A 134,865-nucleotide genomic window follows, 5' to 3' on the forward strand; every position below is an offset into this window, starting at 1 on the left:
TAAATCTTAATTGAAATTTAAAAATGAGAACTTTGTAAATAGACAGCATAATATTTCTGATATTTACTGACCTTGGCAGTAAAATGAGAAATTGCTTTGCTGTCATTTACGTTGACCAGTTCACCTACAGTTACAAATGCAGCCAATTTCGCATTTAAGTTGCATTTTCCTGTGGAAAAGCATATATATTTTGTGCCATGAAGTTATTAAATTTTATGAATATTTAACCAAATTGAACCAAAAATGTTTATGAAAAAATAATCAATTTTAGGCTGTTGTTGTAGTTTGAGCTCGGTGTAGATTCTCAACCAGAATATTGGTATTCTATTTGTAACTCGTTATTTTGGTGCGGCTGGATTTTTGTTGTAATTGTTTGGTACATTTGATTTGCCTGGAAAAGAATAATGATAGAAATAACTGATTGTCAAAGTAATAACTTGGGAATCTTCCATTTTACTCATTTAATAATATATTTAAGAAATTGGCGTCGGTTTGGCTGGCTTTGGAATATCTTTCATATTTTTTGGAGTGTTGTTTTTTTTTGATAAAGGCCTTTTGGCTATTGGAAATGTGAGTTGATGGCAATTTCATTTTGCTTGCTATTTTAAAGCACAATTATTTCTGCTACATTTCGATAAATTCTTAGATTGAAAATGTTAATATAGACAATGTTGCTATTAAAAATTTATGCTAATTTTTGAGTTAATAATAAGATACTTTTTAACATCATATGTTAAAATTTTAGTAATTATTAAAGCAAATGGAAATCATTGATTTGCACAGTTGTGGTATAAATGTAATGCTGTGTTGTAGATTTTGTTTATTTCTGGACTAACTTTTGTTATTGGAATTGAAAGAACTGGGCGATTCTTTTTCCAATCTCACAAGATCAAAGGCACAGTATTTTTTTTCTCTGGTATTGTCATCGTGCTTTTTGGATGGCCAGTAGTTGGTATGCTTGTAGAATCGTATGGATTTTTCTCCCTCTTCGGGTAATTTGATTTTTTGGTTTAATTTTCATATTACCTTCTATATTGCATTTGTTTGCAGAGGCTTCATTCCAACTGCTGTCAATTTCCTTAGGCGAATACCGATAATTGGTACAATTTTGAATCTTCCCGGAATAAGACAGGTACTTCCTCGGAATGAAATTTGAGTTCACATTATATGGCAATAAAAATTCACTTTTCAATGCATGTGATTGTGAAAAACTTATGTAGCAGGCATGTTAGATAATCTTTGAATGGACTATTGGAAATTTTTTACTCTTTATATATCGACTAGTATATGTTGTGCAAGAGTTTTGCTCGTGTATTTATAATTTGAATTTGAATATTTCATATTTAGGCATGCAAAATGCACTAATATGGTTATGTTGAAATGAATAAAATGCAATAAACATTAGATTTATTGAAAGCGTGGTAGTTAATTTTTTGTTTTACTAATTCAACGTAAGAATGTGAAGTTTTTGCCAAAACAGTTGCTACATAAGAGCATTATTATTCCCATAAATTAATCTGTTCTCATTGGTTTGCAAGCAAAATTATCTGCAATAATTATAAAAAATTTAAAATTCAGTTTTAATGTGATCATGTGTTTTTTAGATTTTCGATAAATTTGCACCTGAGTCGAAGTCTATGGTGTAGAAGTTCGACAAATATTTCAAAAAATTGAATGTCTGTTACCGGTATTCTTCTGTCAATTTTCGTTGAAGATCACTTTTGATTTGCTTGTTATTTTATTTTAACGATTTAGATGCTCAAATTGAATAAAATATTGTTATTGTTTTGTTACACTGAGAATTTGAATAAGATGGGTCAATAAAGTAGGAAATAAATTTGCATTTTAACTTATCGAAATTTTGGTAGATAAATTTTTTAATGTAATGAAAATATCGATTTAGTAATACTTTTTTTGATTTTTATATAAATTTTATATATGAATATATGGGAGTATTGCATCAGCGTCCTCGTTGTGTAGTGGTTATCACATCTGCTTAACACGCAGAAGGTCCCTGGTTCGAGCCCAGGCGAGGACAGGCTTTTCAACGTTGATATTACATTTTCACTGTTTTTTAGCATAACTATCAACGGGCTGCTATTTAATATTTTTGCAGTTCTTATCACATACTGATTTCATAAATCTGTAAATGTCTGTTATGTGTGTAAAAAATAAAAATTTTTACAAATATGCATCATAGAACGGTTTCTTGACAAACTCATTATGTATGTAAAAATATTATGTAACAAATTGTCACATTTATAATTGTAGCTGCGTTTTTGTTAGAAAACAGTTTATCGAACATTCATACCAGTGCATTGGAAATTATTCTATTTATCCCTGAACATGAAATAAATAATGTTATTTTAAAAAAGAAATATTTGAATATTATTGCATTCAAAAAGAGTTGTTCTAAAATATGTATAATAAAAGTTAAAGTAATAGTGATGTTTAGCGATATTTGCATAATTTAAGTTTATAATAAATAAATTGATGTAAATTTATTAAATTATCAATGAAAAAAAATTATTTATGATTAAATTTAAAAAAAGCCATTTTTATCAGATGAGTATGTGCAATTTGTGATGTTTTAAGAAAATACAACAGTTTTTCAACGATTTTGATGTGATATGAGCAACGCTATTGGTGGTGAAATTTTTTTAGTAAAATTGAAACAAGCTAATCACAATAGTTATTAGTCTGCTGTTTGCTTCAATAGCAGCTGTGATTATGCAAAATTGTTGCACAATCTTATTCGTTTTGCTTACTGAGCAATAAAATGTTCGAAAAATTTTAAAAATGTAAAAATGTAAAAAAACTTGTAAACAACGAATTTCATATTAGGCTGTTTAGCATTTTTGATTATTTTGAGCACTTCTTTGGCAACGTTATTCAATTTTATTTGATACTTTAATTTTTATTTTGTTTGGCTTTTCATGCAAAGTTAAGGCAGGTATGATACTGGGGTACTGTATGGAAGCATTTTTTCGACCAATTTCTTGTTAGTTATAGTTTGATTGCATGCCTATGAGAGTAATTTCATCAGTAGAATGAAATAATTCAGTGGTGGCAAAAACTTGCTTTTATTGAAGTAATCAAACATTATTTAAATTATTTTCGTTTTCTAATTATTTTCAAGTACTACTGCCATTAAGTTTTTTGTTTCTTAAATGCGTCATTAAGCCAATATTCCAGTCTGATTGTGCATCTTTAAATATACATAAATTTTTTTTATTGTTTTGTAAATGGTAAGCTTTACATTCCAAGTTTTCACAAAATTGCACGTTCTGAAATCTTGAAGTTGTTTAATTGAAATAAAAAAAATATCCCAATTTGTTACTTAAATAGTGTAAAACTATTTGATTTTTAAACCAGCTTTGTTAAACATTTTAAGTTAAATTGCTTTAATATTTAAAGTTAAAATAATGGATGCACAAAATATTTTCCCCGTTATTCAAGAAATATACGTTGAAATGAATTTATATTAGTTGTTAGTATTTTTTATTTTTTCACTAGGCGTCAATTCGAATATTATTTCAATGTCAACAAATTTAAATATTGAAATTCGAAAAGTGTTCAGTGGATGGCCATTGGTTTTGAACTGTCAAAGCAACGGTGCCAACCAGGACAAAAAATCCGTTTGCTGGTGGTTTCAACAAAATAATCACACATATTTAATACCATCGAATAATGCTACACTAGCAGTAATGGAAAAAGCCAATTTAACACTTTTGACAGTATCGCCTGAAATTTCAGGGTATCATTTCATTTGCGGCTACCAGAAAAGAGCGTTGAGACGATTTGAAATTAAAGTGATGCTTTGCAATGACGATGATCCTTGCAACGGGCGTGGCAATTGTTTAACCTATCAAAATGATAAAATTGCACCCATAGTCTATTGTAAATGCAAAGATAAATATTTTGGCACTTTTTGCACTGAACATATTCCAATTGAATCATTTGTCAAGATGACTATAGTTGGCTGTTTAATTGCAATTTTTCTTCTTGCAACCGCTGCATATGCTCTTTTGAGGACAAGAAGCAAACGTATGTTGCAAAAGAAATCAAAGAAAAAAATTAAAAAATTCTCAAAAAAAGAAAACATCTTTTGAAATAAAGTAATCTATAATATTTGCATGGTATAGCTCTAAATATGATATAGAAAAATTTTCTTGTTAATATTTTCTTGCTTAATTTTGTTAATCAGATAAATTTATAAGTATTTGTGCTCAAATTGTCTAATAACAATTCCTCATTTTGAATACCACCACAAGTCCACAGTGCTCGTTAAAAATGTCATTCAATGTCTAAAATAATTATTATATTTATGACTGCGCAGTACAGTCAAATGTATCTTCATTCATTTCTATTTATGGAGCGCGTTATAGATTACAATTTAGGGCTTCATTTTATTAATCGTATAAATTGGATAGTACATATGTATATATATATTTTTTTGAAATTTATATTATGAAATGTACTTTATTAAATGTAGTAGTTTTAAAATGAATTTTTCTTGAGCAAATGTAATTTCAAAGATATGCCGAAATTGCAATTATACTAGTGCGTTTTAATTAACTGTTGACCATTTCACATAATAATGAGTCGCAAAGCATTTCAAATATCAAAGCAGAAGCATTTCAGCTTTAGTTTGTTTATAAAGTCAACAGATTAATTTTTCAACGAATAGCAGTCAATTATAATGGTTGCTTGTAGAAAGGATTAGTGTTAAATTTTCAACATACAAAAGTAAATTAAGATTATCGGATAATTTCTCTTACATTTTTAGTAAGAAAATAAGTGCATATACTTAATTAATTAGTTACTTATTGAACTTTTGGATTGTTAAAATTGCTTTTTTAAATAAATAATAAAAAAGTTTTATTTTTGCGTTATTGCTATTCATATATGTTGGAAATGGAAAGTTCATTGATTAACAATTAAGTGAAATTTACGTCAAACCAAATACCCTTAATTAGATGCATTTCTGCATCACAAAACACAAACCGAATTATGACCATTTGACCTGCTTTGCATCAACGAAAATATTATTCAAAGGGTGGGGCAGACAAGATTTATTGAAGTGGGGCAGTTAAGTTGTAAAATATTTCAATACGATTTAAATCTTGAGAATTTAATTCAAATAATAATGCAAAATATTTTTTACAGAAAGCATTGAATAGCATTTTATACGCATTCCATTGTAATGTAATTGAGTGCAATGTCTGCTGTTTAGAGTTAAATTGCTCATGTTGCTAATGGCTTTTAAGCGTATTCAATTTGAAAATATTTTATTATTTCAATCAGGAAAAAAGTGAAATTTTAAAAGTCAACTTCTGTCTATACACTCACCTATGTTTGATGTACAAAATGTAATTAAATTAAATAATTTGTAACAGATGACCATGCAGAACAACTGATGATAATTTTTTATAATATACCTCGTGTGTCTGTTGTTTTTCAAAAAATGAGCAAATCACTATTTTTTCTGTCAAATACAGTAATTTTTGATTGAATATATTTTTCTTTATATAAGCTTTGAATAGAGAGCTTTTATACCAATTGAAGACATTAAAACACGTAATAAATTTTGATCATGTTCAATTCAGAGGGTAGCTTCCTGCCCCTTTTTTGTCAACTGGATGCAAATAACCGTATCATACAACGAAAGCGTGTAACATCATCCGGTAATAGCGTACAGGACAATAATAGATGTGCTTTTACAATAACATGTATTAATATTACATGTACAATAATTTTTTTTGTCAATTTCAATATTAATGCTGTGTATTTCAATTTTGGCTGAAACTTCTGGTAATTTATTTTGTGCTTTTGTGTTTCATAAAATGCTATTTTTAAAATTAAATGTTCATTATTGCAATTAAATAGATCATTTTTATAACTTGCTGATATGATTAGTGAGTACTAATGACTTTATGAAAGAAGCAGATTAGGAATAGATGCAGGTAAAATAAAGTTTATTTCAGTATATTATTCAACTCATTTTATCTTTCTTGATAAAATGAAGTAAATTAACTTGCATAATCTATCTATATACATATGTAGATTTGCAAAATATTTTACAGCACAAACATTATAATTTAATGTGCAGCGATAAATAAATAAATAATAAATTCGGGTTGTTTTTACGTTAAAGAATTATAAATTGAATTAGTTCAAAAAATTCATTCTAAACTGACAAATAAGTGAATGGTTTTTATTCATTTAAATTAAGATAAGCATCAGTTTTAAAGCGTAATATATTTTCACGGTTGAACAATAATAATATTTGAATGATGATATTTCAACAAATTTATGACGTACTGGATTTGAAATTTTGCAATAGTTTAGAATACTCTTGATAGCAGCTATTTTATTTGTGTATGAAAATAAAAAATTCATATCTGTAAGCATGAACAAAAAAAATTTTTCGATTTAAATATATCTACTCACTACTACTCAAACTGTTTGCTCATTTGACCAGTTAATAAAATCAATCTTATTGGTACTAGTACAGTGTTATTACACGTTTGTATATATATGCAATAAGAATATGAATGCAATAACAAAATTATAAATTTTTTGATTCCACCTGATGATGAATAAACGAATAAAATAAATAACTAGTAAATGATGTGAATAAATTTTTAAAATCCATACTTCAATTCTTCTTTTCTGAAAAAAATATGTTCCAAAGCATAGAAGTTGTTGGATGTAAAATAATTTAACGATTGTGATAATTTTTAATAATTTAATATTATTGCTTTATTTATTGTGGAAATTACTAATGCAAAAGTAACTGCATCAGTTTCAAAAGCTTTTCAAATTATTAGCCTGAACTGCATTTCCATTATTAAATAAATTATTACTGCAATTGTGCAAAAGATATACTTTGAATAGGAACTGTTGACACATGTTTCTGAGCTAACAATTATGAAAAGTAAGTAAAAATTTTCAATTTATTCAAGTTAATCATTATTTTAATTGTCTTTGAAGAATTTTGTGGTGAAGTTTATTTCACTTACGCCAACACAACTGACCTACATGTGGAACATTTAAGCGATGTGCATTTTCACCAATTGCATCATCTAAAAAAATTTTGTGTAATTTTTCTATTGAAAAATTTCCACGCATTATCCACCCAAATAGCTAGTACGTACTTTTAATATTTATGTTTTACATGAAATTATGAATATTTAGAGGAAATATTAATCTGATATATTATTTAATTTTTCATTGTCATTTTTTTCATATGTTTTTAAAGAAGTTACCTATGATAAAGCGGGTAGTATAACCGCTTAGCATAAGTATGTAAATTCATTGGCATTTGTTTCAATTTATTTGTTATTATCAACTGCAAGCAAAAATTTAACATTTATCATCTTTTTTTCGAAATATATTAATTTTGAATTGAAAAAATTTTGATGAACAAATTTAATAATAATATTTTGCTTTACATAAATTTTTTTCTGACTTATTCTGAAAATCATAATTTACTAAGAAAATAAAATTTTAATGAAATAATAAATTTCATGAAAATCAGTGTTGCTTTAAAAATCACGTGGTTGTAAATAAAGATATCAGAACAATAAACTACGATCAAATGCTTCATATATTGTATATGATACATATTTTCCAAATAAACATAGATATATATATGCAAAATAATAAGTTATAAAAGAAACTAAAAGCAGTTCTTTGTATTGTATAAGCAATTCAAATCGGTCTTTTGAATGTATTTGGGGTTAAAATGAAAATCTATAAAATTTCTTGTTTCATAAAAATTTCAAGGAGAATAATTATCATTAATGGTGACGCTGTAATGGAAAACATGATTCAATATTTCACATTTGAGCATCATCTATTCTGCTTAAGTCGTGCAAATTCAAACTGATCACAAACTAGTAATTCGAGTTATATTGTCTCGATAGCTTTAATTTGTTAGAAAATTTCGTCTGAGGGCAGTGGAAAAATGATATGCATTCTTATATAATAGCCATCATGAAAATGAAGAAACAGGTTTGCTTACAAAGCAGCTACTGCTCTTCATGGCTTTATACTTTAAAAAATTTTATTTTTAATAATTTTACAAGTAGAAAAATTTATCTTCATTTTTCAGTTGCTTATTCAAAGGAACAATCAGATGCTTTTTGAAATTACATTTTTGCCTGATGTTTTACTTTCGATTTTTGTTTTCATCTTAAATTCTCATTTGTGCACTTTAACGGAGTTTCTCACGTTGAAACAATATTAATATGTGATCCAATTAAAATGAAAAAACTTTTCATCTTATATAATATTTATATTTCAAATATTATTAAAGTGCAAGATCTCTTTACAAAGAACACTGTTAAGTTTGTGTTTATACGTGGCATGTGCTCAATAATTAATTAATTAAATTTTATTCATTTACCACACTGAATTATTTGAATGACATATTTTTTCATTTGAAATTTCCTAAATTATGCGCATAATAATTATAAAATTTTCCATAAACAAAAACTGGTTGCACCAATTTTGATGCTTCGCCAAGAATATACTGTTCATCATAATAAAAAAAGAAATAAATAGATTTTTTATTGCACAATCGAGATATGCTTTACAGTATATACTGTACATTTAAACTTTATAAACTGACGACATCAAAAACAACAACAAAATTTTTAAATAAAGTTATTTTCCAATTTTATTTGTCAGCAGTTATTCAGGGCTTTTTGATGATGCAATCATTTGCACTGATTACAATCTCATATGATAAGAAAAATGCTGTTATTGCACAAAACAGTTGATATTTTTTTTGTTTTTACTTTAAAGTAAACATAATTGAAAATATATTTACGCTTACACTTTACTGTTTACTTGCTGATGCAAGCTATTGATATCCTGACAAGTTCAGTAGCTATTCAAATATATTAGTGAAAAGATTCTTCCGCTTTCGTTTCTTGCTCTTCTCTATACACTAATATTTCGCGGGTGTGAGTATAATTATTAAATATATTTGCATAAAAATGATAAAGATTTACATGCATACATACATGCATATATAATATATATCATTTGAATATGCACGTTTCTTCAGGAGACATAATTAATTGATGCTTTATTGCAATATCAAACAAGTTTTGTTTTTTCATAATCATATTATTTTTATTGTATTTTTTGGAAATTGCGCTATATTCCCTTTTCAAAATATTTTTTATATTAAACAAAATGTACAACATACAATTAACAAATATTTTTGCTTTACACGCTTTAGTACATAATATCACATTGCATTTTAGAAGTTTATCTTTGTCAATAAAAATGTAAACAATGTTTACAAAATATGAATTTCCTATAAAACTACTGTTTATTGCATAAAATATACCCAAATTTATGCATTTAATATTCATTTTAAACTAATGTGAATATTTATTTGTGTATTTGACGTTAATTTTTTAAAATAAATTTTTAAGTTCATATGTTTATATAATAAATCAAATTATATAATACAGTGTGCAAACTTATTCAGTCTGTTTAAGGTTGTTTAATTCTAATTTTCAATTTTCATTTAAATTTTTGCTCAACATGATTAATAAGTTTATTTTTATACGATGAAGCTGCAGCTTTTTGTCGTATTTTTTAAAAATAAGTTGCAGTTATTATTGATACTCGATCAAGCTGAATCATAATTGCTACGTCAAGTTGAAAAAAGAGTATTATTGTTCATTTCAAAAAAATTGTTTTGTTTTATTTGTCATCTTTGATCATCATTAATGAATTTCTGAATTATTTTACTTTTCAAATTCTATAATTCAAGTAATTATTATTAATTTCTATCATGGCAGCTAATGACGTCATCATAAAATTAGCTTTCACAGGTGACAGACGGAAGGTATTTTATCTAGATCAGAAAGACGCATCAAATGCACAAAATTATGTGAATGAGGTTACGACTTGAATTTTATTTTGTTTTATTTTTTTAATTCAGTGTGTAATAACTTACTTAATAGTCGTCAATTATTCAATTCATGTTCGAATTATATATCTAAACAGCTACATAATAGTGTCGATTACATTTCATTATTGTGATGAAATACAGTGAACATGCAAAAATAGAATGTTTACAAATATGCTTTGAAAATAAATTTTAATAATAATTTTTAAAATACAATTACTCATTAAATATTAATAAAAAACAAAACAAAACAAAAGCATAAGCAGAAGTAAGCGGAGTGTCAAATAGAGAGAGCTTTTTGGCGGACAAGAGCAGAGAATGACATCAACCGATGCTGTGATGAAAAGCTAAGCGGAAAGGGTTTCGACGTGTGCATTGTTGAATTAACCAGTTTCGTACCGTTTGAAGGAGCATTGAAAATTTCTGTATAAAATTAATTTTTTCGCAAAAATTCACATATTATCAAAAATGCTGAAAGTATCTGCTACAGTTTTTGACAATCTTCTTTTTTAAGCTTTCAAAGAAATTTTTCAATTCTTAAAATGTTTTTTCATGACATACGTCACTTATCAAGGTAACTACTCTCCGAATTGCTTAAATTTAATAAATATGATGATTAATTATAAATTTAATCAGTTTCAATTTTACACAGCATAACAAGCAAACACAACATGTATACTTACTTATTCATATCCAGCAATGCAAATCATGCTTTTAAATAAATGTGCTAATTCAGCATAAATTTATTACTTTGTTTTTTTTCAAAATTATTTTTTATCAACTAATTAGTACTGAAAATGATTTGGATTCAGATTTGTGATTTAAGTGATGTAGAGAAAGTTTGATAAAGCAGTAATAATAATAGCCTGATTTTTTTCTCCACAAGGTGGTGCAGGCACGTAAGGAGTAATAAAAAAAATAAAAAAATAAAATTTCTTTTCGTTTGTAACAGAGGTAAATTGGAAAAAAAATTTACAATTTCTCAGTTGGCATAATTTTCCGCTCTAATATGCAAATATTTGAATAACTTACTCTGCTGGTAGTTGTTATTTGTTAGATGAAATTTAAAATGCTTAATTTTAACAAAATGAAGCATGTAATAATAATAATAATAGTAGTAGTAGTAGTAGTGCTTTGTAATGAATTCAAATTGTTTAATAATCTGACTCATGATTGTATGTATAATTGTAGCAAAGCTCCATATGTTGCATTACAGAAGATGTTCTTCGAGAAATGTAATTTTCTTCTTTTTGATATTGTTTCAGATAATTTAATTTGTGAATGAAACGTCACTGAAAGAGAGAAAAAGAAATGGCAAAAAATGATGAAAAGCTTTTCAACATGAGCTCATTGGACAGCAATGGCGCCATTGGAGAAAAAGTGTTGGAAGTGGATTCGAAGTTTAAACACCAAGAAGATAGTTTGATCAGTTCGCTGAAGCGCTATCCCAGGAGTGTATTTTTTTGCTTGGTGAATGAATTTGCCGAACGATTTTCATTTTACGGCATGCGAGCCGTGCTGATTCTTCTACTGACCAATGTCTATTTGTTGCAAGATTCGACGGCCAAGTTGATTTTCCACGCCTTCATAAGTTTGGCATACTTGAGCCCGCTGTTCGGTTCCATCATTGCGGACGGCTTTTTGGGACGGTACAAATTGATCTTGTACATGTCGTTGTTATATTTGTTGGGGCAAATTTTGCTCACCGTGGGATCCGTGACGTCAGTGATGCAGTCGGCCAGTCAACCTGTCGTATATTTCAGTTTGATTATCATAGCGATCGCTACTGGTGGTATTAAGCCGTGCGTTTCTTCATTCGCGGCCGATCAATTTCCGGCCGACATGGTTCGAGAACGATCGCAATTTTTCTCATTTTTCTACATGAGCATCAACTTGGGCAGTTTTTTGTCATTCATCATAACCCCCTATTTGAGGGGCCAAGTTAGCTGCGATGGACGTGAGACGTGTTTTCCATTAGCTTTTGGAATTCCGGCATTTTGCATGGGCTTGGCGACGGTAATATTTCTAGCCGGTCGATCTCATTATTACCACGCTCCGGTGAATGGAACTGTGCTGCTTCAAGTGTTCAAATGCGTCGGTCATGCGGTGAAAAGACGATTTGCCAGAAAATCCACCAACCAACCGCCACTGCCCCACTGGATGGACTACGCAAGTCCCAAATACAGTGATCAGTTGATTGAAAATGTAAAGCACATTTTTCGAATGTCAGTTCTATTCATACCGGCCGTGATGTTTTCCACCCTGTACGACCAGACAGGCTCCACTTGGATATTGCAGGCAAGTCGAATGAACGGGCGAGTTGGTCATTTGACAATATTACCGGATCAGATGTCCACGGTGAATCCTTTGTTCATTATAACGTTGGTTCCTCTGTTCGAGGGTTTCCTATATCCGGCACTGGTGAAACGGGGCTATTTCCAACGGCCGTTGACCAGAATGACGTGCGGAGTTGTGCTCATGACTATCACTTTTGCCTTGTCCGGTGTGTTGCAAATTGTCATTTCACGGAATCTGATCACCCAGCCCGACTTGAACACGAGGCGAATTGTTCTGCACAACGACGATCCTTGCACGCTGGGGTACAGATCCAATTCGACTTCAGGATTGTTGCTTCCAAACGACGTCGCCACTTTCGACATCCCCTGCACCGAATCGATCACATTCCAAAGGATCAACTGTTCAACTTCGGTTCCAAGTGTGGAACAGTTGCAACCAGGAGCTGATCAGGAGGAAAAGCTTTGTGTGCCCAGTGATGGAGTGTTTGTCAATTTTTGGCCGGAAACTGTGATCCGATTCAATTATGCAATTTATTCAGTCAAACAAGTCGACAACAGTATGACTCGGTTCTATGTTCTCGTCGACGATACGGTTTCGTTGTCCGAAAATGCGACTCTAATATTCCACGAAGATGGTACTGTACGTGGTCGGTTGAAAATACGCTCCAACAGACATGCAAATTTCATCGATCTGAAACCGAACATTCTCAGCAGCAACATCCTGTTGGTCAGTTTGCAAAATTGTCCACTGGGCCAATCTTGCAAAGAGATTTTTCTCAGCACCACCGAACTGGCCATGGGCGGTTCCAAAATGGTGCTGGTGAACGCAAAGCTGAAATCGAAAGTGCTCGACATTGTGCCCAGTTACGGGATGTCGATTCTGTGGCAAGTGCCCCAGTGGTTTCTGGTAACAGTTTCGGAAATATTTTTCCAAATCTCAGGTTTAGAATTCGCCTACGCCGAAGCGGACGAGAGCATGAAATCTGTAATGTCTGCTTTTTGGTTGATGACCATATTTTTTGGCAATCTGATCGTCATGCTTATTTCCGGAACCCATTTGATCACGGATCTGGTTGTCGAAACGTTTGTTTACGCCGCTTTGATGGCACTTTGTACAATTCTATTTGTATTTCTTTCCCGTCGCTACAAACCTCGTTCGATTAATATATGATTAAAAATGAAAAAAAAGTATCACCACCACTGTTCATTCAACTTTACTCACAACATCGTATTTCACCTTTGAAACGATTGATCAATCAATCAATCATTCGCCTTTTTAATATTATCGGTTGTTTTGCATATATAAAAACTGCAATTCATACGTACGTCACACGGAGTCGTTACAGCATCTGCTTATAGTAAGTACATCGGTTCCAATGAAAGTTCGAATATATGGAACAAAACTTGTTGAAAAGTTTAATAAAATGTTCCCACTGATCATAATTATAGCTTCTTGGTAATGATATGATTAATGTTAATGATAATGAAATCATTACTTCAAAAACACACTGCTTCGATCATATAATTTGCATCGTGTTCTACGAACTGGTCCATGATTTGTACACTGTTGGTGATGCTTCTGTTACAGTTCTCGTTGGTGAATCCAAACTTCTGAATTACCATTATCAGTGCACAGCTCTTAGAATTCTTGAACATATTGCTCAGGAAATTCTCGTGCTACTGTAACATTTCAACTAGACGTTTCACCACTGTGTTACGTATGTTATGAAGGTTAGTTTGTTTTTAAAATTAAAAAATTTTTACAACCAGCAGAGTTGGTTGGATTGATAAATTTGCAAAGTGAACTTGAAAAAAACTAGGCTTGCAGAACTTATAGTTCATCCTACATCACAATGATAATTATAATCAATAAAGTACGTGAACAACATTTGAATAAATATTCCAAACAAATTTTCTTGTATGAATTCTGACTTTCTTCAATGGAACCAATATACTCTAGTTTTGCTTAGTCGGCCAAGAATTTTGCCTCACTTTCCTACTGGTTGTTAGAAGTCGAGTTTTCATTGCATGCTCATGGTTCACTGATTGAAAAATTATTCAATTTTGATTACGCAACATTACTACGAACAAGCATCCAGTGAAAAGTTACGTCATTAGCACCCAATGACAAGTCGACTTCCAACAACCAATAAGAAGTGGGGCAAAAAAAATCCTGACCAAGAAGACTAAAACCTTTTTTCAAATTTCAAAAAACATCAAAATTTGCATTCAACAAAATGGTCTGATTTACTATAATTGTAAAATTTTAAACAACGTTTAGTCGTTTACAAAAAAAAAGAATCACTTTATTTCCAAACACAAAAATGTGTAGTGTGTTCAATAACAGAAGAAAAAAAAGTCAATTTGACAAAAAAAATTAAAGCAAAAGATTAAAAAAAAAACTCAGGCACGTATGATCGACATTCTTACAGAACAAACGCAAGTCAGGCAAAAGAAAAGTGAGAAAAAAAATGAAAAAGAAGCAATGATGAGCAAAAAAACAGCACCAAATGAAAATGAACATAAAAACGAAGAAAAAAAACACATTGGAGAATTCCCGTCTCATTCACCAAAATATTAATGAAAATAAATAATTTAGAAGAAAAAGTAGACATTGTATGTCAGGAGGAGAAAAAAAATGTTTCTCGACAAATTATGAAGAAAAAAAAAATATATACACATATTCATTATTGTAATTATAGAGAAGAATTAGTAGTGGTGATCAATTGTCATCGAAGATGTACATAGTAATAAAAAGAAAAACAAAAAACAGACGTGTAGATTAAAAACAAAAAAGAGAAAAAGATAAAGCAACAAAAAAAGCCGTATATAGAAGAGAAAGAGACCAGTGGTTGTGGACCTGAAAAAGAAATAAAGTATAAAAATAACTTCATGAGAACATAACGGTGTATTCTCATTTTAATACCGGTAAGATAATAATAATAATAATAATAATAATAATAATAGTGATAATTAACCACTGGAGTAAAGAAATTGAGATTCAAAAAAAAATTTTTTGTTTTCAAATGAATATAGTGACAGGAATATAAAGAAAAAAAAATAAATATATATATAATACATGCGCATACCAGTAAGAATAATTAAAACAAAGAATGAAGAAGCATGCAAAGAAGAAATTAAAACAAAACAGAAGAGAAGAATAGTAGAATGAATGTTTTTGTTGGTTAAAATGAATAAATATTTTTGCTAAGACGATAGTAGTAGTAGTAGTAGTAGTAGTAGTAGTAGTGGTGGTGGTGGTGGTGGTTGTAATTGTTGTTGTTGTTGAACATGCAAAATTGTTTTCCATCCTTCCTTTGTCCACGCTCCCAATAATCAAAATCCGTACAAATACTGTAGTCGTTCCAACATGGGCGAAGGGAATTTGCCCACGCAATCCTGCCAGGCCGCCTCGCCCATCTGCTGTCTGAACGCGTACAGTATGCTGCAGACGAGCGCTTTCAGTTCGGTTTTGGGCGACGACCACGACGCGAACGCGTCGCACAAATAGGCAAAGTGGGGAACGACCGCGTCGGGATTGACAATCACCATACGACAAAGGCCGCAAAAGGCGGATTCTTTTTCTTCGTTGTCGCGCAAATTGCGCATCGACAAACACCACGGCAACAAAATTTCCGACAACTGCGGTGCCACTTCGGTCGAACAGTGGACACCGAATCGGCCTACTGTAATCGCGGCATTTTCGAGCAACGTTTTCGACGTGTGGGGGCGGTTCAAAATCGCCACCAGAGGGCGACACAACGTGCGCGCGTGGGGCAACAACGATTCGCCCATTTTCATCGCCAGCTCGCCCAGCGCCCAGATCGCGTTGTTACAGACCGACACTTGGTGCGGTTCCAAATTGCGTCCCAGAACGGTCAAAAAGTACATGACGTGCGGTTCGACAAGTGGCCAGCAGGTGCGCGCCAAATCGCCGACCAACGCGAACGAACTCTGTCTCACTTCGGACGACTGGTCGAGCGACGTCCGCTTGACCAATTCGACCAAATTGTAATGGGCGACCAGACTGATGAGCTGCTGGCCGAGCGTTTCGACCATGCCGCTGAGCAAGTCCAACGACGCGATCACGAAATCCTGGCCGCCGACTTCGACACCCTGGGTCGACGGGACCGAGACGATGTTGTCGGATCCCGATCCAGAGCCGGAGCCGAGCATCAAATCGGCCGTTGCCGTTTCGACGTTGCAACTGATCAAGTGGACACAGCGCGAAAATACCGACGTGGAATAGGGGAGAAAATTGTCCTGCAACGCGACCACCACGCTGGCCATGCATTCCAACAGCGAATAGCGTTCCCGTTCGGTGTCGTCGGTGCGGTTCCATTTGGCCATCAGGGGCGGCATCAGCGCGTCGACCAGCTCCGGTTTGGCGAGACAAGTGCCGATCGATTCGGCCAGCGTGCCGACCGCGTCGTACAGTATGAGCAAATTTTTCGCCTGGTATTTTTCGAACGCGGCGCACAACGTCTGCACCACTTCGTTCAAATATGGGACCAGTTCGAAATTCGCCTCCTCTTCCAGCGTGGCGAACGCGCTGCACGCCGCCTCCTGGACTCGCTTGTTCACGTCCAACAGCCGACCCAACAGTTCTTTGAGCAACTGTTCGAAATGGCGTTCGTTCGGAAATTGCAATATCCAATGACCATAACGACTCAACGTCCAACAAGTGATCGACCTGACCAACGCTTTCGAATCGTTCAAACAACCGATCAAATAGGGGACCAGAGTGGGCAAGTGGGGTGCCATGCCGTTCGCGCAGCCTTCGGCCACGGCGCCCAACGCCAATATGGCCGCCTCTTTGACCAGCCAGTCCTGTTGGAACAGATCGCCGTCCAAAATTGGCAACAAATGCGGAAGCAGCTCGTCTCTGAACACGTTCGACAGCACGTCCAACGTTGCCGCGGATCCTTTGCGTACGTTCCATTCTGACGACGCGTCGACCGAAAAATCGCATCCACTGACGCTATCGTCGTCGTCGTCGTCATCGTTGTTGTTGTGGTCATTTGCATCCACGTTACTGCTGTGAATATTATTAATTCCATCGTCCACGTTGGACATGGAATTCGCATCTTGTTGTTGTTGTTGTGGCTTGGACCGACGAAATCTCGGCTGAATATCTTCGGTACGGTCTGGGATTAGTTCGTCGCATTCCAAGTCGGCTTTCATGTTGCGCAAATCTTGTTCCGAATAGCGCATCCGTCGCACAAGAACAGGAATCAATTCCGCCAAATAAGGCCTGACCACTTCGCGGCAATTGGCCGGCTCTTCGGCCAGCGTGAGCCAAAATTCGCACGCCTCCAGGGCGGTGTGTTCGACCGAATCGCTGGTCCTGTGCAGTATGTAGCGGGCCACGGTGGGCATGTAGTTGGTCAGCTTGTTGAAGTACAAATTGCAAAGCAACGACAACGCCTGACACAGGCAATCGTGAATGGACTGTTCCGAATCGTTCATGCAGTTGAACAGGCGAGCCAGAAAACGGTCGTCGATGAAGTGGTCCAAAAATGGACTCCGTATGCCGAGGAAAAAGTTCACCGACTGCAAGCACATCAGGCGAACTTTCACGTTCTGGTGCAACAGCAGCCCCACCAGAGCCGGCATCAAGGTGCGCAGCGCGTATTCGCGGTCCTCGACCTGGTAGAAGGCGCTGTCTTCGCATATTTTCTGCACCACACTGAACGCGCCGACCACGACCTGATCCTGGTCGCTGTGGAGCTGGTCGAGCAATTTGACCACAAGATCCGGCCAAGCGTGTATACTCTCCTGACTCAGGATGCTCGCAATGACCACGTCGACCGTAGTGCGAACCATTTGGTTGCTTTCGCCCAACGCGTGCACGCATTCGGCTTTCACGTAGCGTTTCGCCTCGTCGGTGTAAGTCGACCAAGCGGCGTGGATATTGTTTTTTAATATCAGACCGCCCAACGAGCGGGTCACCTGCTGCTCGTCGGTCATTCTGGTCAACACGTACAACAAATAATAGGAAAACGTCGGAATCTTCTTCAACTCTTCCAACTTCTTCTGAACTTCTCGCTGGACGGCATTGTCGCTGATCTGAGACTGCTTCAGCAATTCCAACACTTGGGCCAGTTCGTCGGCTTGAGGTTGAAACTCTGCCGCGCTCATTTCCACAGCCATTGTTTGTTGTTAGCAAAAATATGCTGAAAGTTAAACTTATTTTTTTTTCAATAATAATATTCTTAGTAGAAGAAAAAAATATATATATATTCATTTATTATTTAAACATATGATATTCAAACTTCAAATCGAAGTGATCAAACAAAATTTTTTTTTGGCATTTTCAAAAATCGTATTAGTTATTTGATAAACAAGGACATCTGAAAACATATTTTTAACAACTAGAAAATTCAATGACAACAAAATGACCTTGAAAACAATTACAAAATTTTTTTCGACAAAATACAACCTACTACTTCCTATTTTACAATTCAACTTGGATATTAAAATTTCAAAACGCATTAAAATGTTTCAACATCAATTATATGCACAACAATCAATACATTCATCTTAATGGTTGTCAAATTACCACAAAAAAGTATTTTAAAAAGTACACTTTGACAAATTTTCAAATTTGGTTGTTTAAAACAACCTTTCCAAAGAATTCAAAATTTATCTGCCAAGTTCATATTTTCTTATGTTAAAATTTACTATTAATAAGATGGAAAACTTCGAATCGTTCACTACTGAAAAAAATTTTCTTTTTTATTAAACTAGCTATACAATTAAAATATGGTTAAAAGAACTGCAAATCACTAAAAATTCAACAAGCCATGCATGAGAACTGTAATGCAAACAAACTGAACATGTGTTAAATAAATAAAAGCTGTGATGAACAGAAAGTAGGTGTTTGACAAATAAACTTGACAGCCAGTAAATGTAACATTATTAGTCATTTCCTGCTCTGTCCCATTTAAATGAAATTAAAAAAGAAATTTAAAATATTTCAATCTACTGTCGTCGCATCACACTGCTTAAATTATAAAAAAATAATTACAGAATAACAATTGATAAAGATAGTAGAGCAACTAAGTGATAACTTTCATGGACAGCTAATTGTTGAACCGTTTCGTGAACATAAATTCGAAAAAGTGCACAGTGATAAAAACAATTTAATAATAACACATTTCAAAAAAGCTATGCAGATGTAATTTTAAAACTATATTAGTAAATTTTATTAGCAAAAGTTCAAAAGTAATACAGCTTACGAAGAATAATCGAAACCAAAGATACACGCAAACTAAAGGCAGGCTTGCAAAAAATCAATTTTTTAAATATAAACACAGTTGCCGAACTAACAAAATTTCAGAAATTAAAAAACAAAAGTCATTGAATACGTATGTGCTCTAATTTAAATTATAAAAATCCCCAGAAGCACAAAGTTTGCAACAATAACTAGGGAAACAACAACAAAAGTAATATTGCAACAATGATATTCGTGCAATTATTTTTTCTCCAAGATAAAAATGTTATTCAAATAGCCAACTTAAAACTGTCAGTTGATTAACAGCTTAAAAATATCATAATAATAAATTAAAATGATTCTGAAAATAACAAAATATTACTAAATTCTATGAACTGAAACGCCAACAGATCATGAGAAAATCAGCAGAAACACAATACATTGGGGGAAAACGGCAACAACTCACAAATTTCTTACTTCAAACTGTATTATTTGATGTTTTATTACTTATTATTCAAAACCAGTTCAGCCTCAAAATAACTTACAACCAGAAACTGACAAAACCAAACTTAAAGTTTACTCCACAATGAGACATACAGTAAAGTAATCTTGTTTTCAAGTTCAAATAATATATACTGTAGTTTATACGTAAGATTATTCTAAAACAGTGGAATAAATATGAAAATTGTTATAATGTTTTATAACCTCACATTGAAATGTTTTATAAATTTCAAATAAAATTATAAATTACAAATGCTGCAGTCAATGCTACAAGCTAATTTCTGACTTTGCTTATTAAGATAGATAGGTCAAATTACAATGATAAACAGTAGACATTTGAAATGAAACAGTATTTTTAAAACAACATATTAAGTAAATTCACAATGCTTTAGCTAAGAATTCTTTTCTATTTTTAATATTTCGTACATTTCACCATGAAATACTGCATGTTACTTATTACTTTTTGATGAAAATGTTAAAAATTTTTTTAGAACTTACATTTGAAAAGTTTATATTTCTGACGAAAACTGTTGCAAATTTTAATGTGAAGAAGTTTTTATTGGTCCATATTGTGAACGTCACGTAAAGTTTAACTCAATCTCATTTTATACCGTTAAGTACATTGTAGGATACTTTTTAAAATACACCATAATATGCAATTTTATAATAAGATTTTACATAAATATGGTTTAAAACGTAGAATATGAAATATTATCAGATATAATCTTTGTGAATTTCTGTTCTGCCTTCAAAATTTCTAGGCGGTAACATACTAAAATGAAAATGAACTAAAAATGTGAATCTTGAGCCACAAGAATCTAACTCAAACTTTTTTCAAAGAATGAATTCGGCGACATTTTTTATACTATGAAGAAGTTGCAAGTGCATTTTCAATTTATAAGTGAAATGTCCATGTTTTCAAACTCAAAAAATCATTGCTGGGAACACATGGCAACAGCAATAAATACAAGAAACGTAATTAAAAATTGTGAAATCAGTAGCAGTTATTAGCAGAAGCGCACTTTTTAATAAGCAAACAGCTTGACTGTAACAATATAATTTTTGTATATATCAGTCACTTCAATAGTGGAATTTTATTTTTTCATTGTTGAGAGTTGCAGAAACAGTGAAACAACTATAATACGATTAGGTCCCGTCAGTTCAGCATTATAAAGCTACAGTTAACAGAACAACCTATTTTTGTTTTTCACAATATTTTAATGTGGCAATATCAATCTATTGTTTAAAGAACATTTTTGGTAAATATTTCATTATAAAAATTATTACATTAATAAATAGTAATAAGATAATACAAAATTCAATAATTTACTAGTTATTAAAGAAACATTTTAAGGAAAACCCAATTATCTGTTTAAAATTTTAATTATACCTGCATTTTAATTTGCGCAAATTGAAAAATTACGAATTAAATTTCAGGTAACAGAAATTAAAAATATTTAATCTTTCAATTACCACATTTTCTCAGGCAATAAGTCAGATGATTTACTTTTATGTGATGATTTATTTTATTTAGACATGCATTGGTAGCATTTAAACCTGTAAATTTTATTATTAAATTACAGTAACATTTTACTATATGTATTATGCAAGCTGAAATTTTTTTTAATAATGAAAATGAACAATAAAAAATTTAATTTTTTATATTAAATTTATACAGTTCTTGTGATTTTTTAATCAACAAACAAATACCGTTGTACTGCAAACTTTTCGACATATTACAACGCCCACTACAGAACAGCTGCATGCTTATTACGTTGGTATGTTGCAGATCAGTCATTCTTTATTTTCAGCGTTATATCTTAATCGAAATTTGTAAACTACAATTACCGTTCACTGCTATGGATTTATAAAGTTATGAAATAGCAAATTCATCTTATCACTTATTTTATCACAGTTATATTATAAATATTAAGATTAAATTTTAAAAATTTAATTTCAGAATTGTAATTGAACCTGTAATTTAAATCAAATGAGAAATTAAAGCAAATTATAATAGTGTAATTTTTTTCGTAAAACTGCTTAAATTGTATGGCAAATAACACTCGGATGTCACTGCTTACCATTGATTGTGCGATGTCCAGAATTATTTAATTTGAATTTTTATCATATAGTTGTGTACGTATATTATAAGTTATGTATAATATCTTTGTTTGCGATTATTATTTTTGATTTTTAATTTAGCTAAAATATTCGAACCTGCATGTCTGAATATGATTTTTCCTCTGTAAGTCTCTAATATTGATAGCTGTTAGTTTAGGTGGCGTAAATTGTACGTTGAGTAGTGAGAATTATTCATCTGTGGGTAAAGAAAGATCAAATCCGACAATCCGAAATTGAATTTTCTTTTACAGTAGTCAATGATTTGTTATTTTCTTGTATTTATTTAATTATATTGTTTTAGTTTCTGATTTATCATTGACCGACGCCTTTACATCAGCCGACAAGTCCGTATTATCTTGCTGCTGTTTTTTTTATAACTGGTGGTTATTCATGTGTGACAAAGCAGAGGTATTAACAACAATACTTTTTTTATTATTATCTCTTCCCTGATTTGCCATCTTTCACTAACGGGTGATTTGTTTCTGACAGGGTTTTACTTATTTTTGTCTTCTTTTGTTGCAATTTGCAACGCTTGAAATTTAGTTTCATCGTTGTAATTTATGTCTTCCCATCATTACTGTAGTTTATTAAAACATCAACGATGAGTAAAAATGACGAAAAGAAAGTAGGCAGGGGAAAGTGTAGTGATTAAAGTGAGAATTTTTAATGGATCAATTTAGAGTATCCATGATACTGATTTGAATGATTTGCCTGACGATGATTACCATTCTTTGCTGGTAGCGGCTAGTCAGCCTAATTATCGCAAAAAGGCGTCCGCTGCATTAGGCGATATTCCTAACGGAAGTAATTCCTGTTCACTTTCTGAAGCAGCGCGAAACATTTTGAATGATTTGCAAGTAAAAGCCAATGAAGATCAGCAGCGCACCGATCGTTTAACTGGTAGGCTAAACATTATTTCTGTGAATTCTGTATTCCTATTTTTAATGTTTCTCTCCTAGAAGTGAAGTTTGCAAAGTTTATGATTTCCGACTTTGGGGATCTTGGTTTTGCGGTACGTGAACATATCATATGCAATTTCATATGTACAGACTAGATTTGTCGACTGTTTTAGAATACTGATTATTTGCTTCAGAAGTCAAAATCGACAGATAAGGTAAAAAATGAGTTTTGTATCAATACAATTAATAGTGTAATGTTTTTCAAATTGGAATGATAGGGACATCTTGCTTGTTTTATATTGCACATATTTTGCTTGAAATTTACAAACTTTTGGTAATGTTTAGTTTGAAATGTTTTAGTCAAATTTAACTAAAGTCATAATTATTTAGAATTATAAATTACAAGTTGTCATTTAACATAAATCACTTTTTATGACATTTCATTTTATAATATGTTTTCTATTTTATATAATAAAGTTGACAATTTCAAATTCAAAAGAATTTGTAATTTGAGTTGATTTTGCTGGAGAAGGAATTGATTTTCCAAAGTACGAAGCTAATTAAGATTAGCCATGCATTTAATCAGTGTGCAGTAGTATTATAAATTAAGTGAAATAGTTTGGTGAAATTTTTGCATAGGATAGGTGATGAAATTAAATTTCATGAAACTAACGAATTTGTATTTTCATTGAATTGTCTTGTGTATGCAATTTTATGATAGATTTTGATTAGAAATTTATTTTTTATTTTTCATTTATAAATAAATGAATTATTGATATGAATTTACATATAATAATTTTTTTTGAAATTTCGCGTATGTATACTGTATTTTAACCTGACAATTTGTATTATGGTACAGTATACCGTTTCATTTGTTCATTACGTCGATTGCGTGGTTATTTGCGCGAACACGATTACCCAATTGACCTGCTTGCTCTGTTGGCCTTTGCGCTGCAGTTGTTGTCGATGTTGGCTCCAGTGCCCGAGCACCATTTGTATCGCTGACATTTGTCGCGTGCCAAAAGTTTCGTTTTTTCCGTTCCTCCGGGGCAGCGGCATGTTTGAAGCGAACGTGGCCAGCACGTTTTGACTTTCTTTAGAAAAAATTTTCCCCACTCACTTTGTTGAACTGTTGACTTGTACTTAATTTTCTGTTGATTTCATCAATTGATCGTTCGATTTTTATTTCTTTGCATGACAATTTGACGCCGGTATTGTTTGCACCAAAATTTTGTGTCGTCATTTGAACAAAATTGCTGTCCACAGTTGCATGTCGAATGAAGCATGACTATATGGAAATTTCATTTTCGTTTTCACCTTCTTTCATTTCTGTTATATTCTTTTAGAATTTACATTTTTCAACTACAAAAACTGTCATGACTGATAAACTGCCGCTTTCGACCGAAAATTCGTCGTCGTCTGCTTCATCGAGAATGACAACTGCTGATCAATCTAGAGCAGAAAATTCGGTCAGATGCGTGTTTGAAACGGGTTCGCTTTTTGATGTCTCGTTGAAAAATGCTTTAAGGTAAACATTGTAACTGTGATTTCTTTTTTTTGCTATCTATGCTGTGTTTTGTTTTCTTTCTTTGTTAGTTTTTGTTTTAATCATTTTCAATGTTGCTTATAGCAATGCAATAGACGAGTAGTGGGTGATTGATTGATTGATTATATATATATATATATATATGTTTTTTTTGTTGTTTTTAGATTGAACCCTGATGCGATACAAAAAGGATTGGTGAATTGTGATACTCTTTCTGCGTTATCGTCAATGGCAGCAAAGATAAATGAAAAGAAACCTGAACCGAAAAAGTCGAGTTGCAATTCTTATTTCAATGGTAAATTTTTTTCGCATTTACATGAAACGAACTTTTATTTTTATTAAGGAACTTGCTTTAAGTGGGAGGGTTTTTTTGGGTGATGTAGTGTGTTATTGTTAAAATTTCACAATTCTTAGAAGAAAATAATTTGTCTAAGAAGATTTCCCTCTTTTCATTGAATAAATAAAGAAAAAAAATGCTTTTCAGTTGTGTTAAAGAGTTTAGTTTAATTATTTTTGTTTTGTTTTGTAGATGATTTGTTCTTTTCGAAAATTAATCCAGCGTGGATTCCTCAACATGAAAAAACCGATGCGAATTCCGTCGCCAGAGTTCATCATCAATTGTTGTACCGTCGTCGAAATAAATACGGCAAGGAAGATTTCAGTTGTGTAGTGAATCATTGCGCCGACAGTAAGGATACGGATTTGCTGGATGATCTGGTTAACGTTATTGGAGAAGAAAAAGTGACAACCGTGCAGTCGCGTCGTAACAAGCACAACAAGAAGCGCAACGAGAAATTAATTCACAGCGACGACGAAAGCGCCAAAGCGGGTATGCCGAAATTGTCGACTCGGGCGAAGTCTGAAAATTCCATTCCGGAAACTAACAAGAAGGAAAAGAAAGATAAAAAGCACAACAACAACAACAACAACAACAACAACAACAATAGTAATCAGAAAGTGACGAGTAATGCTGTTCAAGAGCAACAGCAGCAGCAGCAGCAGGTTGTAAAAGTTGAAGAGGAAGAAGAAGAAGCGACAGCAACAGCCACAGCACCAGCAGCAGCAGCTATTGTTAATTCAGTGCCAGCCGATGCTGTTGCAGAAAACAAAGAGAAGAGTTGTTGGTCAGATTTAATGGAAGAGTGCGCCGATGCGGACGAAGAGGAAGGCGCTTTCTTGCCAGTTGTGAATCGTCGATTTCGTCGCGGTAGACAGGCGAACAAAGCGGCTAATTTGGAAAAAGCGACGCGGTCGAAAACGCCGCCCATGCTGGCGCCGGTTGACCGGGCGGCAGAGGATTGGAACCGTCGTCGTCGTGGCTCCTACGAGCACGTCGGTCGTGATGGTGAATTGCACAACAACTGCCGCACCTATCGGGTCCAGAATCGTCAAAATACCGCCGGCACTTTTCGTGGTCAGGGTAGATGGAACGGGCGATCTAGGCGTGGTGGCGGTGAGCACGGTGGTGGACCAGGCGGAAGCTGGACAAGCCGAGCTCCGCCGGCTCACGCGGTATCTTTGCAATCGTCGCGGGAATCTTCACCGACGAAAAACGGTGCGGCTACATGTTCTAGTCGAAATCAGTCGACCGCATCAGCACCGGCTTTGAACACAGCTCTGATCAACGCTGGCAAAAATAATAATAACAGCGGCAGCAATAATAATAATAATAATAATAATAATAATGGCAATATTTCCGGCGGTTGGAAAACTGCCCGGCCTGTTTGCGAATCTCTCTGCTTGGAAACGAGCAACAGTAGCAGAGGATCGACCGGGCAAGTTTGTTCGTACGCAGCCATAACGTCGGGACGTCGTCCGACGGGCAGACGACCAATGGGAGCGACCAAAGATGTTCCAGAGACGGTCGCTGAATCTTCGGTCGCGTGCCAGCAGCAACAGCAACAACAACAACAGCAACAGAGAACCATTGACACTGGTGCAGTGTGTTCTAGCAGTTCAACAGGTCGGGCAAATTCACTTCCGGCTTCTGGCAATAAAGCGCCTCTCAATTTGGCTGCTTTTCCACCGTTGGGGCCAGCCGTCAGCAGCGGTTGTCATGTGCAGCAACAATCTTCGCATGCGGTCGTCGGTCACATGCCAGCAACAACACTGGCCAGTAGTAATAACGTTGTGCAAGCGAATTTGGTCACGGCAGGAACTAGGAACAACAACTACCAGCGAAGAAGTATTATTTATATTAATGTTGTTGTTGTTGTTGATCACAACATATATTTTGTTGTCTAACTTTTGCTTTTTTTTAAAGCATTGTTGTCGTCAGAAGAACAGTCGAATAATGAGAGGAGAAGATTTGCACTTGTTCATATTCGAGTTGATCCTTCGAAATTATCGCCAACAGCACGATTTGCCATGAAAAGTAAACATTTGTTTTATTTCACTTATTTCATTAATTAATTTTTTAAAATGCTGTATGGAATATTGAAAGAAATATTATTTGTAATGCAAATTTTTGTTTTTAGTGTGGAATGTGTTCGTGGATAACTGCGATAAAGGTAAACTGTCGCGGATGAACAAACGATTTTATAAATTATATAGAAAGATGTCATTTTTTTATCATTTAGATACTGTCGTTGTGATGGATTGATGATCCGTGAATTCTCTGACCATCTTTTGCAATGTTGGAACGTGAATTCTTTTTTTTCTGCGAAGCTTTTTTTTCTTTTCTCATTTCTTCTCTCTGTTAACCAAAAAATATTCATTATTGTTTTTTTTGCTTGTTAAAAAATTTGCGGGGTCAAAATTGTTCAGCAACACGTCTCTCAACTGTGCAATTGTTACGCTGTGTGTTTTTTCTATTCTTTGTTTAAAAACGCTTCCCTGTCCATCCTGTGAGTAGGAAATTCAGACAGAGATGGTCATCATTAATTATTTAGATATAAAATTTTGTTTCTCATCATTTTTTCCTTCCCTTTTCGTTTTTCTTCAAATTGTCTGCGGACTGCTTGTGTTCGATCTAAATTGGGAATATAATCGTCATCATCAATCATACTTGGATGGAATTGTTGGTGCGCTTGATGCCCAGTCGGTCGGTATATTGATGTTCGTTCCATACAGTTGTACTTTTTTTTTCTTCCTTCTTTTATCATTATTGTCAATTATCGTGGTTTGTTGATTGAGTGATTTATTTTCTCTTTACAAGTGAATATGTTTTTTTCATCCAGTGGATGGATGGATGGTTGGATATTCTTCTTTCTTTTACGCTCTTTCAGCAACGTCTCATATTATCCCCCCAAAAATGCGGTTTTCCTTATTATTTTTTGTTTTCATTGCTTTTGATTATTTTGATGCTTTTTTTCTTCATCGATTGCGCACAAATCATACGCATACATTGTTTGTTACTTGTGCTGTGTAAAATGAGGAATGGTGCCTTTTTATTGGCCTTTATATATTATATATTTATATGCATACATATATCTATTTATTTTCTTGATCAGAACAGTTATTATTTTCATTGTTTTTACGATGGCTAAAATTGTGTGATGCAGTAAGTCTGTGTGCATGGTGGATTTTTTATGTGCTTTCTCATCAATTTACATGTACTTGTGAAAAGAATTTATTTTTCTGTAAATTGTGTATGTCAAGCAAAGATTTGAAGTAAAAATTATGCATCAATAATGCCGTGAAAATAATTTCTTCTGTTGTTTGTTGTACTGCAAATTTGGTCGATACATTGTCCAAACTGGTGTGTGTTGTGTGAAATTTAAATTTTGTTTGTTTGTTTGTTTGTTTTTGTGAAGGTGATTTTGTAAGTTTAGTTTTTGTCTATTGAGGACTGAGATAGAGCATGGCGTTGAAATTGGATAAGGTGCAGTCGATGTTTGAAGAGTATATGGAAACTGGCCAGTGGGAAAGTGCCCTGTTCTGGTGCGAACGTATCCTGCACCTGCATCCGAATTCAGCTTTGTACACGTTCCGCTTCGTCCAATGTATGCAGTTGGCCGGCTTCCATCGCCGAGCTTACAGTTACATCGAACGTAAGAAGCTTTTCGAACAGCACGAATTGTTCCTCTACTTGGCCATGCAGTGTTTGCCGGGCGACGACTACTGCGACGAATTGTTGCAACTGGCCGGCAATGCTGCCGCCAACGCCGGTGTCGGTATCAGTGGCAATAACATCAACAACAACAGTAATAATAACGATGATGACAACAAGGATGGTGATGATTTGTCGCAGGCTGTTTGCACGGAAGTGGTCACGTTGGACGGTATAGAAGATTTGGATGCCATCGCGGTTCGTTGGAAAGTGAAAGGGAAAATTTTATTGTTGAAAGGTTGGTCACAGTGGAGGAGGCGTTTTTTTTCTGTCTGCCTTTGCTTGCTTGTTGAATTCTATTGTTCAATTATTCATTCAAAACAATTCAAGGTAAAGCGTTGGAAAGAACCGGCGCTTGCGAACAAGCGGTCGCCGCTTACGTGGAATGCTTGAAGCAGGATATTTTCTGCGCCGAAGCGGCCGAGCATTTGTTTGGAAAAAGCCTAATCAGCGAACAGCAGAAGAGAACAGTGCTCGAAGAGTTGCAGTCGCAGATCGGTTCGCAGGGTCTGTTGCCGCCGGATCTGCTCCATTACTATTATTTCACCGTTTCTGAGAACGGCTACAGCGCCGAACTGTCGAAAAGGATCCTTTCGGCTTGGCCCCAGCTGGAGAACAACGTCGAAATTCTGCTGCCCAGGGCCAGACGCTTGTACACGGTCGGCTTGTTCGACGAAGCTTGCCGTCTGACCAAGCTGCTTCTCGACCAGGACCGCTACAACAGCAAAGTGTTGCAGTTGCACGTCTGCGTACTGGTCGAATTGCAACAGGCGAACGATCTGTTCGTCGTCGCCCACAGTTTGGGCACGGACGTGCCGTCGGATCCGGTCAGCTGGTACGCCATGGCCTGCTACAGTCACGTCAAGGGCAGTTACGACAGCGCCAAACGCTACTTTCGCAAGGCGACCGCCCTGGAGCCGCGCTACGGCCTGGCTTGGATCGGCCACGGCCGCAGTTGCGCCGCCGACCACGAGCACGACCAGGCGATGTCGTGCTACGTCCGCGCCAGCGACTGCATGCCCGGCGACCCGTTGCCGTTGCTCTGCATCAGCTCCGAATACAGTCTGATCAGCAACTACACCCTGGCCGAACGGTACTCGACCCAGGCGGTGGCGCTGGCGCCGGACGAGCCCGACTCTCTGCACGAGATGGGCGTGCTGATGTTCCGCATGGAACGCCACGACGACGCGCGCCACTACATGACCCAGGCATTGCGCGAACTGCGGGCCCGCCTCCAAGAACTGGACGTCAACAGCGCCGTGCCGAACAACTTGCCCGTCCGCTTCGAGGCGCTGCTGAACAACCTCGGCCACCTGTACCGGCGCGTCGACCAACCGGAACGGGCGTTGAAATACCACCAGCTGGCGCTGTCGTTGCAGCCGCAGCGCGCCGACACGCACGCGTCGACGGGCATGGCGTTGGCGTCGTTGAACCGTCCGTCGCAGGCGTTTCAATTTTTGAAACAAGCGCTCACGTTGGACCCGTGCAACGAGCCGGCGACGGTTCTCATACCGGAAATTATGGCCCAACTCTGCGCGGACATACCGATTCGACCGGTCACGGTTGCCGATGACCACGACGACCACGACCACGACCACGACCACGACGACCACGACCACGACGATGATGACGAAGACAACGACGTCCACATGGCCGAGACGAGCGACGACGAGCTGATAATCCAAGGTCAGCAACGGGACAGCACCGAAGCGGAAACGGATTCGGCTGGTGGAACGAACTCGACATGATTTTTATTTTATATCGCATTGAAAAGTAATAAGATCATCGATTTAATCGCATTTTCAAAAATGATTCAATAAATAATAAATCAATCCACGCACGCAGATACAACAACACACATATATGTTGTATACGTCAAATTTGTTCTTCTTCACGCCTTTCGTGTTGCACAGTCCTTGCACAACTGCTGCAAGGCCAGTTTCAACTGACAATTGGGAAAGTCGTTCAAACATCGTACCGCTTGATCAGCAAATTGTTCAATCAACTGTCTGGTGCGAAAAATGCCGTCACTTTCGTTCAACACCAATTCCATGCAACGACTGACGTCTGTCGGCCTGGAAAATTTACGCCTAATCATCTTCACAATTTCCAACTTCTGTTCAACAATACAGACGACGGATGTAGTAAAACAATTTTCATCAAAAAAAAAAACATTGTGAAGCACACACACATACACAGATATTGAAGAAAGCAGATATAGAGAATACTGAGAAAATTATTCAAATTTTACCTGACCAGCGGCAAATAGAACCGGGGCAGTGACGATACCCAGTTGAAGATCCACTCGGGACGGTTTGCCCAGTGTTGTTGAATCGACTGAACAAAAATCCAACAAATCGTCGACCAGTTGAAACATCAAACCGAAATTTCGACCAAACTGATAAACATTTTTCACGCAAAGTTCCGAACAATTTGCCAGCACGGCTGCCTGGAAAAGAGGAAAAATTTAAATATTCCAACAACAACCATCCACTGTTCACTGCTCACAGCTTTCAAAGAATTGCTGAACAAGCTGCCGGTCTTTTTGTAACACTTTGTCAAATATTCACTGAACAATCTGCTCTCGTCCGATCCACTTTCCATTTGAATCAACTCCCCTTTGACAAGATCGTCGAGAATCTATTCAGTATTATTATTTAATTATCCAATAACAAACACACACACATACTTTCGATACAATGCTGATCACTTCAGCGTTGTTAATTGATGTCAACAGAATGGTCGCTTTGGCCAGAATAATATCACCGAAAAAAGTTGCCTGAAAAAATGACAATTCATTTTTTTACCATCAAATATTAATTAATACAAATAAATGTCTGTGAACGTTTATAGTTCGAGAATAGAAGAGAAATATTCAAGAACTGAACTTCGTTCATATAATAATTCACTATTGCGCATTTGTACTTCTTTTTTGTCAAAAATACAAACAAGACTATCATCAATGCGCAGCTAACTGTGAAACAATATTTTTTTTCCAAAAAAAAAGCGATCAAATTCTTACAGTTTTATATCCGTGCGTCGCGTTCACCGTTGGTATGTTGCGACGACGATCCGAATCGTCGACCACATCGTCATGCACCAAAGAAGCGGTGTGAATCATTTCCGCGATCATTGCAATCTTGTACTGAGCATCGGTTATACAACTAAAATAGATCAAACATTTATTTGCCCGACTAGAAATCATACATACAAGTTAAGGAAGAAAATGAAAAGTATATTCACGTAGAGTTGGTCTGATTTTTCAAAGCATTGCATAAGCCGGACATAAGTAAAACTAATATAGGTCGTATCATTTTTCCACCCGTAGAAAATGTACGAAACAACAAACTGTTCACTTCCTTGTTTGATGACGTCGCGCAAAACTGAAAAATGAAATAAATAATCCCTCTTCTCTTTTCAATATTTTGCTTTACATCATAAATATCCGCTTGAAGATGTCTGATTTTATCAACAATTTGATTGGGCAGTAGTTTGTGGAAGTGCAAGCGTTCAGAAGTATTATTAGCCGACTGAAATGTGTGGCAGTGATGCGAAGAATTTCTCAACGGCAACGTGAAGTTCAAATCTGAAAACCAAATGAACGTCAAAAACATCAAACCAAACAATGCTACAAAAATTTACCTCTGTGGAAACGGAACAAATTCCGCACACAACTTCGAAGGACACAACTATTCGGAATTTCAAACCACATGATCAAAGGAGAAAAGCTTCTCTCTGCCTTGTCGTCTCAAGCCATATATTTCTTTTTTTACGACTACGGGTAAAACTCAACGAAGCGTACGTTCAGCAGTGAAAATTATCAAATCAAATTAATCATTTTTACTAATCTGTCTGTTAATAAATGGCGAGAAAACTGCAAACACCCAATCAAAGAAAGACAAATTTTCAATGACGCTTGGAATAGAATAATCTGATTTTCAAGATCAATTTTACAAAAATAAAACATCACAATTTCAGTTGAAGCGAAATAAACAATACGAGGTAAATGATTTAAAAATTTATTTACTACAATTATTTGTAACAACTTATTTGAAACAAGCGATTTATGAATCACGATCCACTGAAAGACCTGGAAAATAAATTTAGTTTTTGAAGCCGACCTATTATGGTATGGCCATATTTTTTATTACTATTTTCGTCTGTTTTATTGTTCACATTTTTGTTTCTATTGATGATTTACAACCTGAAAAGTGTTAAGTTGACCGTCAGCATTTTGCGCTCAACTTAAAATGCAACAAGTAAAACGAAAAGTTGTTCAATTTTTATATATTTATTTTAACTTTATCGACCAATAGAATAAACTCAAATAACTGAAACATATCAGACGGAGCACCTGAAACGTTTATATAAGAGACCCATAAAAGTGCAATCACTTTTCAGAACTTTATTGCATTTTAGTTGAATAAAAGCAGCTTAACCATTAAATTAATGCACTGTTCAATTCAAAAGCAATTTTTGTGCAATATAAAACCGAAGTGACTGCCTTTTGAAATTCATCATTTTACAATGCACAAATTTCGCATGTTATTTGATTTTATTAAGCTACAAAACATACTTTTTAAAATGTGAAATTCGTGATTTTATCATTTAACTTTGAAATTCATGCACTCATATGCATGCGTTTCTCGACTCTAATTATTTATATTTGCACTTCAAATGTTCACGAAATATTATTTCTTGCATTACATACAGTAACCTACAGTAATTCCGTTGTTTCCTTTTTGAAGGAATTTGTAGTTGTTGGTATTGTTTTGATGATTTCATTGAAATATGTTGCCGTTGTTTTTTACATATTTTAAGATAGTTGCATCATTTGTTAACGCAAATGTGGATAGACGTTTATTTATCGCTGTTTAGAGCGTTCAGTTCTGTTAGTAGAAATGAGTAGCGCCGAATCGAAAATTGAATCGCACAAAAATTTATCGAAATTGTCTCGGGGAGAAGTTAAATGTGAAACAGAATGTCGACTAGAACAATGCTATTATAAATTGACGTTGGATTTTCACAAATTTACTTGCGATGAGATCGACGCGCATACGATTGGCGCAGTCGGTTGCGATACTGTTGAAGAATTGTCGCTCGGTCTTTTGTTTGGTATATTGATCGAACCGGATCGTGCGGTTGGTTATTTTCGTAATTTGATCACCCTCAATCAAGATGGTATGCCCTGCGTTATCAATTCGTTGTTGCCGTTAATTGGCGAGACATTTAACAAATGCACTGAATCGGTTAGGAAGCAAATTGTTTGGTTGTTTCGAGAGCTTGCAAAAATGAATTGCCAAGGAGCGGACACTGTTTGTCAGCTTTTGTTGCGCCAATGCAGTACCGGTGATTTGAGTTGCAAAAATGTGTGGCTAGCTGAATCGCTTGTTGACGTTTTTACGGCACAATTTTCCTGGCTGGAGAAGAATCCCTCAGTGATTGGATTTGTAATATACAAATTTCTCCGTCTGATCCGGGATCACCAGGCGGATGCGCATCGCGCATTGCTCGAAAAAGAGACCAACCTCTGCGTGAAGTTGCTTCGTGATCACATGCTTCAGTGCGCGGTCGTTGGTCGTGATTTGGTTCGTCTTTTGATTTCGGTCGGTGGTTTTGCACCATTCAAGTTGATTTTTCAAGAAATGATAACAAATCCAAGTTGTTTCGGTAGTTCGTTTGGCGGCTTGCAGCAGCTTCTTCAACAACGCACGTCGCGTCGCTTTCACGCCAGTTTGATAACTTGTGATTTGGAGAACAAATTGAAATTAATGCTCAGCCAAGTTCGAATGAATGACTGCCAACAATTTCTTCCCTGGTTGGATGCTCATTATTTCGCAAAGCCCGAACAAGCATCCCTGAGGCAGGACGTGATTCGATTCATCTGCACATGCATCTATCCAACTAACGAAGTGATCAATTCGACAATAATCCAGCGATGGTATTTCATTTCTCAGTTGATATCCACATGCCCGGTTCCATTGGAAACGATATTCTGCAAATTAGCATTGTATTACGATTGGCTGTTTTTCAATCCCGATTCGGAAAGCGTGATGCTGTTGGAGCCGGCGATTTTGATGGCGCGCAACTTTCTCCCCTCACAACCTGAACAAGCGTTCAGCATTTTGGAATTTCTCGCTCTCACTGCGTACGAATTTTACCCGCCCATGCGGGATCAGATGCTCGCCTGTGTTCGCGGTTCGTTCAGAAAAATCCTTTCGGACAACGTGCTGCCGTCGATGGACGTGTTCTTTGCCTTGCCAAATTGGGATGAGAAAGCGAAACAGAAAGTGTGGAATATTTGTCACGACGACGACGACGACGACATCCCGACGTCGGTAAAATCACACAATACAGAAACCCAACTGACTGGTGTCGATGAACACGACGGAATGGAGTCTACCGAAAGCAGCAAACAGTGCAGTTCGGAGGAGGACTGGGAAGCGGACAAGTTGAACCATCTGCTTGGTGAGCTGGATCCGAAATTGCGCGTTTGTGTGAAAAAGCTGAGCGAGGTGAAAAACGAAAGCAGCAGCTCTTGCAAAGCGATGGTCGACTTGTTGATGGCGATGTTCCAGTTGGAAAAATTCGACCAAGAGCAGGCGACTTCGCTGGCCGGATGTCTGTGTATGCTTTTCAAGATGTTTTTTGCTCATCGTCTGTTGCCGGATAATTTATCCAACTTTGAACAGCAGCAGCTGTTGCAGCAACAGCATCAGCAGCAGCAAGATTGTTCGGATGATAATTTAAATGAACCGTTGTTCATGATTTTTCGCAATCTCTGTCTGACACCCGAAGATGATCCGTCGAGAAAGCCGTTGCTGCTGCTGTTGGCCAAGATGTACGAAAAGCAGCAACGTCTGGGTTATTTCTTTTTGTACTTTCTCCAGTACAACGGTTCTACTATAAAAAGTAAAACCATGACTCCGTACAAGGATTTGGCGAAATTGGTCGGCAACAGTTTGGACGAGATGTTGGAGCAAGATTTGAAAATGTGCGCCCGGGACGATTACCGCCTGTTTTTCCTGCTGTTGCCGCACGTCTACAAAGCTTGTCCTGAAGTGTCGCTGCGGTCGACGGAAATTATCCACCTCGTCGCCGCTTATTTCGACGGTGTCATATTGTACGATTTTTTGGTCCAAATGAACGAACTGGAGCTGCAACTGTTTCGCAAAGATACGTTCCCGTCGGTGCTTCAGGCGAGCCTCGAATGGTCGACCATGGAGCAGATGTGCTTTTGGAATCTGGTCAGCGCCGACGGGGTTCCAATCGAGTGGATTCAGCATACGATACCGAAATTGGAATATCCCAAGCACGTCGAAGCGATGATCAACATCTGCTTGATGCTGGGCCAGCTGAAACGCGAGCCGGGCAAAGTGCTCGTGCGTCAACTGCTTTCGTCCACTGAGCATCGGTTCGCGGTGAACGGCTTGAAAAAGCTGATGGTCGAATATGAAAATCGCACCGCCGACCTGGTCGCCCAGATCTTGTGCAGCACGGTCGCCGATGCCGGCGCCAAGGCGAAACGTCACCAGCCCAAGGCCCCATCCCAGGAGCAAATTCTTGCCCATTTGGATCACTTCCGTTGCAGTACGAGCAGTTGCGATTCGTTTTTCTCCAAAGAGCCGATCCAAGCCGCATTGAACACCGTCAGGGCGCGTTGTTCGCAAGCGTTGAGGGCCCAGTTCAGCGATTTGTTCAGCATATCCGAAATTTTGGACAGCGTTCGAGACGGTCGATCGTTGCGCCGGCGTTCTGTCCCCGCATCCAGGGCTAAAGTGAACGACAGCAGCGACGACGATGCTGGATCTTATGTTTCGGCCAAAAATGCGAAAAAGCGTGCAAAACAGTCGATTGTCTTTTCTGATAGTGAATGAATAATGGTGAATTTCTTCTTTCACGTCTTCTCACCATTCTCTTCTTTTTTTTCTGCGCTTCTTATGCTTCTTAAATTCTCTTTTTATCTGTTCGTTTGAAATTTTGTTGTGGAAAGTTGAAAAGTAAGTTATATGAAAATGATTATTATATTAAATTCATAGAATATGTGTAAAAAGTTTATTCTACATGAAATAGTCTAGAAAAGAAAAAAAATGTCAAATGACATGACCATTTTCGAAAAAGTTGCAATTATTTGTTGAATTAATTCATTTATTGGAAAGCAATTCGATTGATATTGTTAACGATGCAGGCTGAGAAAATGTTAATGAAAAAAATGGATCTCCATTGACGATTTGATTTGTAATTTACCAATTGTATAAAAGCATCGGCAAAAGTTTTGCAAGTAGTATGTATGTATGATGTATGATCTATGATGATGTAGTTTTGATTCTACTGTAAACTGCTCAAAGTTTTGTACTGTAGACAATTTCACATTGAAAAATGTTCGAATTGGTGATTTTGCAAAAAATTTCCATTTTTGGAATACTGTAAAAATGAGCTAAACAAAACTGTAATCGATCTTTTAAAGAGAAACAAAAATGCGCACTTTAAAGCTGGCGAACAAACAATTTTAAAGTAATTTGTTTAAAGTGAAAGTTATGCTGTTAGAAAATTGCAGTTTAATTGGGTATTCTGTTCATTTTTGAGCACCTTGTTGTTTTCGGTGAAAAATGTCTGGTAAAAGGCAATACGATGAAACAGTGTTCAGCAGAATCGAGCCGTCACCCAAATCGAAAAAAGAATCCAAAAAGGAAAGTGATATGACAAAAAGAGGCAAGCCGCAACAAGCTGGTGGAATTGATAAGAAAAAGCAGAATAAAGTTAGTGGAATACCACAGTTGGACAGATCGAAGATGGGAAAACCGAGAACAATGGGAATAGGTGAAGAAGCTGGAAGGGGAAAATCGTCTTTGCCATCGGTAAGTTCAATGAATATGAAAGCAAAATCGAAAAAACGATCCAAAAAGGGAAGGGCAACGAATCCTGATGCGGCATATGAAACGATGTACAGTGTAATTGATATGAATGTAACTCAACGAGTCAAAGGGACTACAATGGCCGCAGGCCCAGTTAAAAAATCTGAACAGAGAAAACAGGCGCAACTGCTGGTCGAAGCGAGTAAAATTGTCGAAGAAACTTTAGAAGAATCACCTACAACTGGGCGAATAATATTCTTAGCTCGTCATGGTGAACAAATGAATAATGTCTTTCCAAATTGGGTCCATGAAACATTTTCAAATTTTGGATTGTACAAACCTACCGATTTGAACATGCCGTTGTCATTGGTTCCCCGCCAAAATGGACCCGTGGATTTTCTGGATGATCCACCTTTAACTGAAATGGGCTACGTTACTTCTCAAATGATCGGACGTGGAGCAAAATTGAGTAATGTTCATTTTGATGCAATTTATTGCAGCCCAGCTTTACGCTGCATTCACAGTGCGCATGGTATTTTGAAAGCTTTTCCCAAATCAGAAATGCAAATTCGTATTGAACCGGGATTGTTTGAATACATGGGCATGAACAGGGATTCCAAGCTCAATTTTGTATCTGGTGAAGAAATTAGCATTCAAGGTTATGAAATTGATTTGGAATACACTCCGATGATTACTGCTGAAACTATAAGTGAACAATATAGAAATGAAAATATAGATGATTTTTATCAGCGAATATCTGATGTGATTGAATCAATTTTACAAGCACATGACAGCCCTCCATGTAACATTCTCATCATTGGTCATGCTCTTACACTTGATGCTGGCAGTCGTTATCTGGCTCGTAAAAATGGAAATTTTCCTACTGAAGACCAAATTAATAATATGAATACATATTTTCCATACAGTGCTATTGTCGCAATGGAAGAGCTGGAGGATGAAGGAAAATGGCAACTGATGCAATCTGCTATGCCATCAATTTCTTCTATGGACTTTTCTAACCGCATTGATTTTAACTTTTTCAATCGTGAATAGGCGCGTCGTTTTGTAAATTTACTCTTTTTAAAAAATTTTAACAATATCATTTTTCATTTTTGTCAAATTTTATTCAAGTAACAATTTCAAATATATTTATATGAAAATAGATTAATATTTCATGGACAAAAATGTTCAACAAATAAGCCTAATGCGTACTACTATTATTTAGAGCATTATCGTGCACTTTTGGTCATATTATTTCTTATTATTAAATTTATTTAGTATTAAAATTATTTTTATCATTAGTAATTTGTTATGTCATGATTAAAATATTATAATCTTGAGCGCTATTCACTGCGCTTATTTAACCCTTTTCAGTTCAATGTTCTTATTTGAGAGCAGAACAATTTTGGCACATCTATTTATTTTTTTCATTAGTGGCTGTAACACTCAATTCACATTGATATGTTCCGCTGAACGCGTTCTGTGGTTTGATGTATTCTACGTTCAGATATAATAGAACAGTGGGAAAACAGACATTGTGTAATGTTGCTATTTTTTAACATTTTGAGTTACTCTAACATTTTATTTATGAAATAATTAAGATGCATTATCATCAGCCGGGATCATAAAATTTTAGCATGAACAAAATTGGTATTGGTCTCTTTCTTAGCATGCTTGAACTGAATGTTGCTAGAATTTGAATGCACCCAACTCAGAATGTTGGACATTTCTGTGATTAAAGCAATTTTGTACAGAAACTTTGATTTGCAATGCACTAAACTACTGACGGATATTTGTGAAGCATCTTACTAAAATTTGTTTTTAATTCATTTTGATAGTTATGGTTCCTTCGTCAGTTGCTATGGTTAATTCAGAAACAGAGTTAAAAGTGTCAGATATTGTAGCTAGTATACTTCGGTTCCACATTAGGTTTTTCATTTTGCTAGGTTCGCTGACTGAGAACGGTCATATATATTGCAGAGATTTTTTAACACTGGAAAATGCATTGCACTACATTTAGTCATTCCAATAAGAGCTACAAGCAGGTGTTTAAATCTGCCAGTTGAAGAAGCCAGCCATAATAAAGATAGAAATATGACAAATGAAGAGCGTACTGATAAAAATTCATTGGATTAAGTGATCCCCAAAGATGTATGCGGTGAAGTTGACACGTATGTTAGACACGAAAGCGCTGTTGACGATTTGAAAATCAGTACAGACGTACCTAATTGTCTCACTCAAATGTCACCACAACTGGTGTCCTTGCTTCCTATCCCATTATTCCATCTGTTTTTTCCTAAAGACAATTTGAGCATTTCACTTGAATGACAATGCAATATGCTTTGCAGAAAGGAAGAAGCATTGCTGCTACTACAGAGGACTTCATGCCGATTTTTGATCTCTTATTGTTGAGTGGATATCATACCGTCCTGAATGAGAATTTATTTTGGAGCTCAGCTAAAGATGTACTCCATTTTCAGAGAAAGAGCTGAAGTTAACGGGTCGAAGCGCTTTCGACTTTAGATCTGGCGCTGAAAACAGAATTATTGCAGTCGGTTGGTTTGGCAACAGACGCCCTACCACTGTACGTCTACGCATCTTGGTGTCAAATCCAAATCTGAAAGGATGTCAGGCAGTGAAAAGTAATCGACGTTATCATACCAAACATTGTAAAAAATTACAACATAAATATGGGCGGTATAGACTTGGCAACATCCTCGTTGCTCTATTCCGTGTCGACCGTAAAAGTCAAAAATGGACTCATCGTATCCTTTTGCCAATAATTAGCAACGCCATTACAAATGCCTGGCAACTGTATAAGCATCACAGCAAATTAGTACATTGAACAACCACAGCCACAATGGATCTTTTAACTTTTACTTGCCAAGTCAGCGAGTCCCTATGCCTTGTACATGAAACCATTACAACTACCAGAGGCTTTTCTCGTGAGCCTACTGCTAACTCAGCATTACCATCAACAAGTCGACTAAAAAGAAGACTAAAAGCGTATCATTCGACGTGGCAATGCATCAAACTGACCACTGATCAGAAATCAATGAAACCTGACGAAGATGCTGACAATGTTCCAAATTAGCCACCTGTGTAGGCAAAAAATGTGAAGTTTATCTATGCTTAAGCAGCAACAGAAGCTGTTTCATTAAATTCCATAACTAATAATTTTTCATAGATATATAAACAAAAAAATCAAACGTTTAAACACACATTAAATTTGGTTCAAAAACCGTAGTTGCTGATCAGGCCGAGTGTATCATCTCTGATATAGCTCTGAAAATGGCAATAATATTAGCGCGGCTTCAGTTTCTTTTACCGTTTTCATATAGACATCAGATCATGTTAAAATTATAAAATTAAAAAAAATTGATCATCAGGAAAAAATGCCTCTCTGAAAGGGTGAAAGAACTGAAATTATGGAGATCTTCTACTTTTGTTTTAGCATATTTTCCCATATGTAAAATTTTTTGTTTTTGCCAACATCATCTTATGGAGTTAAAAATTAAATTTAATCATTAATCAATTATTTAATTAATTAGTAATGAAAAAATTATAATTAAAAAATTAAATTTTACAAATAAGCATTTTAAATCAATATTATCGATGTGAGCCACAATTTCTACGGCTGCATTCAGCATTAAAACAAATAAAGCAATAATGAAAAAAACGCTGCTCAAAGTGAAAAAGTTGAACAAATGTCAGTAGCAATTCAAATTATTTTTTGCCTAGAAAATTTGCTCAGTAATAATTTAGATTTAGCATTTGCCTGCTGAATTTGTGCTTCATTTTTTATTTAATCTTGTTTTAAATTCTTTAAACTTGAAGAAACTGAACCGTTTTTCAAATTGATGGTGACTTTCAATAATATTAACATTTCAAAATATGCTTTTAAAAATGCCATTAATCAATTTAATTTGGTCTACTGTTGTAAACTTTGTTTTTTACTTCCTAACAACAATACATTATATGATGTCAAATCAGTTAGTCAATTTATAATATTTAAAAATTATTTATTTATTAAAAGTTGAACCATAAGAAAATTAAATTCAAAAGTTCAAACGAATATTGATAAGTAGCAGTCAGTCAAGTATTCAATTTTTAAAATTATTATCCACGAATCCACTCAAGTCTAAGAATTGCCGACGCATCTTCCTGCAATACAAACCGAAGCAGGTTTTTCATTTACACAATGTGAACCATCTCTTCTCTTCAGCAGCTTCCCTTCCTCAGTATAAAAACGGCAATAATCTTGAAGATATTCAGGCTTAATTGAAAGTGATTCATTAATAAAAGATTGCCATTCGTTTTTCATGCAGTTAGCGTAAACGTTCAAACTTATTTTGAAAGGAATTGCCATTTCACATATTTTGCTTTTGTGAGATGGAACAGGATTTTCACAAGTGAAAAGATGTAGTCTCACTGGCTTAGTATCTAGACAATCAACAGTGAATTTGTCATCATCCGGACCAATGTGTTTCACCACTTCATCTAAAAACGTTTCATTATATGTTGATCATTTTAAACTTCCAACTTATTCATTTTTAAATAGTAAAAATTAATTTTTAACAGACAAGGTTAAGAAGAAATTAGTGCAATTTTTAAAATTAAATTAAAACTGTGAATTATACTGATGAAACGTACCTATCGATGTATCAGATCCTCTGACCATCAGGCATGCATTTTCATTTTTTTCTATCAGTGCTGATTGTGTATGTTCTTTACTCAAAAAATATTCTTTAACTCTAATATCGTCAGTTTCTACGCATTTTCCATTGTAACACCAGCCTGTCTCAGAGCAAGGTATTCCGTTCGGTGGTATCAAGAACAATTTTCGATTATAAGTTACCGCGTTCATATCTATATCAGTAAGATCAACCACCGTACTAAATCCCTCGCATACCATTAAAGTACAGTCAGTCACGTATTTTTCATACGATGTAAAGCAGTGACCATTTATACTTTGATTCAGGCATACTTCTACGATGTCAGGCAACTTCATTTCAGGTTCAAGAGAGTACGAAACTGTGTTATCAGGGGGAACTGTTATCCATTGACTATCATGATTGTACATCTTGAACAGTCCAAAAGCAGTTATGGCACACAATATTGCTATGAAAATGACGATGTACACTTTGTAAAAGAAAGTCGTTTGGTTTGCAGCTGCCAACTGGTTCACCTCTGGTTGAATACCCAGTGATGGTCTAATTGGTTGGAACAGTTCTTTTTTCCTCAAAATTGATTCCATTTCCAACAGACTTTCTAAAAGTGTTCAAATCATCATTCTCTTTTTCCTTATCAATTTTCAAAGAAATTCTGTTTCAACAAAGTATATTAGCTGAGCTTTAATTATAAATAGTTTAAGCTAAAAATATTAATTTTATAATGAAACTAGCACATATAAATCAATCAAGATCTTAAAAAGTTATTTTTCATTTATTATTCATTCAATTAAGTTAAAAGCTTACCAAATTTCGTATGCTTACCACTGCGAAAACTGTAGCTATACTATGCTGTATCCTAAGCAAATGGCATTTGTATTACTTTCGAAAGTTCATTAAAGTTACTTTAAAAGAAAAAATTGTACTTTAAAGTGTGTTTAAAATAATTAGTTGTTTAAATAAATAACTTTTTCGTCAATTTATTTGCAAGCACAATATCTCTAAACGAAATTTTACCTGATTTGAAATATAATTTTATTAATTAAACGGTAAACGGATGGTGAGTGAGATGTTTTTTTTCATTTAATCTTCACAATTGCTGTTGCAAAATTTAGTAACAATATGCATAAATGCATTTGAAAATAATGATAAGCATAAGAAGAAAGAATAAATAAGATACAGTTAAAGACGTTAGTTTCCTTGATTGTAGTCATAGCTGACGTTTGCCCCTTTGGATAAATCTGCTTAAGTTAATTTATTATCTTATTTTTCTTTGCCTATTTTATACATTTATTCAAAATGTTCAGGATCACGTTTAATTTAATTTTACCTGCAAAAAGGTTTTGCACTGCACAAAATAGAAACTGATTGCTGACAATCGCAATGCTTTCAATTTTGAAAAAACTCCATAAAAGTTATATACAGTATATAATTTTATAACATTTTCCAGAATCTGCATCTGCATAAATTGACAAACAATATTCACGTGTTTTCTTTCCATCAAATGTATGCGATTTACATTTTTCATTCATTTATTTCAATAATTTGACGCAACTGTTCATCTGATTTGCATATGGCTATTCGCATTTCATGATTTTTTAATCGAAGTCTGGCAATTTCATTTTCAACACTGACAAGTTCCTTTTCCAATTCTACCTTGGCGAGATCTTCTCCATTGAGCATTGAAAAAAACACATTTTTGCTTTTGTTAACTTCTTTGCTGTAGAAGGTCCAATCGTTTGCTAGCTGTTGTATGTTTTCCAAAAGCAAGTCCAGAATCCTAGCCGCCGGTTGAGCACTTCTCGCGCAATTCTGTATCTGTTCCAACAAACTTGCTATTTCTTGCTTGAATGTTTCCATCTGATTTGCATCTATCAGTAGAACATCCGGCTTTTTGTAAGTGTTGTAGGTTTCAATTTCATTTTCAAATTTCTGCTTCGTTTCTAAAATATTTCTCACTAGTTGGCCGCCATTTTCGAGAAATACTTCTTCTTCAACTTTGTCATCCGCATTGTCAGCAATAGCCCACAAATTTTCAACATCGGCCTGTGATTTATCAGGTGAATTAAAATCCGCAGCTTCTGAATTCAAATTCGGTTCGTATTTTTCCGCTGATGAAGGAGGTAACTTTGAAGCCAGTCGTGGTGGTGGTGCACGAGCTGTGCTCGGCCTGCTCATCAGAGCTCTGCTGGAAGGCCTTTCAACGTGCTCTGAATTCTGCATCTCTTCTTCTGCCGTTGTTTGTTCTTTTACAGGAGGAATTGCCACAGTATCATTTGCATCGTCTGACTTCAACTGTGAATTCTGATCTACCGAAATATTTTGCATATTTAATTTTTCTTCATTTTCAGGCGAAGCTAACAATTTCATCTGACTTTCCCTTGATAATTTCCCCGCTGAAACATGATCTTCCTGGTATGCATCTGATTTTCTACGTTCGTGAATAGCTGCTTTCAACGCGGCGTCGTTTTCTTTATTACGAATTGTATTCTTGCTTTTCACTTTCGAACTTTGATTAACATTTTTCACATCTTTAACTGAACTTTTCGCTTTTGCTCCATCTTCCGGAAGAAGCTTACTTTTTCTCCTTTCAAATTTTTCATGCTGATTTTCTGCATTCCCAGCTTCTTTCGTCTGTACTGAACGTTGATTTGCCCTTCTGTCAACTTTTCTGCTTGAATATTCTGTAGCTGCTTCGGCCAAGGCTTGCAAAAGTTCATTGGTTCGATCCGATTCCAGTCCGGCTACAATTTTGTTCGGTTTTGCTTGGATCTTTCTACCAAGGCTTTTCTCCACAGCTGAGATGAGTTTGTTTAAAAATTGAATTTTAAATTCTTTGCTCACAGGTCCGGCTTTTTCTAATTCATCATCAGTAAACAAATCTCTCATGAAGCCCGTAGACCGCACAACGGCAGTAGTTATACAACGCAAATAAGAAAATGGTGGACGCATGAGCAGCTTCTCTGTCAACTGCGGCTTTTCCACCAACGGAGCGAGCATTTTGATTGTTCGATGAGTAAAATTATCTTGCTTTGCCATTATTGCCAACTTCAATGACCATAAATCAGAACTATCAATAATAACAGCAATTATTATTATCATTTAAAGTTGGCTAAAATAGATTCAGAAAAAGAATTTTGTTTTAAAAAACATACCTGCAATAAAACAACTGGTAATAATTATATTGGAATTTTTTATTGCTGGTGTTCAGATTGAACGTTTACTTTGAAATATTTTTCATTTCCTACACATTTCGTGTATTTCTACACGAGCGACAAGACCGTTTCCATGACACATGGTGTAAACAAATTTACTTAAACATTTATTGATTATGACATTTTATTGAAAATTAAGTTTGATAGAAAAAGCAATATTGTAAGCTTATGCACTTAGCTCATTTCATCACAAATCCTTACTTTCGATTTATTCAGTTTTTTAGTGACTCTAAGCGAGCGTTTAACCTATTTTTAGATTATATTGATTGAACTTTCAAACCGCCTACCTCTCGATTCTGCTTATTTTCAAATTTCTTTCTGTTTATATAGCAAAGCATTCATTTTTAATAACCAAACAGATTTATACAAGGTAAAAAAACATTTCATCAAATCTAAGCAAACACTCTTTTCCTCAGCTTTACCTTCTCAACTTCACCAGTGAAATGATTTATGCTGTTTGCATTGCAAAAGCAAAAACAGTTTGCAGTTGTAGTGCTGGCTATTTGGCATGTTAATCTGCATTATTTATTTTATATTTATTGAGCTGTCATAATTATGGTAAATTTAAATTATTTAATTTAATATATGCATATCGATGTAGAAGTTTGTGAGCGCATAACCAGTATCTACTAACATAACGTAATATAACTAAATTCAAAAATAATAAAAATAGAACTATTTATATTTACAAAACAATTAAAAATAGTATTTTAAAGTTTATGAAAAAGCCAAGTTATTCAAAAGCAGTTTGCGTGAAACGGAAGTTCTCAATTACGCCTTTATTTTTAAATTTTTTAATGCAGGATATATAAAAAAATTGTTTAAAAACAATATTTTAATATTTTTATTTACTTTTTTATATTTTGGTTATTTCTGAAATCTTGTCGTTTCCTTATTTTTTAAACAATTACTTGCAAATCAATATACTTTTGTAGATTACAGTAGCGGGAAAATATATTTAATGTTTAAAATGAATATGGGTGACTTAAAAGGTAACATAATATAAATAATTTTTTGTTTTAAAATGTAATATTTAGATGAAAGTTTGGATATATTAGTGGATTTGCTTAATACTAATATTGATGAAGAATTTGATGACAATCGCTGTTCATTGCCAGATGTGTTATTAACCGAGGATACCGAAAGAAATGAAAACGATATTGATTTGGATAAATTTTTGCGTATGCTGGCTTTTCAGGTGTTTTAAAATTTGTACAAATTTTAAATTATTTTATTTTAGGTGAACTAGAGAATGAATTGGAATCAGATCCTTTTGACATATCATCTGAACTTCAAGGTGGAAATTGCGATGGAAATGAAAATTCGCTTTCTACTTTATCTGAAGATGATTTAAATGGTTTTTGTTGATATTTTAATTGAGATTTCAATTTAATTCATTTAATTGATATTTTAGCAAAAGCGCGAGATATTTTTCGAGAATTGCAAAGGCGGAAGCTGCGACGTTTAAATTACTCTGTCGGTTCAGGTGTGCAGCGAGAAAAAGCAGGTATTTATTTTTTATATCTTATTTGTATATGAATTTGCTTTAAATATAAAATTACTTTTGTTTTTATTGACATTTATTTATTTCCATGTATTATTTCAGTGCATTCTGTTCTTTGCGAAAATTTTGATTTCACAAAACCCACCTCTATGAAGGTCAAAAATTCATCAGTTGTTCATTCTGGTGACACGAGCAGCAGTGAGGATGAAGCTAAACGAGATCCAGAAGCTTGCGGACACAATTGGCTTAGTGATGAAGGTCGATTGATTAAATATCAACTTGCCGAAATGGAATCTTATCAAATGAACCGTCCAAAATCAAAAGGTATAATTATTGCATAATAATAACTTTGACTGATATTGAGAAATCATTTCTTATTTACAAAATATTTCTCTTTTAAATTGTAGCAGATAATTATAAGTATCAGCCATCAAGCAGTGCGAGTAGAATTTCTTCGAAGTCATCTGTTTTAGATCCTTTTTTTGGAATAAAAATCAAGTAATCAAAGATAGTTGTTTGTATGGTGTTTGTTTTCTTAGCAGAAAATGTTATTTCTTTTTTGTTACAGGAATGCAAAAATGTCATTGGCTACGTTTACTCATATAATAGGAAGTCGTCCTAAATTTCAATTAGTAGCAATAAACAATTCAAAGCGTATTGATTGGTCTAATTGGGTAACAATGGCGGTGATTGTGGACAAAACTGATCAAAGAAAAAGCAGTCAAGTAATTATATGTTAATATGGTGATTTTTACTTAATAACGCATTTTATAGGGAAACCTGTATATGATATGGAAACTGTGCGATTTAATTGACTGTCAGCGAATTGTTTCAGCCTTTCTTTTTGGCAGTTGTTTGAAAGATCATTGGAAGCTTCCAGTTGGTACAGTAGTTGCACTATTCAATGCTAGTCTTTTCAACAGCGATACCTCTGTACAGGCCGTATATTTATTGTCTATGCTTATTGCTTATTTATTTTCAATCTGTTCAGAAAGATATCACACTGAAGTTGGAAACTGCTGGCAAAGTGCTTGAATTGGGCTATTCCGAAGATTTTGGAATATGTAAAAGCAAACAAAATAAAACAGGAAATCCATGTAACAATGTTATCAACAAGTATGTTTTATTATCTTTAGAAAATAAGCATATTTAAAATGTTCGCGTTTAGGAAAAGTTTATTCAATTTTGTTTGACATTTAGATCTAAAAGTGAGTATTGTGATTTTCACGTACTGAATGTAAGCAGACAGTTTACTTCAAAGCGAAGCGAATTTTACACTCCCAGTGGTCATCCGCGTTTGAAAAAGGACAGCAAATTACTGCCTCCTAAAGATTGTTCTAACCTAAAAAAATCCAAGCCTTCTTCATCAGAAAGGTTTCATTTTGAAGCATAAATTTTGCTTGTCATAAATCATAAATAAAATATACCTATATACACATATGTCTTTTTTTTGTTTTAGAAAATTAATTGTCGACGAATTATCTGCTGCTAAACTTTGTCAAGAGTTGAAAATGCAGAATGCTTTGAACAGCCTGAAGAGTTTACCTTCTACTGTTAAAGCAAAGTCATCTTCATATAAGATAATGGAAAAAGATGATGAATTTGCATTACTGAATTTGTTGAAAAAGCACGAAATAGTTGATCAAACGGTTTCGGTGATTCACGACGAAAATAAGCTGCCATTGAAAGCAGCAAATGCTTCTGAAAAAAACAAATGGAAATTGAGTTGTAAAGAATTTTTGAAAGCTTACGAACCGACGACGGTGAAGGCTCCTGTTCCATTGCCAAAAATTGGTAAAGGTACCACCAGCAGTGGTTGCATAAATTTGGAAGATGCCAAAATGAAACTGACCAAAGTGATCCAACATGATTATTATTATTATTATTATTATATTTTGCTCATAATTTTTTTTTTAATTTTAGCAAAAAGCAATAGAAATTGTACGATCGGCTGGAGGAATTAAAAAGCAAGATCCAAATCGTCCAACTTCAGGTTATTGCATTTTGGAAAAACGTTCAGCTGAAACAACTGCCAACATTAGTGAGATATTGATTTTGTTGCTTTTTTATTTTTTTATATTTAATATTTTTCTAGAGGATAATGCAACTGTTAGCAAACGTTCACGTCTTGGTGAGAAGAATTTTACAATCGACGAAATGCGTCAATTGTTGAAGCAAAAGTCCAGATTTGAAAATGAACTGCGCAATGTTAGTGCAAAATTGTTATTATTACTATTGTATGAATATATTAATGTTGAAAATATTTAGGATGAAGCTGAAAAAGAAGCAAAATATTTTGAAATTATGGAAGTGAAAGAAAAATTTGATCGACATGCTGAACAAGTATTCGAGCTGAAAAATTGTCAAGTAGTTTCTTGTAAAACGGTGAGTAATATGTGCCATGCTTATTATTATTATTATAAAAAGTCAAAATAGAACTAAGAATAATTATTATTAAAATTTCAGTGTAACTATACTTGGCATTCTCAGTCTGATTTGTGCAAAAGTCAACGGCATGAGATTTTGAGGCATACTGCAACGAAACGCTTCTTTCGATGTTTAAATTGCAAAAAGCGTACAATTTCTTATTCTCTTTATCCATCTCGTCCATGCCATCAGTGCAGGTCGAGAAATTTTGAACGAGTTGCAATGAAGCAGGTGATTTTTTTACTAAATATTTTTTTTGCTATGTATATATATATTTTTTTTAATTTAGGAAAGAAGAGGTCCAAAATTACCGGCTGAAGAACTTAAAATTCGTGGAGAAGAGCTTCCTTTTGTAAATAGTTAAAAGTGAATAAACTCATCTAAGATAATATCGCTCGTTATTATAATTATTGATCACATGAATTGGTTGTTCAATGAAATGATGCATGTTTCCTAAAGATTGTCGTTATTATTTTTCAATATGAAATTGTAGAAATGCATTTTTATATGAGCTTATTTATTTTGCGGAAATCAAAAGTTTCAATTTTTGTTTTGTTTTATTCAAAATTATCTTATTACGACAACAGTGATTTTATTTACAAAAAATAATTTTTTCAACTGAGCTAAGATAGTACAATTTGCATTAAAAACTGGCGATATATCGTCTTCTGGTTGGCTATATTTTGCGATATTTCTTGTACAGTGTTGAATGGTTTGAATATTGTTTTGTAAAACTGAAATATTCAGTTTATCTCTCATTGTAATTCACTGTACATATGAAATTTTAATTTATGTATGCATGTTGCACCATTTGGATCATTTTTTAAATATTGCTTTTACAGCTGATTTTGTACGACGTTCAGAGTTAATCAGTAATACGTTATGGACAATTTTATGACAAAATCCATCCTTCTATTGCACAAGGACATCAATAATTGCTTTGTCATTGATCACATCCATGCTAGGAGAAAGAGACAAAAAGAGGAAATTTTTGCTATTCCACAGGTCAGAGTAACCTTGTTCATTGAAGCTCTCTGTTTATCAAACAGAAAGAGCGGATATATTTTGTTTACATAGAGATTTATAATTCGATACTGACAACTCTTCATACTGTATATATATTTTTTAATATTGAATTTTATTGTTTTTTCTATTTACGAAAGATAATTACAAATAAACGGAAATATAATGCTCAATTAATTGAAAAAATTTTATTTTATTGTGAAAATCCAAAAGACATTTATTCATCTGAAAATAATTGGTCTTTGCAATGAAGTTTGTTGATATGTAGAAGAAAAATGCAAAGTAGTGAATGCACTTTTTGCATTTTCACTTCTTCATGTTAATTTTTGTCATTTTGAAATGAAATTACTAGCTTATAAAAAAGTGAACTGGAATATTTTCTATGCAGAGCAATTTTCCATAGCTGGAAATCAAATGATACAAAACTCAATTTACAATGGAAACGAATTTTCTTCTCCTTCTTTCTACAGTATTTTTCTCAAAGTTAAGAGTAAATAGATAATTGCATTTTTTTTGCCTTTTTATTCACATGTTGTTGTGCTGATTGATAGCTGTGAGAAGAATTTGATTGGGTCGAACGGTATTGTGTATATGGATGGAAAACGAGGATCAGAGAAATTGCAAAAAATGCAAATTGAATATTTCTTATCGTCTGCATCGGGCAATTATGTCCATCAAAGAGGGCAATTATGTTCCTTCGGCTTCAGACTGCAGTGCTATCCCATTTGTGTGACATTTTATTGTCAAGCTCTTTTTGTGCTGCTCACCACAGTCCAATAGCAAGCAGATGCGCTGCACATTGGCAGTTTTGCAACTGGCAATAAAATAATAAAAAAGTCTGAGAAACTCTAGCTATAACTGAATGCATGCTAATCAAATAGAAATAGGCACATTATCCAGACTAAATATATTGAATTTTATTTTTAAAAAAGCAAAAGCTGCAAAACTGTATTTTAATTCTTTCACTTTCAACAACATCAGCGTAAGTGAATTTAAATAAATCACACAAATGATATATTTTATTAGAAAATATGTTTCAAAAAACAAGATTTAATAACCGCTAATTAAAAATATTATTTATACTGCACTAAAAACGATTATTTATTCGAATAATTTTTGTGTAGCAAAAATATTTCATAAAAAAACAACATTTCTTTTTTTCTTAAATTTCCAAATTCTGATAACAATGATGAATGAGTTCAATGCACTCAATCAGAGATGTTCAGATTGTTTTTCATATATATATATATAAGTTGCTTACTTTGTATTGTTTGCCACTATATCTTTGTGCATTAATTTTGCAAAATGCATGCAAAAATTATATATTACAATTGTTTTGCTGTTTTGTGGAAAAATAAAAACGATAAATTGAATTTAAAGTTGTACTGGTGATGATGAAATTTTAACAGACGACCTGTGCTAATAAGTTATAAGCGGCAAGGTCGATGATGAAATGAAATTTCCTGTCCCTTTTGACCTCTGCTGAGCCAGGAAAAACGTGGTGGCTCTTTGCATGATTGCTTTATTCCACCAGTTCACCTTGAATTTATTGCACTTCTGTATTTAAACAAAGTCCCACGACGATGTGTAATTTTTCACAACATTCAGTCTGCTGACAAGAGAATATTTTTCACTTTTAGAAACCGCTGCTTTCATTTCACCGAAGAAGGTGTTGCACAACATACAAGCACTGCCAGCTTTATGAAGTCCGCTAACTTTACTCGGCTTCTTGCATTGCTAATTCTCCTCTGCCAGATCATCTTCTGCTCAGCGGATGTAGATGGTAATTTTATAACTTTTGTACATTTTGTACCTTTTAGTGTACAATATTAACCCTGAATTAATTATATAATTTAATCGTATTAATCAATATACCATGCATTTTTGTCTAATAAAAATGATTTTTATACAATAATTCATTGTTCTTCGTAAGGTGAAATTTGTGATGCTTATACACTATTTATAAATGCATCTACATTTTGAAGGACGCTGTTCAAATTTCATTTCTTCATACATCCAAACATTTATATCATATTTTCACTGAAATGTTCAATTAAATTTATAAATTGCATAACATCGAACTGGTTCATGCAATACTTTCATTTTTACATTACAAATTTTTTAATGTCATCATTATGATTTGTTGCATTACTTGTTAAATGAATACTTGTTTTACAATTAGAAGAATTATTCCATTGCACATGATTGCAAAATGTATTTTCAAATTTCAAATGCCAATATTTAACATTTTTCAGTTTATTTCATTTATAATTTTTGTCAGATACTCATTCAAGTGTTTTTGGTATTTTCAACAATAATTTTCAAGATATTTTTAAAATTGAATTACAATTCAGTGCATTACATGAAAATGCATCAACTTTATTTTTAGATCAAGCATGCTAATACAAGTGCAAAATTTTCGAATACAAAAATCACTTGTCTGCCCTACTTTAAGTTTATTAGCTTTAGTTTTTTTGTATATTTTTAATGAAACGAGTCACTTGAATTCATAATTTTCTGAGAAATGCCCTTCAAAAATTATTTTATACAAATTAATAATATTTATAAAATATACATCTGAATGCAATTTTTATCATGTAAAAATTCAAATTGCTACTTGTTTTTGTCTGCTTTCCATTTCTATACACTTTTTGCAAATTTTATTATTTCAACAATATTGTACTCTGTGAATTTATAATATGTGCATATTACATGAAGAATAAAATTTTTAGCCCTCCATAGGCTGTGTGCATGATACTGGTTTAAGATGTCTTATTGGAATGACTTCTCATGAACTTTCACTTGCCAATGACCTTTAACAACGCCCTATCCAGTTCATTTCTGCCTTTTTATGGTTTATAAAACATCTTGTAAAGTCATTGCCTCTTTTTAATTTTGAACCTCAAAATCTGAAGATGCATGCAGCCTCACATAAATTAAAATTACTACAACAGCGCAAAAACTAAATCATCTTCAATCAGTTTATTATAAATTAAGTAGATCAAAGGTATATATAAATTAATATTTGCATTTATTGTTCTTATTCTTACCTCTTATATAATTGTAAAATAGAAGATTTTTCTCATTCATTTAAATGAAAATATTTTTATGCATTGAAGAAGTCTTGTGCGCTTTCTCAAATATATTTCCTTTTAATAATTTTCACATTTCATACTAAAAAAATTATGCCAAAAAAATTCATATTTGAATTTAATTTTTGAAGAATGCCTATTTATTTGTTTTATCTCTTTTTACATTTTTTGTTCTAATTTTGCACTGACATAAATAGAATATTTTGCTTTTTTTCTATTTAGGAATTAGACTACGACGACGCCGTCATGATCAGTCACCAAATCTTGGTGCTCCAATGCACATTGATCTCAATATAACAGTTCCTTTCATTTTCAAGCCCCGCCTTTATCCATATGGAGAAGGAACTGGCGATAATGAATTATCTTTATGGACATCTGTTCAAGGATATGTATTACAAAATGAAATCTCATACTGGGGAGAAAGCTTTGCATCAGTTTATGTAAAATTTACAAATAAAACCTTAATAATGAATGAATTAAAATTTATGCTAACTTTGTTCTGTAGATATCTAAAGATGGAGTAATTGGATTTTCACCCAATTTTGCCGAAAGCAAGCCCACTGCTTTCCCTTCTGGTGAAAAGGTATTGGCTATTTTTTGGACACCATCAAGCTTAGGTGACATTGGGAAAGTATACTTTCGTGAAACCACAGGTAAATGCTACACTTCTGTAGTTCTCCTTTGCAAAATAATGCAAGCGAAAGCCCTATTAATTGCATAACAATAAATGGTAATGTAAAACAAGCTATATTTCATTATGTAGAATATTTTATTTTATACTGCTTTGAATGACTTATTTCATTTCCTAAAATATTTCAACAGTTCTAAATTTAATGAGATGAAGTCTTACGGAACTTCAAAATTCATTTATATTTACTACTGCATCAAACTGATATTGAATTTCAGATCCACAAATACTATCTCTTGCTGCAAGTGAAGTTCAACTGCAATACAATTACGACAGTAGCTTTACACCATCATCAGTATTTATCGTTACATGGGAAAACTTAGCACCCCCTATGGCATCTAATGATCTCCCAGATTCTGTAAGAATTTTTTAATTATTTCAGAGATGTTTTATTAATTTTTATATTGGTTCAGCATCGAAACTTATTTCAAGCAGCGCTGATCATGAGTGAAAATGGTTCATTTGCACACGTCATTTACAGTAAATTAAAATGGCATGGCAACGCAATTGTAAGAAGCAATATTATAATTTTTCCAACTGAAATTATTAAAAATCATAATTTTTTCTGCAGGTCGGATTCAATAATGGAGACGGCATTGAACATCTCACTCTTCCATGGTCAGGAAGCTCAGACGTGCTCAAAGTAGGAGCAGAAAGCGACATAGGCATTCCAGGGGAATGGATGTTCAAATTGGACGAATCGTCTGGAGTCCATTTATGTGGCAAAGGTTACAAAGGAATTGATTGCACACGGAGTAATATTTTTCATTCTTATATTTCTTTTCTTGATTCAGAATAATCAATTACAAAATTACCAAAGTATGAAAATATCAAAACTGCTCATTATTTAACTTCCCAGTTAGACGTTTTCTATTGAAATTCATTACTTGCTGCAAAACTACTATCATAGAAAAAAAACATCGTGCATTGACCAAAATTTTCTTTATAAAATTATATATACATTTTTATAGCCTGCTCTAAAAATGAATTCTCCTACGACTGTCATCGGAAGTGTCACTGTGAGAATGGTATACTGTGCAATGAAATTACAGGAATTTGTCCAACTACACGTTGTGAAAAGGGTTGGACAAATGCGCCTACTTGTGACGAAGGTAAGTTTGAATTTTTTCAAATTTAATTTACAATAACTATCTGAAATTGAGCCCACGTTGAAAACGACTTTTTAATTTTAGACATAGACGAGTGCGCAATGCAAACTAAGCTCTGCAACACTCAAGCACAGCCTGATTGCGTAAACACTCCAGGATCATATAATTGTACATGCCTTGTTGGTTATGATGCAGTCACAAATACTTGCAGTGGTTTGTTTCACAATAGTAAGAAAACAAAATTTATTGATTAATAAATAATTGAACTGCAGGCGCTTCAACGGGATTGTCACATGTGCCTGAACAAACAAATTCTGACCAATCTCAGCTTACAAATGCCATGCTGTCTGCTTTTAAACCCATGGTACAAGCCGATGTGATCCTGAAGCCACAGAAAACATCAGAATTTGTGCTTAATCCTTTCATGCCAGCTCCTCTCAGAGGTTTCTTTGAGGAAACAAAAATTTTAACTGCCCAAAGAGAAGATCTATCTGGAACTGGACCGAACTTTTGGTCCCTCACTTCATCAAACCGACCTCAAGGAAAGCCAGTACAAGTGACATGTAGATTAAGTTGCACTGAAAATTCCAAATGTCAGTTTGTGAATGACACAGAAAAGTGTGTTTGCAATAAAGGATGGACTGGGGATGGCGTGTACTGTGTTGGTAAGTGCTCTTTACGTGTGTGTATGTAAATTTAATTCACCATTTAATGAAATTTTATTAAATGTATTTTAGATGTAAATGAATGCTTGACGGAAAATTTATGTCCTTCCAATTCCAAATGCTTGAACACAATTGGCAGTTATGACTGTATCTGTGAAAAAGGCTTTCGATTTAACGGACAGGATTGCATTGGTAAGCTATTAAGCAGGTTTCAGCACGCGATAAAACTAAATTTACACACTGACGTAATGTTCAGAAAAATGCAGTGACTTTAGGTGCAAATTTCATTTTCATTACTTTAAATTATGAATAATGTTAGGAAAAAATTCCTATTTGAAAATTTCAAACATGCACACGCTTTATTATTTGAAGATATTGACGAGTGTGCTGAAGGAACGGCTATATGCCAAGGTGGTGCTGCGTCCACTTGTATCAACACTAATGGTTCTTACGAATGTCACTGCAAAACAGGTTTCAACGGAAATCCAAACAGTCCTGCGGGATGTATTGACATAAATGAATGTCTGATTCCAAAATTTTACTGTGGTCCAAATGCAGAATGTGAAAACTCAGTTGGTAGTTACATGTGTCGATGTTTACCTGGATATTTGCCAAAACAAGATGGAATCGGTTGTGAAGGTAACATTACGCTGTCAATAAATAGTAGACATGTTTGAATTTTGTAAATTCCAATTTAGATATCGACGAATGTGAAAATCATCCATGCAGCGCAAAGGCAACTTGTATCAACAGTCCAGGTTCGTTCGCATGCAGATGTGATGCAACCTATTACGGAGATGGATTTCACTGTGAAAGTAAGTAACATTCACACGTTCTTTTGGAAATAGACAGTACATTCAAAATTAATTTCACCTTTTTGCAGAATCGCGACTTTTCCCATACAGTAGAGCTCAGTCAGACAGCATATTCAATTACAACCAAGGATCAGTATTTATAAATTTGAAACGCCTGGTGCGTATTTTGGGATACAATTATGACAAAATGAGAGTAAGCGATGTTGTCATTCATCATTTTCCATTCGTTACCCTCATTTCATGCTACTTTTTGTGCAGGTTTTTACAACAGGTATGATTGCTTTTGGCAATCCACCTTCAGTTAATAATATTGATAGAATGTACGCTTCATCAATAATGCCGTTCCATTATGATCTCGGTTTTGACAAAAATGGAACAGTTTACGTTGAACAAGTGGTCAGCGGCCCTTTATTAAAAGAATTGGCTGATTTTGTCAGAGAATCTTATAACCTGAAAGTAAATCCAGCCAATTACGCAATCGTCGTTACTTACGAACGAATTGTAAGTTGCAGTAAGAATTGTAAAAGCAAAAACTAATAAGCCGCCTTGCATTGTAATTTTTCATTTTCAGGATGATACATTAACATATCAGGCTGTTTTGGCAAGCTTCGATTATCAAACATTTGCCATTTTTATTTATGATTCTGTCATTCCCGTAGCAGCGCAGGTGAGTCAGTAGTAACACAGATGATAAGAATAATCGAAATTTGCATGTGCAGTTTGCTCAAATTATAATTAATCAAATTGTATGCACAGAAAACAAAATAATTCACCCATTCTACATGTCATATTTGTCAGTTGAAGAAAAGTAAACAATTTGTAGATGGGAGTTAAAAATAACGGCAACGACAAGATCGGCACCATGTTACCGTTCAGAGGAGATGATATTTTTAATTTGGTTAATAAATCAAACATTGGCATTCCTGGAAAGTGGATGTTCCGCATTGAAGATATGGAGGTAGAACCGTGTCGTCAGGGTTATGAAGAGCCTCCGTTCTGTTCGAAAGGTGACATTGGCTTTAATCATAAAATCATCTGCACCAATCATAAGAATCATAGTACTTCTTCAGATGTGGATGAATGCAAAGCTGAACAGCCACCGTGTCACAAAGACGCCATCTGTGTAAATACACCAGGCTCGTATTTGTGCAAGTGCAAGCACGGATTTACTGGCAATGGTGCAAATTGCTTTGGTAAATTTTGAAAATCACTCTGTATTCAATCAACAGTTATTATTGAAAAAATTTCATACAGTGTATTTTTATTTGGATAAAAAATAATTCATTTTTACAGAAATAAATCCCTGCTATGCATCCACTGGATCTGTCTGTGGACAGAATGCTGAATGCTATGTTCCCAATTTCAAAGGTGGAAAACCTGAATGCGTATGCAAGGAAGGTTTCGTAGGCGATGGGTTTTCCTGCTTTCCAAGTATGAACAAAACAACCACTGAACTACGGTTACAATGAATTGTGTACAAAAAAAATTACCCTATTCCAGTGCCTGCGACGAATGAAGTGACAGTGGAAGTTGAAACTGAAAGTCCAAAAATTGAACAGACAACAACATCGGTGCAAACTTCAACTAGCACAACAGAATATCCGATGACAATTCGTCTTCGCAGCCGAAGACCTATCACTTTCGGTCCTCCTACACCGGTCACGTCGTACAACAGTGAACAGGCAAGCACGAGAGAAATTAGCCAATCACATACGCCAACCTCAGTGCAAATTCGACCACTACAAAAAGAACCTCGAACAAACACCCAAACCGAAGATCCCAACTTTCCACCAAGTTCTGCATCGATTTCACCGGAAGAAATTCACTCGTTGAGTTCAGGTATTTGTTAACTTAATTTCAATTTCATCTTTTCATAAAATTCCAACTCTACTTTTATTTCAGCGACTGAAAAATCAGAAAACAACTCAATTACAAAACGTACGCATTGGTGAAAAAAAAATCCATTCAAAAAAAATGTTCGTATTACAAGGTTTATTTCAGTTCTGATAGTAGTCGTACCGGCTGTACTAAGCGTTATTTGGCTCGGTCTTCTCGTGGTGCTGATGGCAGTTTGCATAAAAAAGAAGCATGTCATTTTTATTTAACAAAAACAAATTCATCCAACAATCCTCACTCATGTGGTGATTTTCTTTTGTAGAAGAAGAAAACGTATGGAATCCATTTATCAACAGACGACAACTGGGGGATTTTACAACGAAAAGGCAAATTCTTCAGGATCTAGCAGTGTGTATGAAATTTACGGGTCGAACACTGGATACTATCAACCAGCATTTTCACCAACCGCACATTCAACGTTGTATTCAACGGTAAAATCAATTTAAAACCATTATTCATTTCTTGAAAATATGCCAGAAAGAAAAATGGAAACATAATTCAATCAATATACTATCAAATTAAATTAATTAATTACGCACAAAATTAATTTATTTTATTACAACAGATTTAAAATGTTATCCAATCTAATGTTGCAAAAAGGAAAACTTTACAAATATATTTTCTTATAGAATTCTGCATTTTATTCCATTCCTGGATATCAACATGGCCGTTATTGAAAAGTGAGCAAGTTTAACAAAATCCAATCAGCATAGTATTGTGTGATTTGATCACTTCAAAGTAGATGTCATAGAATTTCAATCACAGTTTTTGAACAACAAACGTAGTAGTTTGTACGTATGAAATGTTGCTGCACTTATTTCAGTTTCTCCAGCTGTGAAACAAAAAATTTATACTATTAATTGTTATAAATAAAATATTGTACAATTGTAAAATGAAATTTACATTTTCAACACTTTATCCTTCCCTCCGCTGACAACACGATCGCCCCTCGGACTCCAATCCACGGCGTAAACCTAAAAATAAAATAAATCCAATCTGTACATTGTAAGTAATACAGAAAAATGAACTGGGAAATAAAATAAACCGCATCGGCATGGCCGGGCAGATCGACAATCAACTTTCGAGCACTGATATCCCAAAGTTTCAGCGTAGAATCAGCAGAACCGCTGACCAGCAGTCGACTGTCAGAAGACCATGAAATTTGAAAAACTGATTGCACATGGCCTCTCAAAGTGTGCAAAAATCTTAAAATGTCAAATTCAAAATAGAAACTTTTTCTAATAATAGATTTCCAAATAATACATAAATATGAATAATATATGACTTAAAAAATAAGATCACTGAAAACAAAACAGCTTACTTGCCAGTTTTACCACACCAGATTTTAATCGAATGGTCAAAAGATGCGGACGCGATAATTCGGCCGTCCGGACTGAACAGTACTTGATTAATTAATTGTTGGTGACCTGTCATTCTTGCTAAAGGCTTCTTGCTCGTTGATGGCGACCAGAGAAACAAAGTAAAGTCATCCGAACCAGAAACCAACATCTCCGGTTCATTTCGCTAGAAGATACTAATTGTAACAGTGGGGAGTTTCAAATTACACGAAAATAATGTACTGTAAATTTTTTATAACGATTCAAAGCGATATTTTTCAATTCCTGAGGATCAGTAACAGGCAAAGTGGTTCCATCATTTCGAGAATCCTTCGGATCAAAAGCGCCGGTTCGCAGTACGTAATCAGTGTTCAACGCAATCGTATTCACCCAATGTCCATGGCCTTGAAAGGTGCGACAAAGAATGCCCTGAAATGCAAATTCAACTATAAATTTAATCAAATTCAAAAACACAGTCACCGCACTTTATCAACTCTCCACATTTTCAAAGTGCGATCCTGAGAGGCTGAATAAATCAACCCCTCACCTCCCCAACGAATGCACGACACTGAAGCCGTATGGCCACTGAGCACACGCAACGTTTGATTCAAAACCACATCCCAAATTCGGATGTCGTGATCTTTCGACGAACTTGCCAACAAACGTGCCGTTCCTTGTCTACATACAACGCACCAACATGCAAAATACAAATTAGGCAAAATATACAAAGCGAAAGAAAAATAACTTCTTTTTTCACTCACTGATGCAGCGGTTCCCAACAGAGGCAGGTGATCCACAATTTGTGACCTACCAAAGTTTTTCCAATTTGCTTGCCAGTCTCCGGATCCCAAATACATATTTTGCCTTCTTTGCAACCAGATGCTAATCGCTGGCCATCCGGAGACCAAGACAAGCATAGTACCCAATCCGTATGGCCTAGAAAGACAAACAAAAAATATAACTGATGTATATTTTTTTTCAATCCAAAATTGAACATGCCACTGCAAGTGAACTGCGGCAATTCAGTATTCAAATCCCAAAATCGCACTGTTCTATCGCCTGATCCGCTTGCCATATATCTACGACGCGCAAATAATGACTGTTCCAATTGTTCAAAACAAAATTATCCGTTTCCTTAATTATTAAAACTTTAAGAAAATACCTTCCGTCGTGACTGAACAAAGCAGATATGACCGTTTCAGCGTGGCCGGGTAGAGAACTTGTACATCTGGTAACAGTTTGCACTTTGTAAATCGCGTGAGCTTGGTAGCGTATCAATAACACTTGTTCCATGTTGATCTTATTCATGTCGATCGTTTCTTCAAGCGAACTCTCTATTTCAAGATCATGTACAAAGAAGGAATATTTCAACGGTTCTTCATTCTTAAAAAACAAACAAACAAAAAGTAAGCGATAAACAATAAACAGAAATGACTTGTGCTTGTGAAATGGGAAAATAATATTTTGCATGAATAAAATAAATACCTTTCGAAATTCCATATTGCACACAGTTTCCAGCTGCTCGGCCGTAATGTTGAATGGCATGTCATAAACAGTACCCACAGGATTGCCTGATTCGTCTTGAAAACGTATTGCCAATCGTCGAACATCCTTCTCCATTTTCAACAATTAACTAAGCGGTAAAAAACAGAAATACATTTTCAAAATTATTATTCATAAGTGAATAATAGAACTAAAAATAGTGCTTTCATCAAAGAAAAGAAATTCATCGAAAACAACGACATCAATTACAGAAAGCAATTTTGTTGTGTAAAGTTTTATTTCGCTAAAAACAAAAAATGATTAAAATAAAATTTTCATTTCATATCACATAAAAAAGCAACATTATCAACAAAAAAATTTCAAAGTCCGCCTTTGCTGTGCACGAGATAATGGTAACAAGCTTGCAAGGTTGCAAACATGTATTGCATTTCGCCGACGTTGCACAACTGCGGACAAAAGTCTTGCACAAAATTTATCTCTGCCCCGAGGCGTTGAATCTGGGCGCGCACAATAACGTATGTAGTGACCGGCACCAAACTGTCCGCTGTCCAAGCAGCCAACTCTTGTTCAACACAGGCTCCCTGCGATACACACTGCAACAATGGGCAATGGTCATTTTTCAACTTGATTAAGCTTGATCAAATCAATCAATCAATCAAAACTGAATACCTTGTTGATGTGTTCGAATGTTTCGACAATTATTTTCAACTTTGCCGAAGGAAAAAATTCTGAGCTACAATGAACAAATAGACAATTTTTGACCACCATGAAAATGCCAAAAAATTACTGTCATATACCTCAACCTTTGGAAACAATCTATCGCATCGGCGTAGTACTTCTTTCGAGCTGTCGCGCATGCCTAATAAACAAAAAAATTTCCACAAGTAATTCATCTGTGGTTCTCGATTGAACAAAGCATCATTTCCATTATCGATTCATAATATATGATCAGAAAGCTTTGAAAATAAAATACAATCAATTACCAATGGTTTATCCAAGTCTGATGTATCGGTAAAAATGACTGGCCAAAATTGTCTACAAATGATACATATAAAACAGTGAAGCGCAACAAGCAGAACAACAAAACGCATAATAATACTTTTCCACGCCCAAATGATCCAGTAGCATCACATCACTTTTGGAATTCACATAGCGAATGTTCATCCAATATACACGATCCAGTTCTTCGTTCTTTATCACAAACAGGGTAAAAATATTCGGATATACAAGTTCCAAATAACTGTCATAAAGAAATGTATTGTACGTAGTCAAACACCTGAAATAAAAAAAATGAACATAACTGTATGCATATGTATAAATATATGTAATAACTGAATTATTACCACGAAGAAAGTGGTAAGTCGAAATTGAACTCTGAAACAAAGCTTTCCATATCTTGTTCACCGGGCAAGTGAGGGAAAAGCACTCTGCATAGAAAGAGTTGTTCATATGGTTGAAAAATTTGGTAAGAAAAATATAATTTCAATTCAAACTTTATGACAAAATAAAGTCGCTTCAAAAGTGAATGAATCTCTTCAATTGCTTCAACAAGCAACGAACTGTGCACACTGACACCGGAATAGCTAACGTTGAATATATCGCTCAAACCGTTGATCAACCGTCCAAGAGGATGATATTGCAGTTGAAATGCCTGAACAAAATACAACATTCAGAACAATAAAATAAATTATACAGCTATTGCACACAAAATAATCAACCTGAAAGCAATAATTTTTCACCATGTAATAATATTGTTCACCGCATGGCATGCTGTAGTTTGGTATTTTTTCGATAAAATCGGCTGTGCTGAAATACAATTGAACATCCACGATGAAGATTGGCAAAAAAAATTTACAAGCAACAAAAAGCAACTGCACTTTGTACTACTACTAGTAGTCTGCAGTTTTTGCGTGGGGAAATATTTTCGAAATCGTTCGCAAACCACAACCAACGATTGCCAACATTTATCCGTATCTGCTGTAAGCAAAGTATTTTCTGCACAATTCAGCTGATGATAGACATGCGCAAAAATATCATTCCACTTTTGTTCAGCAGGTGGAAAACCACTATTTTCAAAATCATGGACATTATTTTGCCTGTATAAAAGGAAATTTCAAATTTCAATCCAACAACGCTTATCAAATCGATTTACTTGTCTTTTTCAGATTTGATTCCGTCTGACGAGCAGCAACCATTTTTGTAAAAGTTTCCGCTGGAAATTTTCAACTGCTCTTGCAATCTACCCGAAAGAAAACCTTCCAAATAGTCGCCATTTGGAAAATAAATTGACGCCTAAAATGAACAAAAATAAAAGTATCCACAATGCACAAATGAAATAGAAGAAGAATCTTACTTTCCCATTCAAACATTCCACATCGCTGAATTCTCCCTTCGCCATTGTGCCGTCCGTGAGCAGCATCATACCGTTCTTAAAAATACAACAACAAGCTGATAAACAGCAACAGCCGAAATGTCATTCTACTTTGAAGGCTCCTTTTTCAAATACACCTTTATAACATATTCCATCCAAGGTAACCAGTGTACCGAGTCCATGTTTCAAATCATTTTCCCACATGCCGAGATATTTGCTGCCTTAAAAAATCTCTTATTTTTGAAAACCAAGAAAACGTCCCATAATTTTCATATGATCAGAGCTAGTGGATGGAGAATCATAAATCACTTACGACATTCGTCAGAGACGCCGTACCCTTGCCTTTTGTCATTCTGCCAAGCTCCGACGTAAAGGACGCTTCCTTGCCTATGGACGCCGTGACCATGACGAACGTTATTTTCAAAATAGCCCTCATATGACGACCCATCTGAATATCTGATGAAAAATAAAATTTAAAAAAACAGCAACTAAAACGAAACAAAATTCACCAATTAAGTAGAAAGCGGAATTCAAGGCGTAATAATAAATTTAAATTGGCAAATTCAAAAAAGAACTGTCAATTGTCATTTTAATTTGTAAATTATCAGCTTACATTTACAATTAGAACAACAATAATAAACTAAATTTCATTTTAAAAATTATCTTATTCAAATAACAACTTGTACAAGATTATTCTATTGTAGATATGTGGTAATTTTTTTTCAACAATAATATAAACGTACTCTATGAAAACCAAGCCAGATAAGACACCAGCTCTCCATTGACCTTTGTTGAACTGCCATCTTCCATTTTCGCCGACAATTTTATATTCACCATAGCTGAAATATTTAAAAATTTTAAAATAATAAATAATTGCAGTTGGTGAGAAAGAAGAAATTCAAATACACCCACCCATCCATGAGACCATCGCGAAAATGCCCCCCATATACACAGTTGTTTTTAGTTGTCAAATGTCCACTGAAAAATGAGAAAAAAAAACAAATTAGTAGAAAATATGAATATTATTAGTGTTGAATTTTATGTACTTTCCGTGTGGCTTGCCGAGTAACCAAGAGCCGCTGTACACAGCGCCTGGGAATGTTTTGTTTTGGGCAGAAAATTGGTGAGTGCCGCTGCGTATCAACGGCGGTCTGCACAACAGTGGCGTTTCGCTGCAAGGTTTGCTCAGATACAACAATAACGCATTGTTGAATGCTATCACAAATTCTTTCTGAAATAATCAAATCGAATAAAACCATAAACATATGTAAAAATTCGTTTGAAAACTACCGTTCCAGACGGATCACGAAATTTGATCATCAACTCTCCTTCTGGAACAATTACTTTTACCAACAGGCTGCAAACAAATAATAATAACAATAAAAAATAATAATAATGCAAATTAATACTTTGCATCGTCTTGTACATTATGCGTCCAAACCAACGGAAATTTATAATTTTTAAAAGATGATTTCTAAACAAACAAATAAGCAATTTTGAAAACAGAGAACTTGATCATCAATCAATTACAACAGTACTGTAACAACAAGAAACGAGCCGCTGAAAATAGCCAGCAGATAGCAGTGAACAGTGCGTCCATTTTCTGTGACGTCGACAAATTCATTCGGCTCTTGGCCACGTTGAAATTCTTTGACCAAAAATTGCGCTTTTTCATTCATCTCAGCCTATATGAAAAAAATTAAAAAAAACAAATAAACTACAGTAACATATTCTCCAAAAATAAGAATTGTAACTTCACACAAGAAATGATGAATGCGCATGTTTCAGGCGAAATTTCCGCGTGTCCGACGCAATATTTTTGTAAAAGCGAAACACTCGGTCGACGCTTTTCAACATTTTCAACATATTCTTCGTAAATTTATCATCACCGTTGAACTGAAAATGATAAAAATTGCAAATACGTTGCATCCGCGTATAGATATGGTAAAATTATTCTTTTTAAAAAAAAACTATAAAAAGATTTTTCATTTTCAAGTGTTGGAAAATTAATAATTATTAAATTATTATAATGAAAGAATTTTTTTTTTTGAAAACAATATATCACCTGAGCAATGATCAAGTGCAAATCGCTGAACACTGTGAACGGCAGAAAGAAAACGTCTTGCAGAAGGCGACTCTGTTTGTGATGCTCTACCGAGTTCAATTCGCAGAGGTATCGCAATTTCTTTTCCACACTTTCGCTAGAGCAAAACACAGCAAACAAAAAATCTCATCGAATTCACAGATTTAAATTTAAATTTAAATTTAAAAAATTGTACTTCAATTTCAATAAAGAGAATGCATCGCCGGACAGTAGGATCAGATAGTCGGCGTTGAGTTGTTTCAGAAAATTTTGAAACCGCGAGTCGAGCAAAATTTCCAAACTCTTTTCAACGGTCGCTTTCACATCCAACACGAACAAATATTGCTTTATTGACTGAGATTTATTTGCCAATATTAAATGATATCTCCTCAAACCAGTAGCAAAACGTCGAAACAACGATTCATCAAAACGATCTACAAATGTACCTATGAAAAAAAATATTCATTGCTATCAATAATCTAAATTTTCATATTTTTGCAAAAAGAAAACAATACATCTATTTTTCTCACTTTCTTCTCTAATTTCGTTGATCAAATCGACCAGTTGTTTCAAAATTTGAACATGTCGAATCAGGATAAATTGAATTTGATAAAATACATTGCACAAAGCTGCATCCGTATCTTCCAAACACCCGCAAATTATATAATCGTCAGAGCACATCAGCGATGCTGGCCAGCACGTCTACACGAAGCATAACTTTCACTGAAGTCTACAAATACAGTCTAGCTAGCTAGCTAGCTAGCGACGGACAAACCTCTGGAAAGTAAAGCCGTAGTACAGGCGTTCCGTCTTTATCTGATCTGCAATTTAAAACGTGAATAATTTTAAATTTCCAAGCATGTTTTCAACTTAAATTGTACAAATATGACATTTCAACTGTTATATTTGATTTATTTTAATTTCACAACATTTAAAAACTAAATAAATAAATCCTTTATCATAAAAAAAACAAGCAGAAATAAAAATTATTTTACCTGTCATATCCGCATATGTAGCATTCGGGACGATAATCAATGCCGTTGATGAGAAATGCGGAAAACTTTTCCCCGGCAGCTATGTCGATCACTTTAGCACAGCTTCCTGCCTATAAAATGTCGTTAATTTATTATTATTCTTCATTTATACTGAAAATTGCAATTAACAATTTATTAAACCTTAAACAACATCGGCACTGCAACACGCCTCTGATCAGCTACTTTGATCTGCCTGTTTTCATTCGAGCCCCAAACAAATACCTATAAAATTCGATTCATCATTAACATTTGACAAAATTTCTCTGATCAAAAAAATAAAATATTTTATTTTTACCTCACCACTCGAGGACATTGCAATTGAATGTTCTGCACCAGCAGCTATCTTGACTATACCAAAGGCACTGGACCCACTGATTCTAGTCGGTTCACATCTAACAGTAACAATAATAATTATTATTAATTTATAAATAATAAATGTATAATAAAAACAAACCTCGGTTCAAAATCATTCAAACCAAGTTGGCCAAATTCATTTCCGCCCCAAGTCCAGAGTTCTGCTAGGCAAATATTGCCAGCCAAATTGGACGAGCCGGGTATGATGGATTGCCCTGAAACGCATCCAGCCAGTGCGTTTGAATCGTCCAATGAGATCGTCTGCTCGGACAAGGATGAAGAAGAACTTGACGACGGCATGATCAAATCGAACGATATGAAGGACAATCGACTGCTGCTAGCTTGATGCTGCTGCTTGCTACGGGGAAGCTCGTACAATTCCACCTCGTCCCCTCTGCAGTGGGCATCACTGTAAAGCTTCCGCTGACGTGCCTGAGGCTTTGATCGAGGCTTGCATTCAGGTCGAGGTTCTAAAAAGCATTCTGCATCGTCGGCAAAACTGAGCTTCACCCCCAGCGGGCAACGATCAACAGGCGACGAAGATGGCTCGTCGGTGGACGAGCTTTTCGTGCTTTCCCCGTCGGTCAAGACAGACCGTCGCCCACGCTGACAATGCTCGCAGCTTTCCACAAATGGCAAATTAGACTGAAAGCAGTTCGAGCTGTTTCCCAAAAATGTATATTCATCTAAACCATGCAACTCATCAACGCCTGCAATACATTCAACAAGCGCAACGTGATGCGTTCGGCCAGACGCCACCGACAATACCCGACGGCCAAGAAGACCCAGAACACGGTATGGCAGACATATTGGCTGCCAAGCTGTTGAATCCCCATTTTGAAATGCCGCTCCCCACGCCCACAAAGCTCCATTCCTGTCAACAGCCAACACTTCCGAACCACCTATCGATAACTGCACTATCTGAATGTCATACGGCTCTCTTCTTTCACCATGCATGCAGTAATCATCAGCAGCGTGGATTTCAACCTCAACAAAAACATGATTAACACTCTTATAACAGTCGACTCGGAAAATAAAAATACACACTTATGTAGCAAAATAATTGAATGCAACAATTCAATACTGCTCTGAACATTTTTCAAACATAAAAATCAAAAACTGCAAAACAAAATGATAATAAATAAATCATCCTCCAATAAGTATGCCCATAAACCTATCTATATATTACATGCAATGTGCATAAATAAAGAAAACTTCAGAATTTCTACCTGTTCATAAACGGCATAACTTTATGTAATGTTTCAAAATTCTTAATCTTCAATTTTTTTCATAACAACATGTTCAAAATTATTCCCCAAAATTTAAAATCTTCATAAAAATCACAATTCAATTATTTATAAATTATCACATCATTAATTTTAGACAAGATGAAGAAAACACCTGCCCCAATATTTGCAGAAATCAAAATAAAATATGACCAGAAATGCATTAAATAATCAAACATTAATATAAATACAAAGAAAAAATACCACAAAAAAGTTTCGCAAATCACCCTTGCATTAAGCTTACTGTAGTTCATGTGAAAATTTTGATAACAAATACAATTGAACGCTAACATGAATTAAACAATTATCAAAAAAATCATCGGAATAAATATCAAACAACAAACACTTACCCTTTCAGGTTTGGCTACATTTTCAGCAATAATTCCACACTGTCCATAATTAGATCTTCCCCACATATAAATATTACCAGCGCTGGTTATCGCACCAAAAGTTTCATAAGCAAATGTTATACTCTGCACACGTAATCCACACATGATAACATTTTGCAAAGGTTCCCGTCTCTTTTCAAAAACACTTCCCTCTTCGTCTGCTAAAACATTTAACGTTGCTTCAGATATTATTCCGTCTTTGACGAAAACAACATTAGCCTCTTTTGCGCAACAGTCACGGCAATATACGGTTAGCTGATCTGGTTGATAAGGTATATCGATGTTCAGACAGGTCAAGGAATGTCCACGGCGGCGAGTCCATAAGCAAGTTTTCATGCTTTATCTCAAAAAAATCGTACAATATATTTCACATATAGATATGGCAATATAACAAACAGCGTGAAGCATTCACAATTTATAGAATATACTGTTTCCAATAATAGACAGAAAAAGCACAATAAATTACGCAACAGAGACGCAAACATGTAATGATTCGCAAAGATTAATAATTCGAATTTACTAAAGTCACACGCAGAATATAAAGTTTTGAAGAAACAGTTACAAAACATTTTCCTTTAGGAAAACGAATATACACAAAATCTAAAAAATTACTATAACAACATTACAGAATGAAATTAATCCGATCCATTGTTTCAGCAGATGAACAAAGTAACAGCACCATCATAAATTCAATAACAAAAAGGACAGATTTAACCATAATAAAAAATCATTATAAGAACACAAAAAATACAAAAAACGACATTCAAGACTGCAAAAAAAAATATTATTAACTCAGTGGACATACAGTAAATTGTGATGTGCACGTTCAATTTCAACAATAACAGACGAAAACTAATTTCGCAATTGCTTTTCAAAAAATTGTAATTTATATAATTACAGTATACCAATTATGTGATTATCTTTTAGTTCAATGATTTTCAATTATACTACGCCGATTCAAGTTATGCTGGAGCCACTGTGTAGCAAATGGCAGGGAGCACTACTATACATTTAATAACCAGCAATCAGGCTCTACTACTGACTCGCGCCATATTCGCCCTTGTGACGAATTGCGCCACTAATATTCATCCTCATTTCGAATTTTGCGTTTCCTATTCGTCCACATTATAATTGAGTTTCTTCTGGTTCTTTATTTCCTTGTAATAGCTGCTGCGCATGCGCAAATATAAGTCCGCACAAATTTTATAGCACTAAGCAAAATGATTATCGGAAAGAAACAGTTTTACTCAACAAATTCACCACGAATGCTCAAGCAGGATCACATACACAGTGATCCAGTACTCTTGTTAGACTCGCTCTTGACTGACTTCTACCAGCAGTACTGCTCTACTGTCCGTTTTCGCAGATTTTTTACAGATTCCCTAGAAAAGTACTTGTCACTGCATTTATATTAAATTCTGGCAAACATTACTGGGTTTTGCTGCAAACTCTGTTTAAATTCAATTCCAGGAATTTAAGCCCTTTAACACACGCTGTAGCTAATATTTGTTTCGTCTAACTTGTATATTACAACAATAGTGTTGAATGTCCATTTAAAATCGGCCATACTACTGTTGTAATTCTTCCATACAGCTAGGACGGAAAATATTTGATAAACGTAAAGCAAGCATTTTCATCTAACGATTAAAAATAATTTCTAATGTAAATATTCTATTTTTAGCACACTGAATATTGTCATAATGATATGATATCCAGCAGTTTTATTTCCTACTTAATTAATTTTACAGAAAAATCGGAAACAAAAATGCATTTCATTTAAGAAATTATAATATTTAAAGCAATATTGATATGAAAAGTGCAGCATATAGAGAATAAATTATAATGATATTTACAGGAAAATAGAAAATTGAGAAAATAACAAGTTTTGTAGCAATTATTCACAAGTAGTTGAGTTATGGAAAAATTTTGCCACATGTATTTTCATCGGCTTAATGTTCTGATTTTGAATTAACGTACTTGTAAAATTTCTTCCACCGCTATAAAATAGATAGTCTTTCTTGGACAAAAGTCTGGTAAAATGGATAGTCTAAAATGGACACCTTTCTTAAACAATATTTATCTTTGATGTTTATATTGCTTTCAATGGTGCATATTACACAATAATGCCAATACATTGTTTGTATAAATAAAAACAGGCAGAATAACGTTTGCTAACAAATAAATGCAACAAGCTGATTTGACCTGTAATCTTACTCACAAAAATAATTCAAAAGCTGTTTGTTACGTTCAAACCTACGCAGTTTGAAATTGTTTTGATAGCTGTTCTATTAATTAAACATAATATTCTTATATAAGTTATAAATTTCATACCTCATTATTCATACCAATATCTTATTATTGGTTTTTTGCAACAACAATGTTCAGCATCACATTAAACTTATTCATTATTGCATTTGTAAGTATCTAAGGAAATTTTGCATTTTACCTTTTGTAACACTATACATCGAAAATGTTAATGCTATTCTGATTGCTTACTTTTCATTGAAAATTTTTAATGAATATGCTTCTCTTTTACTGTATCTTTAGATTGTATCTTTATATATTTCAGTCATGGAAATAATTTTCAGTTATTGCACAATGAGTTTGTTGATTATTAGATTTCAGTTTGAAGAAAGCGTATTATAAAAAAATTGCAATTCAATAAATGCAGTAAATCAATTTAAGAAATTAATTATTCGTTTTAGGTAAATTTTCAATTGTGCACATGTTCTACAGACAATGAGAATGTTGCAATGAAGGAAATGACATTTTCAGTTCCTATTTCCGTGCTACAAAACGAGCGTCAATTCGATGAGAATAAACTGAAAAAATTATTAAAACCCCTTGGAAAATTATACAAAACACCAAGTGATAAAGGTATACCGATTAGTACAACTGAAGCTACTCTGTCGGTTGAGAAGATGATGGTTGAATTGAATCGCTTAATACAAAAAGAATACAGTTTTCTTTATAAGCAGTATCAGAAATTAAAGACCGTCCATCAAGCAGAAAAATGTGACGACACAACAAACGTGTACACCGTAACACTACAGAATACAGACTGTGAATCTAAACCGGTATGAAAAAGATTATTATTTTAAAAAGCAGTTTATATCAAGTATCACCATTCTGTTGAAATACGAGATTAACAACGAGTATACCAAAATGAAAACTATGCATGTATGCATGCATGAAATTTCTTAGCCATGTAAAAGTTATAAATTTGTATCCAAATTATAAATCAATGCATGAGATAAGTATCAACTTTTACAAATTATGTCAAATAGTTTAGATAAAATTGAACGATTACTTTAATATTTGAAAATATTTGACATGAAATTAATCTGTTAAGATTATCGAAGGAAGCCCTGCTACGAATTGCAGTGATGTTGAAAATAAACATCCTCTAAGCTGCAGCATTTTAAGTAAAGTCGCTTCTGCAGAAGAAAAAATTATTGGAGCATACTGCAGTGTACATTTGGAGGTGTGTCATTTGTGACAAATTTCATAAAAATTGATGCCTCTATATATAACACTTTATTAATTTTAAAGCTAATTATTTCTTATTCTGCCCTTACTAAAACAACGCATAAACAAATTCAATTTAGGAATCATTTCCAAAGAAAAAATCTATATGCAAACTGTCCAGATATCCAGGAGAAGAGGTAACATCGGTATTGTCATGAACTACTCAAATAATAAATTAAAGTTTAGAAATTTAAAACATTCGTTCCTGAAGATGTTTCATCTTGGTTTCATGATGCAATTGTATACGTACCAACTGGAAATCGTCCGCAGTCGAAGTAAGTAACTTTTTCAGAAATGCTGCAATACATATGTGAATAATATGCACTTCAACTTTTTACAATACAGCTCAAAGCACAGTAATAATTACCGTGGGCGACAAGGTATTGTTGGTCTTGGAATGCTACCCCATTTGGGCGCAGTTCAAATGAATGTTGTAACTATTTTCAGGTATATGTTTGTATTTAAACTTAGAAATATATAATAACTGCATAGTGAAATTTTTTAATTTTAGGAAAAATGGTAAAACTACTGAGGTTCTATCTCTTATAAATGCAAATGATTCAATAGAAATCCCGAAGGTAGTTACTTATTTACTTATTTGCTTTTGGATAAATCTTTGTAAATTAACAATATTTTGTAAATGGTACTGCATTGTCAAGAGATGACAAAATTATGAAATGTTTAAACATAAACTAAAACTGGATATTTCTGATTATTCATTTCATGATAATTAATATCCATATGTCAAGAGTATAAATCTGTCAGAAATAAGGATCTCATACATTATGAAAATCGAGAAAGAATAAATATGAAATTGATATGCTATTATATTTAACATTACTTCAAATTAGTAACTCTGTTTCTTTAAAGGTTTTTGTTACAAATCCAATTCAGAAGCCATTTGGTGATGAAATAGATCGTATTTTAAGAAAAGCTTTTGATACCATGGAATTAAGCAATTCTGACAAAGAAGATAAACTTCAAAAGCTGTACAATGCAACAATTAGCGTACGTAGAACATAGTACATAGCAAAAGTAGAAGTTTTCAATTGCTTTTTATAGACTAAAGTTAAACACAGAGCAACACCGTATGATACGGACGATGCTTACGTAATAACTGAAGTAGCCGGAGTGTTCGATGAAAACAAAGAGCACATTGGCAGCATTGATAAATTTCCCAGTGATGGAAACATTCAGATTGGTTGGAAGGAGGCTGATAAATCGGCACTACGTTTAAAGCGCTTTGCAAAGCCCCCAAAAGGGTTTTTCCAACATGTTTTTTCAGAACTACAGTTGTTGTTCTAAATCCGGCAGAAATTATAGCTTCATTAAGCAATCTGTCTATCAGAAAAGTTTTCAAACTGTTTCGATTTGCATATTAAAATTTTTTCTTTATTTATATTGTAATTCATTTTATAATATAAAATTTCAATTTAACTGAAACAAAGCATCTTATCTCTTGAAATGTTTGTATAATAATAATTCCAATGCAAAGATGTGATTGTTTAATTGAAAAGGAACTTCTTTGAAATTAATAGCATTGGCGCCAGTTCTTTCAGAATCCCAATGATTCTAATACATTTTACAAAAGCTTTCTTTGTCATGTGTGATGTGATATATTACAATCGCATTGCGTTATTATTCAAAATGAAGAGTGAATGAAAAGCATTTACAAAATTTTACGTTGCAAAAATAATATTGCTTTAGAACAGAAAATTCAAAATCAGACATTGTCGTCTCCAGAATGTGCCACTAATATAATTGTATGTGGTTGCCATGTAAAATGGCAATGAGAATTTTGATAGCAATCGATTTCAGTGTAAAACTTTTTATTGGACAGATGGAAGAACATGATAAGAGAAGTTAAGAAAAAGAGAGGAATACAAGGGTAACAAAATGTACAGAACGGAAAAGCAGAAACACTTGACTATTTCTTAAGAATGTATATATTTAGTGATTTATATACGAGGCGGATGCATTGCTAGAGGATACTGTGAACCGCCATGACATTGATCAATATCTCAAAATTATGTGACAATGAAAAATTTGATTAATTTTACAAGTGTCATTTATGAAGCGCCACCTTTCCACAATCCATTGTCTTTCACTTCGTCATCTTTCTGCTGTTCCCGTTTACGGAATGTCTCGTTTTGCATACTGCATTTCATTATGGCAGAAGAGAAATTTCCAAAACCGTTACTGTATCAAAATTATGCTCTGTTTTCTGTGAATGAAGCATCCTAACCATTTCAGCTTTTTAAAGCTTTATCCCTCACCAAAACATACTGCAAGCATGCAGGATTTTGCGATGAGCAACACACAACGAGAAAAACAACAGCATGTAGAACATTCTTGGAGCAGAAATTGCCATCCTAGCAACAAGCTTTGCATTTTGAGGGAATTCCTGTGAATGCTGAACTATTTTATGAAGAATATATTCACTCCTGCAAATGTTTTCAACGATACGCAAATTCAGGTGTGCAAACTTGCAAATTTAGCGAAGCGTTAATATCAATAAATCAGTAGTGCAAAAGCAGCTTTGATAACTTTTTCCGGCATGCATTTTTGACCAATCAGAATGATCTCCAATCAGAAACCATAGTCTTTGTTAACATTGATTTTTGTATCTCGATTTTATATTTTTAAAAGAGAGTTTCTTCCCTTGTGAATTCAATAAATCTATATCTAGAAATTATAATAAATAAATATACAAATTAATTACTGAAAATAAAATAAACACAAAGCGCAAATAAATTTAAACGACTTACTTGATTTATCCCAATTACAGTATGTCTTAAAAATTCCAATTTCTAGTAATTATTGTTTAAATTTCAAATGAAGCAATGCTAATTTTAGCGATGTTTTATATTATTTTATTACATAAATGATTTTGATAGCATGTTTTTGAGTTGAGTATGAGTATGAGTATGAGATGTGTTTCTTTTCGGGTAGTTGCAATATTACTTTTTATTGTAGGTTATATTTATTTTATTATGAGTTGCAATGATTGTTTCAAAATGCAACTAGAAGAGATTACTGTTTTACGAAGCATGTTTCGTGAGCCCGAAGAACTGACATTTGATAACGTTGGAAATTTGAATAAATTGGAAGCTTTCGTCATAAATGAAACAGCATTACTTGAAGATACATCGCTGGAATCCGTTTCGTTTTCTCTTAAATTGAAGGTAAGCTTTTAATGATAATAATAATGAGAATAATGTATGTGCTGCTTTATTTTATCAAAGTACACTTAATTATGCGACTCTTTCTGATTTTTTTGCATGAGTGTTGATGATTGATTGCGTGAGTTTTAGACTCTGTGTGACAAATTCCATTGTATAATGCAATTGGAATTTTTGAATGAATGATATTTTTTGCATTTTTATTTTACGAAAATTCTGACAAGCTTTTGATTTGCTGAATTTAAAGTTTTTAATGGTTTGAATTAGAATTTTAATGCATTTGCGTAAGTTGAATAAGTTGTTATGCTGTGCAGATTGAGTTAATTGTATTAAAGGTTGAATTGTGAATTATGTGCAATATATAATTGTGTGGTTGTGTTTGCTCCGAATTTTAGGAAATTTGATTTTTCATATAATTATTTTATCGTCAAATAGATAAGAATTGTGTTAGGTGCGAAGAAAATTTCAGTTGTAATGGAACGTTCTGCTGGATATTTTGAAATAAATTATAAAGTTTATTGGGAAACAGTAAAGTTCGATTACTTTTGAATGATTTTTGCGGCATACTTTTTGTGAATATGAAAATAATTCATTTTTAATTTTGAATGTAAATTTTTTTGAAACAAAATTCTTCACGTTTTTCTTATTTTCTTTCTTTGGATGAAGTTGGCCATTTCGTTGATTATTCTTTTCATACAAATTGTCAGTTGCATGTTTTTCAGTTTAATTATTTGTTATGACGTGAAATTGTGAACGTACATTATTTCTTTATTTTTTGCTTCCTTAGTTTTTGTTTGCATTTTTTAAAAAATTATTGACAACAGAGTTGTAGTAGACTTGCGGCGTAATCGTATTACATTTTATTATAGACGATTAGGTTCTACAACTAACTGTCATCTTTCGCGGCTAGATCTGAATTTCACAAAAGCTTTCTTTTCGTATATGATAATCTCGAGTATATTTTATTAAATATACAATCAAACACAGGCAAAGTACGAGCGAAAAAATGATCACAGCAACTATTCTTTACCACGAACTGAAATGCAATTTAACTTGTTATCTGTTGTTTTGTTTTGCTTGATATTGTTTGTTTAGCCACAAAAAGAAACAGCAACAGTTGTGATAAATCAATCAAAATATTGGCAGAGTAAACAAGCTGTTGCAGCTGGAATTTAGGTCAGATAAGATTCGAATGTCTAATATTATCATTTGAAGCGTAGGATTCTACATCCTCCCGCCCCCGGATGGACGAATGTCCATCAGTTCGGCACCGCTGGCTCTATCAAGTGTAATTTTGCTGTGGGGCGCTTTGTAAAGCCAATCGATGTTCTCAGTTTTGCTGTTCTAGCTATTCCATCTTTTCCAGGGTAGAGTTCAATGATTTTTCCAAGTTTCCATTTGTTCATTGGAACGTTGCATTCCTCAATTAAAACAATATCTCCCACTTGTGGCGCTTCGTTGCTATAAGGCCATTTTTGAAATTTATTCAATGCCACAATGTACTCTGCTTTCCAACGCTTCCACCATAATGCAATCAGTCGATGATGATAACTCCAAACTTTTCGTAGCCCTGAAGTAGTTGTACCTTTCGGGACCCATTCTTCATCTTCTGGATTTACTTAGGGTAGATCCATGAAGTTCGTACCTGTCGAAAAATGATAAGGGGTCAGTACTTCCGGGTCTTTCGGATCTTCGCTCAGGCACGTCAACGGGCGTGCCTTGATTCTTGCTTCGATGTCGTAAAGAATCGTACTGAGTCCTTCCTCGTCTACTAGAGCCTTTTGCAGTACTTTATGCAGGGAGTTCTTTATGGATCGAATTAGCCTTTCCCAATATCCGCCCATCCATGGCGCTCTTTCTGTAATGAATTTCCACTGTATTCTATGGGCGAACAGTTCATTTTCTAGGCAATCAGTCATTTTCTTATCCGACAGTAGTTGTAATTCCTGGTCCAACTGCTTGAAGGAGCGAAAATTATCAGATTGCAGGATTCGAGGTTTGCCACGTCGGGCTTTTAATCGACGTATCGCTTCCATCACTCTGACTACTGTCATGTCTGATACAACTTCCAGGTGTACTGCTCGGGTGGTCATGCAGGTAAATATGAGGATATAACTCTTTTTTACCGTTTTTCCGCTGCGGGTGAGCAGAGGGCCAGCTAAATCGAGACCAGTGTTCTTAAATGGTCGAGTTGGTTGAATCCGATCTGCTGGTAGCGGTGCCATTTTCAAGACAAAAGGTTTCGAGCCGACACGTCTACAGCAAAGGCATTTTTTAATCATTCCTTTTACGTTTCTTCCGCCTCGTAATATCCAAAAGCGTTGTCGTAACATTGTCAACGCTGTTTCGATTCCGCTATGCAGTTGTCTTAGATGACATCGTCTAATTATCGCTCTCGTGAGGGGATGTTTGTCCGGTAATATGAGTGGATGTTTGGTCATTTCCGGCCAGGTTGAATTTTGCAGTCGTCCATTTATTCTTATTAACCCATTTTCATCTAAAAACGGATCCAGATGAATCAGTTGGCTGTTCGATGTTATTCTTTTCCCATTCAATAGTTGTTGGATTTCATTTGCAAAACATTCCCATTGAGCCTGTCGAATCCAGTAATTCTCTGCAATTTGCAATTCAGTTAAAGTCAGAGGTCCCAATCGGCGATTGGATTCTGGGTATCTGCAGTTTTCCAAGAAACGTCTGCAATAAGCAGTGACGCGTATCAACTTTTCGAAATCTTCAAATCTTTCTGGAGTTAATTTGATATCTTCTTCTACGTTGATCAAAACTGTTACAGATGGTGGGTAGTATTCATCGATTTTGAGATTGATCGATGGATAATCTTTGCTTTCAAAATTGCAATCTTTATCTTCCACGGAGGCCCATGCCACCAAAGAGGTTGTGAAGTCAATTGTTTCACAGTCGATCCACGGCTTAAGAGATCTGCAGAATTATTCTTAATGGGACAATGTCTCCATAGAACTGGATTGGTCAACTGCCGTATGATTTCAACTCTATTTTGTCTTTTGCCACAAAAAGAAACAACAACAGTTGTTGTTATAAATCAATCAAAATATCGGCAGAGTAAACAAGCTGTTGCAGCTGGAATTTAGGTCAGGTAACATTCGAATATCTAAAAATATCACTCGAAGCGTAGGATTCTACAAGAGTAAATTCTTTTTCTTTTATTGTTTTTATCATTTGAAGAGAAAAAGAAAGGATTTTCAAGTGTGAATTTGAATACGTATGTGAAGTGAAAAAGGAAAAAATAGAATACACATGTTCGCATATGTTAAAAACGATAGGAAGAGAATTATAGAGGCCTCAGTACGGCATGTTCCTGAGTGCCCTGACATACTGTAATAAATTTTTGCACTTGACGGGAACAGAACCAAAGATCAGAGCTGCTCTTTCGGGAAACGCTTTATTCGATCAGGAATAAGGTACGCAAACGACAATGCTAACAAGAGAAAAAGAGTACACAGACAATCCTCAGCTCTCCGATCGCACCTCCAAATCCAGGTCACGCACACCACACCACTTTCTCCTACGGTAGATCGCCGATACTCAAGTTCTAGAAATTCGGTAATGTCGCCATGATACGATCGTGCGTCATTCCAGGACGGCCCATCATAACACACATACAGTATCCCTGATATTTGAAATTGTTGTGATTCCATCATCATTGATCCTAATATGATACCTACGCGCGCTATCGCTCTCTTTCTCTCTTTTTCTCTCTTCAGCTTGTATCTGATCGTCGTCATCCACGACATTTGGTGACCCGTAAGTGCTACCTACCATGATGCCATCACGTCGTTCATGAATGACGCCGGGCATCCTTCGAGCAACGCAGTCTCAACCACCCTGACGATTCCAACCTTCAACACGGTCGACCCAGAACTGTGGTTCTTGGGTCTCGATTTATTTTTTCAACGTCAGCATATCGTTGACGAAGTCGACGAACTTCACATGGCGCTCACCGCGATGCCTGACGAAGCGGTAGCGGAGTTCCGAGATTTTCTGCCGAACGCCTTAAACCTACCGGACCCGTTCACGACTTTTAAGCAGCTATGCCTGAAGCGCACGGCGCAAACGAAAGACCAGCGCATTCTGCAAGCGCTGACGAATGAGGAACTCAACGACGGCAAGCCGTCGCAGTTCCTACGCCGGTTACAACGGCTCCTCGGCGGAGATTCAGACGACATCGTCGGATCGTTATTCCTCAGCAGATTTCCGCTACCCATTCGCACGGCCTTCGTACCTTTCCAAGATCGGCCGTTGACGGAACGGGCAGAGCTGGCGGACCAAATAGCAGCACTCCAACCCACGACAGTCATCAACGCCGTTGTGGTAAATTTTAACGCTTGGCGAGAACAAAAATCAAAATTCAGGGCCGATTTTCCGGGAAACGTTTTTATTCGTTCAGGACTAAGATTCGCACACAATAACGCTATCAACAGAAGAAAACACACGCACTCTACAGAGCCGTCAGATCGCACACACCAAAAATCCGGGGTCACGCGCACACCAACACTTCCTCCTACGGTAGATGGCCGACACTCAAGTTCTAGCATTCCGGTGACGTCGCCATGACGCAATCTTGCGTCATCCCAAAACGGCCCATCACAACACACTCCCCCCTGATATCCTAATCACAACACAGGCGCGCGGTAGGCCTGCGAATTCTCGTCGAGCGCCTGGGTCCGACAGAGGCGGGCTCCGGTGCTGGTTCTGCAGACTGATCCGCATCCGCGGCGTCTCGCGGGCGAAGGTGGATGATCATCTCTTCTTCTTCGTCGGCGGTGTGCTCAGAGAAGTCGCTTGCAGCGCTCACGGACGGCATTCTGCGCCGAAGGTCTCTGACGTGTCGCGGCATCCCGTCGACCTCCACTGCCTGGTCAGAAACAACGCCAGTTACGGTGCCTTTTTGGTGTCGGGTGTCACATCTGGCTCCGGGCGGCCTCACCCATACCGAGTCGCCGACAGCGAATCGTCCGTTCTTTTCTTCAGGTTCTTTCGTTGCTCGGTCCACACCCCGCACCCTAACGGCGTATGCATGCACGACGTTAGCTGGGGCCGTCCACGGGTTGTGGCCGTCTCGCGGCGTAACGTTGTACAAGTACACCGCCTTTTCCACCATGCAATTCTTTCTCGCAGCGATGACCTTCACGCTTCGATGGCATCTCTCCGCTATGCCATTGCCGGACGGCGCGTAGGCACATCGGTACCGCACTCGGACTCCCCACCGGGCGATGAACTCCGTAAAGATCCCTCCTCGGAAAGCGGTGTCGTTGTCCGTTAGCAGTTCTTCCGGGGCCCCCCGTTCGCAGAACACCGCCTCCAGCTGCTCAGTGACGTTCGCACTACAATGAACTCTCAGACGTCGCCAGACAGCAAACCGCGACGATCTGCAGTCGATGAGGGTCAGGTACGGTCGGCCTCTGACATGGGTGATGTCCATTCCAACCCTTTGCCATACCTCCTCAACCTCGAGACTTCCTCGTTTCCACTTCCCAGGCGCCGGATCCAGCGACTTGCATGGCTCACAGCCGCTGATCACCTGTCGCACCTGGCGCTTGGATACTGTCGGATCCGTCCGCCTCGCGAAGTACAACGTTCGTCTTATTCCCGGGTGGCCCATGGCATGATGGACATCCGCGATCATTCGCTCCACGCCCAGAACCGCGGTCGCCGCACAGACGAGCGCCGGTCCAGCTGTGGGTGGCTTCAGCCAACGCCGCGGCACGCGGGTTAATTCGTCTGCCTTGTTGCACGCGGACTTCACAAGGTCGACTTCCAGCTCCAATCCAAACTCCTCCACCAGCGATAGTATCATGCCCACCCTTCTTCGGATCAACATCTCACCTGACGCTTTCGTCTTCTGCCTGACTTTTCCGGAGAGGCCGTCCGACACCCATCGATGCACTGTCGCAGAGTCTGTCATCAATCGAATTCTCCTCATCTGCCAGCTAAGGGCCAGATTGAGGCCTTTGATGACGGCATCCAGCTCAGCCATGTTTATGTGTTGGACGTCATCCGGGCGCAGCCACGCCGCGTCTTCCACGATCGAGCCGCCGACTTCCAGCGCTACGCCGATTGCCAGCGAGCTGGCGTCTACCCAAATTTTGGCTTCCTTCGCCGAAACGTCCCATCTCCCGCGCGCAGGGTCACGCTTCTTCACCGCCAACGCGGTCTCCTGGTTCAGCTCTCTCAGCTCGTCTCCGTCGATCACCTCATCCCAGCTAGTTGTGGCGTCGTTAGCCTTTCTTTTGATGTACGCCGCCGCTATTCTCAACCATCCGCAGACCGGGAAGTGGCTAACCAGCTTTCCGCAGTACGAAAACACAGAGCGACAGGTCAACACGTCTGGCACCCCGCCCACGTTGTTGTCTCGCCTCCACATCAGCTTCCCTCGCTCCCCCCAGACCTTCAGTCCAAGGAGGCGGGCTCCGTCAGCGGCACGCTCGTGGGTTTTGCACGTCAGCCCATAGTGCGCCAGGTGTCGCTTCACGCGGTCCACGGCGACGACGCTTTCGTTCACCAGGATGTCGTCGATGTACGCCGAGGTTCTTTTCCTGACATCCGGATCCCGGGAGAGCACGCAGTTCAGCACGGCTTTCATCACCAATGGTGCGACATTCAGGCCGAATCCCAGTCGGGTCAGGCAGTAACGCTTGCCTTTGAAGACCACCGTCTGATATGGCCACAGGGATTTGTCGATACGGATCTGCAGGTAGGCCTTTTTCAGGTCGATCAGGGCCACGTTGACCCCCTGTCTGCGCCACTCGCGCAGCTTTTGGCTGCACACGTCCGCGTCGGCCGTATGGCTCTCAATGTGGGCGTTCAGCTTCTGGAAGTCCATCACGGGCCTGACCTTCTTCTTGTTTCGCTGGATCACTGCCATCAGTGGCAGCAACCCTTTGGGAGGGCCGTGTTCGCTCTCGTCGTACGGCACGAGCCACCCGTCTTTGATCCACTTCCTGAGCTCGTCTTCATACACGCCACGAGCAACGTTCGCCGGCGGGTACTCTTCTACTGTATTTCGCAGGACGCCGGGCTCCCCGGCGTCTGACCATTTCCACGCGGCGGTCAATGAGCGCGTGGAGGGACAGTATGTCGCTGTGAAATCTTTTTCACGGATACTGATCCCGGCTTCGGCGGCCGCGCAGACTCCCGGGTCGTCCAGTCCAAACCGCACACATCGTCCGCCGGTCACCGTCACGCCGCCGAGCGCCGCTATGCCGTTCATGCCGAGTATGAGGTCGTAGCCGAGTGGCTTCGATCAGACCACTATCACTTCAACCTGGATTGGACCTTTCCCATGGGGCCTTAGCTGCACGACGCCGGTGCCCTCGCACCCCATTGCTCGACCACACATCGTGGTGATGGCGACGTCCTCTTTTCGCCAGCTTCGGCAACACGAGGCATGGGCCACACACACTGAGCACCCCGTGTCCACCAGCACGCGGCGTCGTATGCCACCGACGTTCATATGGACGGCGGGCAGCGCCTCGGTCAGTGGTCGCGGGGACAGAAGGCTGGCGCTGATGCCTCCGTCCCGAGCTCGTTTCCCTGATGGGAAGCGGTGCTGGCGACGCCCCGACGGCGTCCACGTCGGTTGCGAGTCAGCGGGTTCTGCGTACCCGGGTCGCCACCCTGTCTTCGAGCCAGACAATCTCTGGCGAAATGGTTCGGTCCGCCGCACTCGAAGCACCTTTGTCCGGGCGGCACTGTTGGACTCCGCACTCCGGGCCCCCGGGTGCTCAAGCATGCGTTCGGCGCGTCCACGGGTCGTTCATCGGTGATTATGGCTCGGGCGCGGATAAGAATCTGGCTGAGCCCGAGATCCTCCATTCGCGATCCCGCCCTAAGCAGCTGGCGGACGTTCTCTGGCAGGCCGGCGACGAAGGCGCACGCCAGGGCCTTCTCGGAAACCCCACCAAATAACGTCGCTAGCCTCCTCAGCTCCGCCAGGAACACATCAGGCGACTCGTCGGGACCCAGCTTTCTCGAGACGAACTGATCGTAGGCCACGAAGGGGTCAGCCGCAAAGGCGGCCAGCAACGCTTCCTTGACCTTGTCAACGCTTGACCTTTCCTGGGCGTTCAGCTGCAGGTACACGGCGAATCCACCGCCCGTCAGACGTAGCGGGATCACACTGGCCACATCACTAATGTCACGGAGCTTGCACACCAGCTCCACCTTCTCCAGCCACTCCACCACTGATTGTTGGGGTGATCCGTCGAACTCAGGGATCAACCGCAAGTCAAGCGACTTGTCAACTCCATTTCCGCTACCCATGGCCGCGATAGCTTGTGGTAAATTTTAACGCTTGGTGAGAACAAAAATCAAAGTTCAGGGCCGATTTTCCGGGAAACGTTTTTATTCGTTCAGGACTAAGATTCGCACACAATAACGCTATCAACAGAAGAAAACACACACGCACACACTACAGAGCCGTCAGATCGCACACACCAAAAATCCGGGGTCACGCGCACACCAACACTTCCTCCTACGGTAGATTGCCGACATTCAAGTTCTAGCACTCCGGTGACGTCGCCATGACGCAATCTTGCGTCATCCCAAAACGGCCCATCACAACACAGCCGTCAACTCAGACAACGGCAGCTTCGAAAGCCGCTTGGAACGCTTCGAATCGCTATTCGAGAAATTCCTACAATGCCGCGACCAGCCGACAGATGACCACCGCCATCCAAGAAGCAGTCGCTCACCGACGACTCATCGACGCCGCTGGTTATCCCCAACCCGATCAGGCCAGCGCTCTCCATCACTGAGCAACCAAGACCAGTGGCCACCAACGTGCTTCTATCACCGCCGTTTCGGTGACCGAGCCCAAAAGTGCGCCCCACCCTGTTCGTGGGGAAACGACACCGGCGCACGACGCTAACGGCCACCGGGATTTTAATACATCAAACTTAAAGCTTAACTACATTTTAATTGATAATTTTAATTGATACCGGCGCGGCGGTAAGCTTGCTACCGGCCACCGGATCACAAAAACAACCGGTAAGCGCAACCGGCGTCCAATAAACCAATACTGCAAGCAATTAACGGAACCCCGGTCAGCCATCTCAGCAAGAAAACAATCGCCGTCCAGTTAGCCAACCTCCCAGCTTTGACCTGGACGTTCTTCGTCGCCGAAGTGGGAGTTGCCATCATCGGCACTGATTTTCTACACATCACGCCATAACGGTCGACATCTAACATTCAAGACTCACAATGGCATGCAACAACGCCCACACATTACCAATCAATGGCGCACTCGTCACTGAGTCCACCGACAAATACCAGTCGCTGCTTACGCATTTTTATCCACATCAGGACGCCACACAAGCCACAGTATAGCAGTTGGAACCGAACATCGTCTCGCACGCAATAGAAACAACTGGACAACCCGTCCAGTGCAAGCCCTGACGGTTACCGCCACACAAGCTACAGGTAGCCAAGGAACACTTCAACGACCTATTATGGCGAGGTATAATACGGCCGTCGAACAGCTGCTGGGCGTCACCACTGCACATGGTACCCAAGCAACAAACCGCACAGTGGCCACCGTGCGGTGACTACCGCGCCCTCAACCGCTGCACAACGCCGGACCGGTACCCACTGCCACATTTAGCCGGTTTCGCACACAACCTGCACGGTAAGCACATATTCTCAAAACTTGACTTAGCACACGCCTACTACCAGATTCTGATGCGGCCCCAAGACATAGCGAAGACCGCGATCACAACACCCTTCGGCCTTTTCGAGTTCCTCAAGATGCTCTTCGGCCTGCGCAACGCGGCCCAGAGTTTCCAACGGTTCACCGACACCGTCACCAGAGGCATCGAGGACTGCTTTGTCTACGTCGACGACATCTTGCTAGCGCGTCAGAAAAGGAACACCTTGTTCTCTTGAAGAAAATGCTGCAGCGCCTCAAAGCGCATGGCATCCAGGTGAACAAGGACAAATACATTCTGGCCGTCCGTCGCTCCATTTTCTGGGCCACACCGTCGATGCTAACGGCATTCGACCTCTTCCGGACAAAGTCCAAGCAGTCAAGGCCTTCCCGGCACCCAAAACCGGACGTGAAATCCGCTGATTCCTCGGCATGGTAAATTTCTACAGGCGTTTCCTCCCACACATCACGACCACACTAGCCCCCCTGGACGCCATTGCATCGGCCGCAGCTTCGATGAAGATCACCCTGACACATGACCAACTGCAAGCATTCAGTGCCGCCAAAGACGCCTTAACCAACGCCACGATGCTGCACCACCCCCAACCGACAGCGGATTACGCCCTCATGGTAGACGCGTCCGACCACGCAATCGGCGCAGTACTCCAGCAGCCCGCGAAAAACTCTTGGCGGCAGCTCGCATTCTTTTCAAAGCGCCTGACCGCAACACAGAAGTACATGTACCTGAGTTCCCTGACGTACAGTATCCCCGATATTTGAATTTGTTGTGATTCCATCATCATTGATCCTAATACGATACCTACGCGCGCAATCGCTCTTTTTCTCTCCTCACCTTGTCTCTGGTCGTCGTCATCCACGACAAGAATGAATATTGTTGATGGAGAGAGCTCACCACGCTCAAATCGAGCGTATCTTCTGTGAAAGCAGTTGCTGACAAGGAAGACCTGCAGCCAGCCGTTGAGGTCACAGAGGCAGCAGTCGCCACGGTGATGACGCGGAATGAAGTTGCAGAAGAACTGGCGGAAGTGGTGCGGCAGTTGAAGGAGCTGCTGATGACGGACATCCCTGTGGCTGCGAAGAGAGCACCTTCCCAACAGCGACGCCGGCGGAAGAAGAAAGACCGCAGAGCGTGTTGGACATGTGGAAGACACATCAGTAGAGACTGCCAAGCTTCACCCTGTGATGAGCGAACGTCCAAGGTAAGCAATACTGATTGAACCTTCCCCGTTGTTGTCATACGATACCCTGAGATTGAAACCCCGATTGTGGAGGGCTCCGTGGGAAGTGTGCGATGCAACATGCTCGTGGATACTGGGTCCGCGGTAACCCTAGCAGACGAAAAATTCATGCGGGGCTTGAAGACCCTGTGGGACGTCCCGAAACCCGCGATTCCGCTGTAAACCGCAAGCGGGGACGAATTGCAGGTCACGAATGCGTGTGTCACCGAGATCACACTTGGGGGATCGGTGATCGTTCAGCACACCGTTTTGTGGATAAAGGGGCTTTCTCATAAGATTCTGCTTGGATGTGACTTCACGAGGTACCATGGGTGCACCCCAGACCCAACGGCAGGCTGTCTAAGGATGCAGCAGGGGTCATTCCGTTTGGGAAGTCCCATGCTGTTGCCTAGTTAGAGCGGAATCCCCGAGGCTTGATCGTACGGCCCACAGCCGGGTGAGGAAAGCAATGGAGAAAATGGTTGCCAGCGAGTAGGAGACGAGTGGTAGCCACCGATCAACGCTAGAGGCGATCCTGAGAGAGTTCGCAGACGTGCTGTCCATGTCAGATGAGGACCTCGGGCAGACGAGTGTGATACGTTACACCATTCACACCGGCGACGCCAAGCCAGTGATGGGTTCCCCAAGGCGGATCGCCCACCACCAGCGAACGCAGGTGGAATCCCTGCTGAACAAAATGTTGAGGCGAGACGTCGTGGAGCTGTCGAGCAGCCCCTGTGCGTCCCTTATTGTCCTCGTGAAGAAGGAGGATGGGTCGTGCCGGTTTTGTGTCGACTACCGGCTGTTGAACAATGTAACCCGGAAGGACGCCCACCCGCTCCCTCGGATCGACGACACGTTGCATGCGTTGGCATTTACGCAGTGGTTTTCGACCCTTGGTCTTGGCAAGCGGCTACTGGCAGGTGGAGGGGGAGAAAGAGGACCGACAGAAGACGGCCTTCTCCACCCCTTATGGCCTGTACCAGTTCAAAGTGATGCCTTTTGGACTGTTCAACGCGCCGGCCACCTTTCAGAGACTCAAGGAGACGGTCCTGAGAGTCCTGGTAGGGTCCAAGTGCCTGGTACACCTCGACGACGTCATCGTACTCAGCAGTTCTGCCGAAGAGCATACGGCCCGACTGCGCGGGGTGCTTCATCTCAGGGATGTGGGCCTGAATGTGAAGACAGAGAAATGCCGGCTCATGAAGAGGAAGGTGGCATTCTTGGGCCATATCATATCAGAGAAAGGCATTTCCACGGACCCAAACAAAACTTCCACCATGCGGGAGTGGCCGACACCGACTTGTGTAACGGAGTTGCGGCAGTTCCTGGGGCTGGCGTCGTACTACCGCAAGTTCGTCAACGGCTTTGTGAACATCGCCGCCCCGTTACACCGGCTGTTGGAAAAAGGGGCTGATTGGGACTGGTCAAAAGCCTGTCAGTACGCCTTCGAAGCGCTGAAAAACCACCTTACATCGGCGCGCATCCTCACCTACCCTGACTTCCATGGTTAGTTCACTGTCGATGTGGAGACGGCCTTGGGGCGGTCCTGAGCCAGAGTGAAGGGAAAACGGAAAGAGTTGTGGCGTACGCAAGTCGCACGCTGACCAAAGCGGAGCGTTGGTATATTGCGCGACTCAGAAAGAAATGCTCTGCTTGGTATGGGCTCTGCGCGAGTTCCGGCCATATATTTATGACCAGCGATTCCTGGTGCGCACGGACCATAGTTGCCTGCACTGGTTGAGGAATTTTAAAGAACCAGAGGGGCAGGTTGCCTGGTGGCTGGAGAGTCTAGCAGAGCTGGATTTCAAAGTGGAACACCGAGCCGGACGCCTACACGGCAACGCCGCCGCACTATCTCGCGCCAGTTGTTCACAGTGCGAACAACTTGTGGGGGGCAGTGCATGCGCAGTCCAAGCTGCAAAACTCTGACCTGAAGACGCGGCCCAGGGCTTCAGAGAACAGTTGTTGGCCGCCCAGCAGGCACATCCAGAGATCCGACTACTGCGGCAGTGGTTGTTTGGTCCGAGCTGGCTGGTGGACTGCCCCCCCCCGGAGTGTAGCCGCGACATGCACGTGCTGTGGCAGCAGCGTCTCAGTTGGCTGGAGGAGGATAGCCTCATCTGGCAATTTCGCCACGGACTCACTGCTGAGGATGGGCTTAAGTGATGGTGCCGCGAAACCTCAGGAATGAAGTCATGCAATCCATGCACGATAGTCGGTACGCAGGTCAACTAGTTGAGCATCAGACTTTGGCACGAGTGAGTAGCCGATTCTACTTGCCCGGAATGAGCGGCGACGTGCAGGCATGCTGCCGCACATACATGCAGTGTGCGATGAGGAACGCCCTGACGAAGAACAACCGTGCGCCATTGCAGGTCATCACCGCGGGATTCCTCCTGCAGCGATTCGGCGTGGACGTCCTGGGACCGCTGGAAACGTCCTCGTTTTGGAATCAGTACGTCCTGGTCCTGACGGATGGCTTCATCAAGTGGACGGCCGCATTCCCCCTCACCAACATTTAAGCTGGTACCGTGGCCAAGATGTTGGTCGAGAAGTACATCGCGTACTTTAGCGCCCCTGACTACCTGCACAGCCATCAATGTCGCTCATTTGAAGCGTCGTTGATGATGGAGATGAGCCGCTTGTTCTGCATCAGGAAGACACGATCCTCTCGTACCATCCGCAAGGGAATGGACAAGCGGAGAGTTTCAACAGAACGCTCCTCGATATGCTGTCCATCATGGTCCGTGAAAACCCGCACCAGTGGGACCTCATGTTGCCGTTTGTCATGCTGGCGTACAACAGCAGCGTTCACGAGAGCACGGGGGTGACACCTGCGATCGCCATGTTCGGCCGAGAGCTGGGGCTGCCGTTGGACGTGCAGATTGAAAACCCGCCGGAGCAAGAAACCCAAGGGCTGCCGGAATACATCCGGAAAACCCGGGAGCGCATCGACCGTGTGTACGAACTCGTGATGGATCACCTGAAAACGCAGCAGCGTCTACAGAAGTGCCTGCACGACCGCCATGCAAATGAGACGCACTTCAGCAAGAACGACCGCGTGTGATTGGCAGTATCAAGAAGACGGAAGCCATACCAAGAAGGTTCTGATAATTTTGCACTTAATTGCAGCATTTTGAAGTAAATGCAAAAGGCATTAATGCAGAATGAAACATTTCTCCAAAAGATGTTAAAAATTCTCTCACTAATGAAATAGAGAAGCGAAATGATAAATTCACAGTATTTTGCATGCGCGTGTATAATATAGTAAAAGATGAATTTTTGAACATGCAATAAACAAACGATGTTTAGCTTTTCAATACTGTAATAGGATTTTGCCAGATTGAAGACGACTCCACTACTTGAACAGTTTTACATTTGTTTTGTTTGATATATTTCAAGATCATCGACAGAGTTGAGAGGCATGAATTATTTATATTGATTGTAAAACTGTAATCTGCGTGGGGCAAAATTAAGCCATGCACTAATCAATTAGCTTAAAATTCAATGCAGGGTCAGTCAGCTTGACGTGATAGCAGTGTTAAATAATGAATGATGGGATTGTATTACATAGATTAGCTACGACAAAGCTGCCTAAACTAAACGATTTCCATCACCTGAAACTTCAGTGCTGTCAAGTGGGATAAATGGAATCTTGAGAAATGGAAAATAAGCTTTTGATTCTAGAAAAATATATTATTAATACATTTTATGCAGCTTTTTTATTGGTTTTAGTTTTCCCATCTTGAGGATGCTAAGAAGAAATTGTTTTTCTCTGCTCTGGCATTGAAGCACAGAAAAGAACATAAAAATCAACATTCTCTAACATTAACAAACTCTTTAATATGTGCAAAATTTGAAAAAAACGTTTGTTTATTTGTTTGCTTTCTTTTTATAAAGTACAATTACATTTGTGTGATGGGGAATAAGTGCTTTCATGAGCTTTTTTAAATCCAATTATAGCCAATTGCAAAAACAAATAGTGTTAAACATTTGAATTTAAAATCTTATTCTGAATTTCAGTCCAATTTCTCAATATTATTATAGTGGATCGTTTGCAATAATAATTATTATTTGATATTTAATTTTCCATGAAGCAGCAGTACTTAAAGTTGCACAATAACATCTTTGTACAATGCTAATAATTATCACTGAATGTTACATTAGTTGCAACACCTTTTGTTGTTGTTGATGAACTATTCTGCTGAGCGTATATTGAAGATAGGATGATAACAAGTTCAGTGGAAAAGAAAATTACTTTCATTAATAATCTTCTTTTGAGATTCGCAATAATACATAAATTCTTTTGAAGTATAATTTCCAAAGTTAGCAAACTACAGAAATATTCATTATTTGTACTATTTGGTAGTTGTTTTACATATGCAGTGTTGAATTTCTCTCGATGTGCACGTTCAATTTCATCAATAACAGTCGAAAACTAATTTCGCAATTGCTTTTCAAAAAATTGTAATTTATTTAATTACAGTATACCAATTATGTGATTATCTTTTAGTTCAATGATTTTCAATTATACTACGCCGATTCAAGTTATGCTGGAGTCACTAATATTCATCCTCATTTCGAATTTTGCGTTTCCTATTCGTCCACATTATAATTGAGTTTCTTCTGGTTCTTTATTTCCTTGTAATAGCTGCTGCGCATGCGCAAATATAAGTCCGCACAAATTTTATAGCACTAAGCAAAATGATTATCGGAAAGAAACAGTTTTACTCAACAAATTCACCACGAATGCTCAAGCAGGATCACATACACAGTGATCCAGTACTCTTGTTAGACTCGCTCTTGACTGACTTCTACCAGCTGTACTGCTCTACTGTCCATTTTCGCAGATTTTTTACAGATTCCTTAGAAAAGTACTTGTCACTGCATTTATATTAAATTCTGGCAAACATTACTGGGTTTTGCTGCAAACTCTGTTTAAATTCAATTCCAGGAATTTAAGCCCTTTAACACACGCTGTAGCTAATGTTTGTTTTGTCTAACTTGCATTTTACAACAATAAGGTTGAATGTCCATTTGAAATCGGCGATACTACTGTTGTAATTCTTCCATACAGCTAGGACGGAAAATATTTGATAAACGTAAAGCAAGCATTTTCATCTAACGATTAAAAATAATTTCTAATGTAAGCATTCTATTTTTAGCACACTGAATATTGTCATAATGATATGATATCCAGAAGTTTTATTTCCTACTTAATTAATTTTACAGAAAAGTCGGAAACAAAAATGCATTTCATTTAACAAATTATAATATTTAAAGCAATATTGATATGAAAAGTGCAGCATATAGAGAATAAATTATAATGATATTTACAGGAAAATAGAAAATTGAGAAAATAACAAGTTTTGTAGCAATTATTCACAAGTAGTTGAGTTATGGAAAAATTTTGCCACATGTATTTTCATCGGCTTAATGTTCTGATTTTGAACTAACGTACTTGTAAAATTTCTTGCACCGCTATAAAATAGATAGTCTTTCTTGGACAAAAGTCTGGTAAAATGGATAGTCTAAAATGGACACCTTTCTTAAACAATATTTATCTTTGATGTTTATATTGCTTTCAATGGTGCATATTACACAATAATGCCAATACATTGTTTGTATAAATAAAAACAGGCAGAATAACGTTTGCTAACAAATAAATGCAACAAGCTGATTTGACCTGTAATCTTACTCACAAAAATAATTCAAAAGCTGTTTGTTACGTTCAAACCTACGCAGTTTGAAATTGTTTTGATAGCTGTTCTATTAATTAAACATAATATTCTTATATAAGTTATAAATTTCATACCTCATTATTCATACCAATATCTTATTATTGGTTTTTTGCAACAACAATGTTCAGCATCACATTAAACTTATTCATTATTGCATTTGTAAGTATCTAAGGAAATTTTGCATTTTACCTTTTGTAACACTATACATCGAAAATGTTAATGCTATTCTGATTGCTTACTTTTCATTGAAAATTTTTAATGAATATGCTTCTCTTTTACTGTATCTTTAGATTGTATCTTTATATATTTCAGTCATGGAAATAATTTTCAGTTATTGCACAATGAGTTTGTTGATTATTAGATTTCAGTTTGAAGAAAGCGTATTATAAAAAAATTGCAATTCAATAAATGCAGTAAATCAATTTAAGAAATTAATTATTCGTTTTAGGTAAATTTTCAATTGTGCACATGTTCTACAGACAATGAGAATGTTGCAATGAAGGAAATGACATTTTCAGTTCCTATTTCCGTGCTACAAAACGAGCGTCAATTCGATGAGAATAAACTGAAAAAATTATTAAAACCCCTTGGAAAATTATACAAAACACCAAGTGATAAAGGTATACCGATTAGTAGAACTGAAGCTACTCTGTCGGTTGAGAAGATGATGGTTGAATTGAATCGCTTAATACAAAAAGAATACAGTTTTCTTTATAAGCAGTATCAGAAATTAAAAACCGTCCAACAAGCAGAAAAATGTGACGACACAACAAACGTGTACACCGTAACACTGCAGAATACAGACTGTGAATCTAAACCGGTATGAAAAAGATTATTATTTTAAAAAGCAGTTTATATCAAATATAACCATTCTGTTGAAATACGGGATTAACAACTGGTATACCGAAATGAAAACTATGCATGTATGCATGCATGAAATTTCTTAGCCATGTAAAAGTTATAAATTTGTATCCAAATTATAAATCAATGCATGAGATAAGTATCAACTTTTACAAATTATGCCAAATAGTCTAGATAAAAATTGAACGATTGATTACTTTAATATTTGAAAATATTTGACATGAAATAAATCTGTTAAGATTATCGAAGGAAGCCCTGCTACGAATTGCAGTGATGTTGAAAATAAACATCCTCTAAGCTGCAGCATTTTAAGTAAAGTCGCTTCTGCAGAAGAAAAAATTATTGGAGCATACTGCAGTGTACATTTGGAGGTGTGTCATTTGTGACAAATTTCATAAAAATTGATGCCTCTATATATAACACTTTATTAATTTTAAAGCTAATTATTTCTTATTCTGCCCTTACTAAAACAACGCATAAACAAATTCAATTTAGGAATCATTTCCAAAGAAAAAATCTATATGCAAACTGTCCAGATATCCAGGAGAAGAGGTAACATCGGTATTGTCATGAACTACTCAAATAATAAATTAAAGTTTAGAAATTTAAAACATTCGTTCCTGAAGATGTTTCATCTTGGTTTCATGATGCAATTCTATACGTACCAACTGGAAATCGTCCGCAGTCGAAGTAAGTAACTTTTTCAGAAATGCTGCAATACATATGTGAATAATATGCACTTCAACTTTTTACAATACAGCTCAAAGCACAGTAATAATTACCGTGGGCGACAAGGTATTGCTGGTCTTGGAATGCTACCCCATTTGGGCGCAGTTCAAATGAATGTTGTAACTATTTTCAGGTATATGTTTGTATTTAAACTTATAAATATATAATAACTGCTTAGTGAAATTTTTTAATTTTAGGAAAAATGGTAAAACTACTGAGGTTCTATCTCTTATAAATGCAAATGATTCAATAGAAATCCCGAAGGTAGTTACTTATTTACTTATTTGCTTTTGGATAAATCTTTGTAAATTAACAATATTTTATAAATGATACTGCATTGTCAAGAGATGACAAAATTATGAAATGTTTATGCATAAACTAAAACTGGATATTTCTGATTATTCATTTCATGATAATTAATAGCCATATATCAAGAGTATAAATCTGTCAGAAATAAGGATCTCATACATTATGAAAATCCAGAAAGAATAAATATGAAATTGATATGCTAATATATTAAACATTACTTCAAATTAGTAACTCTGTTTTTTTAAAGGTTTTTGTTACAAATCCAATTCAGAAGCCATTTGGTGATGAAATAGATCGTATTTTAAGAAAAGCTTTTGATACCATGGAATTAAGCAATTCTGACAAAGAAGATAAACTTCAAAAGCTGTACAATGCAACAATTAGCGTACGTAGAACATAGTACATAGCAAAAGTAGAAGTTTTCAATTGCTTTTTATAGACTAAAGTTAAACACAGAGCAACACCGTATGATACGGACGATGCTTACGTAATAACTGAAGTAGCCGGAGTGTTCGATGAAAACAAAGAGCACATTGGCAGCATTGATAAATTTCCCAGTGATGGAAACCTTCAGATTGGTTGGAAGGAGGCTGATAAATCGGCACTACGTTTAAAGCGCTTTGCAAAGCCCCCAAAAGGGTTTTTCCAACATGTTTTTTCAGAACTACAGTTGTTGTTCTAAATCCGGCAGAAATTATAGCTTCATTAAGCAATCTGTCTATCAGAAAAGTTTTCAAACTGTTTCGATTTGCATATTAAAATTTTTTCTTTATTTATATTGTAATTCATTTTATAATATAAAATTTCAATTTAACTGAAACAAAGCATCTTATCTCTTGAAATGTTTGTATAATAATAATTCCATTGCAAAGATGTGATTGTTTAATTGAAAAGGAACTTCTTTGAAATTAATAGCATTGGCGCCAGTTCTTTCAGAATCCCAATGATTCTAATACATTTTACAAAAGCTTCCTTTGTCATGTGTGATGTGATATATTACAATCGCATTGCGTTATTATTCAAAATGAAGAGTGAATGAAAAGCATTTACAAAATTTTACGTTGCGAAAATAATATTGCTTTAGAACAGAAAATTCAAAATCAGACCCTGTCGTCTCCAGAATGTGCCACTAATATAATTGTATGTGGTTGCCGTGTAAAATGGCAATGAGAATTTTGATAGCAATCGATTTCAGTGTAAAACTTTTTATTGCACAGATGGAAGAACATGATAAGAGAAGTTAAGAAAAACACAGAAATACAAGGGCAACAAAATGTACAGAACGGAAAAGCAGAAACACTTGACTATTTCTTAAGAATGTATATATTTAGTGATTTATATACGAGGCGGATGCATTGCTAGAGGATACTGTGAACCGCCATGACATTGATCAATATCTCAAAATTATGTGACAATGAAAAATTTGATTAATTTTACAAGTGTCATTTATGAAGCGCCACCTTTCCACAATCCATTGTCTTTCACTTCGTCATCTTTCTGCTGTTCCCGTTTACGGAATGTCTCGTTTTGCATACTGCATTTCATTATGGCAGAAGAGAAATTTCCAAAACCGTTACTGTATCAAAATTATGCTCTGTTTTCTGTGAATGAAGCATCCTAACCATTTCAGCTTTTTAAAGCTTTATCACTCACCAAAACATACTGCAAGCATGCAGGATTTTGCGATGAGCAACACACAACGAGAAAAACAACAGCATGTAGAACATTCTTGGAGCAGAAATTGCCATCCTAGCAACAAGCTTTGCATTTTGAGGGAATTCCTGTGAATGCTGAACTATTTTATGAAGAATATATTCTCTCCTGCAAATGTTTTCAACGATACGCAAATTCAGGTGTGCAAACTTGCAAATTTAGCGAAGCGTTAATATCAATAAATCAGTAGTGCAAAAGCAGCTTTGATAACTTTTTCCGGCATGCATTTTTGACCAATCAGAATGATCTCCAATCAGAAACCATAGTCTTTGTTAACATTGATTTTTGTATCTCGATTTTATATTTTTAAAAGAGAGTTTCTTCCCTTGTGAATTCAATAAATTTTTATGTAGAAATTATAAGAAAAAAAATATATAATTTATAACTGAAAATAAAAAAACACAAAGCGCAAATAAATTTAAACAATTTACTTGATTTATCCCAATTACAGTATGTCTTAAAAATTCCAATTTCTAGTAATCATTGTTTAAATTTCAAATGAAGCAATGCTAAGTTTAGCGATGTTTTATATTATTTTATTACATAAATGAAATAAATATTGAGTATGAGATGTGTTTCTTTTCGGGAAGTTTGCAATATTACTTTTTATTGTAGGTTATATTTATTTTATTATGAGTTGCAAGGATTGTTTCAAAATGCAACTAGAAGAGATTACTGTTTTACGAAGCATGTTTCGTGAGCCCGAAGAACTGACATTTGATAACATTGAAAATTTGAATAAATTGGAAGCTTTTGTCGTAAATGAAACAGCATTACTTGAAGATACGTCGCTGGAATCCGTTTCGTTTTCTCTTAAATTGAAGGTAAGCTTTTAATGAGAATAATGTATGTGCTGGTTTATTTTATCAAACTACACTTAATTATGCGACTCTTTCTGATTTTTTTGCATGAGTGTTGATGATTGATTGCGTGAGTTTTAGACTCTGTGTGATAAATTCCATTGTATAATGCAATTGGAATTTTTGAATGAATGATATTTTTTGCATTTTTATTTTACGAAAATTCTGACAAGCTTTTGATTTGCTGAATTTAAAGTATTTAATAGTTTGAATTAGAATTTTAATGCATTTGCATAAGTTGAATAAGTTGTTATGCTGTGCAGATTGAGTTAATTGTATTAAAGGTTGAATTGTGAATTATTTGCAATATATAATTGTGTGGTAGTGTTTTCTCCGAATTTTAGGAAATTTGATTTTTCATATAATTATTTTATCGTCAAATAGATAAGAATTGTGTTAGGTGTGAAAAATATTTCAATTGTAATGGAACGTTCTGCTGGATATTTTGAAATAAATAATAAAGTTTATTATGAAACGGTAAAGTTCGATTACTTTTAAATGTTTTTTGCGGCATACTTTTTGTGAATATGAAAATAATTCATTTTTAGTTTTAATAAAAATTAATCACGTTTTTTTTATTTCTCTTCTTTGGATGGAGTTGGCTATTTCCTCGATTATTCTTTTCATACAAATTGTCAGTTGCATGTTTTTCAGCTCAATTATTTGTGATGACGTGAAAGTGTGAACGTGCATTATTTCTCTGTTTTTTGCTTCCTTAGTTTTTGTTTGCATTTTTTTAAAAAATTATTGACAAGAGAGTAAATTTTTTTATTTCATTGTTTTTATCATTTGAAGAGAAAGAGATTTGATTTTCAAGTTTGAATTTGAATACTTATGTGAAGTGAAAAAGAATAAAAATACAATGCACATGTTTGCATATATTTTGAAAAGATAGGAAGAGAATAAATATTGATGATGGGATAATTTTGAAATTAATTTCAGAATGAAACGAACTGTACGTTGGTTTTATCCTTTGAACTTCCTTTCACGTATCCTCTTTGTCAGCCGCCACTTGTGGTGATTGGATGCTCATCGTTGGATTGTCACAAGTTGGATGCGTTGAATGTACAACTTCGTCAGTACATCTCTTCCAAATTTGCTCAAGCTCCATTTTTGTACGACATTGCACAGTGGATATGTGAAACGAAAATTCCCACCGATGATGTGGCACCAATTGGTGAGGGGTCGGATGTTTTAGAAACAAGCGAACAGCCGAACGAATCGAAAGTATTTTGCCGCTATTGGATTTACAGTCATCACATTTATAATAAAGTGAAAAGGAGAGGGATGCTAGAATTGGCTAAACAGTTGGATTTGACAGGTTTCTGTTTGCCCGGCAAGCCGGGCGTGGTTTGCGTGGAAGGCGATCGGCGGGATTGTATCCAATTCTGGAAAGAGGTACGCAAATGGACATGGAAGAAAATTTCACTCAAACACGTAGAAGAGGAGGAGGATTCGAATTTGTTTGTGCGAAAATTTGGAACTTTTGAAGAATTGAATTTTGCAACTCAGCCAGGCAGTCGACACATGGACTTTGGGTTGCTTTATAAATTCATGGTTGATCACGGCTGCGGGGATATGTTCATTTTCTGCTTTGGCATGCAAGGACGAGACTCCAATTTATAGCTGTACCTCCACACACACACACACACACATATATATATATGCCCTTTCTAATTTTTCACTGCAGTTGCTGACGGGTATCCGTTTAATAAGATTCTTTTCAGGCTTGCTGCATGCATCATTTTCATGAGCATGTTGTGCGTTTTCAATGATTGATTGGACAACATTGTTCTTGTTTGAATAGCCTACCATGTGTTTGTGCGTGTGTGTGCTTAGCTGATGCTTGGCTAGTAATCATTTTCAACATTTCATTTTTAACTACACAGCAACTAATTGATGACATGACTTCACACGACAAATTCACTCTGAAACCCGCCTTTTAGTGTTGTTGTCGCTTTTTACCGCTTCCGCTCCAACAAGCGAGCATCATGTCAGCTGTGAACAAATTTTCTCATTTCTGACCACACCAAACAATCCGCATCCTCATCAGCATGGAAGGTGAGTAAGCGTTGTTGTCTATATTTCCTGTTGCCTTTTTTATCCATTCCATTTTCACTGATTTTCCTCTCCATAACGCTCTTTTATATTTCTACTTGGGTCGCTTCTCATTGCTTCATTGCTCAACAACATCTTTCAACTCTTCTTCCACAAACCCAACAACAACACTCGCAGATACACTCTTACAAACAAATGACACAGCTTATTTTTCATACTTTTCTGCTTGTCAAATGAATAAGCGAATATCAATGAAAAATTATAATAATAATAATAAAGTGAAATTATTACAACACCGTCCAGGTTTTTTTTGGTTCTTAAACAATAATCTTTATTCTACGTAAACGAAATGTATGTTGCTTGATTTTGTTTGTATGATTTGCTTTCTTCTTTTTTTATATTCTATTTCTTTAGCATTTGTTGTTTTCACTGTTTGTGGCATGCAAATATTATATGAACTTGAATCAACATGTGATAAGCAGCTGTGAACTTTCAACATCAGTTGTATAAAATTAATTCAATTTCTTTTTAAATTCATTTTACAGGGTTATGAAAATTTTCTTCAAAATTCCAGGTTTGTATTTGTTTTTATTTGCATATTTATTTATTTATTTACTTGATCATGTTATAAATCACTTTTTTTTCAATAATTCACCATGCTTGATTTGATGAAATTTGCATTTTTTTCTCAAAATTCAACTCAAATATTTCCATCAAACAGTGTGTATTCAACTTTATTACTAACAACGAACAAGTGGACCGACCAGTCAGTATTTGTAATTCGATATATATAATTTCATTAGGGAATATTTTATTTTTTCTACATATTGAATATAGGAAATGGTTTTTCGATTGTGGAAAATTGATACGTAATTATTATGCGTTGAATCGACCGAAGGGGATAATCTTTTCGTCGTGAACCTTTGAAAAAGATTGATGTATTTATTGTTCGTTGTTTGGAAGTTTTGTGTTCTTCTTGACAACCGAATTGTGCCGTGCTGAAATTTTATACATTTAAATCCAATTAAATAATCCGGCTAGCTGTTCGTTCGTTATAATTTACTGTGGCTAATCGCTGTGAGCTTAATTATTGCCCAGAGCAAGAATTTGACGAGCATTTAGTTGACAAAAGTAAATTTTTAATTGTGTAAATTTAAGTAAATTGTCCTCTTCATTTCGATTCGGTTATTTCAACGTTAACAAAAATTAATGCAAACGACGGGGGAAAGCCATTAATACAAATGTTTAGCAGAAATTGATTTAAGCTGATGCATTGCTAAAGTGCTAATAACAAAAAGAATTCTCTCGTAACCTCTGAAAATTAGCATTAAGCATTATCGCACGCCAGCCTGTACTTGTTCAAAGCTGATTGTTTTCTTTAAAACAACCAAAAAAAATATGAGCAAATGCTGAAGGTGCTATGCGATAAGATTCATGCCAACATTGTGTGTTTAAAATAACATTTTTTAAATCGAAGATTTTAGAAGAATTTGGAAAATTTCAACATCCATTTACTTTTGAAGCTGTGCACAACATTTTGATCAAAGCGGTGATATGAGATTAGTCAGGGTGGAATTTATTCCCTTTTCGATTGTGAAGATCATATTTAATAACATTTAATCTATACTGAATTCAGTAGTTTTCATTTTTTAAAATTAATTCATTTTGCAGTTTAGAAACATTCTTTTCTTATGAAGTTACAAAATTCAATTAAAAAATACCGTATTAATTAAGAGTGAAATGAATTCACTTTTGAATTGCAGAATTGAAATTTTATTTGTTGTGTTTAATTTAATTTTGAAAAAAGCACTTTTTTAAATATTTATGTAATTTGCACAATTCTATGTGCATTTTTATTTGTTATTGGCTGACTAATTTTCTATGAAACAGATTTTGAAGTTCAAAATGTGATAATTTCTATGAATATCTTTTGATGAACAGTATAAAAATATCTTTTGATGATCAGTATAAAAATATAAATTTATTGTTTGTTCATCATTGATTGTAGTTTGATAAAAAGAAATTGCATTTATTCACAGCATAAATACCGGCAAATCACCCTTTATGTAATTCATTTATCAACAACATATTGCAATTTTAATTGGACATAATTTCGAATGTATTCGGTGGATTCTCCCTGCTGAACATTGTTTAATATTAATCTTCTTTCATTGACTTTAATAATATATGCGCGTATTGATGCTGCCTTGTTGGATTCAGGTGGACATGTTTTACAATTTCAAGTTGTCCAAAGCATTAAAATACGTCCAGTTGCAGTTGCGTGTAAAATCTCAGTATGCTAATCAGTTAGTTTGTCTTTTTTTACAATCATATGTTCTTCAGGGATGTCAGTGTTTGGGAGGGGGGTCAATTAGTGGTTTTTGTCAAAATCCGACATCCAACTGTTGTCAGCCTGACGGGAGGTCCGGAGCTTTCTTGAGACCACTTTCACACTCCATTACGCAGATCGATCTGCTTTTTACCAATGGATGGCTGAATTGTCGACCAATTTCATCTTTTCACAATGACTTCTGTTCATGACACCTGTAAAGCTTCAATGTTGCTTGGACGGCTGTGAATCTGCTCAACTGTCTGTACAGTGATCACTTTTCTCACGTTTCATGGAGCCGCGTAAGTTGGTTTGAAAATTTTTTTTCCCACTTCTTTCCTTCTCCAAAACTCTACTTCTTCTGCTGCTGCTGCTGCTGCTTTTCCTCCTCCTCATCCTTTTCATTGTCATTATTTTCTGTTTATCATTGTAAAGCAGTATTATTGTTTATAACAGTGTAGCAGTACCGTGATTATTAAAATTATGACCTTTTATATCTTTATTTTTCTTAGCATTTGAAAAGTAGCAGTAAAGTATTTGGATATTTCTATATTGTGCGTGATTTAAATTAAAGTGCAGAAAAATAGCTTTCATTTTTTCTTCAGTTAAAATTGCAATTTTGTATTTGCAAAGAATTTTGGAGAAAGATAAATTAAAATTGATTTTAAAGCTGTTGAATTGGTTCGGATAATTTTGCACTTAATTGTAGCATTTTTAAGTAAATGCAAAAGGCTTTAACGCAGAATGAAAAATTTCTCCAAAAGATGTCAAAAATTCTCTCACTAATGAAATAGAGAAGCGAAATGATAAATTCACAGTATTTTGCATGCGCGTGTATAATATAGTAAAAGATGAATTTGTGAACATGCAATAAACAAACGATGTTTAGCTTTTCAATATTGTAATAGGATTTTGCCAGATTGAAGACGACTCCACTACTCGAACAGTTTTACATTTGTTTGTTTGATATATTTCAAGATCATCGACAGAGTTGAGAAGCATGAATTATTTATATTGATTGTAAAACTGTAAGCTGCGTGGGGCAAAATTAAGCCATGCACTAATCAATTAGCTTAAAATTCAATGCAGTGTCAGTCAGCTTGACGTGGTAGCAGTGTTAAATAATGAATGATGGGATTGTATTACATAGATTAGCTACGACAAAGCTGCCTAAACTAAACGATTTCCATCACCTGAAACTTCAGTGCTGTCAAGTGGGATAAATGGAATCTTGAGAAATGGAAAATAAGCTTTTGATTCTAGAAAAATATATTATTAATACATTTTATGCAGCTTTTCAATTGGTTTTAGTTTTCCCATCTTGACGATGCTAAGAAGAAATTGTTTTTCTCTACACTGGCATTGAAGAACAGAAAAGAACGAAAAATCATCTAACAATAACATACTCTTTAACATGTGCAGAATTTGAAAAAAATGTTTGTTTATTTGTTTGCTTTCTTTTTATAAAGTACAAATACATTTGTGTGATGGGGAATAAATGCTTTGATGAGCTTTTGCAAATCCTGTTATAGCCAATTGCAAAATCAGATAGTGTTAAACATTTAAATTTAAATTTAAATTTTATTCTGAATATTATTATAGTCGATCGTTTTCAATAATAATTATTATTTGATATTTAATTTTCCATGAAGCAGCAGTTCTTGAAGTTGCACAATGACATCTTTGTACAATGCTAATAATTATCACTGAATGTTACATTAGTTGCAGCACCTTTTGGTGTTGTTGATGAATTATTCTGCTGAGCGTATATTGAAGAAATTATAATAACAAGTTCAGTGGAAAAGAAAATTACTTTCTTTAATAATTTTCTTTTGAAATTTGCAATAATATATAAATTCTTTTGAAGTATAATTGCCGAAGTTATCAAACTATGGAAACATTCATTATTTGTACTAATTGGTAGTTGATTTACATATGCAGTGTTGAATTTCTCTCAATTTTCAAAAGTTCATTAGGTGATTCAACATTATATGGTTCCTCTTTTGCAGTGGATATGCAAAGAACAGCAATGATGAATCTTTTTTCAACTTTTTCAATTATACACAACTGTGACAACTGCAAAAATTAAATTTACATAAATTCTACTGAATAAAATACTGTCATCGTTAGTTAAATCAAGAAATTGTAAGTGTGATATTTTTCATTTTTCTTCAATCTACTGTGAATGATTTTGCATGATCTGCATTTACTTATTTTTGCTTGTTCATTTATATACATAAGACTTTTAAACATGAAAATTCATTCAAGTACATATGTATAACAGTGTTTTGTTTCATATGAAAATTATGTTGAACTTGTGAATAAATGAATGAAATTATTACTTATGCTTTGGTGTTATGTTTACTTGCCATGCATTTCTAGCACAGGTATTGGAAGTTATGCAATTGTTTACTTTGAACTATTAATTGTAATCAATCAAAGTAATCAATTTTATTGATTTACAAACAATTATGTGTAAATGTAAAAAATTTCATTACGCAACATTGTATTGTAACAAATACCCTCAGTGAAAAATTTTTTGCTATTCTTTTTTCTTCTTTGGATGGTCTGTATGCAATGTATCACTGAACCTAAAATATTCAATTCTCAATAGTTCAATTAGTTAGGATGCTATTTTTGTCTTTCTAAAGTACTGTATAACTGAACATTAAAAATGTTTTAAACATAACTAAAAACAACAATATTTAAGCAGAATTTTGTCATAGTTTTTTTTGATTGGCATAATTTTCATAATATCCGGCCTCTTAGAGTCTATCAGTATTTGCAATCCTGTTTAATAATATTATAATGATTGATTATTTTTTAATGAATGATATTTGAGTGAACAAAAAATTAAATTAAAATCTGAAAACATTATTAATAATGGACAGTCTGTAAGCGGTCGGCGTTAAGTATACTTAGTTTGTATTAAAGGACCATTAAATAAAGGATAATTGATTCATGGCATGTATTATGAGCTAGCTTCTAGTAAACGTTTTCTATAACGAGTTGTCTGCTTTCTTATTTAAGTAATTTCAATAAATGCCAGTTAAATTACCAATAATTGCAAATTGATTGGCAGTTTGATTAAAACGGTCACCACTTGATTGGGATAATCTTTTCTACTTGGCATAAGTTACACAGTGCAGCATTATATTGGCATTTCTAGTTTATTAACATTAAAATTGAAATTATTTAGATGAACAAAAGGAAATTTATTTCTTTAATCGAATTTATGAATAAATTCACACTTTTATTGTACAGCCTTATTTTGATGAAAATGTCAGAAATATTTTCAGTATATTTTATTTCATTGAACTTTATTTCCATTTTTTCATAACTTTTCTTCTATATTTGTGCAAAGGATATGAATGTGCCTTTTAAGTTTAATGATGAGTGGAAAACAATACATTCCTTTGAATATGAAGAGCCTTTATTCTTTGCGAAATTATCAGAATGCAGTTTATATTTGAATCTCTGAATGTCTGTTTGTGCATATCGAATTTGCACAGATTGCAATTTAACTATTTTTGAATTTTGAGTTGAAGCTTTTTTTGTCCCACTGAAGTTTTTTCGTTTTATGTTCTTAATACAACAGAGCACTGTATATCACTTGGTGCGGAATTCGTTAAAAAATTGAACATAATTCTATGTGTAAATGTGGAATTTTTTGAAACATGAAACTACATCATCTGCATATTATTTTCTCTTTTAATTCAGCATATTAATTCATATTAAAATTAAAAATTATGTTACTTATTGAATATTTTGTGCATAATTACAAACTTTAATTAACTGTTTACTCAATGGCTATTTGTAAAAATCAACAAATATGTAATAACAAAATATTGCAAATAACATTGCTGATTACTTTAAAATGTGCAAAGAATAAAACCAACATAATAAGAACAATTCTAATAGTAATGCTGCAATCGTCAGTTTAGTAGTATTAGTTATAGTTTATGCAATTTTCTGCAGATATATCTATTTTTAATTATTTTATTTATTTTATTTTATGAAAATATTTGTACACTGTAAACTGCTATGACTATGTAATGATTCAATCATTTATATATTTTGGAAAGTTCTCATTGAAGTAACTGCAGTTATGTTCAAACATTACGGTATAGAAAATGACGAGTAGGTGTATTTTTTATTTATATAGCTTCAAAATAGTTATTGTTAATAGCATTATTATAATAACAATTTGTTATTATAAGCTTTTAGCATGAAGAAAGATAATTTTTAGTTTGAGTAATTCAGATGTCTTGAAACATGGGATTTCATGATATAACTAATAAAATGCCATTTTCAGTAAGCAGCAGACATGACTGTAAAGTGGATGAATATGATAAATTTAAGCATAGATTCAAATGTAGTGCTGTATAATTTAGCAGCTAATTTTTGAATGCATAATCATATGTCAGATTTGAATTGACTGTGAGTATGATTTTATATGACGTTATTTAATTTTTGTTTGAAATTTAAATAAATAAATTAAAATGTTTGAAATAGTGAAAATTACAATATAAGACTTTCTTTTATGAAACTTTAAAATAATAAAATATTTATAAGATGAGTAGATAAAATATCTCTTAAAAAGGACTTTTCCTTTTTTCTGTTTAATTCTTTAATGAAACATCATTTGAAATTAAGTTGTAAGTGAATTTTAAGATGAATTATAATTTTATACTAGTTTAAGTAATTTTTGAAAAAATTTTGCTTGTTGAATTCATAGCGGACATGGACAAGCATTTTTAATAGTAATTATTGAACAGAATTGTAAAACATATGCAAATGTGATTGGCTGAAAATTGTTAACGTGGGCTTAAAATGCCGATGTCAGTAAATTTTGCTTGATCTTTATCTGCTGGAGTTGTTTGCCATGCCAGTGGCAACATTTGCGCAAACACTTTTCCTTAAAACATTAATTAGTTGTATTCAGATGAGGTTAGGCTTTTGCATATTCTTGTGATATTTTAAAAATCGATCATGTGAGAAAGTTCTACGTTGGAAAATTTCTGTTCACCAATTACAAATGTATGTAATTGCTGTTTGTTCAACAATGATAACTTGTTGGTTAACTTCTCTTTTGTTTCCTTATTCAGCGCGATAATTTAGTTTCAGATTTATTCTTACTTTACAAAATACATTTGTCAATGGATTAAATTTAATCACTGATGAATATATTGATAAAGTAAATCCGTCAGATTTATTTAAATGTACTCAGAACCAAAATGATGCAGATTTCTGTAAAATAAATTTCACAAATTTAGCGAAAATGTATTTAAAAATTTTGCTTCTTTGCTTTGATTTGAATTTTACAGTTCATTTTTAAGTAACAACTTTAATGTAAATTAATGTTAATTCAAATGAGATACATTTAGAAGCTGCAATTATTTGATTTGCATTAGATATATTTAAATTAAATTATGAAAAAATGAGGAAGTAGCTTGTCCGCTTTTCAAGTGTTATTTTCTTGAATCTACTGATTTATATTTTGAAATGTATTGTGAGCATTTTATAAATTAAAAAGATAAATATATTGAAAAAGATAATAATTAAAATGATGAAAAAGCGAGAATTTTCTTTTATATTAAAAGTTTATATACTTTAAATTGTCCATTTATAATGAAATATGATTTTGTAAATGAGAATCATTAAAGATGTATTAAAAATTGGAATAGTTAACTGTGAAAGGTTCAGTTTTGTTCAGTGAAACAAAAATATGCTAGAATGATTAAAAGCGGAAGTATCGTGTTATTTGTGCTCGTGGAAGCGAGCTCAAGGGGTTTTTGATGCAATTGTCGAAAGACTATTTCTGGCATTCCTTCACAGCACAGATTAGGCCGTTTCTTTTCCATTTTTCGAGTCCCTTCAGAATGTCTGTCATCGTTCAGTTTAGCGCCTGTCAGTTATTTACTAAAATTGCATAAGCAGCTTCAAGTCTTTAGCTAAATACAATCGATTAATCTTTGCCTACAACATAAATGCTGGGTCGACATCCGTCTGTTCAACTGGGGCGATTGATTCATTGCCCAAAGGAAAACTCCTGGGAAGCGTGCCTCACCGCAGTTCCCCATATAATGATTAAGCAATCTGAGCCCCTTAAGCTTATCTTCGTTGAAATGCATTATCATTTTTATCCCAACTTTCAATGTAATTCCGGATGAGCTTAACAAAATTTTTAATTGCACAGGATTGGTTTAAAAATTCCAACAGACGCTTCATTCATTCAAAACTGACGTAATTTGAGAGGTATATTTTCTCAGAAATTGCGTAATTTTATTTATTTTAATAAAGAATTTTTAAACTGAAAATTTTTTAAAGATCTAAAAATAGATATTATAGCTGCAAATAAATGAAATGAATAATTTGCCTTGTTGCAGATGAGAAGTGTATTTATAATTTTGCAATGTGAAAGTTTTGCAAAAGATTGATTGTCTTCACTGTATTAAACAAACGGGTGTGAATTTATGTAAGCATGTGGTTTCAGCGCTTGCAGCGCCAATCATTAAGCTTCAGATAAGCAGCAAATAATCTTGCTGCGGGTGCACCACTTTGGTCAGTGCCAAGTTACCAATATGCTTGTTGAAAAGGGACGAAAATTTTAGCGTTTTGACTTTTCTTATCCTACATTTACTATATTTATTGGTCATTTATTAATCAGTAGAAGAAGAAAAGCAAAAAGCTTTGGACATCGTTTGGTGTTGCCTTACAGTCAGGGAAAATAACATTTGGTTTCAGTGGATAATTTTCTGTCTTTCATAACTGTTTGGAATAGAAATTTTTATTTTGCAAAAATATCTGCAAGCTCCATAATATACACAAACACACCTTTTTACATGTATAGATATAATTTTGAACCCGATATGGATTTATTTGTAATGGAAAAGGCACAGGCAGTGCATCATCCAACTCGATTTTTAAGTAAGTGAACCTTGAAGAAATGTGACAAATTTTTTCTTAAACTATCTAATTGCTTTCGATAATTCAATCGACCATTTTCCATACGGATGAAATTTCAGACGTAGCTGGCTGCTGTTGACTGAGTTGTGAAATGACAGTTTATTTTGGTCGATTTGAAAATTTTCCAGATTTAAAAATAATAAAATAGGCAAATAGATTGATTTAATATGACATTTTAATGACAAAACTGTTTTAATTTGAAATTAGGAACTCAGCAATTAGGTAGACTGAATTTTGCTCTGCTGTTTGTAATAGTATAAAAAAATGTATTGATTATTTATTTACTTTATTCAGATGATGAAAAAATATCATCTTATTTACTAATCAGTTATCACAGTTGAGATGGCATCTGATTGATCATTCTGCATGTTTGGATACGCGATACTATTGTCCAATGTATAGTTTGCATGTAATGTTTAAATAGAATCATGATTTGCAATTTTATTCGCAAATATGATTGAAATATAGTCAATAATTAATATTATTATGTCAAATGCTCAACAAAATAATAAATTATCTGTCATATTTTAAATTTGAGAATATAGTATTATCTTTGTTTTTTAAATTGAACTTTCAAAGATTGTTTTGTTTGTATTTTTGAAAAACGTTGAATTGAATTTGCTAAAAAGAAAGAAAATTCTTGCTAGTGAATGAATTTGAAAAGTTTTAGATTCCGATTTTAATACTTGTTAGTTGTTAAAGGAGCACATTCCAATGAATGCAATTTTAGATTTTTCTTCAATTCTAGAATTTGAAGAAGAAAGAAATTCAGCAATAATTTGTCAGTACAAATCTTTTTAAACAATTTAATGACAAGCTTATTTAACAAGTGTGCTGTTATGCTAGCAGATTATCAGTTAGTTTATTGTGTATAAAAAAATAAATAATCCTTGTTGGAGGTGATTTTTATTATCATTTTAAAGCATACCATAAGAATGGCAGAGTGATCAGCTGTGTTCTTCTAGTATGCGATAATTGTGAAGAATTGTGGCTTTTGCGTAAGCATTGTCGGTCGGCTGCTCATTGATTTAATACCTGTCAAGATTCATTAAATTCATTTGAAAGATTTTATTTTAAACGAAAACGGATTCATTTTCCACAGGCATTATTTAAATTGGTCTTCACAAATGCAATATTATTGATCAAAATTTCATTCTTACTGACGCTCTGTTTAAATAGTCAGTCGTCATTCTTTTAACTTTGCTATGCACTGATTATTGCCGATGAAAAAATCTCTTCATAATATAATAAAATTGCCATTTCCTGTGGCAATTTCTTACTTTTCATTATTTTTATTTTTAAATCTAATTTTAAATTCTTTGGATAATCTAGGCAGATTTATTGAAAGCAACGGTTAATTATATTAGAGCATTTTCTTTTGTTAATTGTACCCCTGCAGAAGATGGCATTTTTATTTTTCATAAGTTTAATAATCTTTCAAATGGTATATTATTTCAGCGCTTTACCAAACTTGTTAATTCACATGTTAATACATATTTCAGACAATTTTCACTTCCATTTTTGAAGTAATAAACTGAAAATAAAATAATAAATGCAAATATGTTTATTTTTTTGTTAACCTTATTATTCTATAAATGAATTATTAAACAAAATGTTAATCTGATCATTAAAATGACATTATCATAAGCTGAACTACTGTAATGCTATTTAAAAAATTTATTTTTTATAAAAAAAGAATTTACAGCCGGACTAATTTTTATTTTTAAATAGATGTTTGTGCTGAAAAATATTCTTTTAAAAGAAATAATAAAATTTTGACTTTAAACATTTTGTAAGTTGCTTTGCAGTAGCTTTAATGTGCACTTTTTAATGACTTACAGCTTTTCATTTATGTGAAAATGAAAGAAAAATACTTGTAAAAAATGTTTTTAGTGAAATTCTGATGCCATTCAGTCCGGATAATCAGTTTCTCATTACTACATACTCAGATCTTTCAAATCAAATAATTACACTGTTATATGACTGTTTTTTTCCATTAAGAATAAGAAGTCACTTTATTTATGTAAATTTGTTGCTAATTTTGATCGTTTAGGTAGGCTTGCAATGCAACAAATTGAGAATTTGTAAAACAGCGAATAATTTTACAAATTTCTATTTAATATTGTTGGAATAGCACAGGTGAATATGTTCAGAGTTGTTTATATATGTTAAAGTAGGAGTTTTTTGTGAACTAATGACTGTTTAAGAAAATATTTTTAGCTTTCGTTGATCAACTGGAAATATTTTTCATGTACAAAGCGAACAACAGTACCTATTAAACCGTAAAAAAATGTACTGCATTTCTAAATTTTTATGCTGTTTTTTTGGAAATTTTCTACTAAAATTTATATCTGTGAATTCACCAAAGAAAATTTTTTAATACTATCATTTAACAAATTAAAATAATACTCTAATTTGAAATACTGTAGCACAGTATGTAATTTTTATGTTTAAATGTTATAATTTAAAGCTGTTTTTTGATTAAGCTTTCGTTTAATCAATAATTTTATTGAAAGAAATGTTCAACAATGGAAATTATGTTCCTGGCTGTGAGGGCGATGTGCAATAATTCAAAATAAATGTTCAACAGTTCCTAATATTTGTAAAGATTTCATTTCTTTGTCATGAACTTTTTATTTTTTTTATCTTGATAAGCAATTCACTTTCATTGCTGAATAGAACTGCTGATGCTGATTGATATTTTTTAATAATATTTTTGAAATGCTCCTATTTAGTAAATGTAATGTCACTTTTTACAAAATGGACAATATTAGCATGTCACTGCAATGTGGTGCTGAAGTATACTGTACTACAATTAAATGCATTATGTATAGTGATATGTATGAGTCCACGTTCTATGTGTTGAAATGCATTCTTTTAGCGGTTTTATTTTATTTTATTTTATTTAGTTTGAGAACATGACAATTTTATCTTGCAAAAGATTTTTAAAATCAAAAAATATATCGAAATAAAATTGTTAGTTTCATATTCTTGCTGTTCCTTGTCCTACAGTATGGTTCAAATAAAATTCAAATAGTTTTGAAACACTTAATAAAAAATAGGCAGTTGAACAACATGAAAAGGACGTTTTTATTTGATTCTTTTCCTTAAGTAAATGATTTAAAAATAATAATCTTTTATAAGTAAATATTTTAATAACATAATGAAAATTTACTCAAACAAATGATAAATGACATTGTTTTTGAAAATACGTCCTTATATGCCTTTTGTATTGAATTTGATGTTCTTCAAATCTTGTAATTTCTTCCATTATTAATTATTTTTGACATTCTACAAGGAAATGGAGAATAAAGCATACAAGGAAGATGAAATACCGTATTATTAAATCATTTAATATTCACCATATTTATCCTTTTCTTTTGTTCTTCTGTAAATGCTACTGAATCATTCATTATCTTTGAAACATGCGTAAAAATGCTGGAAACAACTCACTTTGATTAATATTTCACCATTATTACATACCCGAGTGTCATTGGGTAACATTTATTTAGAGTAAATAGCTCTCGTGCGAGAAGTTAATTTCATTTGATCATGATGCAAAAATGAAAATTTTGCCTACAAAATAGTTATATTGATGATATGACGAGTAATAAATTACAATGCAATCAAAATGCTGGCCTTTATTCTATGCTTCAAGTGCAGTTTGCAGTCATTTTTGCTATTTAACTCCTTAGTAATACTTGGTGCACATGCCAATGCATATTTGCAATTTTAAGACCAACTTGAGCAGGTCTCTTCTATGTTTTGTTTTTCATCAGAAATGTAAGAATTATTTGCCTTATGCAGTTATGCTTTTTTATTACATTTTGCTGCTTGTTTTACACCATTTATACAATTATTGCAATAATTTTTAACTATGATTTTCTCTGTCATATTTACAAATATAGATAGAATTAAATTTAGAATGGGACTGAATTCGACTTATCTGGATGATCTTAATTGATATTCTGAATACTTATTAATGTGAAAGTAGCTATTAGTAACTGTAGTATAACTCAAATGTCAGAGGTCACAGCTGTTATGGTCTGGCTTTTTTTTAAATTAGATGTTTGCATTAATCATTTATATTATTGTGGTCTATTTATTTGTTGAATTATTTTTGAACTGAGATGGTTATGTGCTTCCTACATCAAAATGGTGTTGCATTCTTGTTGTGCCTTCTTTTTAGGACAAAATAAATGAAGCATATAATAAATTTTATTCTGTATAATACTTCCTACAGTAATAATTGTTCTTTACTTTATTTATAAGTATAATTTATACATGCAAATATTTATATTGTATTTTGTGAAATGAAATTGTAAAAACTGAAATACCTAATTCCTATATTCATTATTTTATATTCGAACTGTAACACACCAAATGATTTGCTAAAAATGCTTTTGAAATAAATTTAATATTTAAATTTTGCATGTTTTATTTATTATGAAAATTTATGAAAGAAATACTATCATGCGTATGGCTACATTTCAAAGCAGGATAAATTTTAATTCATGAACATTAGCAGCATTGCTTAACTTGTTGATTTTGCTTAATGCAAATGAAAATGTAGCGCTCATCATCAGCTTCTCTCTCCGTTGCAGCTAATTGAAATGGATGCAATTCTTGAAGTGCTTTTGACCGTTGTATATTTGATATCTCGTTGAATGAGAAATATTTGGTTGAAGTATTTTGAACATAATCGAATGCATTCCATAATTACATTAACACTGACTGCTTGCTACAGCAGCAATGGAAACCAAAATGAAATTTCTTGATTTTGATTAATTTTTTATGCTGTGATTTTGTTAATGCATTAGCTGATGAATGATTCAAATAAATTATTAAACCATATGTAGAGATGAATGCTGTTTTGTGGCGTGAAATTGACATATTAAGTTGAACGTTAAACTCGAATAATTTTCAAACAGAAATTTCTGCCGTAGTCAAATATTGTTGTTTACAGTTTCTACTTGTAGTTGGTTGGAGATTGGTTAACCAATCTCTGCGAAAAGTGCAATCAATGCAACGACGCTTTCTTCAACGCTTTTAGATGGTCATATATTAGTTTCTCTTTCCATTTAACATCTTGTGTGGCCCATTCAGATATTTCCCTCTGGATTATTTATCTTCACTTGATGTGAAGTTAGGCTTATGGTTCGCCTGAAGCAGCGCTGATCAATAAGCATTCTACTGAAAAGAACAGCTTTTCCAGGTTTGTAGGCGTGTAAGCGATTCTAGAATGCTCCTGAGAAATCAGCACGGGTCAATTAGATGAAATCAGTCGTGCCGCCTTTGTCGTGGCCTTCCAACAACCAGCAGTGTTAACTGGTCTTTCTTAGCTGAACTGACTTCATTAAAAGTCCGATTGGCTTGTGTGTTTGTCTCGATGCATATCCTCAAGCTGAAGATGCGTTCATTTTAAGCTGATCGACTGACTCAATGAATATGATCACTGTTGTTCTCTTTCTCATGCTTGCATAGCAGCTGTCACATGTTACCTTGCTAGATTTAAGTACTTACCTCTGCAAGGCAAACGTTATCTCTCCCCCTCTCTTTCTAATGCATGCATATTTAATTGTCGCAAACCTACTACTCTCAGTGCTCTTCAATATTAGTGCAATTTTGCTCACAGGGAAAGATGTTAAATGGTGAATATTAAAAGCACACATGCTGGGAATGTGTGAATAGTGATTTAAAATTATTAAACATAAAACGGAAATGTTTTGTTATTTTGACAGAATTCGTATATAAAATGCCAAACAAGATATTAGATCTAGTTGAAATTTGAAATGATCTGCTGAAATGGAAATAGTGATGTTAATTTATTTTCTTATCAAACTATAACAAAAAGCGAATTTCAAAGCTGAAATTGGTCTTAAACAGCGAGCTGCTTTGTGCATTGATTAATAGATACACAGCCAAGATGTATCCTGCTTCTTCGATGTTATCTGGAAAACAGCCGAAATTTAGTCTCAAATGCTAGCTATACAAGCAGTTAAAATTGTTCCCGTTGGCTTAGTGACAGCAAAGACCGATCAATCGAATATTTGAGAATCTGACGGGTCGGTTTGTCTGCTTTGTGTGCTTGTGAGTTTGTGAGCGTCTATCTGCCTTTGTGTGTATTTGCGCCTGCTTTCAACGATTCCAATTTTGAACCAACCACTCGTCAATTACTGTTGTCATCTGGCAGTTGGAGAGGGAATTTATTTCTCAGTCACCTGCATGGACAGGCAAGCGTAGAGTTGTTTTACCAGATGGAAACATGACTCTGCCTAGAACATACTTTAAGCATCCGACGAAAGCTTCCACTCATCCGTGCTTTTATTCTTAATGTATTATTAATATAACAACACATTTTTGAAACACTGTGATGTTTCTCCGTTTTCCTGCTGCACTGTTTGCTAGCTGAAATTGAAATTATTGCTTTGAAAAATGGCTACTGGTAAATATTTTCAATATTTATTTATATATTAGCATATTAACCAGAAGTGAAAATTATATAAACGTTACGCATTCATACATACGTCAAAACAATTACAGCTTCTTTTGAAAATTTAAATTGCTCATGACAGAATTTTACCGAATATCAACTCTCGAGTATTTATTAATATATAATTTAATATACTTATGCAGTGACGATGTGAGAATTTTATAAAAGTTTATTCAGTGCATGAAATTTCCTTTAAAATGGTATAAAACGAACATTCATTTTCAAAATAGGCAAAAATTTATTCACTTTTTCTAAAGCTATTTTTCAAAAGTTGGAACCTTTGAATTACCTGCAGATTATAATATATTATTAATAATATTCTTCAATTTTTCTTTGTTTGTTTGAGGAATTTGAATCACTTTTTTCTTATAATAAGATTTAAAATGATCAGCAATTAGTTTGTCAGAATGTGCATTTTTCGAGCATGAGAAATTCTGAGCATTAAATTGATAATTACTCTGAAAATTTTCGTTTATTTAATTTTACATCATCATTTGCATTGATTATTTATTTCATTTGATTTTTAAATACATTTCATTAACGCGAATTATTCAGTAACTTAAACCATGTATTTATAATTATAACATTGATATTCAAACTTATTAATTAGAGAAAAATACATTTGAATGATAAGGAAAAATTGATTACAGTCTTGTAATTATTTAATACTGTATAACTGATAGTATCGTGCATCAAGATGCTTCAAAAAATTAATGGACAAAGATGTACTGCAAAATGAACATCAAGTTGAAAATTGTTAATGAAAAATATTTTACATGGGAACCTCTTTGAATAATCAAAAGTATTAGCATAAATTATTACTTACTGTTGTGTCAGAAAATTATATTTGAAAAGCATAGTCATAAAAGTATGTGCAATTTTGTGAAACATATTCTTTCTGCAATTTAAAATTTTGTAAATTTTTAACTGTAATGCTTTTTGGCATGCAAATTATTTTGTTTTTCTTTATAAATCATATAATTCTTATAACTTACGGATACTCAGCAATTTAAAACACGTCGGTTTATTTTAATAATTCATTCATTCATTGTTTAAAAAATTATTTTTATTTCATGGTATTATTTATGTATCCATTGCGTGAATTAAATGTATTATGCATATTTATTCATCTGCACTATAATATATACGTATGTAAGGCATTATTTGTTTCTTTTGATGATTTATGATATTTGATAACTTATTGAAGATACCATGAAATGTACCATTAAATATGCAGATTCTGCTTAGCACAGTATCAGTATTAAAATTAGAATTTTTAACATGAAAAGAATTTTGTATTTTTCATTTTTCTAAACGGAAACTCTGTGGTGTAGATTTGCATGTTGAACTCGGTGAATTTTCCGCTTTTAAAATTACCCGCCATGCAAACATTTTAAAGTATTGGTATAGGAAAATTAAATTAGGCAGAACACTCCAAGTCAGAATCAAGCAATTTGTATGAACTCTTTCTTACTCATGTGGATCGCTCTTTGATTTATCCCCTTTTTCTTATTTCTCTTGCAACGGCCACGCCTCAGCTGATAGAGATTGATCTGAGCCTAATCAGGCAGGCGATCTCCATTTTTCAAATATCTAGCATCTAGCAGCTGAAGTACGGCTTGTTTTACTTGTTCACGCATTTTGGTTTTTTTTAGTTACAAAAGCAGCGGCCATCTCGTCCGCGATGCTGGCAAGGAAGCAGAGTTACAAAGGCTTAGATGCATTCACCTCAGATCATGTTGGAGACAGTGAAAAAGAAGCAGCTGACATAAGTAAGTTATTGAAAATTTATTGAAAATTTTTTTTATCTAAAAAGTAATGATATTTTTTAAAAAAATGTTTTTATTGTTTAAACAAATAAACTTGTCATATATTTTGTTGTGTAAATTATTAGATGCATATGGTAGTGAATGGCCATAATATTTGTTGAATAATAAAGCATTTTTATTACAGTCACGCAACCGTTAAATTGCATTTTGATGAGTCGCAAATCTTCAGAAATTTACTTTAAAGTTCTCTTGCTATTTTTGATGTGAACATTCTTAAATAGCTAATGAAAATTAAAGTCAGTTCTTTGTTTTATACTGTGATTAACAGATAATGCACAAGATTGCGATGATGATGCAATTCTTCATCCTTCGTATTGTTTGTTCCAAAATCTCCATGCCAGCTTTTGATGTTTTCATGTTGAAATATCAAAATTGATCGCATCACAGCGAGACATGTTCATCATTTTATATGTTCACTTCTGAGACAGTTTTTAACAACTCATTAAATTCAAATAATTGTATATTAATTTTTTTAGATTTTTGATTGACACAATTCGATCTTCATATAATAATCATGCAAGTAAATTTCTCATGTTTATGTTTTATTTATTTTACTTTTATTTATTTATTATCATTATTGTTTAGATGTTACTTTTTTATATGTTAAATTTTTACTGAATAATTGCATAATTTTGTTGGTTAAATGTGGAAATGTTTCATTGAAAATATTCTATCAGTTATTTGATGTAAAATTTATTACTGTAAAGCTTATTGATTTGACTTTCACAAGATAACTCTATAAAAAGTACAGAAAAGTAGTTGAAATGAAAATGCTACTGATTACTGACTGAATTTTGCCCTTTTGACAAATTTGATTGAGTCATGGCGCAAAGAAGAAGTTCGATTCTATTTGAGAATCAATTGGTCAAGCGTGGAAATTTCCGTTGCCAATTATTCCAATTAGAACTGCATTTTTTGTTTGATTGATAAAAAATATACTGCGATTATGCGAAATAGCTCTTTTTGAATAATGATGCTTAAATATTTTTGAAAATGAATAGGGTGAAAAAGTTTTTGTGTGAAAATTAATATTTTATGTGAAATGCATGAAATTTTTTCAAATAAGAAAGAGTGCTATTTAAAAAAGACCTGACAAGCAGAATCAATAATTGAAGAATCGAATTATGAATAGCAAAAGTGGAATAAACTTAAATTTTCAAGCGAAACGTGAAGTTAGTTGGAAATGAACTTATTCCCTGGAGTTGGAAGCCAATCCTATTTTGGTATTTAATGTGAACTAGCGCAATGACAGACGGTCTTTTATAACTGGGCAAGTTTGGCAAGCTTCACATGAAGCAATCGAAAGGGATGTGTTTTGTCTTTCAGCTTTGTGGAAATTGTTCATGAAAATCAAGCTAATTTGCGAAAGCAATTCGGCAGGCAGGATCAATCAGCCACAGAGGCCCGGCATAGTGGCAATTTGCTTAACGCTTTTGCTTTCCAAAGCTTATTCCAAAACCTGCATTGCGTAAACAGCCTAAGTATTAGTGACAAGTGTGAGCCTGGCGCATACTAATTGACCGCATATTTGACGCTGTCCATCAAATCATTTAGCAATGTTTTCTTGTCAGCAAATTGTTTTAAAGCAGCTCAACTTTTCTGAAAGATAATTATTTCAACCTTAAAAATTACTAACATTCTTATGCAATCAATGATGACCGTTTTCAAATTACCGGTGTTCATTATTGTTTTCTAATAAATGAAAGCATAATGAAAAACGCAGATAAAACACATTAAAACATCCGTTTTGCAATTTCTAATTTTCAATACTGCATTCATTATTGTGTTACTAGTAATATGCTTTTTTAATTGGCTATAAATGTTATATTGAAATTATTTTTTATTTTTTACATATATGCATTACAGGATGGTATGACAAAAGGACATCTAAAATTTTAATAATTACTGCGTGCCTGTTGAGTCTCATCTCAGTAAGCCTCAATACACCGACAACGTTAGATGCTTTTGCCCATTTGCAGTTGATTACGTTTGTCATCGATGTATTTGCTACGATTATTTTTACTGCTGAGGCTGCGATTAAGATGAAATATAGAGGAATTTTAAAGGTGAGTTCGAATTAAAAATATTTTTCAAATTTAATCTTGAATTTCAGGAAAACAATAGCTATCTACGCGATCGTTGGGGACAATTTGATTTTTTCATGCTAATATGTCATTGGATATCTGTGGTAACTCAGGTAATTTATATAATTACTTTCATGAACTTTTGTGTGAAACTATTTTTCTAAAAATGCACAGAAACTTTTGTTTCAGAGTGTTTTTTGCTTTGTTTTTTGCTTATACGATGCAAGGCAATTTATTGCTTTCATTGTTAAATGCATGCAAAGTACATTTTTTCTTATTATTTTTAATAATAATAGTACCGTATTGAAATTTCTTAAAAATTAATTGCTTTGTGAACTTTATGTTGAAAACAAAACATGCATTATGTACATCTGAATTATCGAATTATTGTATTATAATCGACGTTGCTGCAGTAAGATTTATTTAAAGCATTAAAGTTTTGACATGTATAATGTTAAAATAAGCATGTGTGCTTTTCATTTAATTTACATATTGATTTTTATTTTAGAAAAGCATATGCTTACTAATGCAATATCTTAGAATTATTTTTATCGAATCGAAAGTTTTTTACTTTGATTATTATCAAAATTGTATGATGAAAATGAAATATTATTATCATAAGGTTTATTTTTTAGTTTCATTTGATTACCTTGAATGATAATTTTAAAACTTATTTTAATGTAATTTATTGCTTGAAATGCAGTTTTTCAAAATTGCTGATCAATTTCTGCTTTAGTAAATAAAGAATGCATTTGAATATTGTGCTACATATTAAAAAATAATATTTTAAAATATGACATGCTATTTTATAATATTATAAACATAAAACGATGAAGTAAAAAAGCGTAGGGCTAATTTTGCAACTTTTATATTCAATATGCAATAAATGAAATACTTTCATTTGTTTTTACTGATATTAGACTATGTAACATTATTAAATGGTGGTTAGATAGAGGCATGGTTAAATAATCATCTGCAGTTTTCAAATGAATATCCAAAAGTGGAAAATTTTTTAAACATATTTTGAAATTCCATTACATGACAAGCATTTTGCTTTGTAAAAAATTTAAATGGATAAAATTGCATATGGACATATGGACAAAATTTATAATGTAATTATCAAACAGAAAGCAGTATAAATATTTCTTTATTTCAAAAAACAGTGCTATTTATTTATTACAGGTCATTGAGCTGCTTTTGTATTTTCTCCCCAATCTATTCCCAAACGCAGAGCATATTAGGCTTCTTGGTTTACTGCGAGCTCCAAGACCGTTGATCATGTTGCGTTTAATTCGATCATTGCTGAAAATTCAACTGCCCAGAAATAGAATAAGCCAAATTTTTAAGTAAGAAACATTTTTTGTTGCATAAGAATGATAATAATGATGTCAAAAAATTATTTCTTTTCAAGATAATTCTTCTTATCCGTCTGTTCATCTTCTTATATTTGTCAATTAATTAATTTTAAAAGTGTTATTAAAAAATATGCAACGCATTTTTTTTATTTTTGCAATTTATTCAACGTTTATAGCAATATTTCTTACTATTTTTAGTAATAAAAATAATTAATTACAAATTTCAGCATTTTCAAAATTAAAAACAACAAAAATCATATTAGAGCATAATGGAATAACTCATTAGACTAATTAATCTTTATTTTAGGCGTTCGAGTCAACAGGTGTACAACGTCACCATATTTTTTTTGTTTTTTATGTCTCTTTACGCTATTCTTGGTGTGCAGCTTTTTGGCAGAATGGATTACCATTGTGTGAAGAATGGAACAGATCCAAAGTATTCAAACTGTTTAATGTTATTATATATTTTTTTTTCTTTCATTTAATTTTTTGTGAATATTTTCACATTTTTGAATAATTTTAAATTTCTTTTTTTGATTATTTTATTATGCAGTGCTTTTAATAGTAACAGTGTTTTTTGAATGGTTTACAGAACTCTTCAGTAACTGATAAGATTTTAAATAAAAATATGATATGCATGATATTTAAATCAGTCATTATTATTAGTATTGTTACTATTAATAACAAATTGCTGTTGTTATTGTGAATTTTAATCATAAATTCATTACACAAGTTTTGTACTTTAATGGGAAAATTTTTTAAATATATGATATGAAGGTAATATAATTGTAAAATAGAATTTAATTTTGGTCCATGCGATTATGTTTAACCTGGACTCAATGAAAATTATTTCTTAAAGATCTATTTTCAAATAAGAAATTGAATTGCTTCAATACAATTTACTTTTCAGAAATGTCAGCATACGAGATTTAGCAATTCCTGATACATATTGCTCCCCTGATACGACGGGTTATCAATGTCCAAAAGGGATGGAATGTATAAGGTTGAAACTGACCGATTCAATTGAAGGCTATTATGGAATGTTCAATGATTTTGGTAAAAAAAAACCTTTTCAAGCAAAGGAGGAATAATAAATAGATGTGACATTTCTTTTTTGCTTTTTATTCAGCGCATTCTGTATTTTCTGTGTATATGGCGGCATCACAGGAAGGATGGGTTTATGTTATGTATGACTGCATTGACAGTTTTCCGTCCTGGAAGACTTTCTTGTATTTTACTACCTTGATATTCTTTCTGGCATGGCTAGTAAAGGTAAAGTGAGATGTTTTAGAATACTTTATTTTAAATTACGGAGCGAGTTTATTTATCTAATTGAATATTATTTTTAATTAAATTAAATTAAATTATATTGGTATATAATATAAAAGTATATTATTTCAAATGTTTTCATTGTACAGTGGAGTTTCAGAATGTTTTCATCGCCGTTATTACGGAAACATTTGCTGAAATACGAGTGCAATTTTCACAAATGTGGGGAAATCGAGAAATGATGACAGAAGTTGAAATTAGACAGGTGCTTCAATTCCCAGCAGCAGTTATTATTTTTTGTTTTTTTAATAAAATATAAAAATTTCAGATTTTGGAAAAGAAAGAAGAAAGTTGGCGTCTGATTGCTATGGATGCTAAACAGTCAAAAGGATGGGCACCAAAAATATGTCAGGATTTTTACAGCAGTACAGTGTTTCAAATAACTATCATGATTTTGGTTTTGTCAAATGCTTTCATCCACGCCAGTTTTGTCCACCGACATGATGGAACAGATTGGTTTAGGAAAGAAATATATTATTATATTGAGGTTTTTGTTTCACTATTTGCTAGGATCTTTTTATTAATTTAAAAATGTTTTTAGTGTGGTTTCACTTTAATATTTAATCTGGAGTGCCTTTTCAAAGTGTGGTGTTTGAGTTGGAAGGGCTACATCAGCAGAGGACTGCACAAATTTGAATTTATACTTTGCGTTGGAAGCACTCTGAACATCATCAAGCCTTTGTATGACAAGAACGTGTTCACTTATTGCCAAGTGTTTCGAGTACTTCGTCTAATTAAAGCTTCACCAATGCTAGAAGATTTTGTCTACAAAGTTTGTTTAATTCAGTTTATTAAATTATAATTTAAGCAGAAAATGTTTAGATATTCGGACCTGGGAAAAAATTAGGTGGTATCATTTTGTTTACAATATCATTGCTACTTCTGACATCTAGCATATCCTTGCAATTGTTTTGCTTTGTCAACAATTTGGACATGTTCCGAACACTTCCACAAGCAATTATGTCAATGTTTCAAATTATGACGCAAGAAGAGTGGATAGAAGTTGTCGTAGAAACTATGCGAGCAGTTGGTGACACTTTAGCACCTCTAGTTGCTATATACTTTGTTACATATCATCTTTTGGTAACATTGGTACGTATATATATTTTTTAGATTGACTTTTTAGAGTGATTCTCTACTGTTATTGCTGATGATTTATTTATCATGTATAAAATATTTAGATTGTACTCAGTTTGTTTGTTGCCGTTATTTTGGATAACTTGGAGATGGATGAAGAGTTGAAAAAAGTAAAACAGCTCAAAGCCAGGGAACATACTACTTCGTCGAGAAACAAGCTTCCACTTCGCCTACGTGTATTCACTCATTTCCCGGACCGACCTCAGATGGTGACAGTGAAACGTATTCCAAATGAATTTCCTTTGCCGAAAATACGCGACAGTTTTACAAGGCAATACGCTAATGATGATCAAGAAGAACTGGAAGATGAAAGAGAAAAATGTACGTCAGAAATAATAATTGAAAATGTCAATTATTAAAATAAAAATTTTTTTTAATAATTTACAGCAAGAACTTACAACTACAGAGTGCCGAATGATGGATTGAAAAAGCTAAGAGCACGCAAGCAGACTAAAATACGTCAGATTGGACATTTGTCCGCTATTACTGGCGTTACGTACGTTCTCAAGTGAGTATTAATATAAAATTAATTTTACCTTAGTCAAAATTTGTCTTTACCGTTTTTTGCATTGAAAAATATTCTCTTTCAGCGATTCAAATAAAACACGACTAATGCTAAGTGATTCATTTGGAATTCTTCCGACATCAAATTTAATATCCAATCGCAAGCCTTCTTCTTTTGAATCTAGAAAGTAAATTTGTCAAAAATTTATATCAGATTCAAGTAAAATTGTACTTTTCAGTAGAAAACATGCCAAACCTCCTGGTGGTACTAAAATTAAGCAGATTTATCAACATTTGAAAGAAAATGGTGATCTGTTCAGTCCGGATGATTTGTCTGAGAAGAAAGAAAAATCTCAAGGAGAAATTGACATCAAAGCTATTCAGCAGAAAAAGCGACAAGCAGAAATGGCAAGGTGAAATGGAAAAATAATTGGTGCATTTTTTTTAATATAAAAATGTATATTTTATTTTAGAAGTCGCTTGGAAGAAGAAATGAAAGAAAATCATCCCTATTTTGATAAGCCATTGTTTGTGCTGAACAGAGAACACAAAATTAGAAAAATTTGCCAACTGATCGTTTATTCGAAATACATGCCAACAAAAACGGATCCAATCACTCAGAAACCTGTGCTGAGGAAGCATCAAGAAATTCAGTAAGTTCACTAATTATTATCAGTATTGAATTTCTTGTAAACTGCGTATTCAAATTTTGTATGTGCTTTCTGATGACATTTTTTAGTAATTATATTGGAGTGTATCGTTTCAGAATAATAATAAATTTCATGTTTTCTTTTTGCTTTCAGCATATAATTAAATTATGAATATTTCAGCGAATTATTTGGAATGATGACATACTTGGATTGGACTATGTTTTTCTTAACCTGCGTCAGTTGCATTTCCATGCTTTTTGAAAAACCATGGCCATTAGACGGTCGTCATCTGATAATGAACAATGGCTATTTACAGGTGAATGCTGATTTTCATGCGTTCATAACAATAATTACAGTAATCCAAAGAAAACAATGAAACAGTGTGGTGATAAAATTTAATTTAGATTGCTGAATATTTATTTGTCATTGGCATGACATTTGAATTATTGCTAAAGATTCTTGCTAATGGCTTATTTTTTACACCGAAGGCTGTAATTCGAGATGCTGGTGGAGTGCTTACTGCTTTTATTTACATAGTAAAAAATGTTATATTCTTTTTTTTTGAAATTTATTTTAAACATGCTACTTTAATTTTTAGACGAGTTTGATATTTTTGATTTGGATGCCGAAGCACGTGCAGCCAAATTCTGGCGCCCAGCTTTTTATGATCTTCCGTGCTATGCGACCACTTCGAATATATACTTTAGTTCCCCATATTCGTCGGGTCGTCGTCGAGCTATTCAAAGGATTTCGAGAAATCCTTCTTGTCACCATTTTGCTCGTTGTGCTGATGTTCATATTTGCGAGCTACGGTGTTCAAATGGCAGGGGGGAAATTAGCCAAGTGCAATGATCTGACTATCAAAACAAAAGTTCGATCAATTTAATATTAATATTATGTAAAAATAGCTATATCTGTGTTGATATACTTTTAGGAAGAATGCGTAGGCTATTTTTACCAGTATGTCCATGTGACAAAGTTGAAAATTACTGGTCAAGGTGATCCGGATCTTCATCCAAAGTTGCTTGTACCGAGACTTTGGTACTGATTTTGAAAAAAAAAACTTTTTTTAATTCAAAAAATATTTTATAATCCTAAGAACTTGTTTTAAGGGCGAATCCTCGAAATTTCAACTTTGATCATATTGGCAACGCGATGTTAGCCTTGTTTGAAATATTGTCATTCAAGGGCTGGACCGTAATGCGTGATGTCATTTTGGATCGCCTCGGAGCGGTAGTGCACTATATATTTGAAAATTTCAATTCCATCTTCAAAAATTTGCTTATTATTTAGTGGGCAGCCATTTTTGTCCATATCTACGTTTTCATCGGATGCATGATTGGTTTAACATTGTTTGTTGGCGTTGTTATTGCAAATTATAGTGAAAATCGAGTATATTATTTTATTTAAATTTGTTTCACAGGGTTTCAGATGTGATATTTTTTTGAAGGGCACAGCACTTCTTACTGTTGATCAGCGGAGGTGGAACGATTTGAAAAGTCGGCTGAAAATGGCCCAACCACTTTACGTACCGCCCCGTCCTCGTAAATTTTAATTTTTAAAATATACCATCTATTTCCTTCAATATATTCACTGGAGTTTTGAAATTTTTAGCCGAGTCTTCGAAAATTAGAAAATTTTTGTACGACTTGTCAATGTCTCAGTATTTCAAAAGATTTTTCACAATATGTGTACTTCTTAATTCAATGCTGCTTTTTGTTCCAGTATGCTGGTTCTTTTTTGAATTTTTTACATTTCAATTATTCTTAGTTTTCAATAATAACACTTGTTGAATCTGTAGTGGAGTGTTGAAGAAGAAGAGCATCCAGAAACGAAAGAAACTTTAAAAGCTTTGATTGCCTTATCTGCAGTGTTCACATTACTCTTTGCTGTTGAAGTGAGAATTTGATTTTCATAAATTATGTTTAATTTTCAAATTTGATTCAAATTATTTTTCCTTATTGAATTAGATAATTTGCAAAGTAATTGCTTTTACCCATCGTGGATTTTGGCAAAGTGTTCGCAATCGCATAGACTTGGTGATAACATTGTTCGGTCTCATCTGGTGTTTATTGCACTTTTTTGTTGCTGTAAGTGAAGTTTAACAATTAAAAACAGTGCAATTACAATTTTAAAACATATTTCATACTTTATTTTATTTATTGTTTTATTTATTTTGACCTGCTGATTGTTGCTATAATCATAAAATACTAAATTATGAATTAATATTTAATTACTTTGAATTTTTAGCTGCCTACGGAAAAGAAAAATTTGCGCGAAGTTACTTATTTAATCGGATATAGCATAGTGGTGATGCGGTTTTTTACTATTGTTGGACGGCACGTAAGTGATTTCTATAATGAATATTTCCATTAAATTATTTTTCAATATTTTATCAACTAAATATTTTCTAATTGTTTAGCTAAATTTTATCATATTTTTGCACAAATTGGTTCTTTATATAAAAAAATCTAAAAAGATCTTAAAAAAGAATTTATTATAAACTATTAAAAAGTTTGTGGTTTTTAGTCAACATTGAAAATGTTAATGCTGACTGTCTTCATGTCCATGTTACGCAGTTTTTTTATTATTATGGCCATGTTTCTGCTTATGCTATTTTACGCGTATGCTGGCGTAATACTTTTTGGAATGGTGAAATATGGTCAAGCAGTAAATAGGTATGAAACACAATATGACACAGACTTTGTTTTCATTCAGATATATGATTTAGGCATGCCAACTTTCGAAGTTCCTCCAATGCACTGGCGGTACTTTTCCGCATTGTTACAGGAGAAGATTGGAATGAAGTGATGCATGATTGCATGGTAAATTATTGATATTAATCAATATTTGTGACAAAGAATTAAATTTGTAAATTATATTTCTACAATCTATTACTATTTTTTCATTTTTAGCGTAGTCCACCGTATTGTTGGTATTTTGAAGGTGCTGCATATTGGGAAACTGACTGTGGCAATTATCATGGTGCTATTATTTATTTTTGCTCATTTTACTTAACAATAACTTATATTGTTTTGAATTTGCTTGTTGGTAAGAGAATTCATTTATTAAAGAATCGAAAAGCAGCCAGACTTCACCTACTGTGTGTGTATCATTTAAGCTATTATCATGGAAAACTTTTCACTTTTCTATTCGAGTGAAGAGGATGCATTGCTCAGTTATGCTGATATAAGAAATTTTCAAACTGTCTGGAATATTGTTGACAAGGAACAGAAAGTAATAATTTTTGAATGTCGAAATGTTCTATTTTACAATTTTACTTGGATATAGGGTTATGTTGTTGTAAGACGAGTAAAATTTCTGCTGAGATTATTGAAAGGACGTCTGGAAGTTGATCCAGAAAAAGATCGTCTACTGTTCAAGCATATGTGCTATGAAATGGAACAATTGCATAATTCGGATGAAGTTTCATTTCATGATGTTCTCAGGTAAATTTCAAATTACCGATTTATTATATAATGGATTTTTCGTGTTTTATTAATTTTCTACTTTCAGTATGTTGTCATATCGAAGTGTAGACATTAGAAAACATTTGCAGTTAGAAGAACTTGTCCAACGAGAAGAATTGGAATATTTGATTGAGGAAGAAGTCGCCAAATTGACCATTCGTTCTTGGCTAGAAAAATGTCTTCGTCGAATGAGACAAGTAAAAAAGCATAAATATTTATTTCTTGACTATTTTAAAAAATAAAAAAACAATTTCAATTACTGTAAATAAAAAGGTGTTTAAAAGATGAATTTTCATATTCACATTGTTTGTGTGTTTAGAAAGAGCAGAATTTTTCCTTCATTAACAGCCTGCGAGCAGCTACTGCCGGCTTAGTTGAACCAATAGAAGTTCCTGCAGTTGTTGAAATAAACAAAGCGGATGTTCCTAAAAAATCCGTTGGAAGTAAACTGTCTCAACGAAGCAGTCTTGGAAATGCAATAGCGGTATAATTTTCAATTTTATTTATTCAGAAAATCTGCTGCATATTTTATTCCATATTCATTTTAGGATACGGCAAAAAAGCTCATTCCTACTGCTAAAAGTCCTTTCGAAAGGGGAAATGGACGCAGTTCAAGCATAAAAATACGTACGCTCTTTTCTGTTTTTGAATTCTTCAAAAAAAATTTTTTATTGTCCATTAAAAAATGTGCATTTTGATTTTTAAAATCAATTTTTTTAATAATTGAAAAAAATTTTTTTTGAAGGTCCGAAACCACTGACGGGTGTTGCTGAAAGCATCGAAGATCTGAAGAAAGAAACTGCGGATCTTCAGATGTCACCTTTGCATTCCAATATTTTGAATTCGACCAGCTCTCATAGCGCAGCGGTACTGGAATCAGAAGTCTATTTTGAAACAATTGACGTGAAAGAATGGTGGAATGATGCAATACGTTGTGGCTGAGATCACATTGATCAACGATCGATTTTAAAAAATCTATAATTAATTTTCCTCTATACAAACAAACCACTGCGGGTAAACAAACACTGATCTTTACAGCATCAACTTCAATGTTATATTAGTAATGCAATAAACGACTGTCTCTGTTGTTGACATTTTTGCAACGATCACTTTGTCATTAACAATGAAAAATTTCCATTTATTAATAGCAAATTGATCGCATATACTATTTAAATTATGTGATGCTTCAAATTTCTGCCAAATGTTTTCAATTTCTTTTAATTTTTCTTAATATTATTTAAAATTTAATTTTTGTACTTCCCTGAATATCACATTCACCTACAGTAAATAAAGAAGAATTTAATTATACGAATGAATGAAACTGATATTTTTGGAAACGGCATTGCAAAAATAAAGTGTTTAACGAAAATATACATTTCTACACATATGCAATACAACACACTGTAATTATACTCAATATATTACTGCGTATTTCAAGTTATAAAAAATAAATAATTTTTGAACATTAGAATTGGAAAAGAGTTCGAAATTTCATAAAAGAAAAATTGTTTTGAAGCAATAATTTACTCACTACTCATACAGGAATTATGGAATGCATGTTTTACTTTTGCTATAGTTGTTTCTGTTCAGTTTTAATTATGCCAATATGCGACTTGTGATGAAATATTTTATGCCAAGTGTAATAAAACTTTACGTTGAGGAACAAGTGAACGGATGTCCTTGTAGTGTAGCGGTTATCACGTCTGCTTTACACGCAGAAGGTCCCTGGTTCGAACCCAGGCAAGGACAGGACTTTTTGACAAAAGTACCCTAAATTTTCTTGAATAAAAGCTGAAAAGCGACTGAGAGAAATTAAAAACGCAATAATGCAAAAGATAAACACTGGGTTTGTGAATGTGAAAGATATTATATACTGTATGAAACATTGTTTATTATGAATTACTATTTAGTTTGTTTACTTTTGAAATCAAATTCTTATAATAAATGATATAACAAATTCAATTTAGTCATGGGATGATATTTTGAGAAATAACTGCACAATTTTCTGAGGTATACTATGAAAGTCAGCGTAAATCTGATCGATCTTCAAACAAGTGAACTGTTTGTTATTCGAAATACAGGTGAAAACTTGAACTTGAAGAGCTTTCATATATGCTCATGGAATAATTATTAAGCCAACATAGAGCCTTTATTATAGAGTAAATATGATAAGCAGAACAATGGCTCGACACGGAGAGCGCAAAACAAATTCGAACAATTACAATTACTCAAGTTCGCGTTTATAAATGTTAAGTCAAATGCGCTTTAGCATGTTAAGTTGGTAGTAACCAAAATTAGCAGTTGATGATGCATTGGCAAATTAGATTTTGACTCATTCTCGAGCACAGTATCTGTAAAAGACAGATTTTAACATTTATTAGAAATAATCAAAAATAAACAAAGAAGCGTCTGCCTACTGATGCGTGTATAAAATTTCTGATATATGCTGCTGTGAATGTTTAGATAATTTACCATCATGTAAAAGATTATGTATTTAAAACATCATGAGCACGCGTGAAGAAGTTGCTGGAATAACTGAGCCATGAAAAACTGTTATCATTATGGAGAAATATGTAAATTAATTCTTATCTGCATATTTTTCATGGTAGCAGGTGTTTTGTACGTCAATAATGCTTAGTGAGAGGAATGAACGATACATTCCATGTTTTTGCAAACGAATTGCTTTAAAAATGCCAACAGGCATGAAGATATTTAATTGCTGCAACTGATTGTTCCCATTTACCTCAACTATTAAATTTAAACCATTAACTAACTGATGATTTCAATGCGGAAGGTGATTTGTGCACTTTTAGAGCAATACTTGAGCTAATTAAAAATTATTTTATTTATGCATAAATTTAGACAATAATTTTCATTGAAATGCATGATAATTTTGAATTCAAAAAATACAAAGTGATCATTTTCACATAATATCAACAGCAATAAGAATAACAATAGCAATATAATGTGCACAGATTAAGACATAAAATTATGTTTGAATTATTTGAAGTTATCAAGTGAGTAGAAAGGGTGTCAACTTGACCAATCACCATTTGATATCGATCACTGGGCACGTCTGACCGGGCGGTGTTGGACGCTCAGCGAGTTTGATAGGCCTTGGATTCTCAGGCTTCATTCTTTTAAGTGGCTTCTTCTTCTCCTCTTTTTTCTTCCTTCGAAATAAGCATCCTGCCAACAGACCCACAAGCAGAACTAAGCACAATCCCGACAAGAGAGCAATTTCACTGTACGCTAGCATACTGCTTCGAAAATGTCCAAACGATGTCACCGTATGGAAAACAGAATTCAAATGTTCTTTTCAACTTTTGTCGCCTGAATATGCCGAGGTTTAAAGTGACTGAGTCTTATTTAAATTAAACAAAGCAGTCAAATCACAAATGCTTTAAACTTAAACTTTTTTACTTTAAAATTTTCACAAAACATTGCCATTATTTCAATAATGAATACATTTTTTTCATATTAAATTTTGTTTTATGCTATATTATTTTATTTATTATTATTTGCAGAATTTTTGATATTAATATTGTTGAATGAAATCAACTTTGCAATTTACCAAAAAATATTATCTATAAATATTTAAAAAAAAGAGATTATGCATGAAAACACTATCTTTATTGCAAGTATTTGCATTAATAATTTCATGCTTCTTTTATAGCAATTTTCATTTGCAACGAAGAGAGCTGTCACATACAACATTCATTCAATTTGAATGAATATTTCAAAATCAAAAAAATGTTATTAATTCTTATTATAATTTGAAAAAAACTGCAAATTGTTGAATCACTGCTGTGACTTAGTGTGATTTTTCAATACACTACAATAATTATCAGTATATAATTTTGATACCATATACTTTCAAAATTATTTCATAACATGTAACAACAAGAAAACTGCCAAAAATAACATCATTTATAAAAACATTAATATTCCAACAAAATGAAAACAAACACTGCAATGTTAATAAAATGAAAATAATCATGCAAAAGCATTAAATTTTTGAAGAAAAAACAATTTAAAGTAATCTTTAGACTGCTATGCTTAAGTTCTGCTGTGTCGATTGCTTTCTTTGAACTTTGATGAGAAATATAAGAAACAAAATCACAGTAGCTCACTTTATCATTTATAGGACAGATAATGAATTAAATGAGTATTGGCTTTAAATCAATTTCTTAGTAATGCTTCCAGCAAATAATTGTATGCATAAAACTGATCATCGAAAACAATAATTTCACTTAAAATGATTTACTATTTGATAAAATGAACGAATCATAAGAACAATAATAATAGGCAAAATAAAAAATATGTGCGCAATCAACTTCTGCATGCCGAAGACCATTTGCAAAATGCTTCACTTAATAATTTGCAAAAGCCTTTCAGGGAGAAGTCTTCTGTCTGCTGATATGCAACGAAAAGCTCACGAGCATTAGAAAAACTGAAAAAAGTTACAATATAATATATACATGTATATGTGTATATGTATAGAAAATTTCTTTCTCTAATACATACTTCTCAACCAGCAAACCATCCACCCAAAAGCCGCTCAAAACAACTGCTTTAGGATCTGGATATTTCAAAAGATCAATTTTAAAGCTTCCTTTGAACATTAAAACTTGACTCCAATCGCAAAACGGTATGGTCAAACTGAAACAAACATAAAATGTTCATACGCTGTCCAACAACAGCTGACTGTATGCATTGATGGATTACGTGGAACAATCATCCATGGTCGTATCAGGATACTGATAAAAGATTGAAGAAATTTCAGTGAATGTTTTCTTTGCATTTTCCATAAAATAGGACAATTCCAAAAGGAGCTAAATTTAAAATGTACAGAAAAAAAGAAATCTATGCACAAAAAAAATACTCTATAAAAATCTGTTTCTTCAGGAAATGATGCTTTCAATGTTGAAGCATCTTTCAACAGAGGATAAGAAAGCAACGACTTTGAAAACATCAACTGCAAGTTGTCGAAATTTTCATTCAACAAAGGAATGGCTAAAAATCCCACCATCAGCATCAGAAAACAATGCACACAGTTAAAAAAAGAAAAAACACCACGTACCTATATCCACTTCTGCAGTCCAGTCAGAGAGGAATTTTCGTTCGGGATATTTTTCGTCAGAATATAGAAAAAAATTATAAACGCAATTCCAATTTTTAAGTGTAATTTTTTCTTCACTAATGCAAATTACTGTCCAAGGAAAGCACATTTTGTACAATTTAAATACATCATCTGTCATTTTCTCTTTCAAGCAACTGTTTCTGACCGATTGCAGACGTTTTGCTTCTTCAAAAACAGACGAAACTGATCGCCTTCAAGCAAAAAATTACAAAAAAATATTAAATAAAAAAATATTTTCACGTCATTACAGCTGCTCATTCATGTTTTCCAATATTTCATCTTCGGTAATGTTGTCAGAGTTGTTTGTCCTTTCCGCATTTTCCAAAACTAATAATTTCAATTTTTCCAATGCTAAAATGATAAAAATTTTCTGAATAAAAATTACAGTATGCAGCAAAAAGAAAGAGAGAACTTTTTTTGTCAGTCAAAAAAGGATCGTCAAGTAACAGTGCAATGTGTTGCAACTTTTTGCTGACGATCAAAGCGTTGAATAGCTGTCGATGCAACACCTGAGACAATTTCCTAAGCTGATCCAAACGTAGCTCAATCAGCTCTTTCTCTGCCTCATAATGCGCCGATCTAGTTAACACAGGATCTCGAGCACAAAGCTGAAATTAATCAAATTTCAACAAAATATAAAAATATCATCATCATAATATTTATGTTTCGTTTTTCTTCAATTCACTTTTTATTATAACTATAATTTATTTCAATTAATTTACTTGTTCCACTGTTGCAGTTCTAAAAAATGATTCCATTTCTGGGTCTTTAAGGGCAAGTTCTTTCAATTCTTCTTCCAGTTCACGAGAAGATTTTTCCAATTCAGCTTCATAATCTTCGTTTGATTGTTTCAAAAAATCCACCTGAGCTTTATCAAGCAACTGAGCAGTCAAATGATCAACAAGCTTGCACTCCTGAATTCAAACAACAACAACAACAACGACAACAACAATAATAATAATATATCATATAATTTCGATCAACATGAAAGCTAAAGACATACTATGTCATCAGTAGTTAGCAACATTGACATTGTGAGTTCGGGAATAAGTGATGGAATCTCATTGGGCAAATCTCCAAGTTTTTTTTCATTATTCAAAAAAACTGCCAACTTGTCAATTTCGGATTTCATCCCAGAATAACCCCTGTTTTCTGCAAAATTGCCAATTTCTCGTAATGCATCCATTTGGCCTATTTTAATAAAATCGCATGTCGACTGGACGAAAGAAGAACATGCTGAAATATTAAAAACTGATCAACCAACTGAAATCATCATTGAAAACAAACACATACAAGCTTCGGGTATTTCAGGATGCGAAAGTGAAACGTGTCCAAGTGATGCACTTTTCTATTATAAAAACCAACAGCTATACAACTTCATATAATTATCAAATTGCAAAAAATAATCAAACTTCAACATTCGCCAATGAACTTTTTGAATTCAAATTTTTCTTTTCCATTGTGAGGCTCGCTAAAAAGCACGCTGCAATTACGAAAGCAACAAGCATCACGCAAAATTATTTACATTCTTCAATAGCCATATCGGATAAAGATGGATTCGCTTCGGTTCTGAAAGACAAACGGTGCGGCTGAACAACACGAGGCTCCTCTACTACATTGCAATAAAAAAACAATTAAATGCAAAATAAAATTGCACTTTCGTCAAATAATAATAATTCGAGTTACGATGAGTAATCACACTATTCGACTGCTTTATTTCGTCCTTTGACGAAACTGGCACGATGTCTTCTACTTTATCGTGCCTAAAAAAACAAAATGTTCACACAAAATAGAAACAAAATTTCAAATTTAAACAGCTCTACTCTGGCGTGGTGGCCGCATAATTTTCAAAAAATGATGACACCTCTGATGATTCAGACATGTCCTTCAGCGGTTGTAAACTTTCATATGCAACATAACGCTTAGTTTCTTGCATATTTGCAAACAAATCATCACCCACCAGCGGTGTACTGTGCATGTATAAATTCGGCCTCCAGCTAATATTTGGTGTCCACTGTGGCCTGAGATGTTGTGTACTGTGTCTCAATGCGTGAATATTGCAATACAAAAAACTTACATCGACTGCATACAAGAAGTTTCAACTTCATTCTTGGGAGGTAAATCTGCCGTTGGACGAACTCAAAAGGAAACATTAACATCTAATAAACAATAAAGAGTACACAAAAGTATTTCCTCACTTTCTAAATTCTGGCACGGAAAAGCTTCAACATTAGAGTATGAGCTTTTATCACTACTTGCAATTTCCATACTCACAGCTTCAGAATAAGTAGTCTTGGTTATATTTTTCAAATCCACTTTTGGTGGCACTGTTTCACTAAAATAATTAAATTACACTTCACATAAATGACGACATACTTTAATTACGCTGTATCCTTGAAAACTTCGTCGGCACTGTCCTCCGTCAGCTTTTCTAAAATTTATGAAGCTTTTAAATTCTTTCACATTTTTCAAACACATTCAAAAATAATATTCACACGATCAAAATTTTTACTATCTTCAAAAAGTTTCACAAAGTTAAAATATAAAATTAGACATATCTCACTTTTACTTGGATATCTGCTATTTCAAATACTGGCTACTCATTTTTAAAATCAATATTTATAATTTTCTTTCAAAATAAAAATGGCATTGATTCAAAAATATAACATTTTAATACAAATTAAAAAACATTATTTTTGTAATTTGTAACTGAAAACCAAAATCAAATACAAAAATTCAAAACTGACTTACCACTTGACTTTTGAGAATTGCCCGATTCACTGACAAT

At 34.7% G+C, this 134,865-nt stretch overlaps 29 protein-coding genes and 2 non-coding genes across 31 annotated transcripts in view; 18 read left to right on the plus strand and 13 right to left on the minus strand.

Annotated features, from left to right (window-relative positions):
* Tsp_06460 (polyadenylate-binding protein 2) overlaps positions 1 to 5,806 on the plus strand; it is a 7,418-nt gene extending 1,612 nt beyond the window's left edge. Inside the window, exons 2-6 of the mRNA XM_003378430.1 lie at positions 479 to 570; positions 814 to 992; positions 1,051 to 1,132; positions 3,489 to 4,047; positions 5,610 to 5,806. Coding sequence (XP_003378478.1) covers positions 479 to 570; positions 814 to 992; positions 1,051 to 1,132; positions 3,489 to 4,047; positions 5,610 to 5,806 — 1,109 coding nt within the window. The remainder of the gene's footprint in view (positions 1 to 478; positions 571 to 813; positions 993 to 1,050; positions 1,133 to 3,488; positions 4,048 to 5,609) is intronic.
* Positions 1,966 to 2,038, plus strand: Tsp_06459. The gene has a single exon. It is a non-coding gene; the product is annotated as a tRNA-Val (tRNA).
* Positions 5,807 to 12,473: 6,667 nt separating the features above from the next.
* On the minus strand, positions 12,474 to 13,291 carry Tsp_06458 (protamine-2). Its single transcript, XM_003378431.1, has 4 exons — positions 13,193 to 13,291; positions 12,933 to 13,138; positions 12,799 to 12,897; positions 12,474 to 12,600 (listed from the first exon to the last, which is right to left on the minus strand). Exons 1-4 carry the CDS (start codon positions 13,289 to 13,291, stop codon positions 12,474 to 12,476), a joined length of 531 nt encoding a protein of 176 aa, XP_003378479.1.
* Positions 13,292 to 15,016: 1,725 nt separating this feature from the next.
* Tsp_06457 (arginine kinase) lies at positions 15,017 to 16,029 on the minus strand. Its single transcript, XM_003378432.1, has 3 exons — positions 15,947 to 16,029; positions 15,449 to 15,920; positions 15,017 to 15,094 (listed from the first exon to the last, which is right to left on the minus strand). Exons 1-3 carry the CDS (start codon positions 16,027 to 16,029, stop codon positions 15,017 to 15,019), a joined length of 633 nt encoding a protein of 210 aa, XP_003378480.1.
* A 37-nt stretch (positions 16,030 to 16,066) lies between these two features.
* On the minus strand, positions 16,067 to 18,387 carry Tsp_06456 (transportin-1). Its single transcript, XM_003378433.1, has 2 exons — positions 17,266 to 18,387; positions 16,067 to 17,215 (listed from the first exon to the last, which is right to left on the minus strand). The coding sequence occupies exons 1-2, from the start codon at positions 18,385 to 18,387 to the stop codon at positions 16,067 to 16,069; spliced, it is 2,271 nt and encodes a 756-aa protein (XP_003378481.1).
* A 5,498-nt stretch (positions 18,388 to 23,885) lies between these two features.
* Positions 23,886 to 24,214, minus strand: Tsp_06455 (putative tumor necrosis factor receptor superfamily member 6). The gene is made up of 2 exons (XM_003378434.1): positions 24,092 to 24,214; positions 23,886 to 24,065 (listed from the first exon to the last, which is right to left on the minus strand). The coding sequence occupies exons 1-2, from the start codon at positions 24,212 to 24,214 to the stop codon at positions 23,886 to 23,888; spliced, it is 303 nt and encodes a 100-aa protein (XP_003378482.1).
* A 133-nt stretch (positions 24,215 to 24,347) lies between these two features.
* On the plus strand, positions 24,348 to 27,119 carry Tsp_06454 (arginine kinase). The gene is made up of 6 exons (XM_003378435.1): positions 24,348 to 24,499; positions 24,682 to 24,812; positions 25,047 to 26,702; positions 26,781 to 26,891; positions 26,995 to 27,027; positions 27,097 to 27,119. The coding sequence occupies exons 1-6, from the start codon at positions 24,348 to 24,350 to the stop codon at positions 27,117 to 27,119; spliced, it is 2,106 nt and encodes a 701-aa protein (XP_003378483.1).
* A 1,200-nt stretch (positions 27,120 to 28,319) lies between these two features.
* Tsp_06453 (putative tetratricopeptide repeat-containing domain protein) lies at positions 28,320 to 30,632 on the plus strand. The gene is made up of 3 exons (XM_003378436.1): positions 28,320 to 28,638; positions 28,899 to 30,130; positions 30,414 to 30,632. The coding sequence occupies exons 1-3, from the start codon at positions 28,320 to 28,322 to the stop codon at positions 30,630 to 30,632; spliced, it is 1,770 nt and encodes a 589-aa protein (XP_003378484.1).
* Positions 30,633 to 30,804: 172 nt separating this feature from the next.
* Tsp_06452 (octaprenyl pyrophosphate synthase / phytoene synthase) lies at positions 30,805 to 32,280 on the minus strand. Its single transcript, XM_003378437.1, has 6 exons — positions 32,211 to 32,280; positions 31,780 to 31,951; positions 31,591 to 31,732; positions 31,258 to 31,347; positions 31,077 to 31,208; positions 30,805 to 31,017 (listed from the first exon to the last, which is right to left on the minus strand). The coding sequence occupies exons 1-6, from the start codon at positions 32,278 to 32,280 to the stop codon at positions 30,805 to 30,807; spliced, it is 819 nt and encodes a 272-aa protein (XP_003378485.1).
* A 1,189-nt stretch (positions 32,281 to 33,469) lies between these two features.
* On the plus strand, positions 33,470 to 36,445 carry Tsp_06451 (putative integrator complex subunit 3). Its single transcript, XM_003378438.1, has 3 exons — positions 33,470 to 34,766; positions 34,926 to 35,195; positions 35,298 to 36,445. The coding sequence occupies exons 1-3, from the start codon at positions 33,470 to 33,472 to the stop codon at positions 36,443 to 36,445; spliced, it is 2,715 nt and encodes a 904-aa protein (XP_003378486.1).
* Positions 36,446 to 37,177: 732 nt separating this feature from the next.
* Positions 37,178 to 38,476, plus strand: Tsp_06450 (ubiquitin associated and SH3 domain-containing protein B). The gene has a single exon (XM_003378439.1). The coding sequence runs from the start codon at positions 37,178 to 37,180 to the stop codon at positions 38,474 to 38,476; it is 1,299 nt and encodes a 432-aa protein (XP_003378487.1).
* Positions 38,477 to 39,572: 1,096 nt separating this feature from the next.
* Positions 39,573 to 40,517, plus strand: Tsp_06449 (conserved hypothetical protein). Its single transcript, XM_003378440.1, has 3 exons — positions 39,573 to 39,594; positions 39,904 to 40,065; positions 40,279 to 40,517. Exons 1-3 carry the CDS (start codon positions 39,573 to 39,575, stop codon positions 40,515 to 40,517), a joined length of 423 nt encoding a protein of 140 aa, XP_003378488.1.
* Positions 40,518 to 41,542: 1,025 nt separating this feature from the next.
* Tsp_06448 (conserved hypothetical protein) lies at positions 41,543 to 42,680 on the minus strand. Its single transcript, XM_003378441.1, has 3 exons — positions 42,077 to 42,680; positions 41,622 to 41,923; positions 41,543 to 41,587 (listed from the first exon to the last, which is right to left on the minus strand). Exons 1-3 carry the CDS (start codon positions 42,678 to 42,680, stop codon positions 41,543 to 41,545), a joined length of 951 nt encoding a protein of 316 aa, XP_003378489.1.
* A 1,263-nt stretch (positions 42,681 to 43,943) lies between these two features.
* On the plus strand, positions 43,944 to 45,028 carry Tsp_06447 (hypothetical protein). The gene is made up of 5 exons (XM_003378442.1): positions 43,944 to 44,002; positions 44,056 to 44,332; positions 44,445 to 44,508; positions 44,784 to 44,900; positions 44,940 to 45,028. Exons 1-5 carry the CDS (start codon positions 43,944 to 43,946, stop codon positions 45,026 to 45,028), a joined length of 606 nt encoding a protein of 201 aa, XP_003378490.1.
* Positions 45,029 to 45,751: 723 nt separating this feature from the next.
* On the plus strand, positions 45,752 to 58,736 carry Tsp_06446 (putative calcium binding EGF domain protein). Its single transcript, XM_003378443.1, has 27 exons — positions 45,752 to 45,818; positions 46,723 to 46,815; positions 46,915 to 47,136; positions 47,220 to 47,310; positions 47,381 to 47,537; positions 47,804 to 47,928; positions 48,272 to 48,575; positions 49,081 to 49,197; positions 51,871 to 52,045; positions 53,577 to 53,794; positions 53,860 to 54,007; positions 54,261 to 54,400; positions 54,456 to 54,551; positions 54,614 to 54,770; positions 55,095 to 55,154; positions 55,236 to 55,379; positions 55,424 to 55,816; positions 55,889 to 56,008; positions 56,189 to 56,455; positions 56,515 to 56,631; positions 56,700 to 56,824; positions 56,890 to 57,132; positions 57,203 to 57,298; positions 57,455 to 57,824; positions 57,925 to 58,062; positions 58,132 to 58,470; positions 58,633 to 58,736. The coding sequence occupies exons 1-27, from the start codon at positions 45,752 to 45,754 to the stop codon at positions 58,734 to 58,736; spliced, it is 4,626 nt and encodes a 1,541-aa protein (XP_003378491.1).
* Positions 58,737 to 59,426: 690 nt separating this feature from the next.
* Tsp_06445 (WD domain, G-beta repeat-containing domain protein) lies at positions 59,427 to 61,484 on the minus strand. The gene is made up of 6 exons (XM_003378444.1): positions 61,027 to 61,484; positions 60,626 to 60,800; positions 60,108 to 60,293; positions 59,849 to 60,051; positions 59,573 to 59,732; positions 59,427 to 59,501 (listed from the first exon to the last, which is right to left on the minus strand). Exons 1-6 carry the CDS (start codon positions 61,482 to 61,484, stop codon positions 59,427 to 59,429), a joined length of 1,257 nt encoding a protein of 418 aa, XP_003378492.1.
* Positions 61,485 to 61,726: 242 nt separating this feature from the next.
* Tsp_06444 (MORN repeat-containing domain protein) lies at positions 61,727 to 69,220 on the minus strand. Its single transcript, XM_003378445.1, has 26 exons — positions 68,846 to 69,220; positions 67,310 to 68,196; positions 67,151 to 67,247; positions 66,997 to 67,077; positions 66,817 to 66,926; positions 66,597 to 66,642; positions 66,352 to 66,523; positions 66,099 to 66,255; positions 65,804 to 65,939; positions 65,500 to 65,634; positions 65,269 to 65,423; positions 65,029 to 65,095; positions 64,785 to 64,969; positions 64,645 to 64,716; positions 64,478 to 64,577; positions 64,048 to 64,186; positions 63,850 to 63,959; positions 63,721 to 63,795; positions 63,520 to 63,659; positions 63,127 to 63,463; positions 62,861 to 63,018; positions 62,467 to 62,643; positions 62,351 to 62,402; positions 62,165 to 62,226; positions 62,037 to 62,100; positions 61,727 to 61,960 (listed from the first exon to the last, which is right to left on the minus strand). The coding sequence occupies exons 1-26, from the start codon at positions 69,218 to 69,220 to the stop codon at positions 61,727 to 61,729; spliced, it is 4,323 nt and encodes a 1,440-aa protein (XP_003378493.1).
* A 2,041-nt stretch (positions 69,221 to 71,261) lies between these two features.
* Positions 71,262 to 75,609, plus strand: Tsp_06443 (conserved hypothetical protein). The gene is made up of 10 exons (XM_003378446.1): positions 71,262 to 71,300; positions 71,590 to 71,961; positions 72,237 to 72,368; positions 72,493 to 72,549; positions 72,599 to 72,687; positions 72,758 to 72,859; positions 72,924 to 72,990; positions 73,283 to 73,420; positions 73,475 to 73,613; positions 75,389 to 75,609. Exons 1-10 carry the CDS (start codon positions 71,262 to 71,264, stop codon positions 75,607 to 75,609), a joined length of 1,356 nt encoding a protein of 451 aa, XP_003378494.1.
* Positions 75,610 to 76,853: 1,244 nt separating this feature from the next.
* Positions 76,854 to 79,428, minus strand: Tsp_06442 (conserved hypothetical protein). Its single transcript, XM_003378447.1, has 4 exons — positions 79,296 to 79,428; positions 79,099 to 79,240; positions 77,240 to 78,531; positions 76,854 to 77,203 (listed from the first exon to the last, which is right to left on the minus strand). Exons 1-4 carry the CDS (start codon positions 79,426 to 79,428, stop codon positions 76,854 to 76,856), a joined length of 1,917 nt encoding a protein of 638 aa, XP_003378495.1.
* An 811-nt stretch (positions 79,429 to 80,239) lies between these two features.
* Tsp_06441 (putative integrase core domain protein) lies at positions 80,240 to 83,892 on the minus strand. The gene is made up of 2 exons (XM_003378448.1): positions 83,235 to 83,892; positions 80,240 to 82,710 (listed from the first exon to the last, which is right to left on the minus strand). Exons 1-2 carry the CDS (start codon positions 83,890 to 83,892, stop codon positions 80,240 to 80,242), a joined length of 3,129 nt encoding a protein of 1,042 aa, XP_003378496.1.
* Positions 83,893 to 85,131: 1,239 nt separating this feature from the next.
* Tsp_06440 (conserved hypothetical protein) lies at positions 85,132 to 87,928 on the plus strand. The gene is made up of 4 exons (XM_003378449.1): positions 85,132 to 85,255; positions 85,303 to 85,708; positions 86,202 to 86,493; positions 87,041 to 87,928. The coding sequence occupies exons 1-4, from the start codon at positions 85,132 to 85,134 to the stop codon at positions 87,926 to 87,928; spliced, it is 1,710 nt and encodes a 569-aa protein (XP_003378497.1).
* A 93-nt stretch (positions 87,929 to 88,021) lies between these two features.
* Tsp_06439 (hypothetical protein) lies at positions 88,022 to 88,583 on the minus strand. The gene is made up of 2 exons (XM_003378450.1): positions 88,271 to 88,583; positions 88,022 to 88,242 (listed from the first exon to the last, which is right to left on the minus strand). Exons 1-2 carry the CDS (start codon positions 88,581 to 88,583, stop codon positions 88,022 to 88,024), a joined length of 534 nt encoding a protein of 177 aa, XP_003378498.1.
* A 527-nt stretch (positions 88,584 to 89,110) lies between these two features.
* Positions 89,111 to 89,649, minus strand: Tsp_06438 (hypothetical protein). Its single transcript, XM_003378451.1, has 2 exons — positions 89,506 to 89,649; positions 89,111 to 89,431 (listed from the first exon to the last, which is right to left on the minus strand). Exons 1-2 carry the CDS (start codon positions 89,647 to 89,649, stop codon positions 89,111 to 89,113), a joined length of 465 nt encoding a protein of 154 aa, XP_003378499.1.
* Positions 89,650 to 90,062: 413 nt separating this feature from the next.
* Tsp_06437 (hypothetical protein) lies at positions 90,063 to 91,129 on the plus strand. Its single transcript, XM_003378452.1, is given in 4 exon segments — positions 90,063 to 90,152; positions 90,250 to 90,381; positions 91,001 to 91,012; positions 91,028 to 91,129. 4 exon segments carry the CDS (start codon positions 90,063 to 90,065, stop codon positions 91,127 to 91,129), a joined length of 336 nt encoding a protein of 111 aa, XP_003378500.1.
* Positions 91,130 to 92,375: 1,246 nt separating this feature from the next.
* On the plus strand, positions 92,376 to 98,353 carry Tsp_06436 (RWD domain protein). The gene is made up of 11 exons (XM_003378453.1): positions 92,376 to 92,414; positions 92,704 to 93,075; positions 93,356 to 93,487; positions 93,612 to 93,668; positions 93,718 to 93,806; positions 93,877 to 93,978; positions 94,043 to 94,109; positions 94,402 to 94,539; positions 94,594 to 94,732; positions 96,483 to 96,691; positions 97,670 to 98,353. Exons 1-11 carry the CDS (start codon positions 92,376 to 92,378, stop codon positions 98,351 to 98,353), a joined length of 2,028 nt encoding a protein of 675 aa, XP_003378501.1.
* Positions 98,354 to 100,972: 2,619 nt separating this feature from the next.
* Tsp_06435 (hypothetical protein) lies at positions 100,973 to 101,326 on the plus strand. Its single transcript, XM_003378454.1, has 2 exons — positions 100,973 to 101,095; positions 101,129 to 101,326. The coding sequence occupies exons 1-2, from the start codon at positions 100,973 to 100,975 to the stop codon at positions 101,324 to 101,326; spliced, it is 321 nt and encodes a 106-aa protein (XP_003378502.1).
* Positions 101,327 to 103,458: 2,132 nt separating this feature from the next.
* Positions 103,459 to 107,208, plus strand: Tsp_06434 (putative tagatose-6-phosphate kinase). The gene is made up of 4 exons (XM_003378455.1): positions 103,459 to 103,501; positions 105,430 to 105,497; positions 106,862 to 106,905; positions 107,055 to 107,208. Exons 1-4 carry the CDS (start codon positions 103,459 to 103,461, stop codon positions 107,206 to 107,208), a joined length of 309 nt encoding a protein of 102 aa, XP_003378503.1.
* Positions 107,209 to 114,518: 7,310 nt separating this feature from the next.
* Tsp_06433 (transporter, cation channel family) lies at positions 114,519 to 127,876 on the plus strand. Its single transcript, XM_003378456.1, has 42 exons — positions 114,519 to 114,528; positions 116,232 to 116,348; positions 116,530 to 116,588; positions 116,674 to 116,762; positions 116,882 to 116,938; positions 117,732 to 117,886; positions 118,272 to 118,471; positions 118,519 to 118,602; positions 118,998 to 119,051; positions 119,672 to 119,835; positions 120,152 to 120,280; positions 120,755 to 120,900; positions 120,974 to 121,116; positions 121,274 to 121,399; positions 121,442 to 121,660; positions 121,715 to 121,945; positions 121,996 to 122,265; positions 122,355 to 122,631; positions 122,698 to 122,818; positions 122,901 to 123,002; positions 123,054 to 123,227; positions 123,288 to 123,467; positions 123,645 to 123,780; positions 123,869 to 124,000; positions 124,063 to 124,335; positions 124,399 to 124,484; positions 124,577 to 124,697; positions 124,758 to 124,856; positions 124,888 to 125,008; positions 125,079 to 125,188; positions 125,266 to 125,361; positions 125,435 to 125,554; positions 125,715 to 125,807; positions 125,994 to 126,142; positions 126,196 to 126,289; positions 126,380 to 126,515; positions 126,586 to 126,701; positions 126,756 to 126,913; positions 126,981 to 127,131; positions 127,254 to 127,418; positions 127,483 to 127,561; positions 127,680 to 127,876. Exons 1-42 carry the CDS (start codon positions 114,519 to 114,521, stop codon positions 127,874 to 127,876), a joined length of 5,739 nt encoding a protein of 1,912 aa, XP_003378504.1.
* A 734-nt stretch (positions 127,877 to 128,610) lies between these two features.
* Positions 128,611 to 128,683, plus strand: Tsp_06432. Its single transcript has one exon. It is a non-coding gene; the product is annotated as a tRNA-Val (tRNA).
* A 1,036-nt stretch (positions 128,684 to 129,719) lies between these two features.
* Positions 129,720 to 130,470, plus strand: Tsp_06431 (hypothetical protein). The gene is made up of 4 exons (XM_003378457.1): positions 129,720 to 129,728; positions 129,960 to 130,039; positions 130,080 to 130,281; positions 130,462 to 130,470. Exons 1-4 carry the CDS (start codon positions 129,720 to 129,722, stop codon positions 130,468 to 130,470), a joined length of 300 nt encoding a protein of 99 aa, XP_003378505.1.
* A 796-nt stretch (positions 130,471 to 131,266) lies between these two features.
* Tsp_06430 (hypothetical protein) overlaps positions 131,267 to 134,865 on the minus strand; it is a 4,642-nt gene continuing 1,043 nt past the window's right edge. Inside the window, exons 4-21 of the mRNA XM_003378458.1 lie at positions 134,829 to 134,865; positions 134,463 to 134,508; positions 134,276 to 134,412; positions 134,155 to 134,215; positions 133,901 to 134,119; positions 133,764 to 133,840; positions 133,603 to 133,689; positions 133,490 to 133,548; positions 133,338 to 133,425; positions 133,081 to 133,313; positions 132,800 to 132,991; positions 132,490 to 132,685; positions 132,326 to 132,428; positions 132,184 to 132,268; positions 131,820 to 131,912; positions 131,663 to 131,769; positions 131,462 to 131,596; positions 131,267 to 131,387 (exon numbers count right to left, since the gene is read on the minus strand). The exon at positions 134,829 to 134,865 is cut by the window's right edge and continues 4 nt beyond it. Coding sequence (XP_003378506.1) covers positions 131,267 to 131,387; positions 131,462 to 131,596; positions 131,663 to 131,769; positions 131,820 to 131,912; positions 132,184 to 132,268; positions 132,326 to 132,428; positions 132,490 to 132,685; positions 132,800 to 132,991; positions 133,081 to 133,313; positions 133,338 to 133,425; positions 133,490 to 133,548; positions 133,603 to 133,689; positions 133,764 to 133,840; positions 133,901 to 134,119; positions 134,155 to 134,215; positions 134,276 to 134,412; positions 134,463 to 134,508; positions 134,829 to 134,865 — 2,076 coding nt within the window. The remainder of the gene's footprint in view (positions 131,388 to 131,461; positions 131,597 to 131,662; positions 131,770 to 131,819; positions 131,913 to 132,183; positions 132,269 to 132,325; positions 132,429 to 132,489; positions 132,686 to 132,799; positions 132,992 to 133,080; positions 133,314 to 133,337; positions 133,426 to 133,489; positions 133,549 to 133,602; positions 133,690 to 133,763; positions 133,841 to 133,900; positions 134,120 to 134,154; positions 134,216 to 134,275; positions 134,413 to 134,462; positions 134,509 to 134,828) is intronic.

This window comes from Trichinella spiralis, assembly GCF_000181795.1.
Source record: "Trichinella spiralis strain ISS 195 chromosome Unknown Scfld4, whole genome shotgun sequence".
Lineage (NCBI taxonomy): Eukaryota > Metazoa > Nematoda > Enoplea > Trichinellida > Trichinellidae > Trichinella > Trichinella spiralis.

Bases quoted from the DNA above. Each gene is read 5' to 3' on its own strand.
- Tsp_06439 (XM_003378450.1), bottom strand. From the start codon at position 88,583: ATGTCGCGGCTACACTCCGGGGGGGGGCAGTCCACCAGCCAGCTCGGA. The intron at 88,243-88,270 runs GTTCTTTAAAAT...CAACCAGTGCAG, and splicing joins CCAGGCAACCTGCCCCTCTG to GCAACTATGGTCCGTGCGCA.
- Tsp_06446 (XM_003378443.1), top strand. From the start codon at position 45,752: ATGATTTATGCTGTTTGCATTGCAAAAGCAAAAACAGTTTGCAGTTGT. The intron at 55,380-55,423 runs GTAAGAAAACAA...ATTGAACTGCAG, and splicing joins CAGTGGTTTGTTTCACAATA to GCGCTTCAACGGGATTGTCA. The intron at 55,817-55,888 runs GTAAGTGCTCTT...AATGTATTTTAG, and splicing joins GGATGGCGTGTACTGTGTTG to ATGTAAATGAATGCTTGACG.
- Tsp_06453 (XM_003378436.1), top strand. From the start codon at position 28,320: ATGGCGTTGAAATTGGATAAGGTGCAGTCGATGTTTGAAGAGTATATG. The intron at 28,639-28,898 runs GTGGCAATAACA...AAACAATTCAAG, and splicing joins CAACGCCGGTGTCGGTATCA to GTAAAGCGTTGGAAAGAACC. The intron at 30,131-30,413 runs GTTGCCGATGAC...CCACGCACGCAG, and splicing joins TACCGATTCGACCGGTCACG to ATACAACAACACACATATAT.
- Tsp_06445 (XM_003378444.1), bottom strand. From the start codon at position 61,484: ATGGAGAAGGATGTTCGACGATTGGCAATACGTTTTCAAGACGAATCA. The intron at 60,052-60,107 runs GTACATTATTTT...AGTATCTTCTAG, and splicing joins ATCGTTATAAAAAATTTACA to CGAAATGAACCGGAGATGTT. The intron at 59,502-59,572 runs GTTTATTTTATT...TTTTATTTTTAG, and splicing joins TGCCCGGCCATGCCGATGCG to GTTTACGCCGTGGATTGGAG.
- Tsp_06448 (XM_003378441.1), bottom strand. From the start codon at position 42,680: ATGGAATCAATTTTGAGGAAAAAAGAACTGTTCCAACCAATTAGACCA. The intron at 41,924-42,076 runs GTACGTTTCATC...AAACGTTTTTAG, and splicing joins AGGATCTGATACATCGATAG to ATGAAGTGGTGAAACACATT. The intron at 41,588-41,621 runs GTAAATGAAAAA...TTTGTATTGCAG, and splicing joins GAAGAGATGGTTCACATTGT to GAAGATGCGTCGGCAATTCT.
- Tsp_06437 (XM_003378452.1), top strand. From the start codon at position 90,063: ATGAATGATGGGATTGTATTACATAGATTAGCTACGACAAAGCTGCCT. The intron at 90,153-90,249 runs GTGGGATAAATG...TATTGGTTTTAG, and splicing joins TGAAACTTCAGTGCTGTCAA to TTTTCCCATCTTGAGGATGC.
- Tsp_06435 (XM_003378454.1), top strand. From the start codon at position 100,973: ATGCGCGTATTGATGCTGCCTTGTTGGATTCAGGTGGACATGTTTTAC. The intron at 101,096-101,128 runs GTTTGTCTTTTT...TATGTTCTTCAG, and splicing joins CTCAGTATGCTAATCAGTTA to GGATGTCAGTGTTTGGGAGG.
- Tsp_06452 (XM_003378437.1), bottom strand. From the start codon at position 32,280: ATGTGGTTTGAAATTCCGAATAGTTGTGTCCTTCGAAGTTGTGTGCGG. The intron at 31,733-31,779 runs GTATGTATGATT...GATCTATTTTAG, and splicing joins TTCATTTTCTTCCTTAACTT to TTGTATAACCGATGCTCAGT. The intron at 31,348-31,590 runs GTAAGAATTTGA...TCATTTTTTCAG, and splicing joins CGACGCACGGATATAAAACT to GCAACTTTTTTCGGTGATAT.
- Tsp_06434 (XM_003378455.1), top strand. From the start codon at position 103,459: ATGCTTTGGTGTTATGTTTACTTGCCATGCATTTCTAGCACAG. The intron at 103,502-105,429 runs GTATTGGAAGTT...TGCCATTTTCAG, and splicing joins GCCATGCATTTCTAGCACAG to TAAGCAGCAGACATGACTGT. The intron at 106,906-107,054 runs GTTTTTGATGCA...TTGCATAAGCAG, and splicing joins CGTGGAAGCGAGCTCAAGGG to CTTCAAGTCTTTAGCTAAAT.
- Tsp_06451 (XM_003378438.1), top strand. From the start codon at position 33,470: ATGAGTAGCGCCGAATCGAAAATTGAATCGCACAAAAATTTATCGAAA. The intron at 34,767-34,925 runs GTTCGTTCAGAA...CACACAATACAG, and splicing joins GATGCTCGCCTGTGTTCGCG to AAACCCAACTGACTGGTGTC. The intron at 35,196-35,297 runs GTATGCTTTTCA...AGCAGCAGCAAG, and splicing joins TTCGCTGGCCGGATGTCTGT to ATTGTTCGGATGATAATTTA.
- Tsp_06455 (XM_003378434.1), bottom strand. From the start codon at position 24,214: ATGACGACACAAAATTTTGGTGCAAACAATACCGGCGTCAAATTGTCA. The intron at 24,066-24,091 runs GTGAGTGGGGAA...TTTTTTCTAAAG, and splicing joins CAAGTCAACAGTTCAACAAA to AAAGTCAAAACGTGCTGGCC.
- Tsp_06431 (XM_003378457.1), top strand. The intron at 130,040-130,079 runs GTTTGATAGGCC...CATTCTTTTAAG, and splicing joins CGGTGTTGGACGCTCAGCGA to TGGCTTCTTCTTCTCCTCTT.
- Tsp_06458 (XM_003378431.1), bottom strand. From the start codon at position 13,291: ATGGGTTCCGGAAATAAGCATGACGATCAGATTGCCAAAAAATATGGT. The intron at 13,139-13,192 runs GTAGGCGAATTC...AACTGTTACCAG, and splicing joins ATGCTCTCGTCCGCTTCGGC to AAACCACTGGGGCACTTGCC. The intron at 12,601-12,798 runs GTCATACTGTTG...GATTCGGTGCAG, and splicing joins CGACGAGAACATAGAACCGA to GGGATGTCGAAAGTGGCGAC.
- Tsp_06449 (XM_003378440.1), top strand. From the start codon at position 39,573: ATGTATGCGGTGAAGTTGACAC. The intron at 39,595-39,903 runs GTATGTTAGACA...CTCCATTTTCAG, and splicing joins GTATGCGGTGAAGTTGACAC to AGAAAGAGCTGAAGTTAACG. The intron at 40,066-40,278 runs GTAATCGACGTT...GAACAACCACAG, and splicing joins AGGATGTCAGGCAGTGAAAA to CCACAATGGATCTTTTAACT.
- Tsp_06440 (XM_003378449.1), top strand. From the start codon at position 85,132: ATGGTACCCAAGCAACAAACCGCACAGTGGCCACCGTGCGGTGACTAC. The intron at 85,256-85,302 runs GTAAGCACATAT...GCCTACTACCAG, and splicing joins TTTCGCACACAACCTGCACG to ATTCTGATGCGGCCCCAAGA. The intron at 85,709-86,201 runs GTAAATTTCTAC...GCTCAAATCGAG, and splicing joins TCCGCTGATTCCTCGGCATG to CGTATCTTCTGTGAAAGCAG.
- Tsp_06436 (XM_003378453.1), top strand. From the start codon at position 92,376: ATGTTCAGCATCACATTAAACTTATTCATTATTGCATTT. The intron at 93,076-93,355 runs GTATGAAAAAGA...AAATCTGTTAAG, and splicing joins CAGACTGTGAATCTAAACCG to ATTATCGAAGGAAGCCCTGC. The intron at 93,807-93,876 runs GTAAGTAACTTT...TTTACAATACAG, and splicing joins GGAAATCGTCCGCAGTCGAA to CTCAAAGCACAGTAATAATT.
- Tsp_06454 (XM_003378435.1), top strand. From the start codon at position 24,348: ATGACTGATAAACTGCCGCTTTCGACCGAAAATTCGTCGTCGTCTGCT. The intron at 24,813-25,046 runs GTAAATTTTTTT...TTTGTTTTGTAG, and splicing joins TTGCAATTCTTATTTCAATG to ATGATTTGTTCTTTTCGAAA. The intron at 27,028-27,096 runs GTAAACTGTCGC...TTTATCATTTAG, and splicing joins CGTGGATAACTGCGATAAAG to ATACTGTCGTTGTGATGGAT.
- Tsp_06444 (XM_003378445.1), bottom strand. From the start codon at position 69,220: ATGAAAACTTGCTTATGGACTCGCCGCCGTGGACATTCCTTGACCTGT. The intron at 66,524-66,596 runs GTTTGTCCGTCG...TGCTTCGTGTAG, and splicing joins TACGGCTTTACTTTCCAGAG to ACGTGCTGGCCAGCATCGCT. The intron at 65,424-65,499 runs GTGTGAAGTTAC...TTTTTCATATAG, and splicing joins ATGCGCATTCATCATTTCTT to GCTGAGATGAATGAAAAAGC.
- Tsp_06450 (XM_003378439.1), top strand. From the start codon at position 37,178: ATGTCTGGTAAAAGGCAATACGATGAAACAGTGTTCAGCAGAATCGAG.
- Tsp_06442 (XM_003378447.1), bottom strand. From the start codon at position 79,428: ATGCCCGGCGTCATTCATGAACGACGTGATGGCATCATGGTAGGTAGC. The intron at 79,241-79,295 runs GTAGGTATCATA...TTCAAATATCAG, and splicing joins GAAAGAGAGCGATAGCGCGC to GGATACTGTATGTGTGTTAT. The intron at 78,532-79,098 runs GTGCGATCGGAG...ATAATTCTGCAG, and splicing joins TGCGTGACCTGGATTTGGAG to ATCTCTTAAGCCGTGGATCG.
- Tsp_06438 (XM_003378451.1), bottom strand. From the start codon at position 89,649: ATGCTGCAATTAAGTGCAAAATTATCAGAACCTTCTTGGTATGGCTTC. The intron at 89,432-89,505 runs GTTTTCAGGTGA...GTATTCCGGCAG, and splicing joins ACTTCTGTAGACGCTGCTGC to CCCTTGGGTTTCTTGCTCCG.
- Tsp_06457 (XM_003378432.1), bottom strand. From the start codon at position 16,029: ATGGGCGAATCGTTGTTGCCCCACGCGCGCACGTTGTGTCGCCCTCTG. The intron at 15,921-15,946 runs GTTGCTCGAAAA...CCGCGATTACAG, and splicing joins CGCCCCCACACGTCGAAAAC to TAGGCCGATTCGGTGTCCAC. The intron at 15,095-15,448 runs GTCTTAGCAAAA...TTTCTTTTTCAG, and splicing joins CTACTACTACTACTACTATC to GTCCACAACCACTGGTCTCT.
- Tsp_06447 (XM_003378442.1), top strand. From the start codon at position 43,944: ATGTTTCCATCTGATTTGCATCTATCAGTAGAACATCCGGCTTTTTGT. The intron at 44,003-44,055 runs GTTTCAATTTCA...ATTTCTCACTAG, and splicing joins GCTTTTTGTAAGTGTTGTAG to TTGGCCGCCATTTTCGAGAA. The intron at 44,333-44,444 runs GTTTGTTCTTTT...CTTCATTTTCAG, and splicing joins GCATCTCTTCTTCTGCCGTT to GCGAAGCTAACAATTTCATC.
- Tsp_06441 (XM_003378448.1), bottom strand. From the start codon at position 83,892: ATGGGTAGCGGAAATGGAGTTGACAAGTCGCTTGACTTGCGGTTGATC. The intron at 82,711-83,234 runs GTACGCAGAACC...AAGATTTCACAG, and splicing joins AAGACAGGGTGGCGACCCGG to CGACATACTGTCCCTCCACG.
- Tsp_06433 (XM_003378456.1), top strand. The intron at 118,603-118,997 runs GTAATTTATATA...TTTTTATTTTAG, and splicing joins GGATATCTGTGGTAACTCAG to AAAAGCATATGCTTACTAAT. The intron at 125,009-125,078 runs GTAAATTTTAAT...TGAAATTTTTAG, and splicing joins TTACGTACCGCCCCGTCCTC to CCGAGTCTTCGAAAATTAGA.
- Tsp_06456 (XM_003378433.1), bottom strand. From the start codon at position 18,387: ATGGCTGTGGAAATGAGCGCGGCAGAGTTTCAACCTCAAGCCGACGAA. The intron at 17,216-17,265 runs GTGGATGCAAAT...CGACGACGATAG, and splicing joins ATAATATTCACAGCAGTAAC to CGTCAGTGGATGCGATTTTT.
- Tsp_06443 (XM_003378446.1), top strand. From the start codon at position 71,262: ATGTTCAGCATCACATTAAACTTATTCATTATTGCATTT. The intron at 72,369-72,492 runs GTGTGTCATTTG...AATTCAATTTAG, and splicing joins ACTGCAGTGTACATTTGGAG to GAATCATTTCCAAAGAAAAA. The intron at 73,614-75,388 runs GTTGGAAGGAGG...TTTTTATTGTAG, and splicing joins TGATGGAAACATTCAGATTG to GTTATATTTATTTTATTATG.